Source organism: Anthonomus grandis, chromosome 13 (genome assembly GCF_022605725.1).
Source record: "Anthonomus grandis grandis chromosome 13, icAntGran1.3, whole genome shotgun sequence".
Classification (NCBI taxonomy): domain Eukaryota; kingdom Metazoa; phylum Arthropoda; class Insecta; order Coleoptera; family Curculionidae; genus Anthonomus; species Anthonomus grandis.
This window is the reverse complement of record NC_065558.1, coordinates 4410879-4555057: the sequence shown is the minus strand read 5'-3', so window position 1 is coordinate 4555057 and position 144179 is coordinate 4410879. Positions and strand designations below refer to the sequence as shown.

The 144179-nt window shown below is 29.0% G+C and overlaps 2 protein-coding genes across 3 annotated transcripts in view; one reads left to right on the top strand and one right to left on the bottom strand.

Annotated features, from left to right (window-relative positions):
* LOC126743947 (transcription factor Sox-14-like) overlaps positions 1–5784 on the top strand; it is a 12821-nt gene extending 7037 nt beyond the window's left edge. Inside the window, exon 2 of the mRNA XM_050451231.1 lies at positions 3583–5784. Coding sequence (XP_050307188.1) covers positions 3583–4108 — 526 coding nt within the window. The 3' untranslated portion in view covers positions 4109–5784. The remainder of the gene's footprint in view (positions 1–3582) is intronic.
* A 69293-nt stretch (positions 5785–75077) lies between these two features.
* On the bottom strand, positions 75078–142747 carry LOC126743976 (transcription factor Sox-2). Of its 2 annotated transcripts, none has more exons than XM_050451272.1 (5): positions 142469–142747; positions 127193–127434; positions 113632–113832; positions 90745–90896; positions 75078–76471 (listed from the first exon to the last, which is right to left on the bottom strand). In XM_050451272.1, exons 2-5 carry the CDS (start codon positions 127419–127421, stop codon positions 75857–75859), a joined length of 1197 nt encoding a protein of 398 aa, XP_050307229.1. In that variant the 5' UTR covers positions 127422–127434; positions 142469–142747; the 3' UTR covers positions 75078–75856. The 2 variants fall into 2 exon arrangements, with proteins under 2 accessions (XP_050307229.1, XP_050307230.1); XM_050451273.1 differs by having other exon boundaries at positions 113638–113832.
* Positions 142748–144179: the final 1432 nt, after the last annotated feature.

The following is a 144179-nucleotide window of genomic DNA, read 5'->3' as shown; positions in this document are numbered from 1 at the left end:
CGCATCTCACCTCTCGAGAACATTTTGGATCATTATGAAATTGTACCTTTCTTACGTATTTATGAACATTACAGATGGGAGAGATAATTTAATAGCGATCGTCAAAGATTCATGGGACTCAGATCGGTTTATATGCCCAAAAGGGGGTAAAAACTACATTTTTTCACTTTCTACCGCATCTCACCTCTCGAGAACATTCTGGATCATTATGAAATTGTACTCTTCTTACATATTCATAAATTCTACAGACGGGAGAGATATTTTCAGAGCGATCGTCAAAGATTCATGGGAACTCTGATCGGTTTATGTATACAAAAGGGGGTAAAAAGTCCACTTCTTGACTTTCTACCGCATCTCACCTCTCGAGAACATTCTGGATCATTATGAAATGGTACTCTTCTCACGTATTTATGAACATTACAGATGGGAGAGATAATTTCATAGCGATCGTCAAAGATTCATGGGACTCAGATCGGTTTATATGCCCAAAAGGGGGTAAAAAGTTTACTTTTTCACTTTCTACCGCAGCTCACCGCTCGGAAACATTCTGGATTATTGTGAAATTGTACTTTTCTTACGTATTTATGAACTCTGAGACAAGAGCGATAATTTCATAGTAATAACATTGCTTACGTCAGGATTCGAGATCATTGATACGATACTACATGTTTAAAAAGTAAAAAGGACATGTGAGCAGAATTTTTTTTTATTGTGAATGTTAAATGAAAATAAAATAAATTTACACAAGGCCATTTCAGGTTTATACCACCTATACACAATACCATAAAACTATTAATAAAAGTAACATCCTTCAAATTATAGACATCAGTAGACCTAGTTAAAAAATTGTTCTCCAATCCAGGTAGAACAAAACCTGATGTCCAGCATTATAAATCATGTTGATGGGATAGTGCTCGCACACTCCAAGAACCCTTCAAAAACAATATATTGATGTAATGGCCAATTACACAGTCTACAAAGGTTGCAATATAATAGTGCCACGGACCCACTTAACTACTAACGTTGTTTTACGTACCAAGGTATTAAATAACTACACTTTTAAGTACGGAAGGATGCGCATTTAAATAATTATTTCGTTCTACTGATAATGATTAAAAAAATAGAAACGTCATAAGGTAAAACATTGCTCAGTGAAAACTCTCACCTTTGTAATTTGACAGGTATAAATAGTTCAATATATGCACTAATTACAAACCTCTCAAGATATAAAGCTACATGTCCACTCTTAACATTTCCATCACTTTTTGCTGCCTTTTTCACTCATTTTTGATGGTTGACAAAAACCAGGTAAAATAAACTCACGTCTTTTAATAAATAAAACGCATTTCAAAATAAATGACGCATTTGCATTGCTGCTCTTTTTTTATGACGTTTTGCATTTTTGCAATCACTATCAATTTTAGTTTTCTCCTATGCTATTCTAGTCCAATAAAAACGCTTGCCAAAGTTATTTAATTTAAAATCTAGGTAGTCTGCATCCTAACTAAATAACAAAACCCCACATCGGGCGCCAAAATGTGACTAATTTCTTTACATAAATATGTGTATTTATCCGAGTGCCATAATAAATCACTGGTCGGATTTGTTTACAGTTTTAATCCTTAGGGCACACACATAATAATATATAAAGTGTTTCGGATCGGTCTCGCGTACACGCGGCATTATGACTTTATTAATATGCCCCGTCTAATCCCTCTCGGTAAGTCGCCATAATGGGATGCATAAAGCCCCATTCAGAAGCGCGCGCTGTTATCTTTTGTAAAACAGACGACCTGCTTTGTAGTGAATCATTTTAAATCTCTGTTTATTGAGATGAGAGTCGGAATGGGAAGGGAGGGAGTGAGGGCGCGAATCATCGTCGACCAAAATATCCTTGTGGGAACTTTTGCCATTTGAATATAGAGACGTGGAATATTCCGTGTATAAAGAAAAAAAATTAAACTACTAAATATTTTAATGTTAAAAGATAACAAAAATGCAAATATTTAAAATAAATAAAAGAAGAAATATTAAATATATATAAATAAAAAAATATATATTTATTTATTATATCATAAAAAGTGGGTAAGGGTTTAGTTGTTCATCATAGTATAAACTATATTTTTCCTATATGAAAATAAGCAACCACAAACTATTAACCCCAAACAAAATAAATACCCTTATACCTAAATCTCAAAGAGAAAAAAAAACGTAAACAATACAAATAGCAAAGTTAATTGGATTATTCCAAAAACGCTTTTACAACTTCAAAGCATACAAATAAATCACAATATTGTGAGACTCTATTAACGTTATTACACATTACATACAGTGGCGAATATAAGAGTATATTCGTATTTGTCTTGGTACAGTAAAAGCTTTAAGAATTCCTTGACTTCAATCGTGGTATACAAAAATTTAATTTTTCTAGCAATTTAGAACAGTCAATATCTCCATGCAGAATTCTATGCAACAATACAATTGAGGTTTCGTTTTTCCTGAATTCAAGTGATTACACGGAGAATCGAGTTAAAAGCAGATTATATAAAATGCTCTGTAGAGGGTAAAAACCATCACCTTAAAAGGATAGATACCTAAAAATCTTTAGTTGAATTTTTTCCATCGAATACTTCATATAACAGAAGCTTATTCAAGTTTAGAACGTACAAAGCTAAAAAATTATGTTTTTATTGCTTCTATGTTTTTAAAACCCCGACAGTTGCGTACTATAAAGCCCAGCTAAAACTACTCCTACTATACTACTACTATAAAACCCCTTATTATTTCCAATAGTACGAAGAACAGTTCACATTTAACTGATACGGTACTATTCATCACTTAATGCTACTGATGATCCACTATTGAACTATTACCAAGTGTCCAAAAGCGCTCTATAAGTGTGTCTATAATTTTTATACTATATATTTATATTATATACATATGTTTATAGGCGTTTTTACATGTTCTCATAAGTGTTTAATTAATTTTTTGGCTGTCCGTAATAATTTGAATAAATTATAATTCTTTTTATGCTTATATATACGACACTTTTTATTGACTTAATTTTTTTTTGTAATTAATCTGCAGTATGAATGACAGTATATATTTTTAAAATATGTTAGAACGCGTTTTTAATTTAAATCACCTAACACAAAGAAAAACAAAGCAATGCAACGTTGCAAAGATTTATCCTTAAATTGTATGGATTAATTTTTGTTTTATTTACAATGATATTAATATTAAAAGATATTGTATTAACAAAGCGAACCTTGTATAAAAATTCAATGCAAAGGTGAATGGTACGGTTTTGAAATAGATCCAAAAAGAAAATAAAAATTTTCTGAAATTTCGATTTTTCTTGCATATCTACGAAACTAAATTGAATTTGAAAAAAAATTAAAAAGCACTTTGTTAGTCACCTAAATGTGTAAAAGTTTTCGTATTTAATTGATCTCGTAATAACGGTGAGCGTCTAATTTGGGCACACTGCATATTTAGGAAAAGTTTATATTTTAAACTATCCATAATTAAAATTATTCTATATTTATTTTTACTTTAAAATATAAATTTTCGTAATTCCAGGGCTCTCCACATGAAAGAACATCCAGACTACAAGTACCGACCTCGCCGAAAACCGAAACCCTTAGTGAAAAAAGAACCGAAATTCGGCTTCACGATGTCACCCCTGCTAGCACCCTCAATCGAAAACCAACATATGCAACGAACCCTCATGCCCCCCATATCTACGCCATCATCAATCTCCTCAATCCTAAACCCGGACTCGGATCATCACCTAAAATTATCCAGAACTCTCTTCCCTCCACTCCCGTACCTCTATCATCCCTTCCGACATCCGGACGAATCCAAATTCGCAGCGGAACTGGCCCTTTTATATAGCAATAACCCCTTGTACCCGCCGAATATTAATTGGCCGTTAAACAATTTACCCGGTCAAAATATGAACGGGACCGCCAATCCGTGCAATATGTGCCCGCCGGCGTTTACGCGAAGATCCCCGAGCCCGGAACCGATCAAACGACCGCCGGTGTGCGTCATTATGAAAAACGACGAGTTCCGGAACGACCCGATGCCCGCGCACGTTATATGAAAACCACTTCCGGTTCTACCGGAACGGTTGAACCATTGGTTTAGCGATATTGCCACGTTGGCGACTAGTTCTAGTAGCAACGCTGTTGCCACCGCTACATCTAACATAGTGGAGTATAAAGATAACGGAGATTCTGGACGAGACAGCACTAGTCCTTGCAATTAGAAGGACGGTCAGGATGTGATAGAACTGATAAAATCTGACTGAATTTATTTAGTGTTTAATGAACTAACGTGCAATTTATTAAGTGCATTATAATAAAAACTTGTAAAGAAATGTACATTATTTGAAGTATGAGGTTCACTAGTAACTTATTTGATAAAAGGTCATCTCAAAAGGTCCAGAGCCATTTAAATGACTCTCCGCTAGATTATAAAAAAGACCTTTCCAAATTTGCTTTAGTAGAGCAATGCCAATCCATGCAAAATGTGGTCGCCCACGTTTACAAAAAGATTCCGGGTCGATGCTCAAGGAATTTACACTAATGTCCTCGGTAAATATTAGTAATTGTACTAATGACTACATTATCTAATAAAAGGACCATATCATGCAATATGTGTGCGTCCAAGATTCACCAAATATTGTGGCGAGGCAAGATGCTAATGAATTCTTTCAAGATGATGGCCACAAAAATGTTCGATAAAATATACATCGGAATTGCAATTCATGCAATATGTGCTCGCCCACCTTTCGAAAAAGATCGGAGGTCTAGGCTTGGGGAATTTACACTGTCACCTAAATAAAATGTTAGAATTGACACTATTCGTCTTGACCGATAAATCAATATAAGTAATTGTACTAATTATTCCAGTATCTAGTAAAAGGATGATCCTTTTATCATGCAATATATACGTGCTCACTAAATATTCTTCTGAGATCTCTCTCTGATTTCAAGACCAAACAGTACCCTAGTAAAGGTAGTAATTAGTCCAGTATTAAAAAAAAGGACCATATCATGCAATATATGCGTGCCCAAGATCCACCACATGCTGTCGCGAGCCCAGTTATTATCAAATTCTCTCAGATTGATAGACTATAGAAAATTTGCAAAATCTACAACGGAGTGCGAATCCATGCAATATGTGCTTGCCCACGTTTTCAAGAAAATCCGGGTGTAGACTTGATGAATTTACACTGTTAAAAAACCGATGTGCATGGATTGCCACAGGCTACCAATTCATGCAATATTTGCTCGACCACGTTTCTAAGAAGACTTCAAATAAAATCGATTTTATTTCAGAAGAAATGCCGAAGTTTCGGCCTTTATTTAGGCCATCTTTAGGATTGGAAATGACACGGTAGAGCTTACAGTAAATTATAATTAAATAAATTGATGCATTAAATAAAAAAACACTATAAAACAGGTATTCTTATTTTTTTTTATAACGTTACCCGTCCGTTTCCGTGACCGTCATAAAGAAAATAAGACAGCCTGTTTTATTTTATTTATTTAATTATAAACTGTAACGTATTATTTCCAGCTCCGAAGACGGCCTAATTAAAGCCCGAAACGTTGATATTTCTTCTGAAATAAAATTAGTTTTATTTGAAGTCCTACACCTGCGACACTTTCTCTCAATTTCACTCTAAAGACTTTATGAATAAATAACTGTGTACTATTTACTCCAGTATATAATAAAAGGACCATATTAAGCAATATATGCATACCCAAGATACACCGAATACTCTTCTGAGCCTAGATGCTAATAAATATTCTCAGAATGATAGATCGATAAACATTTGCTACGACAAAATATACATCGAGATGCCAATCCATGCAATATGTACGCACCCACGTATCTTAAGTATCCAGAAATGTACACTATTGTCTTTAGTACAGTTATGAGTAATCATGCAATATATACGCGCCCGAGTCTAATATGAAATAAAAATCTGTAGAGCATCTAAACATTTTTAATTAATTCCGAAATGACCTCAAAACGGTCTGAAAACCGTTTTAAACTTATGGGACGTTCCTGTGAGCTTAAAACTTACACCTTTAGCGTTATTTTCAAATCTTGTATAAGAATAATGCGTATTTATTCAAAAAAATCATATGAACGTTAAAATAGTTGTATTCCATGTATAAAAAGGTCTAATTTTAATTTAATTATTAAGAAAACAGGGTCAATACGTGTAATATTTGCTCGCCCTCTGATGTAATTGAATAACTTTGAATGTAAATTGCCATTGTAATAAGGAAAGGACTGTTGATTCTTGTACATACTTTGTATGCCATTGTACTATAGTTACTGTAAATATTGTTAAAAATATCATTTATTGTCTGGTTAATAAGGGGTTAACCCAATACAAAAAATAAACCAGACGAATTAATGGTTTCATTACTATTAAGAGACTAATACGGTGATGTAAAATTGTAGTGCAATTTCTTTGTTGTTTTGTTTCGTTCTAGAAATAGCCCTGTATAAACATAATTGTTTAATTTTAATTGTAAAATTGTTAAATAAATTTGTTTCGGTTTTTTTAAAGGATTGTTTTATTTATGTTAAGGTTTGGTTGAAATAAAATCAATTGTGTATTACTAATTTCCTATTTTTCAAAGAACATATTTTTTCTATAGTCTCTTTAAATATAGATACTTTATTGACAATTAAAAGTTTCTGAATTCAAAAGTTTAATAAATTAAAAAAACTGCAAAATAAACAAATAAAATTGTTAAATAAATTTATTTCGATTTTTTTAAGGGATTGTTTTATTTTTGTCAGGATTTTTTGTTGGGCAGTGCTAATATAATTTTTGTTTAATTAATTAAACAAGTTTTCTATTTTTATTGTCTGATAAAATTAAATGATAATTTATACTTGTTCACATGCTGAAAATACATTTTATGTATAGGTTTAAGAGGGAAAAAGTTACTGACTGCTAGTTGTTTAATGGTAAGGAATTCTTTTTTAAAAGCTTCACGAGAAAGTGGGATGTTACAAAGTCTGTAAAATAAAGAATGGAAAGCAGCAAATTTATGTGAGTACGGTGATGTTGAATAATTATATTGTATAATATTATCTGTTGTTGCTTGTTTACGAAATATTTCAAAGGATATCTTATTTCTTTCCCTCTTAAGTAATAAATCTAAGAATGGTAAGGTGTTATTTTGTTCCCGTTCGATTGTGAACTCAATTTTAGAGTAAAGAGTGTTGACAGCATTATGCAAATTTGTGGCGATTTTTGGCGATAAACAAGAGCCCATCGCTAGTCCTTCTTTTTGTTTGAAAAAACGGTTGTTAAATTGGAGAAAATTTTGATCTAACACAGTAGAAAGGAGCAAAACAAGATTTTCCACCAAGCGTGAATCAAGTTTCCCCCTGAGAAGATCTTTGACTAAGACCAGACAATCAGCGGGTGGAATGCTTGGAAATAATTTTTTCACGTCCAGCGATATAAGCTGGGCTGTATCTGGAACGTGAACATTCTGCTCAACAAAATGCTTTTGGCAAAATCCACTGAATTTGTTACAGAATATGGCGCTTTGAAGTTTGACACATTTCTAAGAACGTTGTTAAGCATGTAACCCTCGTAATTTTATTAAATGTATTTGTGATGCTGTAGATTTCGTGTTTTTTACCTTTTATAAAAATAGGAAAACAATGACAACCTCTTTGAAAATTAATTTTTTTATGACTTTTATTTATTTTTTATACTACCCACTTTTATTACTACCAGGCGAACACATAATCTAACAACTTCTACTTGTCTCTCATTTCGGTTATAGTTGTGTTCGTTTTGTATTTTTTACATGCATAATTTGCTTTTAAGTTATTCCTTCAGTTAATTTTTTCCTATATATAAAACAGCAAAATCGAATGTTCTAACTAGCTTTATTTAATGAGAATATATTTAAATTAAAAAATCCTTACAAGCCATTAGAATATTTTATGTAATTCTTTAATTAATCTTTCTTATATATATACAAGCAGTTAAATTATTTTTTTTTTAATTTATCGTCTTTTTAATAGCCCATAATAAAGTCTCTATTTTATTTAAATAAAATCGTTCGTAGGTTTTTTTAAATTTTCACATGCAATTAGGTTTTTTCATAAAAAAAGTAATAAATATTCTTTTCTTACAAGGAATTACATTTAGTATTTTTATTTTTATTTTCTTATATTATCTGTTAATTATTTATTTTATATAGTTCAGTTTTTCCCTATATATACACTATACAGAGTGTTTCCTAACTATGGTACGAAACTATAAAGGGTGAATCGTTAGGTCGTTTTATGAAAAAAAGTTCCTATGAACGTATGTCGGGAGTTGCTTTGTTTCTGAGATACAATGCGATAAAGGTTCAAAAAAATAACGGTATTTTAAAAATACTATATCTATCCTTAAACCGATTTGGTTGAAATTTGGTGCAGTTATTTGAAGTTATAAGGCGCTTATTTAGCTGTAACTAGATTAAAATTATTAGGTCCAGTGGCGTGTCAGTGGGCACCACATGCTTATTGTTGAGAAAAAACAAGGCCAATAATTGTTTTGCAGCTTTTTATTAATTTTTGTATTTAAGCAACTAAAAATACAACTTTTTTGTATCTTATCTTCATGTCTGGCTTTGTTTTCGAGAAAAAAAATTTTAAGTGTCTTTAACTCATTCTAAAAATTATCCATGGACGACAACATGAAATAAAAACCAATTAATTCGATAAACAATTTCGATCTTAAAGTAAATGAGCAAAATGCCCACCTTCTGATAAAATACACGACTGCAAACGATTTGTCATTGAGTGTCTGATATGCTCAAAAATACCTGGAGTATCCCTTATGATATTGCAATTGACAATTATCCGATTCCTCAAGTCATTCACATCTAGAACAGGAGTTTTATAAATAAGAGCCTTCAGATGGCCCCATAAATAGTAATCCAGGAGATTCATATTCTGCACGCCCAATCTAGTCCAGTTAAACTAATTTTTTTTAATTGTCATTTTTTTGAGTTTAAGGCAGTTTATTAAAAAAATTACAATTTCAAAAAAATAGTTTAACTGCCTCTATACCACCAAAAGCAAATAAACTTGAAATAAAGTTAAAAATAAATAAATATTCTTTTTATTTTATTTATTTTTCTAGTCAGTCAAAAACACTTTTTTAAATATTTTTTTTTAAATTCATCACAACAAAACAAAAACAAATAAAACAAAAACAAAAAAAAAACTTTTTTTTTTAAAGAGAAAGTAGAAGAATATTTTTATTTATTAGTTTATTATTTAGAAGCTAAAAAACGGATTGAAAATTAATAAAAAATTGTAAATCACTTAAAAAACTTGTGCAAGTTTTAAAACATAAGACTTTTTTTTTACTTATTTGTCAAATAAAAAATCAATTTGTTAAGCAAAACTCACAAATAATGTTTCTTACAAAAGCTCAGTATTATAAAAAATATATCGTAAACGGCATTAGATCTTAAATAATAGTTATTAAACATATCCTTAATAATAGTATGCTTTTTACTGTAATAGAATATTCGGAACACTTTGAAGTAACTTTTATATTCTGTATTATATCATTTTAAGTTTTATTTATCATTTATATTTATATTTACGTTTAGCTTGTATGATTTTATTTTTACATTGTATATGTTTGTTTGTCTTACCTTTTGTTATATTCCCGCTCATATATCGTATATATCTCAATACTCGTACCTTATATGAGCACTATTATTATAATATTATCCTTATTTTTGGGTTTAGTTTTGGTTTTTAATTTTAGTTTATTAGTTTTTAATATTATAATAAATGCCATACTATGTATTTTATTTTTATGTAGCAGATTTTACTAAATAAAGAAAGATTTTATTGTATTAATATTATTACCTTGAAGTTATATAGGCTAAAATATATCTTAAATGTCAAAAAAAATTAATTAAAATATATAAGATAGTTTTTAATATTTTTTAAAGTTTTGTACATACAATTAATAAATTTTCTTTAATTAAGAGCTAAAAAAATTTTTTTACCAGTGTAAATGAATTAATGCAAAAATTTCACGAGAAATTATTATTTTTTAAGTAAATAAATATTTCTTCGGATTTAATTAATTTTCATATTTAAGAAATTGTTTTTTTATTTATTTAAGGACAATTCTTTATTTGTTCTCTGTGTAGGCAACCGACGATTTTTTTAAATTCCAAAAACTGAAATCAAATTTTCCTAAAATCAATTTTTCTTTGGAATAAACCACAATCAACAAAGAAATGAAAAAAAATATTATTAAAGCATTTTTTAAATCTACTAAAAAAAAAAAAAAGAAAAGATATGAGAATTTAATAAAAAGCAGTTTTTTACATATATTTTTGTTTCTTTTACCCACTATATAGTCAGTTTATTTCCGAAAACAATATCATTAGCTTAAAGATTCTTGCTCAATATTAGTCCACATATTCGCCTAGCTTTATTAAAAAAAATTAAAAAGCTAAATTCCTTATATATGTATATAATTAAATAGTAATTGCGAAAATGGTTATTGGGCTAAGAAAGAGAAACAATTCATATGTTAATAAAAAGTAGAAACAAATTAATAAACCTAAATAAGATATCCTCTAAATTTATATTATTTTGTCACTCTACATCTGCATCTATTTTATTTTTATAGTTTGTGTTGTTATATATATTTTGTATCGTTCTTAATTTGTGCTCAATTCCATATCAAGTAATTAAAATACTACCTACAAAAATCGTCTCCGATGGGCTTATTTATCTATATTTATCTATAATTATAGTAAACAACTTCCAAATAATTTATTAATGACTTACAAACTAATTAAAAAAATAAAACTCGACCAACCCACCAATATTCTTTCGTTCCTCTTTCATGGACTCGCTAAAATAATAAAAAAGAAACAATTAAACCCCACGATTATTTAAAATCCACTTTTTACCCGTAATTAAGTGGCAAAAACACTTTTGTTTCTATTTTCTGCCTGTATAGGGTTCGGAGGGCCCTCAGTGCCCTACGATCGAACATCATCAGAGGGGTGCATAAGGGAAAATTTTAAAAATGTTTAAGAATCGAGTGCTCTCGGCAACAGTTATGAACCTGCCGCCGCGATATTAAAAGATAATTTAGGTGCTTAGTTTCGGTTTTAATAAAATCTACGGGGGGGAAGGATAGGATCTCGGGGCATAGAGACGACTAGAGAGCGTCGTCTAGTTGAAATTATAAAATGTAATTTATTTCAATTATGTGATCTTGAGTGGTTGCTGGTTTTTAAGTATAAACGGAGGGTTTATTTTAAACAAAAAAATTCTTCATAAAATTTCTCTGCTTGCCAACAATTATTTCATGAAGCCAAAATGCTTTGGCATAACTTAATTTGATATGATGCACTTTATCATAAAACACACCACTAAAAAAAAACAGAAAGGCAATTAAAAAGTAATTTTCCTACTACTGCATTTTAATAACCTTCGACGCTAATAAACTCGCTTATCCTCGGTAAAATTACATTCTTTTCCCAGAAAAAAAAAGCAATATAGAGTCTTTCCTGTTCCAAATCAGTAGTAACAATAACACAATGACTCGCCCAGGGGTGTCTTTTACAAAAATATTGAAAGGGAAGAATAAATCAAACAGGCACTGTCCGGCCCCAATAAATGCCTCGCCTTATGGCCAACGTCAACAGCACAGTGTGACTGTCAAACAGCTCCCGGCTGTTCGTTTGTTCTTTTCCATATAAGATAGGCAGCAAGGGATTTAGAGCAATTCTGTATAATTAAATAATGAGAAAAAGAAAATTCACAATATAAAAATAGGGTATTTTTTACACTCCCTGGATTTATTAATTATGAGAATAACGTTTCTGGACTCTTACTTCTATGTGCTTTTTTTTCAGTCGGCCAACGATTTTTCTCAGTATCAGTATAAAATCTATTCCATATTTTAGCTACGCCTTTTTACGAAGTCTTTTATGCTTTTGATATCGAAAATAAACGTGAATGATTTAATAACTTTATACCTAATTTGAATAATAGTTAGGCTCCAATAAAAAAAGCACTTATATCCAAAAAGGAGTGTTTAAAAGACAGCCTAGGTACTTAATTTTCTACAAGCAAGTAATATATTTTCCTTCGTTGAAGGAGTTTTGAGAAAGACAATTTCAGTCCGACTGCCCGTTTCAACAATTACTTGATTGCTCAATATAATGAGTGAGATTCAAATAAATCAAACATTTAATAAAATTATTATTAAAAATAAAATTTATTTTATAAAATAAAAAAGACAGACAATATAATAATAAACTCACCTCTTAAAGGTCTAACAAAGTCCCTTATTGTTGTCCCATAATCCATCTGTCAAATATTTACGAAAAACTACTCGAATTATAAAAGAAAAAGGGGGAGAGAAGCAGCGCCTCTCGATACTTTTATTTGCACAAATAATAAAAACAAATTGCTTTGTGCGAAACGGAAACCGTGGGTACCGAAGTATATCGTTTATTTCTTATTGAAACTATACAGCCCGAAATCGACATGTGTAAAAATAATCCAATTTGGTGTGAAGGGAATCAGTGAATTGGCATAAAGGCCCTTATTCATTGCGGGGATCTATCGTGAAACGCCCGCTCTGTGCCGAGGAGCTGCCATTATGTTATTTCGGAAAGCAAACACCGTATTTTAGTCGGAAAAATAATCGTATCATGCGTTTTTTTTTACGTTACTTTGGCCGGAAATACCGGTTTTTTAGTGTTTGGAGTGTTCTCTAATTTGGGTTATGTATGTTTGTTATAAGAGCAAATCCTAATTGATTTATCAATAAGAACCTTCTTTTTAGCTTGGAGTTAGAAAAAATCTTCTACTTGGGAGTCCTATTCATTTTACACATTTTTTTATATTTAATTTTTTACTCTGAAAATATTAAGTTTTTAAATTTTTTTATAGATATACTATTTATCTTAAATTAAATACCCTATGCACTGATTTAAATTTCGTGAAAATCGGTGAAAAATTAAGGGAATTATACCTGTTTTTCTACTTGGGAGTCCTATTCATTTTACACATTTTTTTATATTTAATTTTTTACTCTAAAAATATCCAGTTTTTCAAATTTTTTATTAATACCTTTTTTGTTCTAAATTAAATACACTGTCCACTTATTTAATTCCCATAAAAATCGGTAAAAAATTAAGGGAATTATACCTGTTTTTCTACTTGGGAGTCCTATTCATTTTACACATTTTTTTATATTTAATTTTTCACTCTAAAATTATTCAGTTTTTTAATTTTTTTTATATTTAAACTTTGTGTTTTAAATTAAATACTCTGTGCACTAATCTAAATTTTATGAAAATTGGTGAAAAATTAAGGAAATTATATCTGTTTTTTTACTTGGAAGTCCTATTAATTTTACAGATTTTTTCATATTTAATTTTTTACTCTGAAAATATTTAGTTTTTCAATTTTTTTGTAGATACACTTTTTATTTTAAATTAAATACCCTGTCGAATAATTTATTTTTCATGAAAATCTGTAAAAAAATAAGGGAATTATACATGTTTTTCCACTTGGGAGTCCTATTAATTTTACACATTTTTTCATATTTAATTCTTTAATCTGAAAATATTCAGTTTTTTAATTTTTTTATAGATAAATTTTTTCTTCTAAATTAAATACCCTATTCACAAATCCAATTTTCATGAAAATCGGTGGAAATTGAGAAAATTACCTGTTTTTCTGGAAATTGAGGGAAAATATTCCTGTTTTTCTACTCGGGAGTCTATTAATTTTACCCATTTTTTATATTTAATTTTTTACTCTAAAAATATCGTTTTTCAATTTTTTTATATTAATATATAAAATATATAAAAGACTTTGAAGTAAATTAACAGGCATTTAAAATAACTATTCTTTTAATTTTCAGAATTTGAGTTTCTATCTGGTCAATCTTTTTTAAATTCCAGAAATTCTGAGATCTTTGGAATAAATTTTAACAATTGCCAGGTTTATCAGGCAACATTTTATTATTCCAGGCATTTGGAATAAATTTTTGTCTTATTCCAGGACTTTCAGATAATTTACCAGGCATTTAAAATAACTATTCTTTTAATTTTTAGAATTTTAGTTTCTATCTTGTAAATTTTTTTTAAATTCCAGAAATTCTGAGATTTTTGGAATAAATTTTAACAATTGCCAGGTTCATCAGGCAACATTTTATTATTCCAGGCATTTGAAATAATTTTTGTTTTATTCTAGGACTTTGAGATAATTTACCAGGCATTTAAAATAACTATTCCTTTAATTTTCAGAATTTTAGTTTCTATCTGGTCAATCTTTTTTAAATTCCAGAAATTCTGAGATCTTTGAAATAAGTTTTAACAATTGCCAGGTTTATCAGGCAACATTTTATTATTCCAGGCATTTGGAATAAATTTTTGTCTTATTCCAGGACTTTAAGATAATTTACCAGGCATTTAAAATAACTATTCTTTTAATTTTCAGAATTTTAGTTTCTATCTTGTAATTTTTTTTAAATTCCAGAAATTTCAGATCTTTGGAATAAGTTTAAGTAATTTGCAGGTTTATCAGGCAACATTTTATTATTCCAGGCATTTGGAATAATTTTTTTGTTTTATTCCAGGACTTTGAACTAAATTAACAGTAACTATACTTGTTTTTCTACTTGGCAGTCCTAGTAATTTTACACATTTTTTCATATCTAATTTTTTACTCTAAAAATATTAAGTTATTTAATTTTTTTATATATACACTTTTTAGAAGTTATTTAAATAAGAGGCAATTAAATCAATAGAAGCCATAAAAAGCTAATATATTGGAATAGTGAGTAATGAAATGAAAAACTTTTGCATGGTTCAACAACACTAATGCAGAGATCTTACCACTATTCTTAGCTCAAATTACGAAAATAAATGAGAGTTTTCTATAGTCATTTATTCAACAATATTAATGGTAATTTAAAATAGATGATACGACGTTTTGTCTTTTAGAGACCGCCATCAAACTTTTTTTTTGCTTCAAAGATGAGACCTCCTGTGAATGTTTTTTTTTCATTCTTTTTTAAGCAAAACGCACAGTAAAAAAATAAGTAGAAGAATTAGAAAAGAACAGATTTATAGGTCAATTTGGTTTATCTATTTAAATGCTCACTTATGTATTAATTCAATTAAGCTGCATTTCAATATTTTACTTTTAAACATTTTTTGAAATATTAAAGTTAATAACTCAAAAAATTAACAAAGCACAATCCTAAAAATTTGTACACATATTCTATGGACAATTTAATTGGACACCTATTTCAGCTTTTTTTAAAATTTGTACAAGATTTTGAGAAAAAAAATGTTTTTGGGAAAAAACATTATTTTTTTCGTTAAATTTGAAAAAATCCCCATAACTCAAAAAATTAACAAAGCACTATCCTAAAAATGTATACACATATTCTATGGATAATTTGATTGTACACTTATTTCAGCTTTTTTTAAAATTTGTACAAGATTTTGAGAAAAAAATTATTTTTGGGAAAAAACATTATTTTTTTCGTTAAATTTGAAAAAATCCCCATAACTCAAAAAATTAACAAAGCACAATCCTAAAAATTTGTACACATATTCTATGGACAATTTAATTGGATACCTATGTCAGCTTTTTTTAAAATTTGTACAAGATTTTAAGAAAAGAAATATATTTGGGAAAAAACATTATTTTTTTCGTTAAATTTGAAAAAATCCCCATAACTCAAAAAATTAACAAAGCACAATCCTAAAAATTTGTACACATATTCAATGGACAATTTGGTTAGACATCTTAAAATTCCATTTAAAATGAATGATTCGAAATTAACACATTTTTAGATACATTGCAAAACTTTACTATTTCACTTTAATTTAATTTAATTATAGGGTTAATTAGGAATTTGCTATAAAAACATAAATTTTATCTTCAAACATTCTATTTTTGATGTATTTTTCATAGTGAATGATGATAATATCACGATAATAAAAAATCGTTAATTTTTAACATTTTTGAAAACTTTATAATATTCATTTTATTCTATTATTTGGTGTTTTATTAATTTTTTCCTTATACTGCTGATAATTAAATTGATATCTAATGAAAAACTTAAATTTGCAAGAAAATATTAGGACCATTTATGCAACTTAAACTTTTATTTAAAATTTAAAAAATATTTTATAACTTATATTATATTTGCTTGAATTTAATTCTTTAAGCTTTAGCTATTGTTTAAGCTTTAGGTTCTAAAATGTATGTTTCACTTTAAACTAGTGTGTTTTAAAATTTTTTTTTGATAAATTTGACTTTCTGTTTTTGGCAATTTAGTCAATTGGTTTTTAGTATTGATAAAATATTAAAAAAAAATAAATTTACATACTAAATTTTTAATTTAAAAAGATATTAGGCCACAACAGAGCCATCTAGCTCAAAAACAGTAAACTAACATTATCTAATAGTTTGATTACATTTAAAAAAATTATAGATTCCTTTAGCTAAAAAATGCTGATTGCCTATATCAAATATTATTGCCCAATCCTTAATAATCATAATTCTTTAAATCAATTTAAGCTAAAAAAGCAAACCTGACAGAAACCTGTATTTTACCCAAACAACTATTCACTAGAGCAACCAAGAAATGTAATACATATTAGCTGGTCAATAAACTGTGTATTTATACAACATAAAACGGAGATGTCGCCACATTACTTAGCCTATAAACATGTATATGATTTGGCGAAGGTGCTGGTAACAGTTCAATCTATAATTAAAGCCCTAAGTCAATAGAACGTAAGGCTTCAAATCCATCAAATATGAAATCGGATAATATTCAACGCCTTACACCTGAGGGCGACGCCACAAAAGGGCCTAAAAAAGAAACCTTAATAAAATAACGAGGAAAAGGGATGGCAAACAAACGAATAAAAGAGATATGGGCCAATGCTACTGCTATGGGGATTTGGTGCATAATTTAATTGGACGTGAGCAGCCCTTTATTAATTTGTTTCTGTTTTATCGAGATTTTTCGAAGAAAAATGCTTTATAGTTTCTTTTTTTTAAATGTTTATGTTAAAAAAAATAATATAATTTATTGACAAGTTTGTATTTTGCATTTCAATTTTTCTTTTTTAATTTTTGTTCCATCAGATTACTTTTTTATAAAATTGTTTAATAATTTCGATGGTGTACATACAATATGTAAAAGAAAAATGCATATATCTAAAATATCTAAAGAATCAAATCATTAGGTCAATTTTAGGCATAAAAAGTAAGAAATTCGACACTCGAAGAAATAAGTTCAACTGCCTGTAAGAAATAAAAAATTAGTATTTCAGATAAATCTTAAGTTGATGTTTTTTGTTGGAGATGTCTAAGGTCTATAGAGTTAAAGTTATCCCTACCAGGCAAAAATGTTTGACAGAATAATATTTTTCTAAGCAGTTGAAATCAATAGGTCAATTAGGTCAATTGTAGGCATAAAAAATAGGATTTGAAAAAATTAGACTTGAATTGCCTGTAAGAAATAAAAAAATTGGATTTCAGGCATATTTTAAATTAAAGTCTTTTCTTGTAGATGTTTTAAGTATAAAAAAAACAGATCAAAAGAAACTAGACTTCGACTGCCTGTAAGAAAGAAAAAATGAGTAGTTCAGGCAAATCTAAAGTCACCTCTTGGAGGCAAATACCTTAAGTAGGAAATTTTCTGTTGACAGGCAGTTGAGAAACTTATTATTTTTTTTTAACTAAGTTTCTTAACCCAATAAAAACATCCAATTTCTAAAAATTTTTTTTTTTTTAATTATATATTAAAATCATTCATGTTTCGTGCAATTGAGAGCGTCCTTAGATCAAATAGCAAATATGATAAATGTAAAGAATGTGATTTATAGAAGTAAGTTTTTTTTTGTATTTATATTGGGTATCTTATAGGTTTGTTTATTTTTTTTCTAATTATTTCTTTACCTGATTTTTTTTAATATAATTTAATAATTAGTTTTTTACAATAAAATTATTTAGTCCTTTCAATAGGATTAAATAACTACATAGAACGTCTTAGGCTAAGTTGCACAATTTGATTTGTATTAGTTATGATTAGTAAAATAATTTAATTACTTCCAAAGATATCTGAAAATTTCAAGAATTATTTTTGTAACATTATTAATAGCCGGCTGCCTAATGTATTTTACTCTACCCTTCTAAATAAAGTTAGAGAAAAATATATATATTATAAAATAATAAAAAAATAGAAACATGTCTAGTAAAATAATTTTTTTAACTTAAATACCTAAATACAAAAAAATATAGATAATATGATGTAACTACATATTATTGATACCCTATTTTTGAACCTTTTATTGAAATTAATTTTCTTTTAGAAAAACGTTATTTAAAAAATATTAATATTTTTTTAGATTTTTTAAATATTTTTATTTGTTAGTTGTTATTAGAAAAAATATTAATTTCTTCAGTTTATAGAGAAAGCAATCCATAATTATAACATATTATAAATAAAATTGTATTTTTCTTTATAGTTTATCCGTACTTTTTACGCAAAATAAGAAAAAATATTGATTTATGACAGAAAAAATTTAAATTCTTATCAAACATTTATTTTTTAGGTGATTTCTTAAAAAAAACTATTGACCCTTAAATATACAATATTTACTAAAACAAGAAGTTCTAAGATTTCCAATTTAAAAACATACCTCTTATGAAAATATAATTTTTCCTGGCTTTTCTATATAGACATATTAAAAAGATTTTTATGCTCCATACAAACATGAATTTACTAAAAAAATAAATATTAATATATTCTAAAAGAATGCATGTTTCGTGCAATTAAGCATCATCATTGAATCAATACACAGTGAATAACAAACTAAAACAAATGAGATAAATATTAAAGAATGTGATTTATAGAATTTTTTTTTTACATTCATGCCTCTCTATTCTAAATACTCTACTATATCTACATCTGCAACAAGATATTGATGAATGTTAGGAAATTCAATTTTACTTATGTGAACGTGATTATTGAGTCGACTATAGTACTAATAACTGCTCAATAATTACCTCAAAAGCATATCAAAGTATATAAATCCTTAATAAAAGAAATCTGAAGATTACTTAACAATTCGGCGATGTATAAAAATATTATTAAGGGAGGCCTCAAAATCCGAAAGCCTGCGACATTTCCTGGTGCGACGACGGCCACTCAGGATTTCGCCATTTACCGCCTCAAGTAGCAATTAGCTTTTATGTCAAAGTGAGGTTTTCATTTGCCGTGTGCCTTTTCAGTTTCCAGATCTTTATATTGCCTTAAAGCGACGCTTTTAATGATCTTTATGGGGATTTTATTTATATAACTACTTTTCAGGGTTTTTCTTTCGGAGCGGTTTTATTAATTAAACAGCGTACGTACATAGAACTGTCGAGGAGGTTTTTTTTTCTTCTTCTTCTTAATGAGATTTTTGCATAATTCGAGTGGATGTGACACACACTTTTTTATTGAAACTGGTTTTTGTTTTTGCTATAAAGAGTCATTGATACACCATTAATAGAGGAATTTTTTAAAACTTTGTAACATTTATATAAAATATATGTTTTTTGTAAAATTTGGATGTATAGGGATTTGCTGAGAAATAGGGAAAAATCTTAATACCGAAATATATAGAAAACTATATATTCAATTTATGTAACAAGTTTTGATAAATAAATTTAGAGATTAAAATAAATAACTGTGAAAGACATCAAATTTTGATAAGTTTTTTAAAAATTATTTATTACTTAAATATGTGTTCTTGTTTTAAAGGTCTATTTATAAAAAATGTCATATGATAGATAAATGAGGGAATGAATCATCCCCAGTACATTTTTAGTGTATTAAGTTCTTAACATTTTTTCCCTAACAGCATCCTCCAGTAAAGTAACCAGTTATATTTGATTTTTCATCAAGATTAATATTTTAAGTTAGCCTTCATAGATAGTGCTTAAGTACCATATAAAGTTTGAGCTTTATTTCAATGCCATTTTTATTTTGTTGCAACTTTTTATGCATTATTTTTTTATATAAAATCAAGTATAAACAATTTAGGGTGAAAAATACAAAAAAACTTATGAAGTTTAAAAAATTTTGTGATTTAAAATTTTTTTACTAAACTATATCTAAAAATAAATGCGTAGGCAAAAAAATTTCAAATTTCCATAAACCTCTCTTTCTCAAAAAAAAAATCAGTGCATAACATATTTTCCCAAAAAACTCATAAGAATGTAAACAAATAAAGTTCTGGGCAAATTTGTTTTTTTATATTTGAAAAATGCTTAAATAACAATTTATGAAGCATAACTTAATTGGATATAATCAACGTGTATGTTTTTTTAAACTTTCTATTTTCTACTCACAAAATAAACTTTTTATGCAGTTTTAAACTTTTAAATGAAATTAAATTTTAACGTACAAGACTGTCAAATGATTTATGGAAATTAAATAATTTTTTTTTAATCAAAAAATGGTGAAAATATTAAATTTTTATAATTTTTTTATGATATTTATAAAAAAATAATATCCTTTTAAATAAGATACTTTTTAAATAAAAAAAAATAATAATTACAATTTTTGTGATATATTTATATATAACAATAGTTTCCAGGAATATTTTTAAAGTAACACGTTTTTGAAATTGTATGACAAATTTTGGGAATTAATAAAATTTTCCCAAAAAAATAATATATATTATTCTAATTAAATGTATAATATTTAATAATTTCTTAAACTAAAAATATTTGTATGTATATTGTATTTTAAAAACATAACCCTAAAATATAGAATACATACAATGAGTCTCAATTTAAATGTGTAATTTCTACTATATCTGGAAAAAAAGTTTAGAAAACTCTTTATTTTATTTATAAAATATTTAAAAGAAAAAACTGCAAAATATAATAAATTTAAATCTTTTTTTGATTAGAAGGACTTACACTAAATGTCCATTAAAAATGCTCAAAAAAACAGAAAAATTGTGCGCCATATTTTCCTAAAAAATTACATTTTTTTAAATTTATTTGCCTGAATTATAATTTATGCTGCATAACTTAACTGCAGATGATGCGAATCTGAATTTCCATGTATTCTATTATTGAAGACATAACTCTAAAATATAGGATACATACAATGAGTCTCAATTTAAAATATGTAATGGGTATTTTCTAGTATTTCTAAAAAAAATCTTAAAATTTAGAAAACTCATTTTTTTATTCATAAAATATTTAAAAAGAAACTGCAAAATATAATAAATTTAAATAGTTTTTTTATTTAAAGGTCTTACACTAAATGTCCATAAAAATGTACAAGAATTTTTTTTATTTATGCCTAAATTATAATTTATGCTGCATAACTTAACTGCAGACGATAAACGTTTTTTTGTCATATTCTATATTCTGCTTTAAATGTGAAATACTTTTTTTCCCGTACTTAAGGCAAAAAATTGTGAAAATACTAATTTTTTTTACGATATTGGTTAAAAAATATGATCTTTTTTAATCCAAAAAAAAATTAAAATTATAATTTACTTACTGCATGTACACTATTGGCCATAATAGTTGGAACTTTTGAAAATTTATTATATTTAGTGTGCCTTTTAATTAGCATTCTATTTTCTTTTATAAAGTTGTTGTACACGAAAAACTAGTGCTAATTAACTTAAATGTTGACAAAAATTCAGCACCAGTAGCAGTTCGGAATAAAAATTTAAAAAAAGCTGGACAAAATACTTGGAACTAAATGATTTTTATTCAAAAACGACATAAAACATAACTTATTAAAACCATAATACTATAATTAATATTTGGTATGGTAACCCTTGGCATTAATTACTGCCTGCATTCTTCTGGGCATTGATTCAATTAAATGTTCAATTATTTGTCTGTCAACGTGAGTCCAGGCTTCAACAAGCTTATGAAATAGTTCATCAGCATTTTTGACTGTTCCAGATGTCCGAATTTAGCGATCCAGATGATTTACGCTTCCCATAAATTTTCAATCGGGTTTAAGTCGGGACTCAGGGCCGGCCACTTTAAAACTGTGATCTTTTCTTGGTCCAACCATTCTTTTACCAATTTTGACAAATATTTTGGATCGTTATCATGCTGGAATACAAAATTTACTGGCATAGACTCAAATGTGTAAGGCTCCATTATATTTCGCAAAATATCCCCATACATAAGTCGATCCATTTTCCCCACAATTGATTCTTTCACCTTTCGCTCGTCTTACATGAAGTATTCCATCACTGGAAAACAGATTGAACTTAGATTCGTCACTGAATAGCACTTTTTTCCAATCTTGTACAGTCCAGTTAAGATGATCCATTGCAAATTGTAGGCGTAACTTGAAATTTGTCTTCTGCAGCAAAGGTTTTTTAACAGGTCTGTAGCTGTTAGGTCCACCAGAACACAATCGCCCTCTTACTATTCTTGCAGAGATGTTGGAAGGCTCACCTTCATTTAATTTTTGTAAAATTTTGGAGGATGACAAAAATGGGTCATTCTGGGAAATATTTAAAATTCGCCTATCTACACGGGCAGTGGTGGCTTTAGGTCTTCCAGTGCTTTTACGTGGTACCACATTTCCAAATATACGATATTTCTTAATTATCCGTGACACGGTGTTCTTAGGAACGTTAAGTCTTTGAGTAATATTACGCTGCCTAACACCCTGATTGTAAAAATTTTAAATTCTTTGGCGAATGTCGCTGGAATAGGCCTTGCCTTTTCCCATGGTAACACAAAATAAAATAAATAAAAAGAACCCACTTGCACACTGGTGTGTCAAAGACTGCCTGTAAAATACATGTTTTATAAAACGTTCCAAGCATTTTGTCCAGCACAAAAATTTAAAGTATTTCTTATTGTCTGAAACAAGATCAGGTTAAAATTCTGGCATGCTTTTTTGTTTATTTATAAATATGTTTATTGATTGAATGTACAAAAATAAAATATAAATTTAAAACATTGAAGAATTTTAAAATTTTTAAAAGTTACAACTTTTATGGCCAATACTGCATGTATAAGAATATTTGCAGAGTAAAGAGTTTTGAAATATATGACAAATTTTTGATTACATATAAGCTTTATTTATTATATTAGCATACCCCTATAAGTGTAGTGAATAACAAAGAAACATCACTAAAATAAATAAATTTAAATTTAAATTATGGAATATACAAGATAATTTAAATTTGTTTAAAAATTTGCACTAAAGGAATGCTAAAATTGCAACTTTTCTTTTACTAATTTTTAAACTAATTTTTTAAATTTTAACCAATTTTTACGGAATAACTTAAACCGAAGGAGTAAGAGGAAAATGAAAATTGAAATTAAATTATAAACATTTTTTTTAATAATTAATTTTTTTAAAGATGTAAAAAAATAACTTTAAACAAAGGTGGTAAAAGCTAAATAAAATATTGATTTGTAATACAAAATAAAATTAAAAAACAGGGTGCATTTGTATTTAGGTCTATCAGAAATAAATTAAGTTGATGTTGGGTTCTTGTAAAAAAAACATCAGATGCTTTTAAAAATACTGTAATGTAGTGCCTTAAAATTGCTAATTAAAAAAAGTTATCAATATTTTGATATCTTTTAAAATAAAGTGAAAAATAGATAAATAACATTAATATTTTAAATTTCCCTTGTTTCAAAAATTTTTTTAAGTAAGCCATAGCACTTTTTTAAGTTTTCAAATGGCATGAAAATAGGTTTAAAACCCAATAGGTTTCAAAATTCCTATGCTTATCTTAGACAGCCTGAACAGTTAGTTCAACAGAAGTTGAGAGAAAATAAATTTATTGACGTGGATTTTTTTTTGTGTCAAATTTAAGTTTTCCATTTTAACAACTCAATATTCATAAATATCATGAAGATTCAATTTATAGTTCCTATTCCTTAAAAACTTGATTTTCTTGAATCTTCATAAAATATTATAAATAATAATCTAAGGTCCATAGAAGGCGTATTTGGTTTTTTATTCCCAAAAAACAAAAAGAAATCATATTTGTAATATTTTGAAATATAGATATTTAAAACCCATAATTTTCAAACGAACGTATAAAACGAATTCACTAACAAAATTCCAAAAATTAAAAAAAGATTTTTCATTTTTTTTACACAAATGAATAATTCATGTAGAACAAATTATTTTTCATAACTTACGTTTTAGTAAATATTTATTATTAATATATTTTCTATCTTTATACAATAAATATCTAAGGAACAAGGAACAAAAATACCTAAGCAAAACTGGGTTAAAATTAATTAGGTAAAAAGAGAATAATACATCAATTACAAATTATGTTGCATAACTGGACTGGATACGATTAAGGTTTATTTTTATTAATTTTTTTCTATAATAGCTAAAAATTGTGTACAAGCAGAACATTGAATTTACGAATTGAATAAAATAATTATCAATAGGTAGAAGTATCTTAAAAAAAAAACACGAGAATAAAGAAACACACATTAAACTTAAACCTCAAAATATGCTTTAACCGGATATAAATTTAGTTTTCTATTAATGAAAATTTCACTTTAAAAAATCCTTCAGAATGGAAACCGAAAACAATAATACCCGAATATCCCTAACATAATAAAACCTCGCAAATTTTTAATTAGAGCTCGTACGCCCGTAAATTCAAAATATAATTACAATCAGGTGGCACACAACGTCTGTACCCAATATACACATTGTTTTCGTCGAAACAATGACTCGGGGCCCCCGACAAAAGCAGTCAGGTATATAACATTGGTACCCGAACAATTAAGGCAGAGTCTGAAAAGTTTTAACGATGTATTCTGCATTAAATAATAACTTGTCGGGGCATAGAAGAACGATCAATATCAAACTGTATCCATGCAAATATTCCGTTGCCTCTTAATCAAGTTTGGACGAAGTCAACTGAGAAATTTCAATTTTAAAATGCTCAATGACGGTATTTTTGCGAGAGCAATTGCGAGTTTCTGAAAGGGTGGAAAATATTTAGTTTATTGAAACTTTTTGGTTCATGGAAAACTTACGATGTTATTATAAAAGGCAAAAGTTAACAATTGTTGCCTGTATTGGGTATATTATTTGAATTTTTTCCTCTGGTAAAATAATCCTGATTGATATATATGTACATCCGTAGAGTATAGACATATTTGTTGTGGTTTCGGCTAAGGTCAATCTATTTTATTGTTTAAGGTTTTAAAGTAGTTCTTACACGAAACATCGTGTTTTTTCACTATCAAATGAAATGACCGAATAATATTACGCTTTTTACTAAACAACGAAAATCAACTACTTAACTCTTTAACAACTCCTTAACAGTATGATATGTGTTATAACGTTAAGAGTCCCATATCTGATAAGTACTTTTTGAATATACTAGTGGACAAAGTTTCGGAGAAGGTCTCGTAGAAAATTAATGATACATTAAACCAATTATTGTCAAAATTTGTAATTTGGTCGTGCCGTTGCATTTTATGAAAAAGTCTTTGAAATATCTTAAAACTCACTTGATCAATATATTTGAGGAAAAATTTGGTGTTAAGGTTGGATTGGATCACCTCCCAATGGTAATAAAATAGCTGTTTTGGTACACTTTAATACCTGGGTCTATGAAAAAAAGAATTATGCAAAGAAAAACTGAAGAGATGATTCTCGTAGAAAAACTGACAAGAAACCAAGTAGGGCAACCAGCCTGAGGATCGATTGAGTGGCCAGCAAGTTCACCGGATATAACCCGATTAGATTTTTTCTTATGGGGGTTATTTGAAGTCAAAAGGTGATGTGAATAGATCAAATAATGTTGATGATTTAAAGCAACGAATTCAACAAGAAATTAGACTAATCGATCCGCAAGTGATTAAAAATATACATACAATTGGAAGTTATTTACCGACTTCAAAAATGCATTGAAGTAAATGAGCAACAAGTTGAACATCATTTGCAATAAATATTGTATACACTTTTTAATATCGTATGATTTATTATTGCATGATATTTGGCATATGGTATATTCTACAAAATGTATTAAAAATATGTAGAATTGTAAAACGTTATGATATACAGGGTGTTCCGGTTAAAAAAAATTAATGTTGACGCCATAATTTCTACTTGAGGTACCCTAAATAGAAAATCTTCATTGCAAAAAACGTGCAAGTGAAAATGCTTATCCAATGCGTTTTGTCAAGGAGAAATTTGGAATTTTTACAAGAAATGTATAGTGTAATGATGGAAAAATATTTGCAAATATGAACAATAAAAAACTTTTAATTAAAACTGAAGATAACGTGATGAGTAGTAATTAATAAGCCGCAATCACCGAGTCACATGTGTGTACATACATATTGCTTGTTTGCTTTTAATTATATTTATTTTTGTTTTTTATTCTTTTGGTAATAAGTACCTATTAATTTAACAAGATAACAGGTATTATTTTATATATATTTTTTTTGAATTAATATTAAATCTATGTATATATTTTTTGAATGCAAGGCGCTAATGCTACATTCTGCTGATTTTAAGGATATTTTTATTTTGTGTAATTATGACATTGTTGAATTTCTAAACCTTGGTTATATTCAAACATTTCGAGTGTAATAATTGATATACTAGGCTATAAAATTGCATAAGAAAACAAGAGTGGGTAGAGGAAAAGGATTGAATCTTTATCTCAAAAATAATTTCCAGTTTTCTAACCTGATCTTTGCACAAAATAAAATTTGTAAGGAAATACTTCATCCGTGTTAACGTCATTTATATGATTGGTATAATTTATAAACACTAAATAAATGTTGATAAGCTTTTTTAACTAACATTATAAATTTTAGCATATTAAATATTATTTGGTTTTATAACTTTCGAAAAATTTTAAAAAAACAACATACTGGTAAGTACAATAACCTAAGGCCATTAGGTACTTTGCAGGTTTTATCGAGAGTCATGGAAAAAATAATGAATGTGCCATAATCAAAGAGTATCTTGATCGATATAACACTATACAAGTATAACTGGTCTAGTACTTTTGGATTACAGCAAAACGTTTGATCAAATATATCATAAATTACCCAATACCATTTTTGATATAATAATTAAATGTCTTGGAGTTACACGTCTATCAAGAAATTCATTTATGACATTTAGTAGTATTCCGCGCACTGCTAAGAACTGAACAGTTAAAAAAATATTATCAACCAGCAAAGGAGACTTTTTAAGTAATTGAGAAAATAAAACTAGCAGCTTCGATATATAGGAGATGTGAGAGTGAAAAACTATAATACAAAGTAGACAGTAAAAATAATATTGCGGAGGGTTGTTGGTAGGGGTCAGAAATAAAACAGGAACCTGTTTACCTAAATGTCGACGTTTCGACAGATATTAAGTCATCCTCAGGACACTGAAATGGATAATGTTTTCTTCAACCAAAAAAAAAAAACATTTAAGTAATCACAGAAATAAAACAAAATAATTTCGAGTACATAAAAAACAAAAACCACGGCACGATTAAAATTACATTCAGGTACAATAAAAAATTTTTTTATAAAAATATATAAAATAGTTTTTTATACATTACACCTCTCACCTAAGTCTAGGTTTCTTTAATTATAATTAAAATACATTTCATAATAGAAGCGTAGAATTATTTTTAGCATGCACTCTAAATGTGTTCGTCAATCTTACAGCAATATTAACTGTTATAATTAAAGCAAATTTACCATGTCAGAATGTGAATTCACTATATTTAATAAATTAACCTAAATGATACTAGATTTAGGAAAATCACAGCTTTTTTACTGTCGATATAGTCATTTTGCATAAAAATTAGTCGATATGGTTAAAAAACCCGGCACTCTTACAGAACGTCACGAAAATTATAGAAGCCGGTAAAACTGATTAAAATACGGTTAAAATTCCCTGCTTACAGGCCAACCAAATAAACGTGGCCTCTGAGATGCGCAAACGAAGGAGTGAAAAAGCCAGTGTGTGCAACAGAGACGAAGAAGAGAAAATTAATACTTTAGGCAGGATGTGCTGTGTTTATACTCTGCATATTTTGTTCATGTTAGTAACATAAATATTTGATATACTACGTGAAATAATATTTATTACTAATTACATATTACTATTTAGTTATTATGAAATAATAGTATATTTATATGTACACCATACGAACAGTTAAATATTTAGAATTTTTGTACAAATGTTGCATGGCATAAAAAAAAAGTATATCGAAAAAGTTTTAGATAGAATAAAAGTAGTGATCAGACTTATAATGTGATTTTTTTTTAAACCTGGTTAAGTATTTACAATAACATTCGTTTTATATAAATATTTCAGATGGCGTCCAATACTACGCCATCGCAGGTTAAAAAACTTTGTTATATTAAATATTAATCTGTATAAATAAAATGCAAATTCACGAAATAAAATATTATTTATGAACAGACAACAAACATTTATAAATTAACATAGGTTCTATCCTCTTCAACAGTTAAGCTTTGTGATCCATCATCTTCGTCAAGTTCCTCTATTGCAGACAATTCGCTATCTTCGTCATCTTTAGTGTCACTTTCTGTATCACTATTCGTTCGGATTTAAATCGGGATGATATGCAGGGAGCCGTAATACCTCGTGACGTTTTGCGTTAAGGAGTTCATCTATTTCATATTTTTTATATTTTGGCTTATGCAGCTTTATTAAATTGTATTGTTGCGGCTTTAACATATTATTATCATAATGTATTCCCCTTAATCGTAACCAGTCTTGCATTTCCGCTTTCTTCGTTAAAGATGTGGGTATTTTTTCTGCTTGTTTATTGTGATATGAAGCGTTGTCAATTACTACTACAGTTTTTGGTTTTAGATTAGGAATAAGATTTTCCGTTACCCATTTTTTATTAATTATCAAAATTTATCTCGTGATGGTAGTCGCCACTGTGCTGTTTGACTTCCACCTTATGTATGCGTTAGTGATAAGGCGTGGTCCTTCTCCAATAGGTTTTTTGATCCCCTCTGAACTTTCATCAGTCCATCCTTTTAAGTGCGTATGGGAGGCATGAATATACGTTTCGTTCATGTAAATTATGTCGCGATTTCCTCCCTATATTTTCGCATCCTTCTCAGAAATTCTATTCTAAGCAATCTTATAGGTTGACGTTCCATTAATATTTTTCGGTTATTACTAAATTTTCTCCAGCGAAAACCAATTTTGTGGATACTTTTACGCAAAGTCTCTCTACATTCATGATAGCCAGTGTCTTCTACAAATATGCTGTGTATTGTTTTTAACGTGGGGACCGTCTTTTCTGTGATGTGATGGTTTATTCCGCAACGATTTTACGCAAAACTCCTAAATCAGCGTCATCAAGAAGAGTGTTTGTTTTTCTCTTTTGACGTCTTGTTTTGGGTGTCGAAAACATTGTTGCAATTCTGCGAATACTCCTTAGGGAAACGCCCGTTGCCACTGCAACACGATCTTGAACCTTCAAAAGAAATTATTATTTACAAATCTGTCTGCCATATTTTAATTTTCTTTTTAAAGATGTATCACACTTGCAGAACATAGAAGTAATATACAGGGTGCAAGCTAATAAAATATAAATTTCGGCTGTAATAGTGTTAAAGTTTCCATATATTTTAAAAATTTGCCACTATCATTCCTTTATGAGATAAATCTTTTTTATTTTAGGTGACGATAGAATATTTACATGTTTTATATTATTTTATAGAAACATTTTTTTTTAATTACAATGATAAAAGATCAGATAATAAGAATCAGTTTTTTACACAGTAACAACGTTAAAAACAGCGTCAGGCAACTTAATACAGCACATTAAATTTAATGCAAAAATGAGCAATATGCTATAGAAATTTGTGTATGCAAAAGAGTTAAATAATACAAATTTTGGAAAAATATCAATATAAATTAAACCACAGCTTTATTTAGAAATGTCAAATTGTTAAAGTTTACCAAAAAATAATAAAAGCTTATCATTATTTGAAACAAAAGTAAATTATGAAATATGAAAAATATGAATATGAAAAAAAATTAAAAACATACATTTTGTAGAGGAATACTAACTTCACCAACAACTGCTTCTGCTTGCATGAACTTCAATACATTACTAATTATCTCACGACTTTGACCGTTCAACACTTTTTTCGTAACTTTACTTGTAAAAGGAATTTTAAAAATAAAAATAAAAAAACGAACGAAAGGTCACTATTTTAAATTTTTCACAACTAACTTTAATACGCCGATGTAAACTCTCTAAACACTTCGAACGCACAAGTAAAAATGAGCTCTCCAGCTGGACTGGGGGTCTTGCTACCGCGCAGCCGATTCTCAGAGGCCACGACTATTTGGTTGGCCTGTACATTATTATAACATTACAGGTACCTATAAATTCGAATGTTTGCATCTTAGTAACCCAAATGCAAGATCGAAATTGGTATATAAACAGAGGTACCAAGAGAATAGGTTATTTTATTAGACCAAACGTTCCTGCGAAAAAATTCACAAAAAGAAACTCATTAATAGAAATGCTGGGTGCTCTGCATTAACGTGGAAACCACTAACAGAAAATGATGCTAGTAATTATTAATAGTATTGGACCACACCAAGTTTAAATATTTTTTAAAAATTTTGAAGAAACAAACAAAGAGATTTCCTAACAAATACTGATCCGCCTACAATTGGGAGTATTAAAAAAGACTGGCCTGTGCTTTTTACTAAAAAAGCTATATTTTGGCATTTTCTAAAGCTGACCCAAAAAGCTAAGTATAAGAAGTTAACCATTTTTGACGAAGATCAGGACGAAATCGTGCTGCAGTCACTGAGGATACTGGCACATTACTTTAAAGATTTGTCGACCTTTTGTTATCAATTTGACGTAAGTACAGGCTGTAAATATATAATTATTTAATAGCTTACGGTTTTTTTCTTTTTTTTTAAAAACATCAAACCTGAAAGTCAAGAAATATGGAATCGGATAAGATTTGGAATTATGTTAAAATTTGTATTATTATCCATGTTAACGTTGTTTTGTTTACATTCGTTTAGTATATGTACCATTAAAAATAAACTTAGTGAAATTAAGCTTTTAAACATTACTTAAACAAAACATGTAGTTCAAAAAGCAAACACAATAAGGGGCCTATATTGTTTTTCCTGCATGTAAGCATGTTAAATGTTTATAGCTTAATAAATCCTAATATTTTAAGGTTAATTCCATTAAGTTTATCTTTTATCCTTTGTTTCACTACAAAATAAATTTGTTATGTTAAGATAAGTTTAAATAAATGTATAAGGAAATATATTTTTATTTTCACATTAAAGCTTTTAGTTTGGGATAATCCTACAATTTTTAAACGAATTTTATTTAAGAAATATTACATTAAAAATATATTATATCTAAATATAAAATAAAAACACAGAAAACATACCAGCATTTTTTAACAAAAATATAGTAAATTTACAGGGTCTCTGAAAAATGTTTAGTCGTTTTTACAGGATTTTTGCGGATATAATCGTTGAATTGCACTAAAACCATTGTAAAAGTACAAGACTACAGTAAATCTTTAGTAATATTGCTTAAAAATTAGTACAATTATTGCCTACATTTTACAGAAGACTGCAGTAAAATTGCAAAACAAAAAATTCACATTTTTACAGATATTTTAAATTTGCTGTAAAATTAACACATTTTGATTTTCAGTGTGTGTTAAATTGTAGGTGTTATTGTGGGCAAACTAGAATCAACAATAAGCCAAGAAATAAATGTTTTTATTTTTCCGAGTATTCATTTATTTTTATGATTCGATGTCATGTTGATAAGCTAAGGATAAGTAGATAAGGAAGATGTATGTATGCGTTCAAAACCAAAAACTTAATTTTTTAATACACTGTGAGATCTAAATTTGCAACATACACTCTTTGACAAAAATAAAATTTTGTGTTTGCTTTTATTTTTTTTTAAATAAATTAATTAAACTATAGTAACTTGCACTCAGATCATCCAACAACTCTCCGCAATATTGAAGATATTAGGTCACAAACATGAAACTAAAAGTAAAAATAAGCCATGACAAACATTGTCAACACAGAACCTGTATGCAAATTCATAATTAAAAAAAAGCATAAAAACTCAGTTAACTGAATGGAGGCAAACTAGAAACCCAATTAAAAAAAAAAATAATCCCGGCCAACCCATTCGACAGGAGCATTGCCGAACAAAATAACAGAGAAAACGAAGTAAAAAAAAAAATCCGAAAACAATCGAAATCGAAACAAAAGCCGGGCACAATCGGGACAAAAAGCAATATTCAGAGCCGGCCAGGATCCCTAGTTAATCACTAAAATGGCGTCTACTGTTTTCCCATGTGTTTTTATTGTGTTGGAAATTAAAACAGCGAGCACAATGGACTTCCGCAGAGTTTTCATTCGGTGTGTGCAGGAGGCTGTGGTGCGATTGTGAGGACTGAACCGGGGGGGATATCACTGCTGAGGGATTCCCCCGGGACGTATACGTCGCTCGTGCTAGTGCCTTTTTTTTACAGGTAATCCTGCTGAGTAGCTTTAAGATATTACACTTGGAAGTTTTTCTTAGGATGCGGTCTGGAAAAATGTAATTTTAGACTCTTTAAATGTTTTATTTGCCAAAAAATAAGTTATAAACCTAATTAAAATTAAAAAAAAAAGAACTAATTCTCGATTATAAAAACCGTTAGTCTGTTGGTATAGACGAAATAACCCTTAAAACTAGTTAATTTATATAAAATAAATCAAAAGGAAACAAGTAATAATAAGAATAATAATAATAATAAAGAATTAATCAAGAACGTAAGAGAGGCAGATAGATAAACGAACCAAGAGGGGTATCGTCCAATATTTGAGAATCCCAAAAAAAGCCAAATGCCGATGTCTACAAGGGTTAAAGACAGTTTTCAACTAATGATAAATAAAAATGATTTTTTTTTGTTTTTTTACCTTATTTTGTACCTAATTAACCTATTATTTGTTTAACGAGCGTAATTTAGATCAGATAATTTAGCGAATCATCTGAAAAAATAAAAAAGTGTATATTTGCAAGTAATATTTTATGACTAATTGTATAAAATACTTCACCAAAGTCGCTTGCGTACGCTTTACAACAAAATTAGTTTATTGTTTAAGAAAATCGGACTGACAACTTAGAATGATATTATGAAAATTATAAATTTTTATTATCTGATTATAAAATGTCTTATGTCTTTCTAAAATTTTGGAAACAACAAGTAAAATGATAATAGACCTTACATCTTTATTTATGCCCTCTCCTATTTTATGTCCCCACTCTAACAAAATTACAAAATAAATTATATCCGAACCCTAAATGTTTATAATTATTCTGCCATCAACAAATATATTAATAAAATATTGTATAATGAACTTAATCCATTAAATATCCAAATTTTTTATAAATCAACAATATATCTATCTAAATGTATATTAGTATGTAGCAGCCCAAGATATACAAATAGGATAGAACTTCCAATAACTTCAAAAAAAATATAAAGCAACTAAAAACACCATTAAAATAATCAAAATAAGAAAAGTAAAAGCAATCAAGTTTATTTGATACATAACACTTAGTACTCAACGAGTAAACTCACTCAGACACCTTTTAAGTTTTGAAGGCTTTTAATCCACTAAGTCAAAACCCTGATGACATGTGGAGTCGATTAATTGAAGAACATTTACCATAGTTTGTATGGTGACATTCAACCAGAAAAAGGGACGTCTCTCTAAGGACTCTTGGTACTGCATCTAAGGTTTATCCACGATAACAATTCAAGGCAATCAATAGCATTATTAATCAGCTTGTGAAGAAATATCATTTCACACCTAGTTCGATAGTCCTTAAGAGAAGTCATATTTAGCCTTTTGACTTAAGTTCCAATAAAGACTCATCTCGTATATTCAATCACAAGTCCTGAGAAATAAGTGTAAGATATAAAACTCTGAAGGCAGCTACTGAGAAGTCTTGAGCATTTCTAGTTATAAAACCAAGAGTACGAAGGGCTTTACTAGACAAACTATCTATATGAAATTCAGGGAACTGTCAAACAATACCCCCAAATCTTTAATTAGCGATACTCTTGAAAGCGTATTATTATTTATGTGGTAGTCAAATGGGACAACTTTTCTAGATTTAGTAAAAGAAATGATAAAACACTTATCCTTATTAAGATCTAAGCCATTAGAGACAGACCAATTATATAGAAAATCTATGTCTGATTGTATCATCAGGCAATCAGATAAGTTTAAAATATGTAAAAATAGCTTCAGGTCATCTGCAAATAATAGGAATTTTCAAAATTTGATAACACTGAAAATATCGTTAATTAATAAATTAAAGAGTAGAGGCCCCATATTAAAGAGGCACCCCTGAAGTAATCAAAATAGGAACTGAAAGTGAACCTCTTACATTAACAAATTGTATCCTTTTATGTAGGTAACTATTTAGCCAAGTAAAAAACCACTTAGGGAAACCATAGCATCTTAATTTAAAAATGAGCAATGAGTGGATGACTGTGTCAAAGGCCTTTGAGAAATTAGTATAGATGGAGTCGACCAGATGACCCTTCTCAAAAGAAGTCATGATATAATACAAGGTTTGTAGAAGTAAATTTACCCTGCCTAAATCCATGTTGCTCGTTGATCAAGAGACCTCTACAATGCCAAGTAAGATATTTGTTCAGGATAAGCTCAAAAAGCTTAGGGATAGCAGATAACATAACAATGGGCCTGTAATTTTTTATATCATCCCTGTCACCATTTTTGAATACAGGAGTTATAAAGCTGTCATGCCATTTCTCAGGGAAAGTTTGTAATTTTAAAGACAAATTAAATAATGTATACAAAGGTCTAGACAAACTATAAATACACCTTACCATTATCAAGACCATAACTCAGTTAGTCCTTAAGATCAAATATAGATTCGAATACCTTAGACAGGGTGAACTGGATAAAAGGCATGTTGACAGAATTTGCTACTGGAAAATTGAAGTTACCGAGATCAACCTCATCAGAGTGATAAACACTAGAAAAATAGGTAGAAAATAAGTTTGCAATATCCTCCCCCGAATCTGCTGAAATATCATTTAAATGCATAGCATTTGGGATACCATGACTTTTATTAAGGAAGTTAATATGATTCCAAAATTATGTGGTGTCAGATTGAATTGACTCATTTAAGGTAGCAATGTAAGATCTATATCATTGCTCAGTATTAACTTTACATTGAGTACGTTTGTTAGCAAACAGGATATAATCTTTAGCTAAGTTAGTACTTTTGAATTTAGCATGAGCAGTCTTTTTTGATAAAATAAGATTCCTTAATTTTGGGGAAAACCGATGAGGAAACCTGGAAGGTATATATATTTTTTTTGGTACATAGAGTGAGATTGCATATAAAACTACTTCATAAAAGTTATTCACTGAATTATCGATGTCTGAATCATCAAAAATACTAAGCCAGTTTACTAAAGAAAAATAATCATTCAAACTTACAAAATCAGCATTTTTAAAATCAAAATAAGTTGTACTATAATCAAACCTTTTAATCCTATCACTGACCCTAATATCGCAAATTGTTGCTAAGTGGCGAAAGTTGTTTGGAAGAAGATTGTCTAAGGCTTGTTGAACAGATATTTTATGGCACTCGTCAGTACTGTTAAAAATCAGATCCAGAAATACACCATGATTGTTTGGAATAATGTTAGATTGTATCATATTCAGATAAGAAAATGATTCACAAACTATTTTGGCTGGATAGGTCAGTGCGCACTCAACTAACAGACCCTCTTCAATTGAGTAATTCCAAGTAGCTAAGGGTAAATTGTAATCTCTAAATAGAAATACAGGTATATTGGGAAAATTGTCCTTAATACTTTTAACCGCTGAGCAATGGGCTCGGTAGACTGCTTCTGAAGAATTTGGAGGAATATAAACACAACCCAAAATATTAGATAGCTCACCATAATCCACTTGAACAAAAAAGTGCTCCACATTTAAGATATCAGTCTTAAGTTATTTGGCTTTAAATTTATTGTGTACTAACATTAATACTCCACCACCCCGTTATTTAGTACTAGTTAAGGAATTGCGATCTAGCCTAAAAATCTGATATTCAGAATTACCAAATTCATTGTCTAAGTAATGTTGATTTAGCCAAGTCTCAATCAAAAAAATGACATCATAATCACATTCCAATATTACACCTCGAAGTTGATCAAGTTTAGTACTTTAAGCTTGTAAAAAGCGCTTATGATTATTATAACATAACTTTACTACGACGTGTATTCTCAAAATAGAAAATAAAATTCGCAATCCATAAGAATATTGTATCTGATATGTTAAATAATAATAGTAAGTAGATTGAGAAAAAAACATCAAAAATACACCCTTAACCACCTTGAACGCTCGAAAATAAATATTATAGAGTAAGGTATGCAAAATTAAATTAATTAACCGGTTTCTACTGACAATCAAAGAAATTTTTAAAAATTAAAATAAATTATTAGTAAGCCAATATTACCAGTTGAAACATAAGAAAATTAGATATTTTTAGAAAATAAAGAATTGCTTATCATATCCAAATAAGTTATGCACTATTATTTAGGAACTCTGAGAAAAAGCGAAGGAAAACAAATATCTGGTTACTGATTTATTTGGTCATTTGATACTACATATACAATAGAATATTATAAAAAAATCCTAATTACACACATCTAAAACTATAATAACCACAAAAGTGCCAACAAATAGTACAAACAAAGTAAAGACACTGACTAGGCGGGAGTGACTTTCAGCATGTTGGTAAATTCGTTGATATCATAGACGATAGAACTTATAATAAGCCGTTTTAGTCTATTTTTAAATATGTTAAAGTTATCTATTTGTGGAAAAGTTGATTAAATAAGCTAATGCCTTTATAAAAGGGGGTCTTTTTAAAATAAACAAAGTTAAATTTTGACAAATAAAAAGCATCCTTACATCTAACATTATATTTATTAAAATTACTTATTTTGGAAAAATGTTCTTGATTTTTAAATATGTATAACAATAATTTAAATATGTATATGAATTCCGGGCATTGTTAAAATATTATATTTTTTAAATGTTCCACGGAAGCTCTCATTATATTTTAAACCAAAAATTAGTCTCATAAATCTTTTTTGAAAAACAAATACCCTTTGTGCCTATGATCTATTACTCCAAATAGCAACATGTGAGGTTAATAGAGGGTACACTATACCATAGTATACACTTAGTAGACCCCAATTCCTAGATGCCTTTTAAGGGTAAACAATGAAAAATACAGTCTAGATAGTTTGCTGCATATCTCGTCAATTTGAGAAAGAAAAGATAGGTGTTATTCTATTATGCATCCCAGAAACTTAACTGATGATTCCCAGACAATTAAAACAGTATCTAAAACCACAAAAAAACTCTGAGCCTCCAACACATTCTTTGAGAAATCTTATGCATTTAGTCTTTTCCAAATTTATTATAAGGTGATTTCCCTCACACCAATCGTTAAATTTTTTTATAATAGAGCAGGCTTTAAATTCGATTTCCTCCATACTTTCTCCTGTAACTACCATAGTAGTACCGTCTGCATACAGGAACAGTTTAACATCGCTAATGAATTTTGAGAGATCGTTAACATATAGTAGGAAAAGCGACGGCCCCAAGTGCCACCATGTGGAGTTTCAAGTTCGCAGTTATACTGCACTTTCGCACTTTTACAACTAAGGATCTGTCGGCCATATATAATATAACGCAATTCAATACTCTACTTCGCACTCCTAATATCTTTAATTTATGCTTAATAAAATTCGGATTAATCGTTTCAAAAGCTCGAGATAGGTCAAACAGAAAAGCCACTACATTCAATCTTTTTTCAATATTATCCCAGACATACTGAATTAATTTAAGAGAAGCTGTTTCATTAGACATACTTTTTTGAAAACCATATTGCAAAGAATGTAGAATATCATATTTATCAAGAAACCGTACTAATCGATCATGCATAAGCTTTTCAAATATTTTGGAGAAGCTACTTAAAACGCAAATGGACCTGTAGTTCTCAATTTTTTTTAAACACGGAATAACACTTCAACTGTTTGGAAAATACTCACGACATTGTTCTAAAATTTTTGCTGGGACCTCATCAAGTCCTTTAGAAAATTTATTTCTTAAGCCTTTTACAACCGAAGAAATTTCGTCTAAGCTTACAGGCTTTAAATAAAAAGTATTATATATTGTTGTGGGACACACATAATTTTTGTTACTTAATTTTTAAATATTGTTTTTTAGTGAATTGGCGAAATAGTCTCCGAACAACTCTGCGATTTTTTATTATTATCTGTAACGGCAATAATAAAATCTTTGTTATTTTTTGTTTGTTTGCCCAACTTTTGATTTGTAATTTTGCTTTCATAAAACTCTCGTTTTTTATCTTATCTATTTTTATTAACGACTTTCTTTCTTAAATTTTTATAATAATTATTTATTGTATGAGAATTTGTCTGCTTTTTTAACCAATTTAATTTGTCTAAGTTTGCTAGAACTTCAGCAGAGAACTCAATTTGGCTTTATATTTTGTATTTACCTAATGTTGTTTTTGTCACAGGAAAAACTGCATCAAAATACCAAATAAAATGTATCATAAACTGATCAAACAAAAGACTTGTATTAGTTTTAATATTAATTCCAGTATCAGTATTAATTCCAACTTGCGAGAATCTACGTGTATTTATCTTTTTATCCTTGCTTTCATTACTCGCATGATTAAACGTAAAATACCATGAAAAAATCTGACCAAGGTAATCAGAGAACCCTGTTTCCATCGCCTTGCAGTCTGTTTTATTGCTATCTGTTCATCAAATCCAATTAAGTTATGCACGGTATTTTTTAATTTACTTCCTTTTCCCGCAATTATGTCCAATCCATCATAATGATTTAAAAGATTGTCCGTTTTCGAACAACAACTCAGTACGGTTAATTACCGAAAAAAACATCCAAAAGGACAAATTGAAATCGAAGAAATATATATAATAAAAAAAAGAAACACAAAGCCGGTATCGAAAAGCCCTATCGTAGTCACTTTTGCCCCCATATATTGGCGCTTTGTCCGAAATTGTAAGCTTGAGTTCATTACAAATGGACCTTTTATGCACCGGTCAATCTCGTCCGAAAGCGATCCGCTACAAGAAATGGATTTCGTCTTTTTATATCGAGGGGATTTTCTGCGATTTCGGTCGGACATCTGCTAAGGATTTACCCGAATGTGGAAAATAGTCGGTACGTAATAAATGATTACGGGACCTTTCGGGACAGATGTGACATCATGATAGGATTAATTTATTTGAATAAAATCAACCGATTACCGAAGCAGGTGATAATTTTTTTCCCATTTAACTTATTGTTTTTCATCTTAAACGGAACAATGGCCGTATAAAATGATAACAGATTTAAGCGGTAATATGCATCATTTACATAATGGCGTTTCACTTCTTTATTTGGCAGTCGGGAGACCGTAAACGTTGTTTTCCAAAGTAGTTGGCAATAAATCAAGACGGGTTATGGGGAGAGAAGGGCTATTAGCGGGTACTTACGGTCTCCTCTTGTTCGACTATTCTGGGTTGAGAGTGGCAATTTTGGCCCTACACAGTAGCGTTACATATAGAGATATTCCAGGATTTTGTCTGGAAAATTTGCAAACTAATTTTCAAGTTAGAGCAACTGTTAGAGTTATAATAAATTTAAAATATAGAGATGGCGTCAAACATGAATTTTGCAAACTAAAAATTTTGACTTTTCCATGCCTTTTGTATGCATATGAAAACCAAAAGCAACTTTTTCTTAAAAGTATAGCAAACGATTACAGTACTGTAAATAACATTAAGTATAAACTGGATCTAATTACTACTGTGCACAATTTTTCAACAAATTAACAACAGCACTAAGAAACCTGCCCTTTAAAAAAATTATTATTAAATTATTATTATTATAAAATTGTTATTAAAAATGTTATACAATAACAAGCATTCGAAGAGTTGTTTGTTTACAAATAAATAATGTTTTATTTATTTTAGTGATGCGTTGTGAACGCTCTTTTTGTAGTCTTATATTTGTTTGTTTAATTTAAGTGTATTCAATATTGACTAAATTTACAACACGTTTACTAATATATAAATATTCTTACATTTTCATGTTATTAATTGAAATATTTTTTTAACTTTTTCACTCTCTCTCTTTATTCACACCTCTTTTCACTTAAATTCACTTTTCATTTCTTTTTAATAATTTATTTGTGTTATTATTTTATGCATTAAGGAGTTTTACAATATATTTAAATAATTGAATTACTTTCTTAAAAAAGAAGATTAAAGCCATTTAGACATTTTCTAATGCAGATCAAAAATGTTAATTCAAAAGGTTTGTTATAAATAAAAACGAACTAATATGATAATAAGACAAAAGCTAATCGTGAACTATAAATGAAGTAATAAATACTAAAAAAAGCAAAATAAAACTCCACATAAATAAAAATTTTGTCGCAATTTTTCTGTATTATTTTTAGGTTTTTTTACTAAATTTATAAAAAAATAAATAAGATAATCTAAATAATTGTTTATTGTTAACAGAAATTATAAAATGAGTAATATAACTTTTATTAGCTATCTGGAATTATATATTTTTTTAAACATAAAATTAAAAAAAACTACTACCAGGTTACACTGAAATAAAATAAATTACAACTGCAAAAAAAAATTATTTTAAAAAAATTTTGAAAAATAATAAAAATTATATATGGGTTTATAAACGTAAAAAAGTAATCAATTAATACATTAAAATATGCTCTAGAACTGAGATATTGTAAAATTAATAAGCAAATTATTGACTGAAAAAAATTGCCTTAAAATTCCTGGAATAAAATGAAAATTTCCTTGCAAAATTACTTGCAATTCCAATGCACCAAAAGTCATAAAAATCAGTTTAAAGTTATTTTGAAATGGAGTAAAAGGTATGAATAAAAAATGCCTGAAAGACAAGGAAATCCTGTAGTAGAGTTGATTGACAGAAATTTTGACTGAAAAATAGAGAAAATTATCCAAAAAGCCTGCAAAGTATAAAAATTATTTCACATCCATTAAAGAGGTCAAAAAATGATGTGAAATGCCTGGAATAAAATAGAAAATTATTTGCAATACCTGGAAGGCATGAAATATCAAAGGTCCTTATATAGAATATTATTTTATTTTTAAATATAATAAAAATACACTAAATATTTTGTTTACTTTTTGCAAAATAACAAAATTAGTAAAATAAAAAGGTATTTTTAACTGCCTGGACTTACATACTCAAATTATTAGTAGGTATGCATATTTTTTGATCAATTTATTTTGTATAATTTTAGTTTTTCACCTCTCATTTCTTATTAAGGTATTTTTATATAATTGTATTTTCTTATTAAAACTTTTAATGCTGTAAAAAAATATTTCATTGAATTTCCTCTTGATAAAGAACCGTTATAAAAAAACAATCTGATATAATAAATAAATATAAAACGAACTGTAAAATTAAAACTGTAAGAAAAATTATAATTTTCTTAATGCATTTTCAATCTTAATTTATAAAAAAATGCCTTAGTATAATTTTCTGATGCAAAAAGAAATTATAAAATAAACGACTAAACTCTTTTATTAACTGCCTGGAATAATATATTCAATTCTAACAGGCAATACTAAAATGGAGTACACTATAACTAGAAAACTAAAATTCAGTGAAATCATTTAAAAAAAAAACAAAAATCATATAGGATTATAAAGGTAAAAAAAGTATACATTGATGCATATTAAATAAACTAGAATATTGTGAGATGAAAAGCAAATACACTTAAAGAAACTGGAAAAAATATGAAAGAATGATATTTATTAAGAAAATTTTATGTAAATATATATAAGTAAAAGTTTACAAATTAATCAATGGAAAAATATGCTTATAAAATAAATAGTAATTAAAGCTGAATAAAAGTTTAATTTTTAATTAAAAAGCCTATATATTAATGATAATAAATATGTAAATAAAATAAGAAATAATTTTTACTACCTGGATCTGTACTTTAACGAATATCTAAATCTAAAATTTTAAATCTAAATCATTAAAAAAAATTAAAAGTATTAACTAGTTGAAAAATCCACTAAAAAACTAATAAAGAAAATAATGAAGAAGCAAAAGAAATAGTGTAAATCTAGAAAATCTGCTAGGCAATGAAAAAACATATAAAACTAGGAAAGCTGGTTAATAAGTATAAGAAAATTGTACATATAAAATAATCACAATTCGCATTTTTCAGAAACTGTTGCTCAATAGTAATATATTCTAAAATAAAGAAAAAAACTAAGGACCAATTATAATTAAACAAAATATTAAATAACTAAAAAAAGCAAAGAAAATTAAATTAGGAAATCTTCCGTCCACTAAAACTAAGGATACTAGAAATGTTTCATAATTCTTCTCTGACTAATTTATATTTTAAATGTCTTTGAAATCTGCTAAATCAGCTGCAAAGTACAAAATATTTACTAATTTCAAAAACTACATGCTAAGAATTAAAACACAGGACAAGCAAACAAAAAATAAATATTTAAATCTGAATTTTGACCCAGATCGCTTTCTACCACGTACATCATTGTATGATTCGCAAACAGAATTGTTTAACTCATTGTGGTTACTTTAATTATATCATACAATAGCAAAGGACCCAATGGAGTTCCTTAAGGGATTTACAAAGTTAACATCCGATAAACAGTTTTTATATTTTAGAACCAGCTTTCTGTCATATAAATATGAGCTGACATAATGAATTAAAACCTTAGTTCCCATTTCTTGATTTTTTTTAATAAAAAGTCTATTTATTGCTGCAAAAGCTCTATGAAAGTCCAAAAACGCTACTAGAATAAAATTAGCATTCACAATTTCTCTAAAATCATCATTAACTAATTTACATACGTGGTGGTCACAATCATGTTATTATTGCAGTAAATTTCAAGTTGCTTTCGTACAATAATAAATGACTTAAGAAAAATACAATATATAGATTTTCTAAAGTGGTTTCTTTTGTCTTTTAAATAGCTAAATAAAAAAAAATTAAAACCTCTCATTATTTCCTAAAAAAAAATATAGTATCCACTAAATTCTTCTACGTCACTGTCTTTTATGCGTAGGGGCCAGACAATATGTTCGCAACTATGCCCCCGTGATATCATAATTGGGTTGAGTGATGCATGATGGTACACGCGTCGCATCTTTCCACCATCCAGAGGGTGGTTACGCGTTTTCGCCATTATTTATATCCATATTAGGGACTTATTAATGACATCCTTCCGCGCGAATTAGATTTGGGGGAATGCGATTAGAATTAATTACGGATTTTATTAAAACTACACGTGAGCGAACAGTCGAACACAAGTTAAAGACAGGAATAAGATGAAATATGATATTTTGAATGAAGAAAACCGGTGATAATTATTTTGCTTGTATAGACGTTGTTTTGGTCAGATGGGGCTTTTTAATTATTAAGACACACTGTATAATAGCATATTCCTTAATGTATTATCATTGGTAACCTGTATTTTTATAAACTTAAGCGACCTTATATGTCACGTTACAATAGAAACACAAATAAAGAAACGTCCATCACACCCATTTAAGTTATGCCTCAAATTAAGTAATAAATTGCTCAAGAAAACACTTTTAGACATTTAAGAGCCCTCGTTGCTTACACAATATTACAGGCGTCACTTCATTAGCTTATATCTTTTTAAATAGAAGCTAGTTGATGACATCCTCACTATAAATTAATTAAAAAATGCAGTCTTCTCTTTAAGATATGAACACCGGTTGGTGCTCCCATGGTCCCCAATAAGAGTACACCTCGTTAAAGAAACAGCGGGGGGTGTCCAGGTGAATACCATGCGGCCGCCATGGTTGATCCGAAGGCGGAAATCTTAAAGGACGCGGTAGGATGTGCGCTGGTCCGCCTTAAGTTTTACGGTTTGGGTGGAGCATATGGCGGGATCTGATTGAGAGGCGATCTGGTGGAAGATGATGGTATTAACAGATGAATTTAATTTGGAACCTATAGGGGAATACCATAAAACGAGGATCTAATTTTAAAAAGAGCTGTGTGCAATTTGCTGCGTGATTTCTAAGATCAAAATCCTTTTTTTTTTTGTTGTAAGGCTGAAAAACCATTAAAAGGTTTTGAAAAAGCGATTTAAGCCTTAAAAAATTGCGTAGAAATCTTAACTGGGACTAATATAGATAGTAAACATGAAATAAAACGGACACTTGAGGCAGTAAATATTCATATATGACGAATAATAAAAAAGAAAAAAAACATATTTTTAAATAAACTAAATAGTAAAATAATGCAAAAAACACATTTTCCACCTATTTATGATTTCCAGGATGATCTTTGACAAACTTGTATCCCATTCAGCAAACCCCAGGTTTCAGAGAATAGTATATGGTTTCAGCAAATAATTTCCATAACTTAAGATTAATTTTTTTCTTCTGATGATTTTGAAATACTGCGTGATATTGACTCTGACGTAGGCAATAGTAGTAAGAAGAAGTCAAATATAAATATGCATAACTTTAGTGGGAATCAAGAGGATTTATTTAATATAAATAATATGTGAACTAAATTTGTTAATAATTTATGTACTACAGAAAATAATGTTCAGGAGTGGGATTATATTAAAAAATCTGTATAAGCACAATCAAACATATATTGTTTTCATAATATTAAAGCATGTTCTGAGAAACTTGAAATAAATCTTCCAAATGATATAGAAAGCTCAACTGACATAATTATATAATTATTTCCAATAAATATTATTGATTTAATAGTTTTTTAAATATTTGTATATGATCTTTAAAGGTACCAACAGGACAGAACTTCTGAATTCTGACTATAAATTTGTCGATGGAAAAAAAAATTTTCAGGCTTATAAAGATTATTGATCCTTACGACTTGAATTAAGAGACTTGTTTACTTGTCAAGCTAGAAGGATGTATAGCAGCTAAATTATCTATCATATGTTAAAAAAATTAGTATTTAGATATTTTAGCAAGATGCAACATTAGTGTGTGTCTTCTAGAAAAAAATAATAGCTTATTAGATTACCATATAGACGAATGACTAAAAAGCGTTTTAATTATGCCTAAGACTAAAAAATATTTAAAAAACCTTTTTATAGTAATTAATTAACCCATCCCATAAAAGCATTTTTTTTTGCCCTTTTTTAATTAAATTAAAAAAAAATCTTGAATCAAAGGGTTAATGTTCAATTAAATTATGCAAAATATTAACAACCGCTAGAAGTAAATTTTCTTTTTAGTTTTCAAATATTTACGTTTTTTTAGGAAGTAACATAACAATTTTTTAATTTAAAAAATATTTAAAAAAATGCTAATTACTAAGTTAAAATAAATAGTAAATCATGACTAAATTATAAAATAGTGAAAAAATACAAAAATGAAAGGAGTCACTGAAAATTAAAAAATTAATAAAATATTGGGATAAATACATAGTCCAAGAATGTTCAATTTTTTTAAGAGAAACTAATTATATTCGTTACTTATCACAAAAACATTAATAAAACCCAAGACAAACCAAAAAATAAAAATGTATTTATCAAGCATGACCTATTTTCGAAAAAAAATATATAATTTTTAAATGGGTTTAGGCAATAACACGAAAATTTATTAAAATAAAAAAAATATAAAAAAGTCTTATATTATTATGAAAATTATTATAATAACGCAGAAAAAATTGAAATTATAATTTTACATCAAATTTTGAAATATGTTGAATTTATGAAAGTAATTTACTGCAAAATTGTATAAGATGCATATAAAATTTAAAAAATTATACCCTATTCCTAAAAAATATAAAACTGACGTCAAAAATTCCTGGCAAACGCAATACCTACAACAAAATAAATCTCGTAGTCGAGAACATAAAATAAAAAATTCTTTAAAACTGTAAAAATATTGGGAATATTTAAAAATAACTAGGTCTGGAAAATATTAAAAAATGTCGCCTAATATATATTAAAAATTATAAGCAAAAACAATTTTTTTAAATAAAAAAATGTACATGCCAGGAATCAAAGAGAAAATTATATTCAATGCATACAAAAAAAATATTCCTAATTCCTGGAGAGCATAAAATTCTGAAAAAAACCTGGAAATCGCAAAAAAATATTTGTAATTCCTCATACTAATGAATTATACCAACTCACAAAAAATTAATACTTTAGTAGAATTTTTTGGCAAAAATAAATTATTTTATTGAAATATACTATTGAGATCTATATAAAATATATTCAATTATTTGTACTAGCAAATATAATAACATAATAATATATTTTATATATTTTCAACAGTGTGAATAATATATAATTAAATTATGCAAAATAATAATATACTTTTGTAAGTAATTTTCTTTTTTTACTTTAACAATACTCCTTTACTACAACCAACGATACTACTTTAATTTACATTTATTACCATATTTTTATTAGGTATTAAAGTTATTAGTATTTCCTATTTGTTAACGTATATTTAATTGTTTTCCTTATCTAGAATAGAAATCTTAATAAATTAAAATGCATTTATTATATTGACTACAAAATAAAAATTCATTTATCCAGCATAACCTAAACTCAAAATAAATTCAACATTTTCAGATTTATTAAGGCAGTTACACAAATTTATAAAATTTTTTTATAAAAAAACATACAATTTATTATATTATAAAGTAAAAAAAAGAAAAATTAAATAAAATGACTTTAAATAGTAATTTATGACTTATTTATGAAATATAAAAAATTACCCAAACTAACCAAATCACAGTAGTAACATTCTTAGGTAATTGCTACAAGAATAAATTATTTAAAGTCATGATAAGTCATAATAAAGTTGCTTTTTTCTGACGTAATAACTAATTATATGATTAATATCCAATTAAATTATGCAAAATAGTTACAAATCTTAGAAGTTAATTTTCTTTGTTAACTTTCACAAAATTATTTTATTAGGTAATAAAATTTCCTATTTTTCACATATAATTTATTGTTTTCGTAATCTAGGATAGAACCGCGGCAATAAAACTCGTCTACCTATCAATAAACCCCTTTTATTGACCACAAAATAAAAATTTATATAACCAGCATAACCTTAATTTCGAAATAAATTTTTTATTACCCTTAAAACTTCTTACTCGAAATGGTCGACCGTAAATAATAACGCCGGCATATACAAACTTATATAGGACGTTTTGTTAATTTTACAGTTAATACAAAAAACGGTTTAATAACCGTTGTAATCAAGGGGGTTTTCCTTCCATCGACCTTAGATAATTAAGTTTCCCAATAAAAGGGGCCACGTTGTTCTACAACAAAACGCAATGTTTATTTTCGAATTATACAAAACTGACACTTCTTTGGCCGTACAAAGGCAAATAAACCATTAGGGATTCGATAAATCATTATCGGGTGACAGCGAAACGAATCCTCACTAAAAGCGTTTTGAATATTATTAAAGCTAAGTGTGTACGATAGGTGCGTTCCAAACATATTTCCTATAATGAATGAATCTATAGATAGCAAGTGATCTACACAGTTGTGACATAATAACTATTTTACACCCTATATATGCTTTATAAATTATAATGTATTTTTTGAACCAAAAATGTTAATTGACATGCGGGTAATACATTCTTATTGGCCGTAATAACGTGTAATTTAATAATAAAAAAAAAACGCCCAGAAAGCAATTTCGAGAAGTGCCTCTTGGTAGAAATTAAAAGTCACTACTAGAAATGTAATTAAAACGCAATAAAATCATCAAATTGAAATGGATTATGTGGGATATGTTAATTACTGTAACGGCCTGTGGTGAATTTGTTTTGACGCCAATGAGTAAACAATTTTCGGTAAATTAATTAAAATATTATTTAATTTCGTTGGATTTTGTTTGTGGGAGCTATAAAAGTTGTAGGAGTGTCTAAATTATATGGGGTTTATATATGCACATAGTTTTTTTATTATACATAGTTTGTTTATTTAGAGTGAGTTTTACAAAGGCATATGTTTTTTTAACTGTATTAAAGACATATAAAGAATTAGGTTGCAAAATGGTCAGTATTTTGATACTTTATTGATGTTTAAGTAGTTTATTGGTAGAATTTTTATTTGCATAAGACTACTATAAAACCTTAGGGCGTAACCATTTAGTGGGTCAAAAATATTTAGATATTGAATATAATATATTAAAAAAAAAGCTAAAAAATAAGCAGTTTACACAAAATATCAATAGAAACTAACAAGAGACATGAAAAATGAATAAATAGCATAATTTAATTACACACGATTTTTTACAGTATTCTATTTCTAACGTTTTAATGTTTACTATTTTGTTACTCAAGATCTTTAAATAATGTAGTTTGTCCAATTACTTAAACATACACAGCGAAAATCTTATTTAGATATAAAACAATAAAAACCAAAATTTAAGCAAACAAGGTTGTGACACAATTTTATAAATCTAGGATACAATAATAACTAAACCTAACTCCTAACCTAACTAAACATAACTACTAGAAAACCTTAGTGCATAATCATTTTGGGGGTCAAAAATATTTAAAATTAAATATTATATATTAAAAAATGGCTAAAAAATCAGTAGTTTACATTAAATATAAATAGAAACCAACAAGAGGCATTAATAAATAACATAATTCCATGCATAACCTAACTGCATAAGATTTTTTACAGTATTTTATTTTAAGTTCTTTTAGTGTTTACTGTTCTGTTACTTCAGACTTTAAAATAATGTATTTCGTCCAATTACCTGAACCTACAAAGCAAAAATCTAATTAAAATATAAAACAATAAAAAATGAAATTTCTCTCTTTTAAACTCTTTTTAATACTTAGTTCACTATAAGCAATAGATGTACAAAAATATAAAGTTGAAAGGCCTGTAATATTAAGACAAAGCAGTTATAAGCAATCACACATGTTGCGATATTATAGGAAAAGCTGCGTTTAAAATATCTCTTTGCGATACCGTGTGATATCCAGAGGATTTCGACATCTTATATTGACTCCGTGAATAAAAGCCCTGCACTTGACTCTATCTATTAGGTAGGGAGGACATTTAATATATTAATTAATTTATTTTTTAAATTTCTATAGCAAAACACACTGTAATTTAACTGTCTTCTTTGAGACATATTTAGCTAGCGCAAGTTCTTTAATTTGTGTGATACATCTTGGGGTCGTTGTATTTCAAATATGTATCTCACACATGCATTTTGAAATACGTTTTTTGCATACATGTTTCTTTTAAATACGCGAATAAGTTTATTCTCTTCTTCTTTTCAATTTTTTGAGCGTGTGAGATAATTTCTAAATTGATTTTTGCCATAAGTGGCGTAATACCCAATCAAATAAGTAACTCATTACGAATTCGTCACAACAATATAGATTTTACTTGGATTATTATTGATGTGCAAATGAATGCGATTAAGAAGGTTTTGATTTAATTTTCTATTCTCTATTATATTTATTAGCAAAAAGACTAAAGACTCGTTACTTTCCAAATGTACTAAAAAATCAGAAGTCACGTACGCTTGAGTTATGCATGTTTTTTTGTTTGAAATTTAGAGAATTTCAATTAAATTTTTTTATATGTTTTTTTGACGATTTTCTTGCTTCAGACAATTCTGAGCAGATGACAAAAAAAGCTAGTAGCTGCAACTAAAATTCGCACCCCAGCATGATATTTGCCGCTTTACGCACCTGACTTAGTAACCTCTCCTTTAAATTTTATTATGTCATTTCTAAACCAAGAAATAAAATTCCCAAGTAGTTTCTAAACAATCCTCCATCCATTTCCATGGCCCTTTCCTACTTAAAATTCAAAAGGAAAACTTCTCAAAATAACAAAGCATTAGCATTTCACTGGGGGCATTTGCAAACGTCCGCAACAATTCTTCGTAAAGCGAACAATATGGGAAAGCCTTTATCAAAAGGTGGAAATATTTACAGTTTGATATTTGTAGAGGAAAAAAAAAAGGATTTACATCAGTCGTCGCAGAAAACGACCATTCGTATGTAAATCGCGCCACGATAAAATATAAAAAGGGGCCGCTTTTTGGCATAGAACGCGCTATTTCGTTTCTATGTTGCCGAATGGGGTGTTTTGGCTTTGGACCAGTGTATGCTAACGATTCAGGAAGTCCGGTTTTTCTAGTTTCATTTTATTTCCTACGAATAAATAAACCATTAGTTTTACGAGTCATTTCATTATGTCTCTAGTAAGTTTAATGGTCGTCGATTTATATCCGTATAATGCAATTATTGTTCTAGAAGTGAGTAATTACTTAAGCATAAAAAGAAGAAGAAAGAAATATAAAAAAAATCTGTTAATAGTATGTAGAAATTTTAAGCGAATTATGATTTGCAAATAGTCGTTCATTGTTCAACATTAATTATAATCAAATAACAATTGAAACGTCAATCAAGAATAAACGGGGATTTTTATGCAATCAGTTTGAATGATTACCGTTGTTTAAATTAAATCTTTATTATTTAGGTTCTGGTTATTATATACAATTTCTATTTGGGTGCTTTTAAAGTCTTCTCATTCAACACAACACCAGCATTTTTATAAAAGATTTAAAATAAAATCAAGTGTTATTCGTGTCAAATTTAATTATGCAAGAAAATTTAAATTTAAATTATTTCCACCTTCGTTGCATGATTTTCAAAAAAAATAATCACATACATATCAACGTTATTCTCTATAACCTCCCGTAGGTTCTTCGAACTACTCCAGAGGCTACAATTGCCGCAAAGGACAAAAGGCCGAAGTGGCCGGCCATTGATTGCCGGTGGTCGGCATTTAATGCAGTCCGAATTGGACCCAGTGTGGGGCACATTGTCCGAAAAGTTTGCCGCGCTACCGAACCCCTCCGATTGTTTTGTCGGAATCAAAATAGAATCTGAGACGTTAATAGACTATTAAAGTGCTGGGCTCGCGATGATTGACTGATTTTTAACCTTTTGTTTGCGGCTATTATTGTGCCCGGCCTAATCATTTCCAAGTGTTACTTGCAACTTTCCCCGGGGTATTATTGGAAGACCGCGGTGTCAGGTGTACGATTCGGTATAATTGCATTTTTTTTTTAATAATTAACAGAAGTGGCAAGCTTTATTTTGCAGACGACACTTCAAGATTGATACAAAAAACCACTTTTAAAGTAAGAATGATATCCACTGACAACAGGATAATGAAACTCGATGAAGGGCTAAAAGATATATTCAAAATCATTCATATTATTATACAATAATTCTGTTTACATTTAGAAAAGAATATAATGCACATTGACCAACCCGATGCTCGTCTTAATAAAGAATGATTTGAAACACAAATATTACAATAATGTGATTTTGGATATAGCTATCTAATTACATAAATCTATCGGTAACATGTGTGACTTATCTCGACCAGATGACCATCACCCTTACTATGATAATAACGCTAGACTATCAGTGTACGTCAGCAGCTATAAAGGACCCATATTATGATAAAATGTTTCTAAAGCAGATTATCATGGGTTAAATGATTTTTTTAAAATACAGGACTGGACACCTTCAACTTGGCCAGGCAGTTGAAGAAGAAATACTGCCCTATTTAAAATAATGGTTGAAAAAACTAGCTTTTTTTAGCTTATTTTTATTCATTTCCCAAGATTGAACAAAATTTGAGTCTCAACTACCTGGAATTAAAAAAAAAACAATGTTTTCTTCTAGAAATTAAGCATAAATTATTGATTTTCAACTTCTTGTAATTAATAAATCAATATTTCTCTATCAGACATATATTTGATTTAATGACTGAACAAACTGACTTTTGTCTTTTATTTCTTATTTATTTTAAACAAAAATTAACCATAAGAGCCTCGACTGCCTGGAATTAAAAAAACCACAATTTTTTTCCAGGCAGTCGAATAAGAAATACTGCCCTACTTGATTTATTGATTAGAAAAACTTACTTTTGTTTTATTTATTTATTTATTTTTAAGGAAAATTGAATATAATTAAAGTCTTAATTGTCTGAAATTAAAGATAATAATATTTTTTTTACAGCCAGTTAAACGTAAAGTATTGATTCTCAACTGCCTGGAATTAAAAAATCAATAATTTTATTTCAGGCAGTTGAATAGGATATACTGCCCTACTTGATTTATTGATTAGAAAAACTAACTTCTGTCTTATTTTTTAATTTATTTTCAAGAAAAATTGAATATGATTGAGCCTCAATTGCCTGGAATTAAAGATATTAATATTTTTTTTACAGGCAGTTGAACATAAATTATTGGTTCTCAACTGCCTGGAATTGAAAAATCAATAATTTTTTTTCCAGGCAATTGAATAAGAAATACTGCCCTACTTGATTTATTGATTAGAAAAACTGACATTTGTTCTATTTTTTAAATTTATTTTCAAGGAAAATGAATATAATTAAGTCTCAATTGCCTGGAATTAAAGATATTAATAATTTTCCTATAGGCAGTTAAACGTAAGGTATGGATTCTCAACTGCCAGGAATTAAAAAACCAATAATTTGTTTCCAGGCAGTTAAATAAGAAATACTGCCTATTTATTGGTTAGAAAAACTGACTTTTGTCTTATTTTTTAATTTATTTTCAAGGAAATTTGAATTTAATTGGGTCTTAATTGCCTGGAATTAAAAAACCAATAATTTTTTTCCAGGCAGTTAAATAAGAAATACTGCCTATTTATTGGTTAGAAAAACTGACTTTTGTCTTATTTTTTAATTTATTTTCAAGGAAAATTGAATATAATCGAGTCTCCATTGCCTGGAATTAAACATATTAATATTTTTCCTACAGGCAGTTAAACGTAAGGTATGGATTCCCAACTGCCAGGAATTAAAAAACCAATAATTTGTTTCCAGGCAATTAAATAAGAAATATTGCCTATTTATTGGTTAGAAAAACTGACTTTTGCCTTATTTTTTAATTTATTTCAAGGAAATTTGAATTTAAGTGGGTCTTAATTGCCTGGAATTAAAGATATTAATATTTTTCTTACAGGCAGTTGAACATAAATTATTGATTCTTAACTGCCTGGAATTAAAAAATCAATATTTTTTTTCCAGGCAGTTAAATAAGAAATACTGCCTATTTATTGGTTAGAAAAACTGACTTTTGTCTTATTTTTTAATTTATTTTCAAGGAAAATTGAATATAATCGAGTCTCAATTGCCTGGAATTAAAGATATTAATATTTTTCTTACAGCAGTTGAACATAAATTATTGATTCTCAACTGCCTGAAATTGAAAAATCATTAATTTTTTTCTAGCCAGTTGAATAAGAAATACTGCCCTACTTGATTTATTGATTAGAAAAACCAACATTTGTCTTATTTTTTAATTTATTTTCAAGAAAAATTGAATATAATCGAGTCTCAATTGCCTGGAATTAAAGATATTAATATTTTTCTTACAGGCAGTTGAACATAAATTATTGATTCTCAACTGCCTAGAATTGAAAAATCAATAAGTTTTTGCCAGGAAATTGAATAAGAAATACTGCCCTACTTGATTTATTAATTAGAAAAACCAACATTTGTCTTATTTTTTAATTTATTTTCAAGGAAAATTGAATATAATCGAGTCTTAATTGCCTGGAATTAAAGATATTAATATTTTTCTTACAGGCAGTTGAACATAAATTATTTATTCTCAACTACCTGAAATTGAAAAATCAATAATTTTTTGCCAGGCAGTTAAATAAGAAATACTGCTCTACTTGATTTATTGATCAGAAAAACTGACTTTTGTCTTTTTTTTTAATGATTTCCAAGCAAAATTGAACATATTTGAGTCTCAAATGTCTGGAATTAAAGATATTAATATTTTTATTACAGGCAGTTGAACATAAATTATTGATTCTCAACTGCCTGGAATTGAAAAATCAATAAGTTTTTTCCAGGAAATTGAATAAGAAATACTGCCCTACTTGATTTATTGATTAAAAAAACTGACATTTGTTCTATTTTTTAAATTTATTTTAAAGGAAAATTGAATATAATTGAGTCTCAATTGCCTGGAATTAAAGATGGAATAATATATTTTTTACAGGCAGTTGAACATAAATTATTGATTCTCTACTGCCTAGAATTAAAAAATCCATATTTCTTTCCAGACAGTTGAATAAGAAATACTGCTCTACTTGATTTAATGGATAGAAGTACTGACTTTTGTCTTATTTTTAAATTTATTCTCAGGGAAAATTGAATATAATTAAGTCTCAATTGCCTAGAATTAAAGATATTAATATTTTTCTTACAGCAGTTGAACATAAATTATTGATTCTCAACTGCCTGAAATTGAAAAATCATTAATTTTTTTCTAGCCAGTTGAATAAGAAATACTGCCCTACTTGATTTATTGATTAGAAAAACCAACATTTGTCTTATTTTTTAATTTATTTTCAAGGAAAATTTAATATAGTCGAGTCTCAAATGCCTGGAATTAAAGATATTAATATTTTTCTTATAGGCAGTTGAACATAAATTATTGATTCTCAACTGCCTGGAATTAAAAAATCAATAATTTTTGGCCCGACAGTTGAATAAGAAATAGTGCTCTTCCTGATTTATTGATTAGAACAACTGACTTTTGTCTTTTTTTTATGATTTCCAAGCAAAATTGAACGTATTTGAGTCTCAAATGCCTGGAATTAAAGATATTAATATTCTTCTTACAGGCAGTTGAACATAAATTATTGATTCTCAACTGCCTGGAATTGAAAAATCAATAAGTTTCTTCTAGGAAATTGAATAAGAAATACTGCCCTATTTGATTTATTGATTAGAAAAACCAAAATTTGTCTTATTTTTTGATTTATTTTCAAGGAGAATTGAATATAATTAAGTCTCAATTGCCTGGAATTAAATATATTAATATTTTTCTTACAGCAGTTGAACATAAATTATTGATTCTCAACTGCCTGAAATTGAAAAATTATTAATTTTTCTCTAGCCAGTTGAATAAGAAATACTGCCCTACTTGATTTATTGATTAGAAAGACCAACATTTGTCTTATTTTTTAATTTATTTTCAAGGAAAATTGAATGTAATCGAGTCTCAAATGCCTGAAATTAAAGATATTAATATTTTTCTTACAGGCAGTTGAACATAAATTATTGATTTTCAACTGCCTGGAATTAAAAAATCCATAATTTTATGCCAGGCAGTTGAATAAGAAATACTGCCCTACTTGATTTATTGACTAGAAAAACTAACTTTTGTCTTAATTTTTAATTTATTTTCAAGAAAAATTGAATATAATTGAGTCTCAATTGCCTGGAATTAAAGATATTAATATTTTTCTTACAGATAGTTAAACGTAAATTATTGATTTTCAACTACCTGAAATTAAAAAATCAATAATTCTTTTCCAGGCAGTTAAATAAGAAATACTACCTATTTACTCGTTAGAAAAACTGACTTTTTTTGTCTTATTTTTAAATTTATTTTCAAGGAAAACTGAATTTAATTGAGTCTTAATTGCCTGGAATTAAAGATATTAATATTTTTCTTACAGGCAGTTGAACATAAATTATTGATTCTCAACTGCCTGGAATTGAAAAATCCATAATTTTATTTCAGGCAGTTGAATAAGAAATACTGCCCTACTTAATTTATTGATTAGAAAAACTGACATTTGTTCTATTTTTTAAATTTATTTTCAAGGATAATTGAATTTAATTGAGTCTCAATTGCCTGGAATTAAAGATATTAATATTTTTCTTACAGACAGTTAAACGTAAATTATTGATTCTCAACTGCCTGGAATTAAAAAATCCATAATTTTATTTCAGGCAGTTGAATAAGAAATAATGCCCTACTTAATTTATTGATTAGAAAAACTGACATTTGTTCTATTTTTTAAATTTATTTTCAAGGAAAATTGAATATAATTGAGTCTCAATTGCCTGAAATTAAAGATATTAATATTTTTCTTACAGGCAGTTGAACATGAATTATTGATTCTCAACTGCCTGGAATTGAAAAATCAATAATTTTTTTCCAGGCAGTTGAATAGAAAATACTGCCCTACTTGATTTATTGATCAGAAAAACTGACTTTTATCTTATTTATTAATTTATTTTCAAAGAAAATTGAATGTAATCGAGTCTTAATTGCCTGGAATTAAAGAATCATTTTTTTCCAGGCAGTTGAATAGAAAATACTGCCCTACTTGATTTATTGATCAGAAAAACTTACTTTTGTTTTATTTATTAATTTATTTTCAAAGAAAATTGAATATAATTAAGACTCAATTGCCTGGAATTAAAGATATTAATATTTCTCTTACAGGCAGTTAAACATAAATTATTGATTCTCAGCTGCCTGGAATTAAAAAATTAATTATTTTTTTCCAGGCAGTTCAATAAAAAATACTGCCCTACTTGATTTAATGGTTAGTCAAACTGGCTTTTGTCTTATTTTTTTAATGATTTCCAAGCAAAATTGAACATAATTTCAGTGCCAAGTGCCAACTGTTGTTTATTGTTGCTAAATTTATTTATTTACCAATGCGGGTTAAACCCTATCTAAGATAAAATTGAAGTGGTGTGTGTGTGCACTAATACAGTTTTGCTTTACTAATATTTCTGTATATCTTATTTTCATAACGTGTAACATTTATTGTCTCTATTAAATTTATCTTTCAAGTAGTTGAACATAAATATGACCCTCAACTGCATGGAATTGATAAATAACTTTTCTTTTTTAACAAAAAAGTCTAAATTTTCTCAGAAAGGTCCAATTTTTTCTGTTATTTCTTCTAAAAAGAGCCTTATAAAAGAAAAGATTAAACTCGTAAATAAAATTATTAAAACCAGAGAAAATAAAGCCAAAATTTAAAAAAAAATACAGAAAAATAAGGGCTAGTGCCAAGGAGAGCGTTTAAAACAATTATCAGAAATTTGTCAGCTAGTCACAAACCGATGTATTTGATTATCCTAAATTATTCTGGAATTATTTAAAATCTAAAATATGTTTACAGGTATATCCAAACCAGATGCAGTTTAATAATAATACATCGTCAGATCCTCGGGTAATTGCCGACCTATTTGCCGCTTTTTTGAGTCAGTCTATGTGGTTCCAAATACACAAACCACTAACGCGATTCAAGACATGACTATCTAACAATGACATCTTAATGATTGTGGATATTACAGCAGAAACTGTAGTCCAGTATTAAGCTTGCCACTGAGTTTAATATATCAAGTTTCCTACTAAGGTAAAAAAAACTACTGTCAGGGCTGCCGTGTTTACGAAAAATCCTTGATTCTTTAGTCATTGACGATCTATCTGCTTACATACATGGATTATTGTCACCTAAAGAGTATGGATTTCTACCATAGAGAACATGTAAAATTAACCTAATGCAGTGAATTGGCGACTAATTTGGACAATAATATACAAGTTGATGCAATATATTTTACTTTTAAAAAAGCATTTGATGCCGCAGAACACTCTATTCTATATCCTACTAACCTAGTTGAACCACAGTAGTATTCAAAGTCCACTTCTGTTCTGAATTATAAAACTTATCTTACATCATAAATCAAAAATGTAAAATTTAATGAATAATTTATTCACAATGTTTATTAAAGAGAAGGGAAGATAAGATGCAAAATGGTCTCAACTTAGCAGCAGTTGAGAAGGTATCATTGACTCTTACTGTTCGGCTCCTATGGTATTTTTATTAAGGGTATCAGATGCTTGGATGTTTCTATCTTGGCAAGAATGTTCCAGAGCTTTGACTCATTTAATTTGTCTAAAGTTCACGAAATACACGAGCATTTTAACATTAAACTCCCTGGTTTTATTGATGATCTGTCGAACGTTCAAGATCTGATCTGAGAATGTTGGTCTTACCAGAGCCTTTTCTAAGGGAAAGCCCTCTTTCAGAAGTATAAATTAACAAATTCAGTTTTGTTATTGTTGCTATAATAAAATTTTTTATTGTTGTAAAAAGATTTCATCACGGTCAGATTTATCATTAAATACATCTTTTATCTCGTTAAATAATATTTTGAAAGAGGAGTATGATTCAGTAGTGGATGTAATGTTTTTAAAGTTATCCAAGTGTTAGAGTTCTGTAATTTGCAAAGAAGATTTTGTGCTAGGTTGGTGAAAAATTCATTAGAAGTGTCCGGCGTTAAAACTGAGGGAAATGAGTTATGATTTTCAACATTTCTGGTTTAATTTTTAATATTCCTCATTTTTTGCAATGCATTTGCAGAATGCATGGTGCTAACATTTTCGAAAATTTTACGTGCTTTATTGCATTGAAACCTCTATATTCTTTGCTAAATTTCTAATTTATATCTTCAGTTTGGTTTAGTAAGTAGTCAAAAGGCATGGTTTTTACTAGGTTATAAAAACGTAACTTACCTTGCTAAAATGTAGGCCTACATGTCCTGTTTTCTGAGTTTTTGGGCTTAATTAAATGTGATTTAGTATCAGAGAAGTCGGGTTTAATTATGTCAACTAGCGAGTCCTTATATGATCTTACATGTTCCCAACAAAAATTGTCGGAGGTTTGAAGAAATGGAGAGGCTTGCAACACATTATAAAATGGTCATTTGTTGTACTATCAAAGAAATTGCACGAGCAAGATTAACTCTCAGAAGTGGGATTTTCAAAAAAGTGATATTAATAGATCTCCAATCACAAACCACGAAGATCAGAAAGTCAAGAAATTTTTTGAGGAAATCGTTTTGTGAATGATATCGTCCTGTTCGCACAACATCGGCAGGTTCTGCAGAACATGATAACAGATTTAAATCGGAACTCAAAGAAGGTAGGTCTTTAAATAAGCACCGAAAAAACTAAATCAGTAACACAAAACTAGAACTGAAATCATCAAAAGGTACTTTAAAAGCAGATTTATCTTGAAAGATATTATTGGACTGGTCAACTTTTGGAAGCCTTTTATTCAAGTCTTTCAAACACTCTTAAAGAACGAACCTTTGATCAGTATGTTCTCTCAACTTAAAGATATGGGCGATTATAGAATGTAACGAGCAATACGACGGAGAAACAATCTTAAACTCATTAAATTAATTATAAAAACTAACAACCGTGACTGGCGTTCCTAAAATATCGAAACACCCATAAACACAATCGGACCTTAAGACCAGAAGCATCCCGGTTCTTTTCATAACACCAACAACAATAATTACAGATCTTTCAGATCGAATAATGCGTAAAAGGGAGGATTAAAAAATTCCTAAAGACACTTAAAGCACCTATTAGCGCGTTAACTATTAACGTTTTGACACTCGGTTATTTCGTTAACCCGTAATTACCGATACCCGACGATTATCTCGTTAAAACACGACTACCACGTACGGTTTACCGAAACAAGAAGAGGTGTTAAAATGTAAGGGTGTAATTATTGTCATTAAAATGGCTTAAAGTGCAAGATTGGCCCTGAGATAATGGGATGACAGAATGTGGTTTGAGTATATCCTGGAACTTGTGGTCAATTTTATTTTGTTAATGAAATTAGTACACCAGGAAATATGTGATAACTAATTCAATTTTAACTAAGTTAAATCAAATATTTATTAGTATAGATGGTACTATAGTATGGAAGTATCACCCAGTATAACAAATATTGTGTAAATAGGAATCTACTATATTGTTATAATACATTAATTAATTCTATATAGCAAAACATTATAATGTCTAGTAAGCATTATCATAAACCAGGTCAACGGGAAGTTCAACGATCCTTGGATGTAGCTTTTTGATATTTATTATAGATTTTACTTAACCCTAAGAAGGTTATTTCATTTTAACCCTATGTCTTAAATCATAATTACTTAAATCATAATTTACAACATGGCGATCCTGCCTCCTATATACCTAAAGGAAAAAAAGAAGAAAAACGATGTTGGTGGACAAAAGAAGAAAATCGTTCCAATAATCTTAAAAAATGGGAAACGCCAAGTCTAAGGAGGAAATTCTAGTAGCAACCGTGGCCCTTGTTGCCATATACGTTTTGGTTAAACGCTGTAGAAGAGGACTGAAGCAGACTATTCGCAGAGAAATCTATAAAAATGAGTTTAGGCGATCCAGAGCTGAGCTAGACGAAGAGGAACAAGTTTAAAATTTTAGGTTCTCATTTAGGTTTTATGGACATTAAAAAATAATGAAAATATAACTATGGAAAAATGAAATGGAGAATTGAATAGAAAATAGAATGGGAAAAAGAATATTATAACCACAAATTGAGCAATGGTGTATAGTAGCTGTTAAAAAGTGCTAATATTAATTTAGTTGTATACCTACATGTAAGTTTTTAAATTGTTTATAGTACCTATTATTTTGATTGTTAGTCTAAATACGGACCCAGTTAACAAGAATTATTATTTTAATTTTTATTACAAATAGCGAGGTATTTATTTTAATGGGAGATAATTTAAAGGATATTCTAAATTCTTTAAAAGATATCAGATCCTATTTAGTAAAGTTAAATTATGATAGGAGAAATACACCAATAGCTTTAACAAAAATAAGCGAATCAAAAACTGTTTATTCTCGATTAAGCAAAGAGATATCAGATATTAATCAAAAAATTAAAAATTCGGAAATAGATGATTCGGATGTTGTCATTGCTAGGGAAATTATAGAAAAAATTAAAGCGGTGTACCAAGAAATTCAAAAAATTCCAGGACAAAGCGCGAATCTTGAATCGAAAATGTCTTCTTTTGATCTTAAAGTTGCCACAAGCCTTTTGGTCGTAATGGATGATTCAGAGGACATTACCAATAAATTATGTGAAACTGCGGAATTTTACAATTCTATGGTTAATGATGAGGGAAAGACTTTGTTAATTAGTTTTATTTTGAAAACAAGAATTTCTTGTAGCGCAAAATTACGTTTAAACACTAGTTATAGTTCTGTTGAGGCTCTAATCAGGGACATAAGAACACACCTTTTAACTAAAAAATCCGATACTGCCCTTCAGATTAAATTATTTGCCAGTAAACAAGGAGATAAATCTATTTCTGACTTCGGCAAAGAGCTCGAAGATATTTTTGTAAATTTGACAATTTCTCAGGCAAAGGGTGATTCTAATGCTTTTGACGTTTTGAAACCTTTAAATGAAAAAACAGCTGTAAAACAGTTTACAAAGGGGCTTAGAAATCAAAAGCTTAGCACAATCATATCAGCCAGAAATTTTACATTTTTAAAAGATGCCATAAGAGCGGCACAAGATGAAGAAATTTCTTTTCAAAATCAAAATCAACAAATTTTCAATTTATCTCAAAGGCATGATAGAGGTTTTGCCAGAGGCGGTAATAGATTACCACCTACAGGAAGATTTTTTAGAAGCAATAATTTTAATAGACACACACATAGCAATTGTAATTCTAGAAATTTTAATAATAATGCTAATCCGAATTTTCATTATAATAATCGTGGCCGAGGTAATACGAGTCTACCTGGTCAGCGTTTTCAGAGAGGTTACCGAAGACGAGTTCTTATATCCAATGGGGTTGAAAATTAGTCCCAGCGCATTTTCTAGATTAATGACAATCGCGATGGTAGGTCTAAATTATGAAAAATGTTTTGTTTAGATTGATGATTTTATTGTTTTTGGAAGAAATCTTAAAGAACATAACAAAAATCTAATGGACGTTTTTAGTAGACTTCGTAAAGTAAATTTAAAATTAAATCCCTCAAAGTGTGAATTTTGAAAAAAGCAAATTCTTTATTTAGGTCACATTGTTAGCGATAAAGGAATTTCTCCTGATCCAGGAAAAATTAAAGCTTTAAATGAATATCCTATTCCAAAAAATTCAGATGAAGTTAAACGTTTTGTTGCTTTTGCCAACTATTATAGGAAATTTATACCAAAATTCGCGAAATTATCTGTACCCCTAAATAAGTTATGTAGAAAGTATGCGAGGTTTGAATGGACAGATGAGTGTAATAGTTCGTTTGAAATTTTAAAGAAAGCAATTGTTCAAAATCCAGTGTTGGAGTATCCAGATTTTACTGACACGAATGAATTTATACTTCAAACAGATGCTTTACAATTTGCTATTGGAGCAGTGCTTCCGAACAAAAATAATAAACCAGTAGCATATTCAAGCAGGAGTTTAAATAAGGCCGAAATAAATTATCCAACTATTCACAAAGAACTTTTAACTATTTATTGGGCTGTAAAACATTTTCGCCCATACTTATACGGACGCCGATTTAAAATAGGGACAGACCATAAACCCTTGTTGTACTTATTTAGCCTTACAGACCCAGCTAGTCGTTTTAACAAAATTTCGCTTAGGTCTTGAAGAATACGATTTTTATGTAGAGTATGTAAAAGGGAGTGAAAATGTTACAGCGGATGCGTTATCTCGAATTATTCTAACATCGAATGAGTTAAAAATTACGAACAATGACATGATTGCTGTTATGACTAGAAATCAGTGTAAACGTATAGCAGAAGAAGATGGAAAGTTGGATAAGGATAGTCATAGTGCTTGGCCTGATCAACCAAACATTGTGGAAGTTCTTAGATAACCAAAAAATTGCACTGAGTTAGTCTTGATAGACTCATCAAAAATAAAATCTTTGTCAAATATTATAACTGAACAATCAGGAAATTTTTATTATGTACCACTACATCTTACTGTATATTTAAGTCAAAATTCTCGATCAACATTGACGCGAGACGGAATGCTGAGAGACTTGACCGATATTAGTAAGAGAGCTGACATAAAAGAATTGTATATTTTAAAAAACGAAAATTCTGCAGAATTAATTGAATGTATAGGGAAAGAAATAAAAAATAATATTAGTTATCAGGGGCCTCGAATAAATATTTTAAAAGGAATTATCAAAGTAGTGGACAATGATGAAAAAAGAGTTATTTTAAATGATTTTCATTTACTTCCAACCAGTGGACACGCAGGTATAAATAGAATGACAAATAATATAAAAAAGTATTACTTTTGGCCAAATTTGTATAATGATGTTAAGGCATTTGTAAAAAGATGTGGTATGTGTCAAAAACAAAAATATTTAAATCATTATACAAAACAGCCAATGGTGATTACTACCACAGCCAGTTCTTCGATTCAAAAAATTTATCTAGACATTGTAGGACCGCTACCTACAGATATCAATGATTTTTCCTATATTATTACCCTGCAGTGTGAATTAACAAAATTCGTGGAAGCATATCCATTAAAAAATAAAGATGCTGTGTCAGTTGCAAAGGCATTTGTGGAAAATTTTATCTTAAGATATGGAATTCCGCAGGAAATTGCAACTGATAGGGGATCTGAATTTATTTCTTCTACAATGAGTGAAGTTTGCAAAAATTTAAAAATAGAACAAGTTCATTCCACCGCATACCATCACAAAAGCATAGGGTCATTGGAAAATTCACACAAAGCTTTAGGAGCATATTTGAGAATTCAGTCGGAAAACCATGTCGCAGCTTGGAGTTCATGGATTCCGTACTGGTGTTTTGCGTATAATACGGCAGTTCATACTGAAACTAAATATACTCCTTTTGAGTTTGTTTTTGGGAAAAAATGTCAGATACCAAGTAATTTAAAAAATATCGTGGAACCTATTTACAATTTTGATAGTTATCCAATTGAATTGAAATACAGGTTACAGAAAGCTCATGATGACGCAAGAAATAATATTTTACTTTCAAAAGAAAAAAGAAAAATATCTTGTAATAATATAAATCCCATTGAATATAAGAAAGGAGATTTAATTCTCGTTAAAAATAAATATAATGATAATAAAATTGCCAGTCCTTGTTTCCTGGGGCCGTATGTAGTCGTTCAGGATGAATCTCCTAATGTAAAAATTGTAAAAGAAAATAAAGAGATTCTAATCCATAAAAATAGAACTAAATTATATCATAAGTAAGTAATTAGTGCATAAAGGGCCCTGTGCATAGTTAGGTAATAATTAATTAATTTACTAGTTTGGTGTATTATTAGTTAATGTTTTGTAAAAAAAAAAATGGAAAAGAGGGGTTATGTAAAAAGTTGAAATTTTCAAAATTACTGGATATTAATTGAATGTATGTATATAATTTTAGGAATGTGTTAAGAAGAGTTGTTACTTTTATAGTATATATATCCGGAATTTTCAATTTAAAAGAAATATGTAAATTTCTTAAATTTCCCGGGGAGGTATAGTATGGAAGTATCACCCAGTATAACAAATATTGTGTAAATAGGAATCTACTATATTGTTATAATACATTAATTAATTCTATATAGCAAAACATTATAATGTCTAGTAAGCATTATCATAAACCAGGTCAACGGGAAGTTCAACGATCCTTGGATGTAGCTTTTTGATATTTATTATAGATTTTACTTAACCCTAAGAAGATTGTTTCATTTTAACCCTATGTTTTAAATCATAATTACTTAAATCATAATTTACTACAGTACTATAATTTCTTACTAGGAGCAAAAAATAAAATGACATTTGCAAAAAAATTATAAAGTATAAAAAGACAGTTAAATATTAATTGTGTAATAATTTGACTGTGAGTTAATAGCACTTACAATAAGTTTGACAAGTCATTTTGGAATTCCAATACCCTTACATTAATTGGTAGGGCATACAAAATATTTCAAGCAAAACTAATTTGTACCTTTCCGAGTTTCTGAGAGGTTACAACAATTAGGGATTAAGTTGTTGCAATGACGGGTTAAGATACTTATTAAGAGTATTTATGATAAAGCAACCCTTCACCCCACTATTTTAAAACAGAGAAAATAAAACTTGACAAACAAGTACAATAGGAAAAACAACAATGGGAAAACAAATGCCTAAACATCATTGAACATACCTAAATCACCTTAGATTTGCAGATAATTTAGTCTTGATGAATACCAACATTCAAGACCTGGACAACGTGCTAGAAAACAGGCCTAAAAATGAACTTAAACGAGATCCAAATAATGAGCAAAAATGAATGTAGCATTATCATAGACAACATTACCATAGAAAATGTAGAACAATACATATAATTAAAAACTAGGCAAAGACACTCATGGTAACCCACACATCTTCACTGCAATCCATAAATCTTCTTAGCATGAAAACTTTGTACCTAAATAAATATTCCATATGGCGTAAAAGGAAAGATAATTTAAAAAAAGATCAAAAGTAACTCCAAGAAACTTATTATTATCATTACAGATTAGAATAAGATTACTTTGACGAAACGTCAAGTTTCAATTCTGAGTTAGACAAGTCACTTCCAGAATATATGGAACCAATGGATCTGCGGGGTGAATCTAGATAATGTTGGTTGTATCATCAACAAAATGTATAAATCTAGAGTCATTCTTCTGGGAGATTATTAATATAAATAAAAAACAAGAGGACCTGAGCAACCAGCTTTACGACCCTCCATGGATAATAATTTTTTTTTGTGATTTATTCTGAAAGATGGAAATATATTAAATTTATTTTTGTTATGGTAAAGTTATAGCGTTTTAGTATTTTATTAATTTTGAATAAAAGATGCAGTCAAAAGCTTTTGTCCAGTTAAGCCCTTGATACGACTTTAGCATCTCTTAAAGTAAAGTGAAAAACTTCAGAGAACCAAACAATCCAGAGAACTAATCTATGCTTAAGGCTTTTAACAACTTTATATATCTATAACAAAACAGTAGCATTTTGCTATTTTTTACCATAAATATCATCTCTTTAACTTGATTAAAATTTGCCAGATGAAAATTGAAACCACTTAATTGAGGCATATTTGGGGAGCGCTTTTTCAAAAATCAACAAAAGCAAAAATAGCCAAATATGAGTTACACATATTTATATATGGTTTTTGGGATCGGCTATTGATTGGTGCACTGAAAATACAGCAAAACGCAACACCACGCTATAGCCATTTAAATTTTCAAAGGTTTTGCGAAACTCAACAAGCTCAGACCTGCCTTCCCACAGTGGCATAAAGTTCTTTCTCAACTACGTATTCGGGCCGATTGATAAAATGTGCTGTTCTGAAAAATAATATGCACGTTTAGTCGAGAAAACGAAAGTGTTGCCAAAGTATAATATGATAAATACTAAAAAAAGGGACAATGTTAAATCACTATTGGAATGTGTGGATATACCTGAACATGCCAAGCTATTTTATCAAGATGTGATGGCAGCAGCATCAGCAAGAAACAATAAAGGCGACGATGAAGACAACATAAATAAAGAATATGAGAAGGATGAAATTATTGTTTAGTAAAAACAAAGTTAATATTTAAGTTGTTGAGTTTTGTAAGAACTCGAGTTTTTTGCTAATTTTTTTAAAGAAATTAATGTTGTGTTTTATTTCATACTTATGACTAATATTATGTACGTAATAAAACACGTTTAAATTCTTAGCAGCATTTTTAAAATTCCAGCAGTTACTTTATAAATCATAAAAATGCGTTTCCTGAAAAATCACTTTTTTTTATCTTGTTGAGTTTTGAGAAAACGCTCCTCTTAGTCACAAAAACATTTGTTAGTTACATGTCCTTACAATCTTATCAGTAATGCTATTGAAATAGTATGGAAATGAGATGAATTAGACTTAGTGATATTCCACATATCTGTGGCATCTTAGAAAATGTTTTAAAGTGTTCAATCCTTATATCTCTTAAGTGAAAAGAGGCCTTCTTTTAAATTCTGCATTCATTTCTTCATTTGTGTTTAGAAAATTATATTTATTTAGTTTTCATATGTACAATAAATAATTTTCTAAAATTTTTGATTTTCTTGTTCTGAAAATGAATAAAGAATTTGAGCAACATGGATACCAAATTAAATAAAAAATTTTGGTGTAAATTCACTTTTTTCACATTGTATTTATATCGATTTTTTGCTTAAATAAATATGGTATTCATACAGTAATTTCTTGTGTTTTCCTTACTTTTATAGTCTCTTTTTTTATGTATGATTATTAATTTTTTTTAATGAAAAAAAAACTTTATTTTGTGCATTAAATATGGTCGCCAACCAATATTTATTAATTTTTTCTTCTTTTCGCACTGTTTAAACTTTTTTGTGATATCTCTAATTGGTTCCAATGTTTATTATTGTAATTGGTATTATCAAGATTTTATTATAAAACCCTCGAACACACGAGAAATCAAATTTATATATTTTCTTTTGAGTTCTAGGACAAACTACTCAATTACAAAATGTCCCAATACTATCCGAGAGATTGCCGTAATCCATATGGATACTTGCCTTTTTTCCATTTATGGATAATATAAAAAAATATTTAACTTTAAAACGGTATATAAGAAACGCCAGGTCTTAAAGATTTTATAGGCCTTATACCTTATATTAATCATAGATTTTCCAAACAGTTGCCAATATTAATTGTTTTTTTTCAAACATGCGATACATTTACTTATTTTCTTTTAGGCATTTGGATTTGATTTTTATTCTTACGTAGATTATTAAAATATAAACAGATCTAGCATATGTACATTTTATAGTAATATATCTTTTCAAGATTCAAAATTGTTAGTAATTTTTCCAGACAGTTAATATTATTCTTCTTAGCATTTGATTCTTTCTTAATATTTAGCCTTATATCTTTCTGTTTAACTGTTGTGAGTATCATGTTTTATGTTATTTTTTTATTTAGCTAATTAGGGATCACCGGTTTCATATTTTATATTAATTATATATTTTTCAGCCAGTTGAGTCTCAAATAATTAAGATCATTATTTAATTTCATTAACTGATTGGAACATTATAGATTTAGCTCATGATCAAGCAGATTCCAAATTTTCTATTAGATAAATGTATATTTCCAGGCATTTCAAATTTTTAGTAGTTTTTCTAGGCAGTTAAGGTCATTCTTTATAGCATTTATTTGTTCTCAATTTTTCCCGTATTTCTAATCAGCGATCACGGACTTCATATTAATTATTTTATTTTTCCAGGCAGTTGGTCATTATTAGGTTTCTTTCAGATTCAACGAATGATTATTATCCATTAGTCCGTGCTGCTTATGTATTTTTTGCCAACATTTAAAAATATTTGCAATATTTTCTGATAACTCTTCTGATATTTTATTAATAATTATATATCCAGGCTGTTGAGGAATCTGCTTCAAACGTTCAAAGCTGCTTTTAGAATTTCCAGGTAGGTGAGCATCAAGAAAATTTAAATCCTATTTAAATTAAATCTTTCCACGCAGTTAATATTATTATTATTCAGTTTTTTTAGATATTTTAAATGGGTATTAATTATTCCACATAGTTCACATCCAGCTGATAATGAATTTTTTATAAGTTATATTTTTTAAGCCAGCTAAGACTATTCTTAGATCTTTTTCAGGTGTTTTAAAATAAAAATAAAATAATTTTTTTTTATTAATACTAATTGCCTTTTCTGGGCAGTAGATATTTTTACATTTGCATTTTTGTATTTGTTATTATTTATATATATATATTTTTCCACTTGCTTCCGGGTCTTTGAAAATCCTTTTGGTTTTTCCAGACATTATTTTTAATCTTCTTTCCGGGTATCATTGCTTAGTTTCTTAATGGAAGAAGAAATAGTTCCTAGTTTAATTTTTTTTAGATTATAGATTCAGTAATTGTATCTTTCCAGGCAGTTGAGGTCAGTATTCATTTTCATCAAGGCATTAAGAATTACTATTAATTATTCCAGGTATGTGTTTATTGAGAAAAGTTATATGCTTCATATTAATTGCATCTTCAAGGCATTCAAACTTGCCTTTAATATTCCAATTGCAATAAAAAAAAAAACTATTTTTATAAGAATTTACTTCCAGGAATTAAAATTTTTCTTCTTATATAAAATTTACTTGAATCACCCGCTTAAATAAAAAATAAATTACTGTTGCCATATAACGCTACCACTTAATAATAATAAAAATGGGAACTAAGGCCTTTGAAATGTCAAGTAAGAATCATTAAATGGTACCACCCCCCGTAAAGTGCAATGCATTTTTTTAAGGAGCGTTAACATATAACTCTATCATTGTTTCACATTCATAAAATTTTTGCAGTAAATTTCATTTAAATAAATAAAGAAATTGCGAAATTTTTTCAAAGTTTTTAATGCGACTAGAATTTGAAACTTGACTAAAAACTTCGACTAAAATTTGATTTTTATTAAAATTTACTTCCGGGGATTCAAAATTTACTTCTAATAATTGAACAAGCTATAAATGATACTACCTGTAAGGTGAAAAATAATTAACTGTTGTAATGTAATTAAGCACCCTCATATTTCCAGAAAATCCTTCTTTTTACAAACATTTAAAATTATTATTAAATCTCTTGTAGATAATTGACCATTAGGTCTAGTTATGCATAGAAAACGTTAATTTGAAAAATTAATATCACTTATTTCTGTGTTCTTCCATATATTTTTTATTAAATATAATTAGATCCAGTTGATCGTTATACGGGTTTTAAATTTGTCCATATTTGTATTTTGTCATTAGTCAGTTGTGGTATTTATTAATATTTTTCGAGGCGTTTTGCAAATAGTTAATAATTTATTTACCGATTAGAAATTACTTTTCAAGGTATCTGATTTCTTTTGTATCTGTCCCAAGCATTATTGCTTCACAAATATAACCAAAGACGATTAATCTCGAAACACACCACCCACCCAATTATAAAAATTTCAGCTTTCTCACCTGCTATAATTGAATGGAAAGTCAACGTCGAACAAAGTTTGACACGCGTTCCGTATAATTTTCCTCGTTATTCCGATCAAAATTCGATTTCGTCCGTATTTTTATTTTATTTCGACGCTTATCGAATTATCCACCCTGTCGTCTCTGGTTGTCTAAACAACCCCGTTTGTGTCGGCCAGGGGCGTAACAGTCGAGTGGGGGTCGGTTTTAAGATTAACATCAGAGATCGTTTGGGTGATAAGGGTCGTGAAATTTGAAGGGAGCTGGTGAAGATCGAATTTATTTAGACGTTATGGATTTTATTTGTTTAAAAGTATTAGCTGACGATTTTAAGGGTAGTTTTTTGCAGATTTCATTTCTTTTAATGGTCCATGTAGGCCTATTTGGTATTTTTAGAGTTATTCTGATGTGATATTTTTATTGATTTAATGAATTAAATGTATTCAAAACGATTAGTTCCAATGATTTTCAAAATTCCGGCCTAATAAACCTTTAGGATATAATGTGAAGATGATTTTAGAATCAATAGGATACTAATGACTTACTTCAACGTAACTTATTCTGACGTTAAAGCCTTATTTGTATCATTACATTTTTTTATTGATTCCATACATAATTGATTGATAACTCATCAAAATAAATATGATGCCCAAATTTCACACAAAAAATAATAGTAATATAAATGAATCTCAAAATTTCGGTTTTTTTAGTTTTCAAGCATATCATCAGTCTTTTTTCGAAATTGAATAAGAAAGTATTATTCAATTAGATCTATACTCTATACACACACACTGTGCATTAAACAAGTGTGTGTGTGTATAATGTGACCGTAAAGCATGTACTGTTTGTAGTCGATATTAAAGGTCTGATGATCCTCTTAATATGAGCGAAATACGTGTAACCTACTGTTAGAATTAACAAATACTTTTGAGACCGAGACTTTATGTAGTTCCCTTTAGATTATAGATATTTCTTACCAATTTTTTCCTCTACACTAATGGTAAAATCTACCTAATAGGGCTGTGATTAGATTCTAGAGGACCACACATTTTTAAAATTGTAGCATTTTGTAAAGAAAATTTCAGACTGCAATAGTTCTTACACGGTTATATATTTTGAAAAAATATACCAAGATTATTAAAGGAGGTCAGTTAATCTTCAAGTTTTCTCATAACGATCATGACTGTAGTTCCATTACTAAGAAAGATAAAAGCATTTTAAGGGTCAGAGTCAGTTTGAAGGGACTTGTCTATCTTACAGTGGCGATTTCTCTATTTGTATTGTGTTGACGATATTAATTCATAAGATCAACTTTGTTGTCAAAATCAATACTAACCAAAAAAACTTTATTTCATGATTTTAGCTTTAGTAGATCAAAAGTTATCAACCAAAAACCTAGAGATTGCCGCTTCGAGGACCAATTGACGTGCAGGAAAATTTAAACGGTTCTAACTTTTAAACGGTTAATTATTTTAAAGAATTTGAAACAGATTCTTAAAGACGATCAGTTATTATACAAGTTAATTTATAATGATCATCATTGTAGATTCAATACCGAAGGAGATATAAGCCATTTTCGGGTCTTCGCTAGTTTAAAGATGCTTGTCTACCTTGCAGCAGCGATTTCTTGCTTGTATTGAGTTTACTATGTTAATTAACATAATCAATTTTGTCAAGCAAATAATTACTAACCAAATAAAGTTTATTGCATGATTTTTGCTTCAGTAAGTCAAGAGTTATCAGTGAAAAACCTGGAGGTTGGCGATTGAGGGTGCTCCTAACGTAAAGCAAAAATCAAACAGATGTAACTTTTAAACGGTTAATTATTTTAGAAACGTTTAAACAGATTCTTAAAGACAATTAGTTAGTCTTCAAGTTTATTTATAATGATCACGACTGTAGGTCCATCACCAAAAAAGATATAAGCAATTTTTGGGTTAAGGCTAGTTGGAAGGGACTTGTCAATGTTGCATCGGAGATTTCTCTACTTGTATTGGGTTGACGGTGTTAATTGATATTATCAACTTTGTAGACCAAATCATGCCTAACCAAATAAACTTTATTTCATGATTTTAGCTTTAGTAGATCAAAAAATATTAACCAAAAACCTGGAGGTTGTTGCTTCGAGGTCCAATTGACGTGCATCAAAATTCAAACGGCTGTAACTTTTAAACGGTTGATTATTTTGAAGAATTTTAAACAGATTCTTAAAGACGATCAGTTAGTGTTCAAGTTCATTTATGATGATCGTGACTCTAGGTCCAACATGAAAGAAGATATAAGCCATTATTGGGTAAGGGCCACTTTGAAGGGGCTTGTCTATCTTCCAGCGGCGATCCCTTTACTTGTATTAAGTTTATTGTATTAATTGTTATAATTAACTTTATCAAGCAAATAATTACTAACCAAATAAACTTTATTGCATGGTTTTTGCTTAAGTAGGTCAAAAGTTCTCAAAGAAAAACCTGGAGGTTGGCGAATGAGGGTGCTCCTAACGTGAAACAAAATTCAAACAGTTGTAAATTTTAAACGGTTGATTATTTTTAAAATATTTAAACAGATTCTTAAAGACGATCAACTATTCTTTAAATTTATTTTTAACGATCATGACTGTAGGTCCATTACTAAAGAAGATATAAGCAATTTTTGGGTCAAGGCTAGTTTGAAGGGACTTCAATGTTGCGTCGGCGATTTCTCTACTTGTATTGGGTTGACGGTGTTAATTGATATTATCAACTTTGTAGACCAAATCATGCCTAACCAAATAAACTTTATTTTATGATTTTAGCTTTAGTAGATCAAAAAATATTAACCAAAAACCTGGAGGTTGTCGCTTCGAGGTCCAATTGACGTGCTACAAAATTTAAACGGCTGTAACTTTTAAACGGTTGATTATTTTGAAGAATTTTAAACAGATTCTTAAAGACGATCAGTTAGTGTTCAAGTTCATTTATGATGATCGTGACTCTAGGTCCAACATGAAAGAAGATATAAGCCATTATTGGGTAAGGGCCACTTTGAAGGGGCTTGTCTATCTTCCAGCGGCGATCCCTTTACTTGTATTAAGTTTATTGTATTAATTGTTATAATTAACTTTATCAAGCAAATAATTACTAACCAAATAAACTTTATTGCATGATTTTTGCTTAAGTAGGTCAAAAGTTCTCAAAGAAAAACCTGGAGGTTGGCGAATGAGGGTGCTCCTAACGTGAAACAAAATTCAAACAGTTGTAACTTTTAAACGGTTGATTATTTTTAAAATATTTAAACAGATTCTTAAAGACGATCAACTATTCTTTAAATTTATTTATAACGATCATGACTGTAGGTCCATTACTAAAGAAGATATAAGCAATTTTTGGGTCAAGTTGGGTTGACGGTGTTAATTGATATTATCAGCTTTGTAGACTAAATTATGCCTAACCAAATAAACTTTATTTTATGATTGTAGCTTTAGTAGATCAAAAAATATTACCCAAAAACCTGGAGGTTTTCGCTTCGAGGTCCAATTGACGTGCATCAAAATTCAAACGGCTGTAACTTTTAAACGGTTGATTATTTTGAAGAATTTTAAACAGATTCTTAAAGATGATCAGCTAGTGTTCAAGTTTATTTATGATGATCGTGACTCTAGGTCCAACATGAAAGAAGATATAAGCCATTATTGGGTAAGGGCCACTTTGAAGGGGCTTGTCTATCTTCCAGCGGCGATCCCTCTACTTGTATTAAGTTTATTGTATTAATTGTTATAATTAACTTTATCAAGCAAATAATTACTAACCAAATAAACTTTCTTGCATGATTTTTGCTTAAGTAGGTCAAAAGTTCTCAAAGAAAAACCTGGAGGTTGGCGAATGAGAGTGCTCCTAACGTGAAACAAAATTCAAACAGTTGTAACTTTTAAACGGTTGATTAATTTAGAAACATTTAAACAGATTCTTAAAGACAATCAGTTTATTTATAAGGATCATGACTGTAGGTCCATCAGCAAAAAAGATATATGCAATTTTTGGGTCAAAACTAGTTTGAAGGGACTTGTCAATGTTGCGTCGGCAATTTCTCTACTTGTATTGGATTGATGGTATTAATTAATATTATAAACTTTGTAGACCAAATCATGGCTAACCAAATAAACCTTATTTTATGATTTTAGCTTTAGTAGGTCAAAAGTTACCAACGAAAAACCTGGAGGTTGGCGACTGAGGGTGCTACTTATGTGAAGCAAAATTCAAACAGTTGTAACTTTTAAACGGTTGATTATTTTTAAAATATTTAAACAGTTTCTGAAAGACGATCAGTAAGTCTTCAAATTTACTTATAATGATTATGACCGTAGGTCCATCACCAAAGAAGGTATAAGCAATTTTTGGGCCAAGGCCAGTTGAAAAGACTTGTCATGGTTGCAGTAGTGATTCTTCTACTTGTATTGAATTGACGGTGTTAACTAATAGGATCAATCCTGTAGACCAAATCATGGCTAACCAAATAAATCTTATTTTATGATTTTAGCATCAGTAGGTCAAATGTTATCGACCAAAAACCTAGAGGTTGACGCCTGGAGGTGCTATTGACGTGAAGCAAAATTCAATTAGTTGTTACTTTCAAACTGTTAATTATTTTGAAAAATTTGAAACAGATTCTTAAAGATGATTAGTCAGTATTTTTTTTATTAAATATTTTTTATACGTCGATTAAGTAAAACGTAAATTAAAATTGTTTAACACAATTAATTCAGAAAATTATTTAACACAGTAATTAAAACAGTTCGCCTTAATTCATTAGCCAATTTTCAAATATAAAATTCAACAGGAATTAAAATTTTAGATGTTTCACTTCTTATACCATGTATTGTCTAGAATGCTATCACACATAAATATACGCTACTTTAATTGTGTATAATTTTGCGTACTCTCATGGCATTGACTCGCAACATCTTCAGTCAGCAGCAAATTGTCTATCAAAGATGGCATTAGTAACTTAACTGACGTAATAGGGAATTTATTAGTATGAATACGTAAATAAAACCAATTTTGTGTTCACAAATGACTGGACTTCTATTGAATTTGTCAAATGTTCTATACAGTAACGTAATGCTGATATACATTATATATTCGCGTATATGCCTAGGATTCGATATATTGTTAATAATAACAAGATTTACAAGTATACTTTGAGTAAAATACCTACGATCTAAGTGAAAAATAGGAACAAAAATATAAACAACTCTTTAATAATAAAGAAAACGATTCCATTTGGGCACCGGCCCGTCACTAAACCTCTATGCCCAAATTTAAGAAAAAAAAAACTAAAAAAATAAAATAAAATACCACAGTTAACATAACTTGAATAAAATTCTTCATTAGTATATTAATACTAACTAAACATTTAGTTTGTATTATGTACAAAATAATAATATCTACATATTGTACAATATGCATATTAGTTAATTTTTTTTTTATGTACAAAGTGATGCGATAGTGAAATAACTACTACTCCTTAATAAATAACGCATTTTACTCAAGACCCTCTAGGTTTCACATCCACTGTATAGAAAAAAGTAAAATTTATAAACTAAAACTTTCACATCACCCTGCACATTAAGTTATGAAGCTAACCAATTGGGCTCTCTTTATACATTTTTTTCACAGAAAAAAACATATAAAACGCCAACCGCTCACCTTCAAACCAAATTTCAAAACAAACTGCAATTCTAACCCTTAAATAACCAACAGTAGTACTACCTTAGTAAAAATGACCCCACTTTTCACTATGCACCTAAAAAATATCACTACCGACGTTCACATACTCTCCGGTCAAAATATAACCGTCAGCGGTCTCCTAAATTCACCCCCGGGTGTCTGGGTGGGATACTGACTCGCGTATTGCGCCATCGGTAAAATCCCCGGTGGTACCGAGTTCGCTTGTTGCATAGAACCACCCGGATAATAACCTGGAATACCTCCGGGTGAAGCACCTGCAGATGAGGTCGTGGTGGAACTGGAAGAACTTGCCGCGTCCAGCCTTTCTTGGATGATGTTCTTCGAATCCACTGGTGAATCACTCCTGGGAGACCCCATTGGATTACTTAACCCAGGCATTTGTTGTTGTTGCTGCTGCTGTTGTTGCTGCTGGTTCATATTACCCATCCCTTCATACATTTTTCCAATATCTAGACCCGGATAAGCTCTGCTGGGACTATCGTTTGGATATTTACCGTCCATGTACATCTTAGAGGTTTCGAAGTAAGCCTTGGTCAGGGCGGAGGTCGAGTCCAAATATCCACGCTCCAAGTAACTCTTGGAGTTGGATTCCATGTATTTTGGATCGGAGTACATGGACATGGCTAGGGAGGAGGGCGGCATACTGTAGTGGGAACGGTACTTGTCTGCTTCCATTGAGTATTTCATTGCATCCATTGAGCTTACGACCTGCAAACAAAAAGAACGTTTAGTAAACTGGTTTTTTAGATACAACTTGGCTAATTTACAACGAAACCAAAGTGAACCCCGTATATGTACAATTATAATTTATGCGGTCCAAGCAATTTTTTAAAGAATTAACACTCAATTTATTGGTCTTCCTATTATAACTCGACTTTAATAAGTAAGTTGTCAAACGCACGCTGGGCACGGTATTACCGTTGCCATATGATATTCAAATGTGATCCCCGACATAATAAATTTATTGTCACCAGATCTAATTAATTTGTAATGTTGATAAATAAACTCGATATTTTATTGTGGGTAATCGGACTCGTAGAGGGAATTCGGTAGAGTTGTTGCGGGTTTTAATTAAATTAATTGGCGCGGTAGCAGTCGGTAGGGAGACAGACGAAAAATGTATTGGCAGGTGTTGAAACATTGCGCCAATATGATATGAAAGCTCGTAAAGGATGAAATGTATTTTATATAAATATTTATTAATTTTTAAATATTCTCAATCGATGAAATATAGAGTCTTAGTTAGATTAACACCAGGTAAATACAGGCTCTAAGAATTGAGCAGAAGAAAAAATCCGAGTAAGCTATTCACAAGTCTAGTTGAATTCTCTAGTTGAAAAAGACTCCAAATTTAAAAGTAAGTTTAAAAGCTCTCAACTAGTTATATATTAAGTGAATTATTTCTCTTGTCCTTGATTTAGATATCAATCATTTTGCACAATTAAAATAAAAAAAAAAAATTTTTTTGAAAAATTGATTATAAAACTAAAATAAAAAAATAACACTTAACGCAATTTCTGAACCCTCCGAATTAAAAAAAACCAAAAGGTCACAATAGATAACATTAGACAGATTTTATAAAAACGACAAATTTCATATACACTTACATATGTTGTAAATCGTCCTTGTTAATAATAATAACTAATATCATAATTAATACAACGACTCCCAGGTTCTTCCCTGATCTATGTTATAGAAGAAAAAGCAAAACATGGATAATGTTTATTTGTTCTTTAAATTTTTCTTGGATAAATATACTTGACTACTCACATAATCGTGGATCTTAGGCTATGTACAATGTGTCCCTAATTTTTTTTGGCACATTTATATTGCTAATTAATTTGAATATATTTAACATTACTCAGCTTGTCAACGTCTTTTTTTTTATTAATGCTACTTGGGTGTTTCTTAATTTAAATTATTTTATTTAAGAGTATTTTTTTATAATTTTGCTGCCTAGCTAGAATTCCTGTTTTTTCACAATCACATTTTCAAACCAAAGGATTGAATTAGTTCCTAAATCCTTGACCTTATTACTACGACTAGTTTAATATAAATTGGCGTTTTTCTTAACAGATTTAATAGTTTTTATTTAAAACTGCAATTTACCATTGAAATAGAGTCTAACAACTCAATCCTTTTTTTTAACATATTAATTATTAGACGTAAAGAAAATATTATCAAAACAGATTGGTACCAAAACCAGCCTTAACCCGAAATTTTTAAACTAATATTCTAATTACTTTTTTAAATAAAAAAATAATATTATAAAAAATTTGAAGCCTAGAGCACTAAAACTACCTAATATCGACAATCATAGAAATAATCTTCTTAAAAAAAATCTTTTAAATATCGACTATTCGCATTAATAAAATATTGTAAAACCGAGAAAATCTCCCTAAAAAGATTGCAAAAGACGATAATATAAATATTACTTTTAAAAATTAAAAGACTACTAAATGGTGATGGTGTTTACATCGGTCAAATGTCAAGAGATTTGAAAACTAGAATTTATAAACATAAAACTTCATGTAACAGCACGTTGAAAAGTTCAAGAGTTACAACAGAAATTCTATCTAGACGGAAAAACTATAAATAGACTTGATGAAAACAAAGAAAACACAAAGTCACGGTCTCACAACGTATAATCACAGGTTACACGTGTTTCGCTCTAGGTAGAGCATCATCAGGCCTAAAAAAATAAAGTATAAGTCAAAACAAAACTACAAATTTAAATTTGGTCTTTTTGAGAATGATGGATGAGATTTTTGTATTAAGAGACTCATAAGTAAAATGATAAGAATTATTTAAACTTAACTGAATATTGAGTATTTTAACCCAGGGTTTTATATGCCAATAATATTTCCAAGATAGACACAATACTCATGCTGTCCACTAGGAATTCAAAATATGATTAGAACTGATACCAATGAAGTGTGATACAGGCAACAGTGTAACCAATCAAGACCTTAATGCTCAAGGAATGATTCAAGGAATTTCTAAACAAAACCACCAACTTAAAGAAGAGTAGTTGAAAACTCGTTAAACACTACGTTAAGATATTAGATGAGAACTTTTGGATCAAATCAATGCACTAAAATCAATCAAGAAAAATTGGAAAATGCGGATAGAAAATCGAGAAACTTTGATTCTCTTGTCTACGGTTTGCCAGAAAAATTAATTGACGTTTCGTCAATGAGGATATCTGGACCTGCATCATCATCTTCTTTAGGAGGTGCTTCTATACATTATTTTTATTATATATTTTCCATGTGTTTTTTAAGTCAAGATCATTAGTTATAGGTTTGCTCTTGGTTAGGGTGCTCACATGCTTAACTTTAGACGTCCCAGTTAACTGAACGCTAACAAACTCATTGGACGTAGATGAGGTAAAGCAAGATGATTAGATATTTTTACTATAGGATATATAGTTGATTCTTCAAAATTTATTTTCCATATATCAAATATATGATAAACACAATTTGAACAATTAAATTATTCAGCTGGATGTTATAAATTATTTTTCTTATTTGTTGCTGGTCTACTAAAGAAAACCTAAATGTATGATCATAAAATTTATTGTTTTCGTAATAATGAAATTTATTAATGCAGTTATTAGATTTGTAAAATATGCTAATAAAATAATAATTAATTGCGTTTGGATCACACAAGTAGTGCCAAATGTTGAATATTATGCCTTTTATATTTGGACAAAGTCTTATCGCAAGGAGTTGATGGCTTACTGATTGTAATAGTCTTTATGGGAGCATGTACATTGAATAGTCATGGTTTACTAACATCTGTAAAATAATTTATTCTACATAATTTACTATGTTTTTTTGCCATATTCGAGGCAGGCAGCACATATAAGAAAATACTATTTTATATATACCAACAGTAATTTGTAAAAAAATTAATTCAAAGTTAAAATTAGACATATATAAATTAATGAAAAGTGAGGCACCTGCTAACGCAACCATATCAGAGATTACATAATTCTTAAGCTATGTCCCAGTGACGTATATAACATCATACTTGTTATCTATTGATTAAGAAAAAATTACAAAACAAGTAAAAAAAGACCATACATTATAATTTAAAATATTTTGCAAATTGTAATTATTCATTAAAAAAAAATCTTAATTATCAAATTGAAATAATTTACCCTATAAAAGTTCTTCCAAAATATTTGCTTCATATATCACTACATTATATTGTGATCTATCTTTATTTATGTTAATATTAATAATAATATAGATAACATTATTTAAATAAATTAATTCTATTCTTATTAACTGATGACGTCTAGCCTAATGCTACTCAAACTTAACTTCATTAACAGAATTTTCTTAAGAAGCTAAGTATAAAGAAATAAACAAATAGATAGCGTTTTATACACGTGTAAAAGTTACATATCTATCAAACTCAAAATTTACTGCTATAAATATAAATAATCTATTTGTTTATCGAATATTTAGTACTTTAACACATATTTAAATTTATTTGTAGAATACACATTTATATTATCAGGTAAAGAGTTGTGTACAACTCTTATAAAATTGCCTTATAAAATTATATAGAAACCCGTTTTTAAAAAAAGCTGTCCTATATTTAGGAATAACAAGTTATGAATATATAACAAGATAGGAATAAAAAGCTGGTATATTTAAAATAAAATAAAAATAATTCTAGATTGCCTCTTTTTCCCTTTTTTCCTCTAGCCCTAGCTTAATGTTTCTTGCTTCAATTCCATAGACTCCATAGTCACCATTGCTTTTAATTCTTTATTAATTTTTAAATATTTAAAATGTCCTACATTGCAGTTCACACTCAAACCCTGAACCAATTTCGTTATTTTACTTTACTTTTACTTATTATATCACAAAGCCCGGATGTTGTGATATTTGATTGTAATTTACGGTTTACTTGCGCATTAACAAATTACTTATTTTCAACTTCTTAACTCCTGAATGCCTTCACCCAGGAGCTCTTTAATTATCAATTCTTCAATCTTTTGGTGTATGTTAAAAATATCGTACCTTGCCTGCAGTGTTTCTAACTCCCTACACTTTTCTTTAATGGATTATTGTAAATTTTTGTAAGTAAATCACCTGCTCAGTTCCTGATTATAAAATACCTAATTAAGAGAGTCTAAATGTGTTTTCATGGAACCTAATGAAAACTAGACTGCCTCAAAAACTGCTACTTTTTTTATCGTTCTACCGTTTCTATTCTTCTCTTTCGAATTAAATTTGAGGGAAAGGTACATGTTTCAACCTTTTGCGGTATATGCTAAAAAGAAAAATCTTCTTAGTACGTTTCGTTAAGGGTTACGTTCGAGGTGATTCTCGTCTCTTTACACCGCGATTGTCACAATTTAAATATCATGACAAACATTAAAGAGCGAGCCGTCTCAAGCCGGGAGACACTATCAAAAGATCTTATTATCATGATCCCCGGTTTTAAAGCAATTTCACGAGATGACTGGGCAAGTTTAACCCTGTCTTTCCGTCCGTTTCGAGCCTGACTGGCTGCAAAATTGATGTCCCTTTCGCCCCGTTCAACTTTGAAACAGTCCCTTAAAAATTTCGGGAAAACTGTTGTTGCAGCCGGGTAATTTTCATGAAGGGGGTCCGGTGTTTTGTTAATAATAAAACGACGTTTCACCATCTTCACGGTGCTTAATCGACTGTGAGAATTGGCACACGCTGTCTATATATTTTTATTTTAGTGTTTTTTTTTCTGTATTTCTTTGGAAATTTGTCGAGTCACGATCGGTGACTAGCGGCCGACCAGTCATTAAGGAAGGAGAAAGAGAGAAGAGAAATTAAAACGACGACCAGGTGTGAAGGTGTCCATTAAGTGTGCTGTGGGGATTTAAAAGGTTTTTCGGAATTGATGGTTTATTCATGATAGTGAGTGGTCAGTGATTGAGTGTGAAATGCCTATGAGATCTATTAATATATTTTTTTTTCTATAGCATATATCAGTATTACTACAAATAATTTGTGATGTATGAAAATATAATAAAACGAAAAAAATCTGACCCTGCATTTAGATGACGAAGTAGCAGAGTTACTAAAAAAAGGTACAAAAGCCATGTTATGTTTATATGAATTTTATTGTCAAAGCAAATAGGCAAAGAAGACATCGGATAGACAAGTCTATAATATTTATTTCTTAATATATTTAAGTTGGAAGACATGATTAGGATGATACATTCTGCATCCAAGAAGAAGATCAATATTTGTTCCAATGGACAGAAACTAGCTAGATAATAAAAGAGAGACAACATGTCTATGAAGTTCCATATAGATGAGAAGGATCAAGAGAAAATCTTCATTAGTGATATCAGACTAAAGCAAATAAACATTTACTTAATGGATAGAAACTGTAAGGAGAATGCATTGTATTGATACACCATGAGCTTCTCACTAAAAAAATCCTTAAACCTCTATACACTTTATTTAGAAGAGTTTTGCTAAAGAAAAAAACTAAACACTCATACCATTTACGTCATCTAGTAAATATATTTACATTTACCTGGTAATTCATTCAAATTAAGAGAGCAAAAATGTGGAAATTGATGGTCATAAGGGTCATCATATAGGATCATTTGGGTAGGATAAAATGAAATAAAAGGCAAATCGGGGTACCCTTTACCAAGTCTTTCTGACTCACATCTGAATAAAGAACTAGTTGGATAAGATCTAAAATGAATGCTTACTGTAATATAACTTGAACGAAATCTAAGGAAGATCCCGGCTCTATAAGGGTAACCTAGTATTTTTGGTTATGCCGGATAGCATTAACTTTATTCAATTTTTCTTAGAGTATGGTAGTCAGAAAGCAGCAAACTACCTCAAGGTGATTCCCAAGATTCTGTGCTGAATTCTACCATGTTTAGTAAATGATTTAGTAAATGCAGTTTATAGTGTAGAATTAATCCTTATTACTGATGATACTATGATCTATTTTGTTTTATAAAAAGAATGAAACTATTGATGACATAGTGTCAGACATTTGAAAGGCTGGAGTCTTGATACTCTAGTGAAGTGCCTGGTAAATACCTTGCAATATACTTTGATCCAGGTAAAACTTGGTTAGGGTATAAAAATAATAGCAGACCTTGATATAAATGACTTGTGACCTGAGGAGGTGTAATAAAAGAAAAAAACCTTACTAAGACTAAATTTAGATAACAGAGTAAAAGAGTTGATTAAAAAATGGTACGGAAGCAATATGGTACTTACGTGAGAGATTTTACTGTCAAAGCATGAAGCAGAGAAATAATAAATGACAAGGAAAAATCCGCTGATATAATGAGTAGACGAGTCTATAATATTTGTTAGAAGAAGCTGGTAGACTGTGTATTCAAAATCAAAAGGTGATAAAAGAGAGACAACATGTCTATGAAGTTCTATATAGGTGAGAAAGATTAAGATACAATCTTAATTAGTAATGTCAGATCAAAGCAAGTAATTGTTTGAGATATGAACCACAGAATATCACTGATCTGTTAATATCTTACTGAAAGAAGAGTGCACTTGATGAGGGAAAGACAATGTTATTTGTTTAAGAGTTCCATTATTTATATTGTATATGAAATTTGATGAGGGACATACAGAAAATACCTGAAATCCTAAAATCATTTTTCTCCTTTATATTTTTTTTTTTGTAAATTACTTGACAACTGCTTGAAATAATAGTTGTTCTAATTTTTTTGTTTTTTTAGGTAGTTAATAGTTGATTCTGGAGCGCTCCAAGAAAAGTTAATAAAATAATTCGTCGTTAAACCTTATCCAGAGAAATAGTTGAAGACTTTATAAATAACATCAACTGCCTGCAATAATTCTTCTTTTAATTTCGTCCTTCTTTCAGGTAGTTGAATAAAGATTCTGGAATGATCCAAGGAAATCCAATATAAGTCAAAACAGTTTTACCTTAACCTTTGTTCAGAAAAATAGGGCAAAACCTAAACTTCTTATTTCTTCCAGGCAGTTGAAGACTATATTTGTAAATGACGTCAACTGTCTAGAATAATTATTTTTTTATTTTCCTCCTTCTTCCAGGCAGTTAAATGTTGATTCTGGAATGATCCAAGGAAATCCATTGAAAGTCAAAATAGTTTTACTTTAACCTTTGTTCAAAAAAATAGAGCAAAACCTAAATTTCTTATTTCTTCCAGGCAGTTGAAGACGTTATTTGTAAATGACATTAACTGTCTATAATAATTCTTTTATTAACTTAGTTCATTTTTCAGGGAGTTGAATGTTGATTCTGGAACTATCCAAGGAAATCCAATAAAAGTCAAAACAGTTTTACCTTAATCTTTGTCCAGAAAAATAGAGCAAAACCTAAATTTCTTATTTCTTCCGGGCAGGTGAAGACTATTTGAAAATGACGTCAACTGTCTAGAATAATAATTTTTTTATTTTCCTCCTTCTTCCAGGCAGTTAAATGTTGATTCTGGAATGATCCAAGGAAATCTATTGAAAGTCAAAATAGTTTTACTTTACCCTTGTCCAGAAAAATAGTGCAAAACCTAAATTTCTTATTTTTTTCAGGTCGTTGAAGACTCTATTTGTAAATGACTTCAACTGAAAGAACTGCCTAAAACCTTTTTTTAATTTTGTTCTTTTTTTAAGCAGTTGAATGCTGATTCTGGAACGATCCAAGGAAATCCAAGAAATGTCAAAACAGTTTTACCTTAAAGAGCAAAACCTAAATTTCTTATTTCTTCCAGGCAGATGAAGACTTTATCTTTAAATGACATCAACTGCCTGGAATAATTTTTCTTCTAATTTCACTTTTTTTCCAGGCAATTGAATGTTGATTCTGGAAAGATCCAAGGGAATCCAATGAAACTTAAAATAGTTTTACCTAAACCTTTGTTTAGAAAAATAGAGCAAAACCTAAATTTCTTATTTCTTCCAGGCAGATGAAGACTTTATCTTTAAATAACATCAACTGCCTGGAATAATTTTTCTTTTAATTTCACTTTTTTTCCAGGCAATTGAGTGCTGATTCTGGAAAGATCCAAGGAAATTCAATGAAAGTCAAAATAGTTTTACTTTACCCTTGTCCAGAAAAATAGAGCAAAACCTAAATTTCTTATTTCTTCCAGGCAGTTGAAGACTTTATCTTTAAATGACATCAACTGCCTGGAATATTTTTTCTTTTAATTTAATTTTTTTTCTAGGCAATTGAATGTTGATTCTGGAAAAATCCAAGAAAATCCAAGAAATGTTAATAAAATCGATGTTAAACCTTATCCAGAAAAATACTGCAAAACCTAAAATCCTTATTTCTCCCAGACAGTCGATTACTTTATTTGTAAACGACTTTAACTGCCTGGAATAATTCTTCCCTTAATTTTGTTCTTTTTCCAGGCAGAAGAATAATGATTCTGGAATAATCGGAAAAAATTAAAGAATTAAATGACAATAGTTATGAAGAACAAACATAGACTTTGTTGCCAAAGGAGAAAAGAAGAATACAAATAACGAGTCACTAAGAACCTATTGCTTTAATAGACACTAAGCCATAGAAGAGCTGCAATAACTCCATAAAGAATTGCTCCAAAACCCAAATTAACTGATTAAAGAAATATTTTTTTTAATAAAAATAAATATTTATCATTCTAAAAAAATTATTCTTAAATGATTTATGATCCGTAAGCTAAAAGGGTCTGACCAACAAAAAATAAAATGAAAAGAAAGAGTGTAACAGAAAATTCCTCGTGTCGTCCGCATTTACCTTACAAAGAACGGCTGTTACGTGTCGCAGGGAAAGGAGCAGCACCTTGCTGCTAATATATCATCCCATACAATGGCCCTTAATGGATTAATGGTCACACTAAATGTCCCGATGCTTATAAGCGTAAATTTTGCCAGTTTCTTTACTTTGTTGGGATACGGCTGTCAAAAAATAAACGTGCTTTTAAATGAGAGTAAATCAATTGAAAACCGTGTTAGGATACAAAAACTGTACTTGAATTTTACCATATTTTTAGCCCATTTCAGGGATTTAAATTCAGGATTTTTTCAAAATTGCATCAAATTAATTATTCATGATAATGAGTCTAAATATGGTTATTGGACACACGGAGAATTTATTCCAGGCACTTGAGTTTTTTTAGGTTTTGAGAGAAGTAGGTGTAAATAATATTCTTAATAATTAGCATATAGCATGAAAATCGTAGATCAAGCGTATATAGCTCTAAACTTGCTCTAAGTGTAAGGTTTCAAAAGACCAATCAGAACTAAAAGATTGAAACAAACAATAATTCCAAAAAATCCACGCATTAATTTAGAAAGAACGTGATGATAGAGAAAAGCAGTAAGAAAATTCAATATTTAATATTATATATCCAGCTAATTCAGTATTATAAAGAATAAAATCATGTTATTTCATTACAATTAATCAAACTACGTTAGAAAAATACAATTTTCAGACAATCCAGATAGTACATTGAAAATAAAACTGTTGTATAACAAATAGAGGATGTATAAAAATATCGCTATTTCTATCTAAGGTATCAAAAACGCTATACCCTGTTTTGCCAAAAAAAAAAGAGAGAAAAAAATTGGCTGAAAGAACTCGTCCATTATCTCAAAGAGACCTACGTAACTAGGGAAAAAATAAAAAAACTCCAAGTCCTAGTCTCAAAACATCTTTTTATGTGTCAATAGCGAAACATGTAACCTGATTGACACATAAAAAGATGTTTTGAGACTGAGACTTGGAGTTTTTTATTTTTTCTCCTGAAAAAAATTGGGGTCGAATAAACTAATTAATATAAAGTAACTTAATGTTAATTAGAGAAAGTTGGTGATAAATTAATGGAAATAAACGATAGACTTATTCCAGGCATTCATATACAAATTCAGTTTATGAGTCGGATGTATTAGACATTGGGCAGAATGAAAGACCATAATCAGCTTGATGATGTTTGGAGCAGAAACGCGTTGCTGAACGAGTAAAACTGAGTAAAAATCAACTTATTCAGATAAACTGGTTTAGGTTCTAAACGAGTTTAGAGTAATTTAGAATTGTAACCTCTATATGGCTTTAAATTCTAAATTAACTTAAAATGCAAGTTTGTTTTTAATTTCTAGACAAATAGATGACTCCAGTTTTAAAATAACTGAACACTAATAAGGTAAACTCGAATTATTTTTTTAATACTGATGTAATTTGAATTTTGGAATAAGTTCATGCAATGTGTTTTCATATTATACTCATATTTACCAATCATAGTTTAAGTACAATTTTGGATCTACTTAGAAGAGGACATTAGATCCAAAAATAAAAATAAATGCCTGGAATAAGTTAATTTTATTTTTATCAGGGTATTTTGGTCGAACTCAAATGCCTGGAATAACTTCGCATATTATTCAGATTAATTTAACTGGAATTTTTTGAAATATTCCTGTTAACCCTACTTCCCTAATGCTATATTTTGAACCACTCAAATGCCTGGAATAAGGTCTAATATTATTCCTATACATTAGGTAAACCTTCACTCATTCGTTGCAAATAAAATGCAGTAAATGAAACTTACTTAGAGTATTTCTTAAAAACGAATATACTGTGACAGTGAATCAGTTTAAGCTGAACATAAATCTTTATTGAATACTGATAATCTATCTTTCAATTACTCTTAAGATGCACCATTTTTCATCTCATCAGTTCAATAATGTTGATTGCAATAAGTATAAAGGTAATGAAGAAGAGAAACTCAATTCAATATGTACAATATTGACAAGACTACTGATGACGAATTGAATTTAGTACATTATTCTAACAGTTCCATTGCAACTGAAATTTCCATTTCCAGAAGAAAATAAAGAAAGGGGTGCCAGGTAGATAAAAAAACATGAGTTTATGATAAGAAGAGAAAAAACAGAGAAAAGAGATTGAGATGATAGATATGGAAAATATATTGAGCGTTGAGCAAAAGCATACTTTATGTATTTAATTGAAAGAAGAAGATTCAGATAAAGAAAAAAAAATGGTTTTCACTATGGACTGACTACAGGTGGTATTTTATAGCCTCATTCTAATGTCCGTTCTTTATATTATAGAACAAATATGGAACGGAACAGAAAACAAAAATAGATGCCGAGGAGTTTGCTTCAATCCTTGCTAAATAATCTTACCCCAAGTCAAAGAAACCCAAGCATTATTTCATATAGTGAAGGATGTACAAGAGCTTTCACTTTAATAATAATTTTTAAAAAAATCAATCGAAAACCGTGTAAGGACAAAAAAATTGTACTTTAATTTTACAATTTTTTTAACTCATTCCAGGGTTTTAGGTTCTCGGATTATTCAAAAATGCACCAAATTAATTTTTCTCGATATTGATTGTACACTTGCTTAAATTATTGGAAATAAGAGAACTTATTCCAGGCACTTGAACTTCTTCAGTTTTTGAGACATATTTTGTAAGTAGCCACTTAAGTCCTGAATTAAGTGTAATTTATATTACAAATAATTCGTATATAACCTGAAATTTGTAGACTAATTATTAATTGCCCTAAAGTAACTTAGTTTTAATGAGTGTTGGTGATAAATTATTGAAAATAAATGAAGTGGAATTATTCCAGGCACTCATCTGCAAATTCAGCTTATAAGGGGGATGTATTAGAAATTAAGCAGAATGAAAGACCATTATCCACCCGAAAAAGTGAAACCGAGGAATAGTCAACTTTTTTAAACAAACCAGTTTCTTTATTTATTCCAGGTTCTAAACGTGTTCAGAGTGATTTGGAACAAGTTTGAAGTTTTCACCTTTATATGGCTCCAAGGTTTAATTTAACTTAAAATGCGAATTAATTTTTATTTGCTAAATCAATGACTTTTTTAAAATAACCGACGCTTAATTAAAGAAATTAGTATTAATTTTTTAATCATCTTGTGAAATAAATTTTTTCAATGCGTTTTCATATTATTTTTTTAAAATCGTAGTCTTATTTTTAATAAGCACAATTTTGGCACTACTGAGAAGCAGTTATTAACTCCAAAAATAAAAATTTATTTCATGTAAATTTAAGGAAAATAAATCCCTGAATTTTTGGGATATTCGGGAATGAATCAAGTGCCTATCAGGTTAATATTAAATAAAATCTTCAAATAATTTTATTTTCGTCATGGTATTCTGATGTGACTCAAATACCTGTTATATAAATAATAACTTCTTATTTTATTCATATTAAATTAACTGGAATTCTTTTGAAAAAAGTTATTTTTTGATTAACTTAAATTCCTGGAATAAGTTCTAATATTATTCTTATACATTAAGTAGACCCTTCACTCGTTCGATGCAAAAGCATGACATAAATAAAACTTATTTAGAAAGAACATTCTACGGCTGGTATTTAGAGGAAAAATATTCAGTTTAGGGTAAATATACTGTGATAGTGACTCAGCTTACGCTGAACAAAAATCTACAATGATATTGATAATCGATCATTTAATTATTCAGCACATTTTTAAATTTGATAATTTTAATAATGGTGGTTGTAGAAGTCAATGTAGAAATACTTAAGAAAATTAACCTATATAGTAAAGAGGTAATAAAAAAGAGGAACTCAATCCAGTTTGTGCTACTTATGATAAATTAATAGCAAAATATTAATGACCCTGAAGTTTATTTCAAATTCGAAGTATTAGTGATGCGTTTTGATGCACTGCTTTCAGTGTTTTATTTTAACAGCTTTATTGCACCTGGTTTTGAAGCTAAACTTGAGATTTCCAAGAAAAAATAGAGAAAGATTAGGTGTTTGGTAGACAGCACCTTAATGAAACTTGAAATGACAAATATATTTTAAAAAATTAATAATTGAGGCAAAGCAACTTTGAGCAAAAGCATACTTCATATACTTAATTGAAAGAAAAAAATTAAATAACGACAAATCTTTTGTTTTTAATATAGACTTACAGGTGGCACTTTTATAAGCTAATTATTTACCAGAAAACCATATTTGAAACCAGTTGGATGTACACCACTAATGCCCTTTTATACCCTTTTGTACCACGTAAATAGAACGTAGAAAATAAAGATCTCTCGAAAACCAGCTTCTGTTGCGAGCCCAACGTCCATTAGAGTCATTTTTTTTCTCCTACCTTGTTTGTTGTCCCTGTTTATGCGTAAGTCAAACAAAGAAATAACCGAACAACAAAAATGTCATTTACAGCTAATAATTTAAGCAAATTCCTAGCTGAAGTGCTAATTGCGTCCGCTTGTTAGTGCCACGCTGGGTTTTTATGGTGCATAGTCGACCTTTTTTCTGTTTTTTTTTTGTTCTTTTTAAATGGATTTAAATAAAAGTGACAAAGTTTGAAATCGAGACAATACTCCCTATTTGTACTCCAAAAGCGCATAATAAGCTGTATAAATTGCATTTTGCGGATGATTAGGATGATATCCACTATATGTTACGGAAAACAGATTAGGAATACACCTAATTAAACCATCAAAAACAGAATATGTAATGGCGGTAATTCAGCAATACTAGTAAAAGTATATTCTAAATAGCCACAGCACTTACAATTCAAAAATTGGAATTTATAAACCTCATATACAGTATGCTACATATGGTTCAGAGATTTGGATAATAATTAGAAAAGACGCATCCAGAATATGAACTGCTGGCGTAGATGTTGCCAACTGACTAGAAAAGACAAAATAAGGAATGCATAGTAATAGAAATTCACATCCTGGAAACTTTAGAATACAAAAGGCTGAAATAGTATGGCCATGTCAAAAGGATAAATGATCAACGATAACCAAAGCGAATTATAAAGTAAACTATGCAATGGAGATAGGGGTCTACAACTACATAACTGAAAATATTGCAAGATCGCAAGCGTTGGAAACTAGGATGCGAAAACCGGCGACAATTAATGGTTTCTTTTTCAAATTAATGGTTAGTTCATAGCACATATTTCTTAATATTAATGAGTTTATTTACCTGTCCTGGTGCAGCTAAGCCTGCCGTCATAGCTGCCGCTGATTGTTGCGCAGCAGCTGCTGCTGCAGCCATGGAAGCTGCGCTCAGTGAGCCGTAAGCTGCCGATGGATTGTAATACGAAGCCATAGACTGGCCCATACTCGATGCCATTCCTGTAACAAATTTTGAGTCATCGTAATTTTTGCTTAGTATAAAGTTTCTATATTAAATAAACTGTCCAAAGTTTTGTCATTCAGGTCATTCTTTTTGTAGTTTTAAGCTATTTGTAATAAAATGTCAATAGCAAAAATGACCCAACAACCATTGACAGTTGGAAGCTGTAAGACCATCATCAGAAGAAACAGCGAAAGAACTAGGTAAAATTTCATCGAGGGATTATGCGCAAAAAAAATTCATACTTTATATGTCTTAATTTTTTAGCAAAATACAAGATTTTTATTGTTAAAACAGAAATGGTAAGGGAAGAAAGTCGACTCCATTTAAGCATTATTCTTAGTATTATCAGTTCCAATTATATTTTCATTTTTTAGGAAATCGTTCTAAAGACCTCCGATTGATATTTGGAAATTATAAGACCCTTAGGATCAACAGAAGAAGCTAATGATTATTTCGTTTACGCTCAGGAATCAGAAAACTGAGAATCATACTGTTTGTAGATGTCAGCCAGCATCTGGGAACTTAAGGAATCTTTTTACCACTAGTAAAATCAAAGATTCAAGTAGAACCTATGATATATCCTATTGGTGTGCCATAAAAATTGAATTAAGTATTTTTCTGGTATATTTGGAGAGTAAGGGAAACTAACTGATCTAAGTTTTAAATAAATTTTAATTATGTATCTTCATATTTTCATTATTATTTGTATTAACTCCAATGTAGGTAAGATATTAAAAAAAATATTGACTTCTTCTTCTTCCTCCTGGAAGTAGGCCTCTCTGAGTCTTTTTCCATTACTGTCGATCTTGAGCTAGTTATGCCCAGATTCATATTCTTCATATTAGGTCGGTCACGTTTATAAGTTTTCTTGTTTCCTTGTTTCTGATTCGGTCTCTTATGGAAACTGCAAGTATTGCTCGTTCTTATGCTTTTACTATGATTTTCCAAAAGCAGCTCAGTTTAACTTTACTCTACGCGTTATTCCTGACTCTTGATTCTCGTTCCTAATTTAGTGAGGTGACCCAGTACAACAGTTTCAATGTTCCTGTTAGATAGTGATAATTGAATGTGATTGGGTGACATGATCTTGGTTGTAGTGATGTTCAGTTTTAGTCCTATTTTTCTTGAGGTTATATTTAATTGTTGCATCATTTCCTATAACTTTGAATCTTCTGTGTATATACATCTTTGATTCTAGCATTTTCATAGTGTTGAGAAAGTACTGTGTTTCGATTGAGCCGGATGCTTTAAGAAAATCTATGAATATCAGACGTATGGGTGTTTTTTGTCTACTATGATGCGTAACGTTTGCAAATGGTCAATGGTACTGAATCCATTCAATATTGGTTGGTAAAGGTCTAGTTTTTTGTGAGACGGTTTGTAATAATTTTCGTGCGACAGCAAACTAACGGTGGTACTTAATTATTTAAAAAATTTCCTCCAAAAATTAAAATTAAGCAAAAAAAAAAGAAAAATTTGAAAATATAATGCCTTGCGGAATACCTGTTTCAAAATACAAATATTTGCTTCATTAATTAATTTTCTAAGAATAAATATTAAGCCAAGCTTCTGCCTAAAATTCGCAATTTCATAAAAAATCTTCTCGTCATGTGTAACAATTGAAAGAAACTAAAATAAAACTATTTAAAAAGAAAATATGTAAACAACGTTTGAATTTGAAACAATGTTAGAAATACGATCTTGTGCTTATTAAAAAAAATAATTATAAACACGTGCACCACAACTCATTATGTTATGCATTAAACTAATTTTATAGTCAATCAAGAAAATTCAAACGCCTAATTTTAAATATTTAAAAAAACATCCAATAAACTAAATTGAACATTTTCTTTTAATTTTTGCTTTCCTATTTAACTGCTTGAGAAAAAATAAGCACAAAAATACGATTTTTTATTTTTTCGAAAATAAACAGAATATCCTTTAATCAAAGCGTCATAAAAAACACATATAATTCCCTTGTTTTTCATGTTTTTTACCTCCACAAATAATTAATAATTACAAATTTAAAAAATATTCTTTAATTTTTTAAAATAATTTTAAATTAGATTAAATATTTATAGAAAACTTAATAAAAAAATTAACTCCAATATTAAAATTTACCTAAAAAAACCCTTAAAGGCTTGCAAATGGCAGAAAATATATCCAATTCCTGGATAATATTAAAAACTTGAAACAAACGACCCTTGGTTTAAATGCTTGAAATAAAATAAGAAAATACTTTAAATTCTTATTTATTATTTATTAATTCATGAAAAACATAAATGTTTAAGACAAATTAAAAAAGTATTTTAAGGAGTAAAAATTGAGTCAAATGCATGGAATAAAAAATCCCTTCTAAAGCCTGCAAATGATAAAAAAATATTTTCAAAAATTTAGAAGGTATTAAGTGCCTTAAAGAAAATTAAAAATATCTTTAAAAGCCTGCCACATAAAATGACTAACTAAAAATTTTCTTAAACACTTTAGATTATTACGTAAGTACTTTATCACTTACAAGGAGATACAGCATCACCACTATTTGCAGTTGATACAGCAATTTTATAAATGAGTTCAATAAGGCCACAAATAGTAACAAGTAGAATCAAGTACCTGGACTACTTCGGATAGTTAATGATGTTTTAATTTTTTTTTTGGAATAATTCATTTAACTTCTTCAGGCACTCGAATTCTACAAACAGAACTGGATATTTCAAAGAAAATCAATTTGCATTGATTGAGGTTATTAGCACACACAAAAAAAAAATTTCTCACAGTCCCTAAATTCCTAGCTTTGACTGCCTGGAAGAATAAAATTATGCATTTATATTTAATTGAACTCGTATATCATCCACGAATAGTGCCGATTCAAGTATATCCAATTGCTTGTACCGCACATGAGTTAGTGATAAGATAATTCTCGGTCTTTTTAGTATATCGTAATAGAATCATTAATTTAGGCCCTTGGTATTATGGTTAGTAATAGACTTCTCTAGTATTAATTTTAAGCAAAGCTGGCATAACAACAGGCTAAGCATACCAATGCATTTTTACTAAATTATATAAAGAAAGAGATTGGGTAGGGAATACTAACTTGCTACAATGAATATGAAATTAAAAAAAAATACTTCTAATCTAAATAATAAAACATCAATAAAAGGGACCAACATTTATCAAAAATATCTACCATCAGTTCTATATATAAATAGTCAGATAGTTTTTTATGGAAGTTTTTTCTATACAACTTGTCACCAATCTTCTATGTCGTAATTAAAATATAACGATACAACTCTCTTCTTTTAGAAAATTTTTATTCCAGTAAATAAGTAAAAGAAAGCATCAATTTATTCAATTCAAAGTTTGCAAATATATAAATATGTGACACTTTCAGTACCAACCTGAAATACCAAAAGTAACATATTTGTAAACATTTGGTATTTCTTATTTTCTATTACCTAAAAACCACGGTTAAATAATTCATTACAATTTCTTGCTGACTCAAATTTAATTAAAAAACAAGAACCTAGGTATAGAATTAGAGTGTATTAACCCTTTGATTGCAGTTTATCGGATGACAAACACCTCTAATTCTTTACCAGTTTCTCCAGTATAATTTTAGGTACTGTAAAGTGGCAAATATCTGTTCTATAAACTACCCACCATAAAACTTCAAGTATTTTTGAGAGTAATCATATGATGTAATAGTAATAATATTATATTCATAAAAAAATATTTATGAATAACTTAATGAGCACTAAGCATTAAGTGAGTAAGCATTCAATTTTAAAATAAAATAGGCCGTCTATAAAAAGTTAATCCCTTTCTACGTTTAATAGTTGAACGGAAATTCAGCATCAATCTTCCTTCTCTCTTCTTTAGAAAAAAATCTTTTCATTAAAAAAAATAAAAGAAACCATCAATGTATTCAATTCAAAATGATACTTTCAGTACCATCCTGAATTATCGAAAGCAACACATTTGCAAACATTAGGTACTGCTTCATTTTCTATTACCTCAAAAGCATGGTTAAACTACCCATCACACTTCCTTGCAGAGAACTCAAATTTAATTCAAGAACAAGAACCTACGTATAGAATTAGAGATGTAGTAACCCTTTGATTGCAGTTTACCAGATGACAAACATCTCCAATTCTCTTCTTGGATCTTGAATATCAAAGACTTTCGGCAGATCTAAACTGTACTGTAAAGTGGCAAATATCTGCTCAAGAAACCATCCATCATAAAACTTTAAGTATTTTTAAGAACACTAGAATTTGTATAAAAGTAATCATATGGTTCAATAGTAAAAAAACGTGCACCATAGCTCATTAAGTTATGCACAAAAATTCATTAAACTTCCCTAAAATTAAACTAAAATATTTAAAACTTATGCGAAATTATTCAAAAGCCAACAATAGACTCTTCGTTCGATTTTGTTTAAACGCGTTACTCGAATTCGAAAGCTCCCAGTTTCGATATTCGTAGCTACCTTTTGACTGCATTGTCCCTACTATAGCATTCATAATTCAAGCATGATATGCTGCTGCCATGTGTGCGTGTGTGTGCAAAAGCTTTCAAAATAAAATTAAAATAATCAGTTTTAAAAACATGGCGCGCTTCGTGCGCTTTATTTTAATACTTTACGCCATATAATAAAATTTTATTTTGTACGCCCGGGGAGGTTTAATGTAATCCGATTGTTCTACGGTAAATTTGACAGATTCCATTAAAATATCCCGCACTCCGAAGCTGAATTTTATATACCGTTAAAATTATATTGTTTTCAAGTGGGCTTTATGAATTTATCGAAGCTAATGATGAACGTTTTATTATTGTGTATACTCCTCACACCATAAGCATCTGGCAGATATTCAATTTGACATGGAAAATGATATTAAAAGATCGAAGGGAGGATTCAGCAAAGTAATCCAAAGGGATTTACAAACCCCCGGGGGTTTTGTTCAAGCCAAAATATAAACGATAATGCGACGGATTGTGTCGCGGAGATAAGGTTAAACAGTATTTTAACCAGCGAGCGGATTTTGAGAGGGTGAAGATTGAATTTAATGATGTTGTGTAAAGAAGCTAAATTAAATTCAGCTTTCTTTTATTTGGGTGTTTTACGTTATTGTATCTAAGTTCCGTAAATAACTCATTCGTCACAAGGTTACCAATTTTTTCTCTTATAAGAATCCTTACGTAACGACGGATTGTAACAAATTCAAAGGCTTCAATTGTTCGGCAAATACTTGAAAAATCATCTTGCATTACCGAGAAACAATCAATCAATTGTAATGGTATTTAATTAATGTCTTTTTTTTTCGATGAATTATTACATTATTGGCACATACCGTCCGTCAATAACGTGATGCAATGAAATACCTTCATGATATACAGGTTGTCCAATTGGTAATTTATTTAAATTTATGTTCGAGGTTGCACAGGATGGATTATGTTTGCGGTAGTGAAAGCCAGGCTATTCGTGATCATTTTCTATGTTGGCACTAGGGATTTAGGGATTAATTTTGTTTCTGAAGTCTGGGATATTTGAACGCTAATTTACGGGTCAAAAATGTCATACGATGTGTGTTATAGCATTAAGGACAAGTGAAAAAATTAGCTATAAGAGATGGTTTAAATTACTAAGAGGAATAGTACATTTCTATATTCACATGAACTCGGACTTTTTTAGAACTCGTTGGTTATTTAAAATAAAGAGCATCAAAATTTGTTCTTAATAAGACTAAGATTTTAGGTTTCTTAACTAACTTAGTTTCGATAACAATTATTTTTAGGTAAAACGAAGCAAAAAGTCGTTACACACATATTGTTTTTTTTAGTGTAACTACTAAACTTTCTTAATTTTTATTGTTGATAAAGTGTACAGAAAAAAACAATATTTCACCTACAGAATTCAGATATAAATAAAATCTTATTTACCAAAAAAATAACAAAAAACATACGTAGGTAACTTAGGTAACTCGTTTCCGAAAGTTTTAAATGGCTTCTTTACTTACTTACAAAAAATGGCATATGACAATGTTCACTAAAAGCAGCAATTTCTATAGCTTTAAATATAAAACAAATATTTTCTTCTGAATCAAGAATTATTTCCCCAAAAGACCTATAATTGGCATGTCTTTATATTACTAAGAGGTAACTTTCTCCAGTCTATTAAATTAATCAATATTTAATTATTAGTATTAAATCCCTGGAACCAAAGTCATCTATCATGTTACCATTAATGCTACCAAAGAGGTCCTCATTTGCCAGACGATCTGCCCAGTCAATTGTGAGATTATAGGTCAGGTGGAAGGTATTGCAAAAATTAAACACTGTCTATTTTGCCATTTATCCGCTTTAAATTGCACGTTCTTTTGTCTGTTGGTGTGTGTCTGGTCAGTGTTTATACAATTACAAAAAAATCGTCGTGATAATGAGAATTGAAGATGTTTTGAAAGAATGGGGATATTGTGATGGCATTATCCAAATCTTTAAAGGTAAGTATTTACATTATTATTTTATAAAACTATTATTTCAACCACCAATTGTTGATAAATCTTAATTGACACTAAAGCCGGCATTTCTTATTTAAATAAACCTACTTGACATGTTTCTGTAAAATGTTATAAAGGTCCTACAGTTATAGTGTAAACTTTATAATACATTTTTGCGATAGTTATTAGTTTAATAATTTAAAACTTAGCAATCAAGAAAAGTATTTCGGTTTTTTACAACCTTTTAATTTTCAATGTATAAAGGATATATTATTTTTTAGATATACCATTAAAAAAGTGTTACGTTATATTTAGATATTTTTGTATATCAAAAATTAAGCTTTTGACTTAACCGTTGTTATAATTTTTTGGAACATTTGTAAATTGAAGAAAAGAATTTTAAAAATGACATGGTGAAAATCGGAATCGTATGTCGTCCATCTTGCTTGGCAAAATTGATAGGAGGTGATGAGAAATGACGTTGACATTGACTGATAGAAAATAATAATAAAATATTTTTTAAATTTCTTTAGTCCCCATTACAAGAAAAACATGGAAAGACATGCAATGTAAATTTTATTAAGACTTGCATTTGTGCTGATCAGTTCTCTCAACCAAATTTTAATAACGCTGATACTGCTGGATTTACACTACAATACATATTTATTTAAAAAAAAATTTTTGTTATAATTTTTCACATGAATCATTCAGAGAATTTATTTATAAGGTTTGCACTGCCTATTTTTTTATTTTAGTTCATACTCGTATCATACCACTTCCTATGTTCAGTGACACAAGACATAGGTATAGAAACTAACAGAGCTGAGCACCCAGAATGCATCAGAGTGAATGTTTTTGTTATAACTTGTTTTTTTTTTTTATTTTCTATAGGCATTTGTCTTTGAATTAAGTTTTTTTTTCAATATTATAGTTCCAAGTTATGTTGTTAAAAGACATTATAAGGGATTCCTCGGCTATCCGATTTAAGAAATAAAGCTAAAATGGTTGTAAAAAACATTAAAAACAAACGAGTCTTCCTTGCAGTATTTCGCAAAACACAAAAGGAAAAGTATGGAAATTAAACAAAATTAAACATATTTCAAGTCATATTGATCTATCACCTGATAAGGTGATTGCCAACGCGGCTATGTATAAATCAAAATCAGGTTTTTACGGAAGACCAATTTTGTGAGAAGTTGCAAGTCAAAACGATTATGATCCAGTATCATGGTGGAAAGGTCTCTGTGCAAACCAACTACTGCAACCAATAGCAACTCGGTTACTACAATTAATCCCATCATCGGCAGCCTCTGAAAAAAACTGGTCAACATATCAACTTATTCACTCAAAGAAAAAGAAATCGATTGTTTGGTGAACGAGTGGAAAAATTAGTAGCCGTTAGAAGCAACCTGTACCTACTCGATGAGAACATCGAAAAAAAAATGTTCCAGCGAAGATTGCCTGTATTACTTACAAATGGAGGCCGCTTCTTTGGTCATTGATTATGATGATGATGATGACCAATTACTCTGTTAATATACCTCAAACGAGACCCCTAGTCTTGAAGATTCATTTGATTCAGAAGATTCAGAACTAGAATCTAGTTTTGAATGTTCTGATTCTGATGAATCTTCATAGTTTAATTAATTTACTTATTTCTTATTTTTGGTTGTAGTTCCTATTTTGATTCTCTCTAGAGTGCATTTTAAGCTTTTGTTTTGTAAAGAGTTTAATAAAAAAATTGAACTTTTCCTTTTTTTGGTTTTTTTCAACACTTTTTTCAAAAACAGGAAAAAAAAACGGTTTTTTCCGGGCTGTTAAAGCACTAGTTAGTACATGGATGTTATTACTTTTGTCATTAGTCTTAAGTATTATCCGAAAAGATTATCTTAATTATCTGCTAGATGAACTATATTTTTTATAAATTTTTTTTTAGGTCATAATGTTGAAGACTAGAACCGGCACTGTAGAAATTTGAATTTGTCGGCCTTTAATTTGCATGTATAGTTTTGTACTACACTTATAAATATTTTGTGTATTGTATTTTTGCAAATAAAAAATATTTATTATTAATATATTATTATCCTCTATAGAATCTGTTTGTGTTAGTAAAATACGGATATCATTAACGTAATGGTAAATTTTTTAGATTAACTCTAATTTATATAATTATTATATATTATGTATATAATTTTAGTTTTAATTTATGTTTGATTATACATTTTTAGGTAGTTATTTTTCAAGAAAATTAAATAATAAATGTATTAAAGAAAAAGGTTGTTTTATTTCCATTTTGAAATTGGTGATATGTTGTTCACTATTGGTAACTGATTATTGGAGTACCTCAATCAGTATGTGAAATAAAGCTAAAGAATTTAATTTTATCCTGATCAATATCTAACACCTAATCATAAAGTAGCCTTTATGATCAGGTATTTGCGATTAAATAATAACACGAGATTTCTTATTAGTTGAGATTTTAATTTTCCCGCTCTAATTTGACAATGCCTTTTTACCATTTTGTCTGGTCCGATTAGTTACGTCAAACTATCAAGTTAGTTACAATAGTTTCCGCTAGTAGATTTGTCAGAAGAATTTCGATCAGTTTGTGACTTGAATACAGATTTGTCTTACCCAATTTCTAGTGAAAAATACTTTACTTGTACCATTGCCACATTTTTTCAAAAATACAAGAAATTGTAATAATAATTTTTTTTATTTAATTATTAATAAGGTACATTAAATGTTCAAAATGTCTGCCGCCTACCCTTACACATAATTTACATCGTCGAATAAAATTTCTTTTTAACAGTTGGAATCCCCGCTGGTTGTTATTGATCACTCTGATCGCTTTTTCTATTTTTTGACGCAATTCTTGTTCAGTGCGACTTTCTGTAGCGTAAATTAATTCTTTAAAATAACCCCAAAAAAGAAGTCCAATGGACTCTCAAATGGAAGTCCAAGGTCGGGGGACCGCGGTGGCCAGCTGATAGTCCCACTCCTTCCAATCCAACGATTTGGAAACTGTTGGTTGATATAAACTATCACTACTCGAGCGTAGTGTGGTGGAGCTCCACCATGCTGCAGCCACATGTTTCGACGTGTTTCTAAGGATACGTCTTCTAGTAAGCCATTTAAATGATTTTGTAAAAAATTAAGGTAGCTTTCGTCATTGAGTCGTCTTGGTAATTCAAAAGGGCCAATTAACCTACCCTCAATTATTCCAGCCCACACGTTTATTCCAAATTAATGTTGGAAACGGGAAGCGCGCACAATTCTAGGGTTAACATATTCCCAATGATGTAAATTGTGAATATTAAATATTCCTATCCTTTGAAACAATGATTCGTCGCTCCACAAAATTCTTTGGAAAAACTGAGGGTCGGTTCTGTTGTGACGTAACATATCCCTGCAAAATCGTACTCTTGTGGCGTAGTCTCCGGGTAACAATGCTTGCACCCGTTTCACATGATATGGATGTAACAGAGATCTTCTCAAAATATGATGCACCGATAAAGATGATAATTCCAAACGCCTTGCTATACGACGAATACTAATGGTCGAATTTTCTGCTACCATCTTTATTATCTCATGTTCACCAATATCAACTCTATGCTTTACTTCTCTGGGCAAATACTGGCCAGGAATTTGACCACTCACGTATATCCTATGAACATTTTGAAAGACTCTGTAATCAGGATAATGTGCTCTGTTAGGAAACCGTGCCCTATACTCTCTAGCAGCAGCCTGAGCATTACCGTCACAAAACCCGTAGATATAATGCATTTCTGCATATTCCTGTGGTGCATAAGGCATCTTTAATAGTTCAACTAACAAATAAAAAAGTAGGTACTTATTAATCGCAAAGGTCAAAATGTATAGCAATGTAAAGTAAAGTATTTTCCATTAGAAATTGAGTAAAACAAATTTGTTTTTATTATCTATATTATGTTAAGAATCTACAATAATTTCTCAAGATTCAGGGTCAGTTTTTTAAAGGGTAATTTCTTTTTATCACCATCCATTAAAAAAACTTACTAAGATTTTTTGAAATCAAAACTTGTTTTTAAACATTTTTTTTTGGACTAAAAGACATTAGAGTTTTTGAAACTATTTTAAAATTAAAACGACATCCCTAAGAATTAAACATAATCAAAAATAAAACAGTAGTTTACCGCGTTTATTTTGAATAACTCTTTTATTGTTCGCAGTATTCAATTTTAATAAAAAATACAAAAAGGTGAATAACTTTTTACCCATCAATATTTTGATAACCACATATATAGATATTTAGATTCTAAATGACCTCCTCCTTCCCCTCCTTAAGTTCTGTATATTTGTGTTCTGTGCTTAAAATCTCAGCATCATATTAAATTGTTGTCAATCAAGACATATTGTAGATATGTTTGTTTTATGTATTCGTATTATTATATTTACATAGAGTAACACATTTATTTTATTGAGCCAGTAAATTGATAAAAGAGCTCGTGGAAACATGTTTATCATGTTTTGTTTTAGTTATTAACGTTTACTGGTAATATTTTCTATTAGGGTGTGCTAAATACAAATTTTTTTAAAGTTTCTAGTTTTTATTTGTAAACATAGGTATATTCATCTTTATTTTGTAATGGAGTTGCGAACAATATTGTTTTTATCTTAGAAACTTTGATTTTAAGTAAGTTAATTCTTAATGAAACATTATATTTTGTTATACAGTGCATCCGTAAACTAGCGGATAAATTCAATAAAAATTAAATGGACCGTTTCTGAAAAATATGCCAAAAAATTTTAATATTTAGTTTAGAGTTTTTCTACGTGAAAATTAAATATTGATAATTGATTATGAAAATTATGACGTCATCAATATGTTTTTTTTTTAAATGGAAACTACCACTTTATTAAATTTTAGTCTTAAAAACGTCAGCGTATTAGGCCAAACAATTTAAAATCGTTAATACCAATTAATATCGTTAATAATTATCAATATCGTTAATTTCATTTAAAATTTCAATTAATTTCATTTGAAATCGTTAATATCAATTAATATCGTTAATAATTATCAATATCGTTAATTTCATTTCAATATTACTCTATAAATAAATATAAAACAAAACCTACTTATACAGATGACTTGAGTACTTGAATACCTATTTTGATTATAAAATATTCTTAGAAATACAAATTATAGGCCTGTTGTAAATAAGTCGCAATTTTAAGCTTTAACATTTTAGCTTTAAGAGGTGATTTTTTTTTATTTTAAATATACCAAAATTCCTGAAATAACTGTTCAAATTGGATAGAATCTTTAATCTAACCAAATCTTATATTTATTTCTAAAGACGCTTTCGATTTAAATTGAACAACTGAAATCTTTATTCTATTCTATTTCTTGAAAAAATATAGTCTTATGGATATCCAAAGCTAAGATAACCTTCTATTAATCTTATTATGCTTAAATTAAGTATTTTCTTTTTTCCGTCCGCAGGGTCGATGTTCCAATTTCCACAAATTAAACAGGTTTCCACATTTCGCGTCGCACAATGGTCCACATATCATTTTAGCCCAGCATGCCATAAACATAATCGGACAGGTACGTCGCCGGGCGTAAATCCTAACAAATCGCCCCGGTATAAATCAAGACGCAAATACGATCGATATACGAAAAAAAAAAAAAAGATGCTGCTCAGCGCGACACCACGTGATTCATATCAAAAACTGGTACCTTCGCTTCTCGTAAATATCACGTGGAATTCAACCCAGGGTCGTACCAGTTCGATATAAAGTCTATCCGGACGGCACTGCTCGTACTAACGAAGATGAAGCAGAAAAATTATTAAGAAAAAAAAGAACAGAGATGAGAAGATGTTAAGGTTCGAACACACCTGGACTGGTCCTAAGTGAAGAAGTGTGATTTCCTGCTGTTCGACGTTGTGGGGGATCGAGTGACCGCAGGAATGTTGTGGCGGTTGCGGTAAACATGTAATTAATTATTATTGACCACGAAGGCCAATTTTGAAAAAGGTTTTTTTTATGACCTGTAAACAAATGTCGGTTAAATTACAATGTATCTGGATTGACTTAAACGTTATGTTATATTTCCATTAGTTCAAGCCCAAGTAATGCAGATAAGTTGGTCAACAATTCGAATGCTTTAGATTTGCATTAAGTGTAAGAAATTAACTAAAATGCTTCAATTTATTTTTTATTTTTGTATTACTAAAATATTTTTATTGTTTTTGTTATTTTTGCTTGTAAAATACTTTAACTCATTATATAACACAAATCTAATGAGTTTCTGAATTTATAAAAATTCATTTAATGGTTTTTAAATATTTAATTTCTTCGTTCTTTTACCAAAAGCTTCCTTTCTTTAAATTAAATTCTTAAATTTGACATATATTTTACAATTAACTATTCATTTATTCTGAATAATTGTTTTTTTTTTATCTTTTAATTAAATCATTAAAAAAATGAACACTAACAAACCAAACTTTTAATAACAATTTTTTTGCTTTTGAAAGTCAAAATATTTTATTAAATTTAAGTTTGTAAATCTATGGAAATTCACTCAATGGTTTTTTCTTTATTTTGCAAAAGTTACCCTAATTCAAATTAAATTCTAAATTTTAAAATACATTTTAATTAGAAATTAATTCAACTAGAAGAAAGAATAAATAAGTCGAATCGAAATAAATTTTTTAATTACAAAGAGTTCTTATTACAGTAGTAGAAAATCGGAAAATCAATCATAATTAATTACCTCAAATAAAAATTATAATAAAACTTAAGTTATTAACAGAATAACCCAAATCAAAGTAAAAAGCGTGGAGTGCATTTTCATAACTCTTCTCTTATAGATAATTGCCAATAGAATAATTGTCATATCTAATATATCGCTATATTCTCTTAATAAGTTAAATTTTATTATGATTTTTATTTGAGGTAATTAATTATGATTGATTGTCCGAATTCAAATGGGCCTCTCTATAGTTGCACGGACGGCCAGCAGAATTTTAATTAATTTTTAAATTAATTTGCACTTAGTAAAAGAGTTATTTTTAATGTTAGCCGCATTATGATAATTAAATTATTACTTTTATTGCGTATGTAATTAAACAAATTATTTAGAATGTCTGTATATTTGCAAATCAATGATATAGAACATATTGATTTTTTCAGGTTTTTGTGCATATTTCCATTGGATCTGATACGAATATTCCCATTAAAACAAGATTATTGAAAATTACAAAATATGTTTTTTTTTTTAAATTTTTAATTGTGTTTTTTTAGCTTATAGACAACAAAAATATCAAATAAATTTGATATTAATTAAGTAATTTTTCCTAATTATAGTATTTATCTTACTACTAATTTTGGACAGGTTTGCTATTTTATTAAAAATAAATCGTTAATTAAAGTGTCATTAATTACATAAATATACTATTAAATTCAGAAAAAAATACTTTTATTGTAAAAAGAAAATTAGAGGATTTGGAATACAGTAAGTGTTTTAGTAGATATTCTAATATAGCAGAGAAATTAGAAAGGAAATGTCAAATAGGAATATAATAAATATATATGAAAATCGAAATTTAATCAATTTTAGAGCAATATGTATATTTCTGGAATTACATGATATTTAAGTTAATTTTTAGTAGGCTACGTTTTATTGATCAAAACAGCCTAAACCCTTTCAATTAAAATTAATTGCTAGAATATAGAATTTATCTAGTAAAGTTTATTTCCAAAAAATATGTAACTATCTGAATTTCCTTAAGATAGTTTAAAATGTTATGGAGGAGATTATCGATATATTCAAATAACTAATCTTCTATTGGGTAATAAAATACACCAATAAAATCATGTTTTTTCTAGATTACCATTTCAAATCTATATAACCTATTACATCAATTTCATCTTATTTGCTTCTATATAATGCGAATTAACAGTCATCATATTATATCCATTCACAATATGTGCTTATGTAATTATCGATAATTTGATAATTATTGACATTGATATTTTATAGTTTTTATCATTTAAGATGTTACCTATACTTTGTATATGGAAAATACCAGTGGAACTTATACTAGAAATAATAGTGCAGCTATTATAATTATAGCCAGTAAGAAGTTACTCGACTTTTTTTTTATCTCTTTTAAAAGCAACTCGATTAAATTGCTCTTGAATATAGTTAAGAGCATCCATTTATCATTGTTGGAATAAGAAATCAATACACTTTTGATCTTAATTGAACTTAAAACAGCAACTTAGTAAACCCGTTTTGAAGAACGTTGCTTTTAACTCCATTTCACAATTATTTTTAGGTGACACATCTGCCAATAAGTTCTTTTAATTTTTATGACCAATATTGTCACTCTATTGAACTTCTTGGAACTGACCAGGTTAATTTGATGTAATAAAGAAATTTATTAATAATTTATTAATAAAACAGAAAGCATCTTAAGAAGTAATTGAAGAGAAATTTGGAAAACAAATTATTTCAGAGGTGATGCAAGTAGCATAATTTAAGATAATTAAATAAGCCTGAGAGATCACATTTAAAAATCAGAAAAATGCAGTTGTCATTCTTAATTTCTTCATTAAAAACACATCCTGAATGGCAAATACCCTATGGTCTTGCTTAAAACCATTTAAATTAAAACCTTAATTAATTGAATTATCACAGGCAAATTAAATTGGAATCACAGGATCAGTCAGGTTGTTGAAGACTAGTGATTCATTAGAGAAACTATTGAAACAGAGTACATTAGAGAAAACCATTAAATGATGAGGAGGCTGAAAATAGTCTTACAACCAATTTTGAAAGAAATATGCTTTTATCTCATTTGAAGCTTAAAGTTTCTGGTGTAACTTTTCACGTACTTAGAAGGCATGTTTTTGGAATTTTACGTTTAAGGACAATTAAAAATGATTAGTAGCTCTCTTTCATTAACTTATGGGTTTATACCCAAAGAAGATGGTAATGACCCTGATATTCTAATCATCAATGATGATCATTTTATGTAGCAAGAATTCGTTAGAGGTATACCAAATGATGAAGTCGGATCGTTATTTCAAGGTCCAAAAAAATTGAATTAATAAATGGTTTTAAATGTCTGAAACACGTATTACTCATTACCTCAACTTCCTGAAAAATTAGTTCAACTACTTGGAGAAAAAACTTTTATGGGAATTTTTTTCACATAAAAAACGATGCCTGGACCGTATTAAAAAATATAATCTCTGGACAATGGACTTGTAGAAATTCCTAAATTATTTGAGTAACTATTACAAGATTTACAAAAGAACTGTTAGACTTCTTAACTTGACCACAACCTTCTTACGCCTGCACAATTTGGTTTCCAAGCAAAGAAAAGTACCAGTGATTCAATATTCAATTTCAAATAAGTAAAATGTGATTTTTGGCAGTATTCGGTGATGTTATAGAGCCATTTGACTATGTGGATCTTTGACCATGAAGTGAATATCTTCAGAGATAAACCTACTTCAATAAACTTGGACTTGTAAATATTCCTAAATTTATTGAGTAAGTATTACAAGATTAGGGTGACATCCTCCATAACTTGACCACAACCTTATTATTCCTGTACAACTTGGTGTCCAAACAAAGAAAAGTACTAGTGATCAGTACTCAGTTTTTTATAACATAAGTGAACTGTGATTAAATGGTTACTTTACATGGAAAATGTTACTTCAATAACCTTAAACAGCTCTCAAAAGTACAACGATGATTAGCAGACGATTAGAAGATGAAAGCAGTGATACTGGATATTACTCAATGTGTTAAAAAAGATGACGCTAAAACCGAAAATTCAATCTCTAAAACCGTTTAAAATAAATCAAGAAATAGCCCCGAAGATTTGTAACCGACCATCAATTTAACCAAAAACAATGCGGCAATAATTCATACATTTCCCAACGGTTCGGCCTCTGTCATGTCCGACACCATATTCGGCATTTTACATCGACATTTACGGCAACGATACCTTCCACACACACGGGCATTGGTTATAAATCACTATGGTAACCAATCTTAGGTGTCAAATGTGAGAATTAAATGATGCTTGATTGACATTTAAATGTGGCCGGTCTCTTGTGACCTACAGTTATTATTGTGAGAATATTAATGGATTTTTAGCGAGGAAAAAACGTTTTATGATGAATAAGATATTAATGGAGATATATCGTTTGATTGGTGATGGAGTCTTTAAGTTATGCAAGGTGGTTATATAAAAAATTTTTGAACTTTTAATAGTTCAACAATTTGCTATTTTTGAGGAAAATCTAAAAGTTTCTGCTTAGAAAAAATTAAATGTAAAAAAATTGTATCGTGGCTTTGTATAAGCAATATTCTTAATATATAGAAAATTTGCATAAACCCAAACAACATAATATAATACACTATTGATTGGCACAAAATAATAATAATCATTTCTATTTCGACACGTTGCCAATATTTCGCGCAATATTTATCGTTCGACCGGTCGAACAATGGCGGCACTTATAATGAAGCATTGTTTCTTAATAACTTTATGTCAGCCCCGAATGCTTTTCGACAATACATATTATTACTAAATTAAATAGATGCCATGGACAAGCATTATTTATCTGCCGTCAACGCGGATTAGATTTTATAATTAGCCGGTGACAAAACCACTTTTTTGTTTCTATGCTGTTGTTGTTGTTGCTATTTGTACCTGATAAACCGGTATTAGGTTTTAATTATTTTACTTTTATGTAGGCATATAACTCAGTAGTAGTTGCACCAGGTGGTATTCACGTCCGAAATCTTCTTGTCTGTGTGTCTCCCCGACTTCCTCTCTTTTCGCACAAGGATAATAAATAGGATCGGATTTTGAATACAATGCGACGAACACAATCCACGTATTGTTGATTTTCAATCAATATCTGCCATTGAAATTTGATTTTTGTCTACTTTTAAACTTTAACATCGCTTTCAGGTAGCTGAACAGATTTGTCTGCTATTGTTCGGGAAATGGTGATGGGAACCGAACGATCTCAATATTTGTGTGCCTGTAAATATTTTAATTTGCATAATGCATTTTTTTATAATGATTGTATCATGAAGAATTTCAAGGTTTTCGCAGCTACATCTGCTTTAGGTTTTGCGTTTTTTTGGGAGAAGCCTTCAGGATCACCTGATCTATCCCATACTATAGAAACTAATAAAAAGATCATAAGAGCAAATGATTGAGTTGGAGCAATTCGAGTTTCAAAGTGCCAAAGGAATATCAGATGCAGTCTTCTCATTTCTAGACTCCTAATTTTTGGCCTTGAAGAATTGTGATGCTGCTGCTTAGTCATGTAATAATGCTCTGGACCCTTGAACGTATGAGTTTAGGGGCTTGGCTTTTCTTTACTGATTTGGGTCTTATTTGTATAATAGAGTGTTTCTATCTTCAAGGCAGCAGTTTGTGACTTAGGGTGTGCGAAAGGGTTTAGTTCTTAGATTATAATAATGACATGGTCAACCTTGGAAGTTCACAATAAATAGATATATTGTTGAAATCAATAAACGGTGTGATTCTGTGTCAAAAAAAAAATTAGAAACTAGTCTCCTGAATTGTAAATGCAATATGGATGCAATGTGTTTTTGGAATATTTGATTTTGAACAACTTGGATGAAAATAAATTCTTGGGTTTATGTTATTGACAGTAAACAAAAAATATAGTTTTGTTTATTAAATTTTTTATGTTTTGCAGCAAAATAAAGAATAGTGGACAAAAAAAAGTTAAATTGGATCTCGGATTATGAAGCTCTTTTATTTATTTTATGAACATCATGATTATGTCATGATCTCACAAACATTTATTATCGACGACACGTGTTTCGCTCTCTTAGAGCGATTCCCAATAGCAACAATTTTCTTTTATTTTATTTGATTTGTTATTGTTTTCCTACCCTAACTTTTAATTGTGTCTAAAATGTAATGTGTATTTTGGTATTTTAGGTAATTTTAAGCGTTTTTCCCTTATTTTCATTTTAACGGCATGTTTTTGTATAGTTTTAGACCTGATGATGCTCTAATAGAGCGACACTCGTGTTGTCGATAATAAATGTTTGAGACCATGACTTGGTTATTTTTCTTCGTTTATTTATGTTGTACCTGGTCTCTTTGAGAAAATGTATGAAGCCTTTTTGTTATTTTATGGATATGAAGCTTTTTATAAGAAGTCTATAAGAAAATAAATAATATTTTATTATTTTAGGTTTAAAGTGTATTTGCGTTACTTCTTTTAGGAATTTAGAGGAAATAGTGACCATTTGCAGAATAAAAAAGTGAATTTTTTTAGGAAGCATTACGGGCGTAAAAAATTGTTTTTTTTTTCGGTTTTGGTACCTAAATCTTTTATTGTTTCATTAGATTATTGGACAGATTTGGAATTAAGGTCTAAAAAGAAGCATTTCCACAAAATCCAAATACAATGTTAAAAAAAGAGTATAAAAATAAAGAAATATAATTTTTAACAAAATTAGGGTATCCAATCAAATCAATTTTAAAAGAAAATTATAAAAATTATTTATATAATTATATTAGTGATGAAACGAGCATTGCATTAGAATTTAATGAATATTTTATAGAAAGTATATACAGTCTTATTACCCACATTCCACAGTCACCAAATGTAATAAATAATTATACAAGGACCTCGTAAAACCTACCTGGAACCTAGTAAACTATTTGCCACGTTTGTTCAAGTATCAATGACAAAAATTAAAGAAATTTTTAAAAAATCTTAAAATGTTGGAGAATGGCATATCTAAGAAAGTTTTGTGATATCTTGTTACCACTTCTTTAAAAAAATAGAGTCTTCCAGGAATCCTGGAAACTGTCCACGGTTACTGTTACCAAAATACTAAGCCATAGTAAATTCCGACTAATTAATACGGTCCCTGTCTATAAAAAGCTTCTTGAAGTTTATAAAAAAGAGCAACTCCTAAATTACTGTACCGAAAATTTTATAATTATTGAAAGTAAAAATTATTGAATTCTCTAATTATTATCCGTCCTGTTTTCGTGAGTGTCATTCAGATGAGTCTTTTGTCCTTAATATATGTGATCATTTTCTTAGAGCCATTGATATGTTTTACCAATATTATTAGATGTTACATGAGCATTTAAAACTATAGACAGAGAAATTCTACTTTATAAATTAAAACAAATGTGTTGTGTAAAACTGGTTTCAATTTTATTTCTGTAATAGAGTTCAACCTACAAAATATGGAAATAGTTTTTCTAAAGTTTTTAATGTTATACTTGGTGTTCAAAAGTAGAAATTGGGTTTTTTGAAATTTTTTCTTTCAATATAGAATGTTTAATTTCTTCCAAGAATCCTTAAAGAACAAAAGTTATCCTTATCCTTTTTTTAAGCAGTTAAGTAAGGAAAAAAGGAATTTTTAATTTTAGCGAAGATTTTTTTATTATTTAAAAGTAAGCGTTTAATTTTTTTTTTGAATTAAAAAGAAAAAGAATTAAAATTTTAATAGCTACTGTGAAAATAATTATAAATATTTTATGCATAACATAATGAGTTATGATGCACGTGTTCGTATTTTTTACGTTTTAAACATTCATTAACTAAATTTCTATATGTCTTAAAATAATTTTATCTTACTTTAGTTGAAAGATCATTTTTATGCAGTTGCTATTTTTGGACAGAAATTAATTTTGCAAAGAATTTAATATACAAAAATAATTATCTATATTTTTTGATAGGCAGAACATAATTGCAAGTCATACATATATATACCTACATTTGCCCTCTAAAAGACCAAAAATTTTAAAATTATTCAAAAGTAGCTTAAAATTCCTGGACATATATTTTTTTTATATAAAACTAAATAATAGTTTTTTTTTAATATATGATTCTTGCTGTTTTATTCATTTATTATTGTTGTTACTAAATTTATTGTGTGACTACAATATGAAACAGTGCCTAAAAGATAAATTTCTTTAATCTTTTTAGCAAGAGGTAGATTTTTCTTTTTTTTTTGTTTAAATTTTCTAGAAAGTAACCACATTTGACTGTACTGACAAGACTGCTTACACAAATATTACATAAGCTTCTTAAAAATAATTTTTTTTATTACCTTGAAGAAAGGAGAAAAAATATATATTTTTTAAGCTCAGAAATGCCTTCAACCATAGGACATTTTCTAGTTCTTATTTAATTTTTCTTAATACTTGAAATTGTATTAAAATTTTAAAAAATAACTATAATTTAAAGGTTTTCTAGAAATTAATAAATTACGAATCTGTGGTTATATCAATGATTATAAACATTTATTAAGAATACATATATTAAAATTGTAATGTTAGGCCGATGTTTTGCTTTTTATATTTAAATTTTATCGTCCTATTTTAAACATTTTTACAATCTACGTTTAATTTTTAAGTTTTATTAATAAGCTTCTAAGTTTTAGGCATATTTATTATATAAAAAACTGGTATGTATAAATAATTATTTTCAAAATCAATAAAATCTATAAAATTCTATTCAATTTTTATTCTATCAATAAAATTTCAGAAAAATAATTATATCAAGGTCTTATATTTATGAATTGTATGTATGTATATAATGTATTAATTGTATAAAAATATTTAGTATTTTATAATTAAAAAGAAATATTATATTTTTTAAAGGAAGTTAATGCATTATTAGAAATATTTTTTATTACAAGGTTTTATTTATGACCAAAAACAGCAACTTCATAAAACTGAACTTTCAAATAAATTAAGATAAAATTATTTAAAGACATAAGAAATTTAGTTAGTGAATGTTTAAAATGTGAAAAATACGATCTTCTTCAAAAAATGTAACACGTGCATCATAACTCATTATGTTATGCATAAAATATTTATCATTATTTTCCCAGTAGCTATTAAAATTTTAATTCTTTTTCTTTTTAATTCAAAAAAAAAATTAAACGCTTACTTTTAAATAATAAAAAAATCTTCGCTAAAATTAAAATTAAAATTTTTTTTTTCTTCAAAGAAAAAAAAAACAAATTTATAATTTTTCTAAGCAAAAAAACTGATTTTTTGTTTAAGATTTAAAAAAGGAATAAATGAATAAAAATGCAAAACACACTTTTTTTTTAAAGTAGTTAATGAAAGCTTAATTTAATAAACATACAGTCTCTTAAAATGAGGTTACAAATGTTTATATTTTTTATCATTTCATCTAAGCTAATTATTTATTTATTAAGTATATATATTTAAAGAAGTCAATAAGAAAATACTTACTATTTAAAAAATTGATAGTGTAAGTTGATTTTCGTGACTTCTGTCTGTTTTGTTCTGTTTCTCTTAATTTTAAATGTTCTGTTTTTAACGAATAAAACTTAGAAAAAAATATTTTTTAAATCATATATTTTTTTAAAAATAATCATTATATTTATTAAGATTGTTTGATCTGCTCTCTCTTTGATTCTGCTATAAATAAAATTTAAAGTCCGAATCTGCACTGTATTATGATTATAATAAATCAATATCATGGTTGTGAACTAGGACAAATATAAATAAGACTCCATAGCTTTACACAGCTATTGTCTCAACCAATATAAATAGAGTCTTCTCATTATATAATACTAGGTAACGTTAAAGCTGTTTTCTAAAGTTTGTTTCAATTTTTCAAGAGCTCAATTTCATCAATTGGTAATAGTGATTATTGATTAGACTAATGACTATGTTACTGAATGACCCTAAGAAATTATAAAATCAAGAAATCAAGAAATATTATAAAATCTAGAAATCAGAAAATAACAGAAATAATTTCTGTTATATTTTCATTACTAAATTAATATATAATATGGGAAAAAGTTTGCATAATTTATATAAGAATTTTCCCATTTTATTATTCTTATTCATTGAATGAATAAAGAACTTATTAGAGAAGAAAGTTTAGAGGAAATAATGATAATTTTTAGGAAAATGCATTTTTTCAGGCCACATTACAGGCCTACAAAGTTATATGTTTTAAGAGGAAATCAGCCTAAAAAATTGCTTCATAATATTATTGGAAATACTGAGGAAGAACTTTGTTCAAGTCCTAAAAAAGAGGATCTACATTAAATCCAAATGACAAAAATATTCTATCAGTAACTCTCTGCTAATATAATTTTATGCATAACTTAATAAGTCTTAACGAACGCTTTCTTTTCATATTTCTAAAAATAAATCGCCATTACCCTGACCTGCTCGCAAAGCATCCATGGGCACCGAAGGATAAGGAATAGAATAAGGATAACCCTCTTTCCTTAGCGTTTTCGGTTTTCTCCTAGGCCTGTATTTGTAATCTGGATGCTCTTTCATGTGCATTGCCCGCAGTCGCTTCGCCTCGTCGATAAAAGGCCTCTTCTCGTCTTCTGTTAGCAGTTTCCATTCTGCCCCTGCAAAGTAAATGAAAATATTGATAAAAATGCTAAATATGTATAGTAGGATTATCATTTTTAGGGGGCATTGATAGGGAAATTATTTAAGCCCAAGTAGTTGCATTTTTTTTTAACAAGGGCCTAAAATAATCGAGTTTTGATTGCTTTAAAAAAATATATTTTTTCCTATTATATAACTTCCATCAAAAGAATTAAATAAAATCATTACTCCAAATGATAAAGGGTCTATTTCCCATCAGTACAAATATTAGTTTAGGAAGAAACAATAACAAAAAGAAAAAAACCCGCCCGAAATTGAACAATAGGCCCGACCGAGAACTCCACCATTCAAAAATGAACTTGCGAACCTAATAAAATACAATATGAATTTTAAAACGGTATAAAAGCACCCTTTGCATATCAATGGCGGCCGCACATATGTATCCTGTAAACGTCATTTTTTAAATAGATTTCCACCCCTAAAATGGCATTAAAGGCATATCATAACACATTGTTACGCGGACTGTTTATGTAGTGGGGAGCCTCATGTTTTATTCAAAGGCCATATTCAGATCATCTACGGTTTATATGATGGACAAGTGACAGTCTACAGCTGCCGGTTCACGCTTCCATGGAATTTCGAGTGTTTTCGTATGCACCTCACTCACGGACATCGTAATATGAAGAAAAATATTTTTTTAAATTTTTTCAAAGTTTTGTTTTTTTTTTTTATTCAGTCGCCCATTTAAAATAACACAACAGCAGCCACGGCGGACGGTTATTTAGAAGTGTTTGTTTGGATTTCTTGATGAACCATTGTGAATAAAATTAGTTTTATCTCCGATTGTGCAGCTGCCTGGAATTTAATTGGAATCAATTGAAACGGTCGGATTGAGGTCTATTATTACGATTTTTCTTAATTTGTCGGTTATTTATGGGGGAGAAGTTTGATGGCCGATGACATTTATCATATACTAAACGATCGACGTTTGATTGTGCAGTTTCTTCAAAGAATTTATTAAGTTTTTGGGACCGCGCCCTATTTTTATAGTCTGATTTCTCACTATTGATACCTGAATAATATTTAGTTTTTCGTAATAATTTATTAAGAAATGATCAAATCAAAATCAAAGTTAATATGCCAATATAAAGGTGCGAGATGCTGTATGTATGCTTACGACAACGAATCCTGTAAGTTACGAGTCGCAGAAAGACATATTTCTTAGGTTGGTCTATGAATGTGCCGACACTACGGTGCGAGATGCTTTTTATATGTAAATGTCCCTTCTTTTCTAGTTTCATTACAAAAAGTGATTTGCTATTATTGCGGTATAAGATCTGTAAACCTGCCTACATGCACATAACTACACAGTCTCTATGCTGGGATTTTTTTTACAGAAACCACGAAAACAGACTTGTAGATAGCTTACTGCATGGCTGTATTGCCTTTATGCTTATTTTTAATAAAAAAACATTATTTTTTTACTAGTTTCATTACAAGACTGAATTGTCAATATTGCAGTTTAAGATGCTGTCTGTAAAATTTTCTATATGCACAGAATGACAGATCCTCTATGTTGGTATATTCATTCCTTTGTGTATAGGCTAACACTACAGTACCAGATGCTTCTTACATGCTTTTTCAGATATACTCAACAACAGATCCCTTGAGTTCATCACTTAGTTTTTCTGTATAATTTTATAGACAGCATTTGACACCGCGATATTGCTAATGAATTAATCTACGGATATCGAATTGGCTAAGAGAAAAATCCAAAATTAGCTTAGGTTATCTTTTAATAAGAAAACATGTAGGCAGCATAACGCACTATTGTGCTCAATACAACCGAAACGTGAAGACAGAATACTACACCGCAATATTATTACCGGGTGCGTAATGACAAATGACCGTGGTCCGGGATGCTGTATGTATGTAGTGTAAGCATCGTTTCTTTTCTAGTTTCATAAGAAAATTAATTTGCTAATATAAACCTTCCTATATGCAGATAACGACACATTCTCTATGCTGGTCATTATTATTTTTTTAGGGAGAAACCTCGAAGTTGAGAAGGACATGTAGACATTCATTACTTTCATTGGGCGATTGATTTTCAGTTTAAGATGCTGTCTGTAAAACTTCATTCAAGATTATTAATTCCTTTTTCTGTAAATGTGCCCGTGTTGCAGTACGAGATGCTTCTTGCATGCTTTTTCCAAATTCCTCAAAAACAACCGATCCCGTGCGTATATCTCGGAGTTTTTCTGGGAAATTTTGTAAACAGCATTCAATACCTAGATCGAATTTATTAATTTACCAACACGTGATGCTGCCTGCATGATTGTCTATTTGCAGCTAAATTACGAATTTTTTTTTGATAATAACTAGGAAAAAAGCTGCTGAGTGATGAAGTCGTTATCATTTGTTAAGAAAACCTTTAGACAGCATCACACACCATTTTGGTCAATTATCAATAATTTAGTTTAGTGTGTACTAAGTTGGATATTAACCTATTTAAGTTGAACATTTCAATGGTATGGTACCCGCATGAATTTTCGCGGTACATGATGCTCTCTCCATGCCTTCCTCGTTGGATCCCTCTATCTCCGTAAATCGTTGGATTTACTTTCTAGGCTTGTTAGCAAATTGTTTGATTTGCCAATACTGCGGTATGAGATGCTGTCTGTATGCCTTCCGATATGCATAGAACTTGTCATTCTGTTTTCTTTGTGAAGAAACGTCAAAGTTAAAAAGATCGCGTCAACAGCATTTCTTTATCTCTCATGTGTGTGTCTCTCTCTCTCATATATGTCGCTGTCTCTCTGTTTTTTGTGTGTATATCTGTCTCTTAATTGCCAAAATTGCCCAGGAGAAAAATGTAAAATTTTTTACCCAAATTAATTTGTGTAAATAAAATATGTATTTTACAACATATTTTATTTACACAAATTGTACAATTTATACAATTAAATGATTTAATTGTACAATTGTACACAAATTGTACATTTAAATCAACTTTTTTAACACATTAACTACCATATGATTATTTTTGTCAGGCACGTGATCCATATACGTGACACACCTTAAAATACGGTTTTAAACCCGTGTACCATTCCTGCGTGATAACTATATAATTTTTGAATTAAAATGCATGGCCTGGTAAACTATATATAATTTTTTTTGTATATTTAGCGTGTTAATTTACAAAAAAAAAATTAACAAACTTCTATTGCTTTTTATGGTCTTTTATTTTTTATGCACTCAAAATCAAACCCAAATTCGGACTTTTTCATTATTTTTATTTGATCCCTTTTGCCTCAAACATTAAAAATTAATGTCAACATTTTTAATAACTCAGGAGCTCTAATAGGGACCAGCTGACGGATTGGATTTAGAAAGACAAAAATATAAAAAATAATTTTGAGATTGAACTATTGATCCATATCGTCATCTCATCCTATGGACAACAAAAAAACTGGACTATACTGAAATTTGACTACACCTGTAAAAATTACAGTATGCGTATTTTTAATGCTGCAGATCTGAACAGTTAGAATTTGTTGCAATTGTACCATTCTCGTAAGTGCTTCAACCATGAATTCCTTCTTCTTCCGATGGGTCTACATGTTCCATTTGTTGTTACAATATATATGTTCCAAGCATTGCAGCTTGTGCTTCGTAGTAGTAGCATCAATTATTTCTATTTCTGTATTCTCCGCAAAATCTTTACATTTGTCACTCTCTCTGTCCACGATATTTACGGTTATATTTTCTTACAGGTTTTATTTTTGTCCATGTACACTTATGTCAGAGAAGTTTTATGGTGATTTAGATAACAACATTTTTTTTTTGCTGAAGCTAAGTGATGATCCATATTCTTCACTGTATTCTACTATTCAGCTAATTAGTATCTGAAAATGTTCTGGAGTTTCTCCAGTAACAACCATCGGCATAACTTCTAAGTTCTTATTCTGAAAATGCTCTGTTTATGAGTATTGGTTTAATAAGAGCCATCCCTGTCTTATGCCTTTCCAAATCTCGATTTTCTTTCTTGTCTCTTGCTCTATTCGAATATTCGCTAGTAAATTTTGGAAATAAATATTTTTGCTTTTTTCGTTTGGTTTTATGTTCCGTATTTTGTCGTCGAATAATTCTTCTATATAATTCTTTCAAGTTTTTGTTGTAGATTTTATTACTTCTCCATTTGCGTTGCATAATAAATTGGATTTGTGTATGCCCGCCAATTTCTTTATCTTTTTATGCAGGACAAAAATGTCATGTTAAAGTTGCAGTTTTTTAATTTACTTGCATCTCTTTCATTTCAGTTATTCTCATTTCTCGTTTGTGATTGGTCCGTAAACTTCACTATACTTTTGTTTTTATTTCATCTTACAATCTCTTCCATCAATTCCAAGATTCTTTTAATATCCTTTCTTGTCCTTCTTCTGTTTTTCTCTGATTAGCAAACTTTGGTCAGGTTTTATTACAGCAGTGTGGTTACATTAATTTGAATATTTCCAAATTTTATGAATTCTTTTCAAAATTTTAAATATTTCAGGAACTTTAAGTGGTACGACATTGCGGATAATCGCAATGGATTTAAAAGGACAAAAATATAAAGGAATATAAGAGGTCCAAGATTTTAGAAGATCACATTGGATTTAAACGATAGATATTTTTCATGAATTTTCTTTTGTCAAATGTGACTTAATTTTTTTTTTAATTTCTTTTTTTTTTGACCCTGTGTTTACAATCTCAAGGTAATATATAGTTGCAAACTAAGATTATTTTTTTTAATTGGACTCCAGGTTTCGTAATTTATTTAGATGTTCCCAAATAAGAAAATACTCCCTTTTATTCAAAAACCATCTAAAATGACCGTTTTTTAAGCATATTATAATAAAACAAAGCAATCAACGAAGACAATCTCTTAGAAATTATGTAACTTGAAGTATCCATTGAACGAAGAAGAGCGGACAATATAAGGCGAACAAAGGGATCTCCTAAAGAGACATCTCTCCCGGCTTTTGTTCGGATCGAATCTGTTTGTCGTCGACAAAAGAACAGTTTGAACTGCAAATCTATCGGCAAAGCGAAAATGCTTTGGATTAACTTGGAGTTTACTCATTGTTTTCGTAAATTGAGGAAACTCGACGAGAAACCGGTTTTTTTTTTCCTAAAAAGCGTAACGTATTAGGTAGGTAGCAAGCCTTCAGGTGGATCCCTTGCATTGTCACAAAACTTATCGTGGAGATGTTAACTACTGTGTAACAGAGAAACCCTCGTTTTGGGTCATTATTAGTATTTTCGTAATTTATTTGAGTTTTTTATTTAGGTAACGAGAAGGTAAATATTGGTGTTTAGTGATGGGCGCCAGCGGTATAGACAACGTTTTTATGCAGCTTGGAACTTTTTATAACCTAGGAAATATTGGTCAATTTAATACATATAAAATGAATAGAACATATATTTCATTTTTTAAAGCTTACTCTAAATATAAATTTACCAAGGGCAAATTGACTTACGGTCTTCTAGAAATAGAAATATTGCTATATAAACTCGACCAGTTTTTACCAATTAACCAAAGGCAGAATTCGTCTTTAATATTTGTAATATTATGCTAATGATTGATGGTATTTTATCAAATTTAAATTTGTATCATATTCGTCCCAATAAACAAATTGCTCATATTCATCACAATAAAGCCAGCAAGGGGCAATAATATAATTAAAACAATAATAAAAGGTGATATACAAGTAGCACATAATACAGTAAAATTATTATAAGTGAAATATAAAACTTTGTCACATTAAAAGACCAAGATTTACAAAGAAAACATTCTAAATTCGTACGAAAATTTGAGAAAAAAAATATTTTTCGGAAATATTGATTTTTTTTCTATTTATTCGACATAAAATTCATAACTCAAAAAATTGACCAGATGCTATTTTGAAAATTTGTGCACATATTCCATGGACAATTTCATTGGACACATGTTTCAGGGTTTTTCCAAATTTGTACAAGAATTTGAGGAAAAAAAATATTTTTCGAAAACATTGATTTTTTTTTATTTATTCGACACAAAGTTCATAACTCAAAAAATTGACCAGATGCTATTTTGAAAATTTGTGCACATATTCCATGGACAATTTCATTGGACACATGTTTCAGGGTTTTTCCAAATTTGTACAAGAATTTAAGAAAAAAAAATATTTTTCAAAAATATTGCTTTTTTTCTATTTAGTCGACATAAAAATCATAACTCAAAAAATTGACCGGATGCCATTTTGAAAATTTGTACACATATTCCATGGAAAATTTCATTGGACACCTGTTTCAGGGTTTTTTCAAATTTGTTCAAGAATTTGAGGAAAAAAAAAAAAATTTCGAAAACATTAATTTTTTTTCTATTTATTCGACATAAAGCTCATAACTCAAAAAATTGACCGGATGCCATTTTGAAAATTTGTACACATATTCCATGGAAAATTTCATTGGACACCTGTTTCAGGGTTTTTTCAAATTTGTTCAAGAATTTAGCGATTTAGCGTTCAGAAAGTTTGTATTTGGCCTGTATTATACAGGCAAGTATTTATGATTAGAGCATGTTAAAACATGTTTTTAATTTAAATCACAAAAAAAAAACAAATCAATACAACAAGGGTTATGTTTAAATGCTGATGACCAATTTACGTTAGATAATTTTTGTATTATTTTCAAATATTCAGGCTTTTTAAATCGTTATAATTTCAACCTATTTTCTATAACATCGTTTCATTTCTTTAATAGTGTTTGGATCTTCCGGAAATAGTGTTTTTCTGACATGGCTTGTCAGATTTAACCAGAAAAACCTTACTTCGTTCCAATAGGTTCGTAATTATTTAACTGAGATAATGATATATAAATGAGAGCTCAGCTTTTAAACCCATTTCCTATAACATCGTTCCATTTATTTAATAGTATTTGAATCTTCTGGAAATAGTGTTTTTCTAGCTTGGTATGTCAGATTAAACCAGAAAAACTTCATATCGTTCCAATACTTGTCTAATTATTAAACTGGGATAAGGATATATAAATGAGAACTCAGCTTTTCAACCCATTTCCTAAATCATTGCTTCATTAATTTAATAGTGTTTGAATCTTCTGGAAATAGTGTTTTTCTGGCTTGGTTTGTGAGATTAAACCAGAAAAATCTCACTTTGTTCCAATACTTTTCCAATTATTAAACTGAGATTCCTTTACCATTCATTCTATATTCGAAAAGAAATTTAAGAAAATTCCAATCATATCCAATTAAATTATGCATATTATCATCAAATTGATTGTGCTTACTAATAAGTGATTTTTTTAATTATAAGTCTGCGTTTTATGTTTAAGCGAAATTAAAAGAAACAAACGCTGGTTTTACCGAGGCAAAGATCGAATTTTCAGCGAGACAATGGCGACCCAAAAGAGCAACGTAGCTCATAATAATTAGTTCTTATCGGGGAAACAAAGGGTCCCGGAGAGAAAGCGACTCTACTGTCTCCGATACAAAATGACAAAGCGGGAGACAAAAAGCGACATAATGTAACAGAGGCGTCTCCAAGGACCAGCCAATCGGTTGCCCCATTGTTTTCTCCAATGAGAAAACACTGGGGAAACGTCAGGTATAAAAGGGATCGATCCTATATATACGGCGAGGCTGCATGGATATTGTAATTTGGATTTTTTTCCCGATTTTATGTTTAACAGAAGCTTTATAGATATATTAATTTAAAAAATAACATAAGGATTTTTTTAATAACTTAGGTAGTGAAGTAGGCTAGCGAAAACGAGGTAATTTTTTATGAAAAATTTCGTCAAAAAGTAAGTTAGATAGTTTGAATACAGGTCAGGTAAACATTAGATCCCTTAGCCATTTCTTCTTTGAGGTATCTGCATTGTTGCAGCATAAACGACTTCCTTTATTTGGAACAAGTGAAACATGGCGAACACCGGCATAATCACACAGCACCTGTGTGTGGAAAAGTGGAAAGATGATTGAACAACTATAAGTAGATGTAAAATATAAGAATAAAGCTTTTCTGGTAGATTGTTGTCTAAAATGTCTACTTTATATGACTACATAATCTTAATGGGCGATTGGAATAGACATTTTTTTTATAAAATCTTCAGAAAGCGATTACTTGGCTTTCTAACTTAAAACAAATTGTCTCTGATTCCACAAGGATTAGTAAAATTAGTTCAAGTTTAGTTAATTACATCAAATACTTTATATATGCTCAATTTGACGGACTATATTAATGTTTCTGAAATAGGTAATAAGGCTCAAATTTATAGAGATTAAAAGAGCTTTGATAAGAGGCAAATTGAGCTTTACATACAACATATAAATTACGAATCTATTTTGCAAAAATCAGTTTTTAATGATAAACTGACTCTTTTCAGTAATAATCTTAATGAAATCTTCCAACAAACATTCATCAATTTGAAAAAAGTGCATGCCTTAAATTACCAATACAATAACGCAAATCATACGTAATCATAATAATTTAAAAAAAACTGGTTAATTTTCCTATTTAGAAGTTTTTAAATTGTAAATGAACAGATTTTTGCCTGTATTAGAATAGAGATGGAAAACCTTTCTAGTAAGGTTAATGAGGAAAACCTATTTCTCGCAGATTTTCTAGTATATTAACATGATCCTTATAGTATCGTAACCGCATTGTAGAAGCATACTTTAATATTGATATCATATAAGCAAACAACAAAATTTTCAGAATAAAGATATTATCAAAGGTAGTTAAGTGAAATCTATTTATTCTTTTTTAATTGATTAAATGGTTGTAATTTTTATCTCTTCCAGGCAGTTGAAAAAGAAAGAAGAAAATTCCTCGATTGCCCGGAATAAATGAATGATTAGCAACTGCCTGTAAAAATAAAAAATTTACGTTGTTGTAATTTCTCATCTTTTCCAGGCAGTTGAAGTAAAAATCAGGAAATTCTTCCAGTGCGATGAAATAAGTGTACAAATTTTCAAAATGGCATCTGGTCAATTTTTTGAGTTATGAACTTTAAATCAAATAAATAGAATTTTTTTTTTCTCAAATTCTTGTATAAATTTGGAAAAACCCTAAAACAGGTGTCCAATGAAATTGTCCATGGAATATGTGTACAAGTTTTCAAAATGGCATCTGGTCAATTTTTTAAGTTATGAACTTTGTGTCGAATGAATAGAAAAAAAATCAATGTTTTCGGAAAATATTTTTTTTTCTCAAATTCTTGTACAAATTTGGAAAAAGCCTAAAACAGGTGTCGAATGAAATTGTCCATGGAATATGTGTACAAATTTTTAAAATGGCATCCGGTCAATTTTTTGAGTTATGAGCTTTATGTCGAAAAAATAGAAAAAAAATCAATGTTTCCGAAATTATTTTTTTTTCCTCAAATTCTTGTACAAATTTGGAAAAACCCTAAAACAGGTGTCCAATGAAATTGTCCATGGAATATGTGTACAAATTTTCACAATGGCATCCGGTCAATTTTTTGAGTTATGAGCTTTATGTCGAATAAATAGAAAAAAAAATCAATGTTTTCGAAAAAAATTTTTTTTTCCTCAAATTCTTGTACAAATTTGGAAAAACCCTAAAACAGGTGTCCAATGAAATTGTCCATGGAATATGTGTACAAGTTTTCAAAATGGCATCTGTTCAATTTTTTGAGTCATGATTTTTATGTCGAACAAATAGAAAAAAATCAATATTTTTGAAAAATATTTTTTTTTCTTAAATTCTTGTACAAATTTGGAAAAACCCTGAAACATGTGTCCAATTAAATTGTCCATAGAATATGTGACAAATTTTCAAAATGGCATCTGGTCAATTTTTTGAGGTATGATTTTTATGTTGAATAAATAGAAGAAAATCAATATTTTTGAAAAATATTTTTTTTCCTAAATTCTTGTACAAATTTGGAAAAACCCTGAAACATGTGTCCAATAAAATTGTCCATGGAATATGTGTACAAATTTTCAAAATGACATCTGGTCAATTTTTTGAGTAATGAACTTTGTGTCGAATAAATAAAAAAAAAATCAATGTTTTCGAGAAATATTTTTTTTCCTCAAATTCTTGTACAAATTTGGATAAACCCTGAAACAGGTGTCCAATGAAATTGCCCATGGAATATGTGTACAAATTTTAAAAATAGCATCTGGTCAATTTTTTGAGTTATGAACTTTATGTCGAATAAATAGAAAAAAAATCAATATTTCCGAAAAATATTTTTTTTCTCAAATTTTCGTACGAATTTGGAAAAACGCTGAAATACATGTCCAACGAAATTGCCCTTGGAATACGTGTACAAATTTTAATGAATGATTATCAACTGCCTGTTAAAAAATAAAAATTTACATGGTTCTAATTTTTTTATCTCTTCTAGGCAGTTGAAGAAAAATAAGAAAATTTCTCAACTGCCTAAATTAAATGAATAATAAATATCAACTGGCTGTTAAAAAATAAAAATGTACATTGTTGTAATTTTTTATCTCTTTCAGGCAGTTGACGAGAAATATAAAAAATTTTCAACTGCCTGGAATAAATGAATGATTATCAACTGCCTGAAATAAATGAATGTTTACCAACTGCCTGTAAAAAATAAAAAATTTACGTAGTTGTAATTTCTTATCTCTTCCAGGCAGTTGAAGTAGAAATAAGAAAATTTCTCGACTGCCTGAAATAAATAAATGATCATGAACTGCCTATAAAAAATTAAAATTTACATGGTCCTAATTTTTTTATCTCTTCCAGCCAGTTGAAGAAGAATAAAAAAATTTTTAAGCTACCTAAATTAAATGAATAATTATCAACTGGCTGTTAAAAAATAAAAATGTACATAGTCGTAGTTTTTTATCTCTTTCAGGCAGTTGAAGATAAAAATGATGATAAAAATTCCTCAACTGCCTGAAATAAATGAATAATTCTCAACTACCTGAAATAAATGAATGATTATGAACTGCCTATAAAAAATAAAAATTTACTTGGTTCTAATTTTTTATCTCTTCGAGGCAGTTGAAGAAGAATAAGAACATTTCTCAACTGCCTAAATTAAATGAATAATTATCAACTGGCTGTTAAAAAATAAAAAATTTACTTTGTTGTTATTTCTTATCTCTTCCAGGCAGTTGAAATAGAAATAAGAACATTTCTCGACTGCCTGAAATAAAGGAATGATTATGAACTATCTTTAAAAAATAAAAATTTACATGGTTCTAATTTTTTTATCTCTTCTAGGCAGTTGAAGAAGAATAAGAAAATTTTTAAACTGCCTAAATTAAATGAATAATAAATATCAACTGGCTGTTAAAAAATAAAAATGTACATCGTTGTAATTTTTTATCTCTTTCAGGCATCTGAAGAGAAATATAAAAATTTCTCAACTGCCTGGAATAAATGAATGATTATCAACTGCCTGAAATAAATTAATGATTACCAACTGCCTGTAAAAAATAAAAAAATTACGTAGTTGTAATTTCTTATCTCTTCCAGGCAGTTGAAGTAGAAATAAGAACCTTTCTCGACTGCCTGAAATAAATGAATGATTATGAACTACCTATAAAAAATAAAAATTTACATGGTTCTAATTTTTTTATCTCTTCCAGGCAGTTGAAGAAGAAATAAGAAAATTTCTCAACTGCCTAAATTAAATTAATAATTATCAACTGCCTGTAAAAAATTAAAACTTAGGTAGATGTAATTTTTTATCTCTTCCAGGCAGTTGAGGAATAAATAGGAAAACTTCTCAAGTGCCTGGAATAAATGAATCATTACCAATTGCCTGTAAAAAAATAAAAATTTACGAGGTTGTAATTTTTATCCCTTCCAGGTAGATAAAGAAAACATAGGAAAATTTATCAACCCTATGGTATAAATAAATGAATAATTATAAACTGCCGGAGAAAACTATATTACGCCCTTGTAGAGTCTATTTTAGCATATGGTCTTTGTGAATGGAGGATACTTGTATAACTACAATATAAGAATATTAAATACTATCCAGAAATTGATTATAAAAGTTATATTATTAAATATTAGATATTCTTCTGTCTATAGACTCGCGATTTTTTAATATTAGACAATTAAATTTTAAAAAAATTGTTATAAGAATCTTTAAAGTAAAAGAACCTTTCAAATTTCCGACCCATTCACACAAATTTGCAAGCTTTGCAAATATAATATGACGACATTGCATACACAAAACAAGACTATAGCAGCCAAAAAAATAAATACACTAAGCCTAAAATATATATGATCCCAAATCAAATTACAACACTGAAAAAGATACAAAAAAGAACTTAACAAGTGGATTTACAATTCAAATGACAAAATTCAAGATTTGTTTAACTAGTCATTTTTGAGGATTATAAAACTGCATGTGATTTTAAGCAGGAGATTGTAAACCCAATTAATCAATACAAATTCCCTACATGAATTAAAGATCCCAAAAGAGACTTAAACAAGATTTAGATAGTTATTAAAGTCGATATGGACTTTCAACTCACAACAATTGGTTAAACGGCGAGAGTTACAAATGTGAGCATGTTACTTTCATTCACAGTAATTTTTTTTTAATTATTGTTAATTTTAAGGAAAGTGAAAATGAGCATATATTTAATTTTTTGTTTATTTGCGTGTAAAAAATTAAAACTTAGATAGTTGTAATTTTTATCTCTTTCAAGAAGAAGAAATAGAAAAATTCCTTAAATATGTGGAATAAATAAACGATTATCAATTGCCTGAAACAAAGTAAAATTTACTTTGTTGTCATGTATTTCAGAGTAATTTTTGCCTATTTTTTGCATTTATTTTTGAAAAATTAAATTTTGGATGCATTATTTGGAGCCCCAGGTATGGGATTTAATATTCGTTTAGAAAGCATTTAAAATAAATTTTTAATGTTTCTTTCTTTTAAAACGAAATTAAGTGATGATATTTACTGACCGGCGAAAAATTCTCCATTATGTAGGATAGTAGTAGTAAATATTATAAGGATTTGGATTTCTAAAGTATATCTCCAAACTCTTAAAAATACTTTGAAAACAACACTAAAACAGTTTTTTCCAATTAAATCAGGTTGTTTGAGTTGCATATATTGCGACTTAAAGTGAAACAATGGTTTATGTTTTTTAAATTTAAATTAGTGTTTTGTGGGTATTTTTATCTGTTGAAATAAACTTAATTTAAAATTTCTATTACATTATTATTTCAGAATTCTATGACCCTAAGCTGAACCTTTATTTATCAAATGTTTCAACACTTAAAAGTTATTCAAAAAAAATGTTTAATAAAATGGATTTCAAACAAGGTGGATCTGATTTACTCAAGGAGCACGAATGCTTACCTAATCGTTTAGAAATTTCCGAATTGTGCATTTTCGGATTTTCCTGTGCGATTTTTCGGCGCTGCAAACGGGACCATACCATGAAAGCGTTCATGGGTCTTTTGATGTGGTCCTCTTGTTTTTTGATCGTTTGGGGGTTTTGTAGGCTCTGAGGCATCCCGATGGTGGTGCCCCCCAAGGAAGCCATCCGTGAAAATCCTTCGGCGGCATTGAAACCGCTCTCGCACATCTGACTCACAGACCTGAAATAAAATTCGGAAATGTTGCGTTTATTTGCAATAAAAATAAACAGTACTCATATATATGTAAGGTAATGATTTTGTAAACAGGGAATGAAATAACTATCGTTTGGATATTTTTCTTCTAATGTATAGTTGATAATGAATTACTTCTTTATTGTACTCCACAGAATTGTCATATTTTATCGTTGAAAAATAAATAATAAAGAGGAAAAGAAAGAAGGAAAATATTAAAGGGTGTGGTGCATCGTGGGACCATATTGTTATCTAAGATTGTATTACTATAAGTCATATATCTCAGTCTAAGTATTTTTTTATAATGATGATTTTATATTCATTTATTCATGTTCAAAGAAATTTTATATTTATTTCAGGCACTCCGACGTATTTGAAATAGCAGTCATTTCCTTTTCTTTTATATAAGAGAAGATTTTTTATTTTCTTCTAGGCTCTCAAAAACATTTTTGTTTTTTTTTTTTATTTTTATTGATCGTAGATCCAATCCGGACTTCATTCATTAATTTAAGTATCCTGGAACCACTCTATTTAAGAAAACTCCAATAAAGTTATCTGTCGTTTGCATATTGACAAATTTTAGAATTTGTTATACACCTTGGCATATCCATATCCAGAAATAAAAGTAGACCCAAGATGGCCCCCATCTGGTACATCCCTATCCAGAGACAATTACTGACCCATTGACTTCAACCTACGATCTAAGATCTGCAGCTACTTAGATACTACTTATGCTACTATACTAAGCCCTCTTTTGTATTTTGTATTTGACATGTATGATGTTGATGATGATATATGATGTTAAAGTGTTTCAGATTCTCATTTAGGCAATCAATGTTGCATTACTTTGACCCTTGTAAGTCTAAATACGCTTTTGTGACATCTTTGAATAATTGTGATTTAGGTTCAGTAATACATTATTCTGCTGATCAAATTTTGAGCTTCAAAAACTTCAAAAATCTTTGGGCAATTTCTAAGACTTTGCTGTTTGACCGGAAATAAGAAATAGTATTAAAATAATAATAAGAATAATTCGTATATACTAAAGCTTCCTAAAGATAAAGAAGATACGAATATCATAACCCTGTGTGTTCAACGACTCGAATAAAGTTAGCGATACAAAAAAACTGAAAAAAAAGTTTCAAATATTAATTAAGCGTTCGAAGATCCAGAAGTCAAATGAAAATACCAAGAACACATTAATAATGAGATCGTAATGATTTCATTTGATAAGACAATTATTAGTCCAAATTGAAAGATACCCTATTGGCAGCAATAACTTTTCCCAAACACCAGTAGATCACAGAGGCAATCCTAGAAATGAGGGAGGAAATGGACTGTCTCACTTGTTTAACCATAATAGACCTACATTACCCATATTTGAGAGAAATTCCAATCAGTGCGAGTATATATAGACGAAATTTTTCCAGATACTCTTAAACTTCTTTTGGGTTGATCCCTATTGAGCAAAAAAGCAAAATGCACGTCTTTGCCAGGACTATCATATACATTTAATAGATTTGATTAAACCATACAAAAGTAAAAATTTTTTGCTACAACAGCACGTATCACCTTAAATTTTTTCACTCTTATCGGTGTTTTCGAAAAGTGTTTCTCTAAACGTTTGGAGTCTCCTACTCAAAGAAATTTTTTTTAGTAAATACCAGTTTGGTTTCAGTACGGGTCGCTCTACATAAGATCCAATTTTGTCCTTATATTCATGTTTTGTCTAATTTGGCATTAAACGGCGTTTGATGTAATAAATATTAACCTAATGTTGGACAGATTTAATTACTATGGTATGCGTGGTCTTGCCCATAAATAAATTAAATACTACCTGATCGGTAGATATCAAAAAACCATATTAAAGAATGGAAATGTTTCAGTTGCGTCCCCCTTCCAGTTATTAGTGCTATCGCACAGGGTAGCATTTTGATGAAATGATGCCTGAAGTGATATTTTTTAGTCTTACCGATTTGAATAAATGCTTGCTTGTTAAAATGCATAACAAAACCATAGAACAAAATAAGGTTGTCCAGTATTAAGGAATATTAATCGAAGAACATCTTAGTTGGTCTTATCATGTAGATATGGTTATAAAGAAATTATCAATTTATGCCTATGTGATCTGGCACATACGTAATAAAATCGATATTGGCCTGATACTTCTTTATTACTATGGTTATGTCTAGTTATGTTTGTCATATGGCATAATGTGTTGAGATAACTGTTCTAAAAGTGGTGAAGTTCTTACGGCCCAGAAAAAAATAATTAGAACTATTTTATTTAAGCCTTATACATTTTCTTGTAGAACTCCTCGAATTTCCTCGGTCATGCATATAAAGCTTAACCTGTCTGACTATTCTTTGTCTAGAGGTTCCCACTATGAACTCAGGGTTAACTTAAATTTGGATTTACCCAATCATTTAAATTAAGCAAAATGGCAAACAGCCCAGTAGTTTTACCAATTAAATTATACAATAACCTTTTATACGCTTTAATTATCAGAATATTTAAATTGCAGCGTCTTATCCTTATTCCCATAGTTCGTATTTGTTTGTTAAAAGCTGTACTATTCTTATATTCTTAGTCTTTAGGTAATTGTAGATTTTTTATTGTTTTTTCTTAAAGCCTTTTAAAAGTTATATATTTAGGTCTTAAAGCTTTATTTTTTGACATTATCCGATACTTACTTGTATGAGTTATATATTTTTTTATTCTAGTTTCTCTGTTGATTGAAGCAAATAAATAAATAATGTACCATTATGCTTCTGAATTGACTGCAGATGTCCGTCTTCAGTTTTATGTAGTTTGTAATTGAAATAAAATTATAAATAGGTTGTGAGCGTGGAAAATTATTTTTGAAATCTTCTAGGTTTGCCCCAGAAGATGTAATTGCTTAATAGGAACACTCGCCTAAACTAGTTTCACTTAATGAAAAAAGAATCGATATACCGCCAGGCCTCTTTCTTTACTGGTGGAGCGCCCATAAAACGTATTGATCGCCAAAATTACGCGTATAAATGTTTTACGGTAATTACTAGATAAATAATAATAAATATACATTAAAAGAACTCCATGAAAGCATAAACTGTGCTCTCTATAAGAAATGATCATGTGAAAATGCAGAAAATGAGCAAATATCAAAAAAGCAGTAATAAAACAATATTCAAGTTTCTTTAGAAATGGCAGGATTCGTCGGAACTTAGGAATAGGAATAAAACACTATTAGTTTAGTGCAACGTTTTTCCGGTTTAATTCGAACTTCCTCAGGAACTGAAATAAAGACATGTATTTATATAACTAATAAAAAACATCGAGTTCAAAAACAAAAAACACACAAAGTCAATTTAAAATGCTGACTTACTATAAATATGAATGATTTTAACATTGATATAGAAGTTTTGTGTATTATTAAAAAATTTTTTATCATTATGTACAATTTGAAGTTTTAATGTTATAGTTTGTCAAAGAGAATTATTTCTCGTAGAAATAAAGCCTTGTGAGTTTACTGCTGGGATTACAGTTTTCATTACAAAGAGGATTTTTAATTTTTGTTACATGTTTTGGCTCCTTCATAAATATTTCCTAAGCAAAATTTATTATATATCTGTAATTAATAATCTTTCAGTTCTTCAACTCTGTCACAGTTCAAGGAATTACTCTAAAACTGTAATTTACTACTAATGCGATATATTATATAACTTTTAGCATAGTGCGCTATCAAAGGTTTTTAATGGTCTATAAAAGCCAATATATATTTTTTTAAATTTTCTACTGCATATTTGATTATGGCATTTGAAAGCTTTTATCTATATCTCTGTATTTTCCATTAACGTGCTTCATATTCCTCCGTCGAGAGGTTATAAATACTCATCGTACTTTTTTAGTAAATTTAATGCTATTTCAAACATTACTGGGCTCTAATTTACGTCTCTGCTTCCATTTGATTTATCCAAGAAATTTATCCAAGCTCTTTTCTTTAAAAATTTCTTGTACTTTTCAGTATTTCTAAATCTTAATCTATTCTTTAATCCGAGATTCTGAGACAAGACCCACTCTGGTCTTTGCATTAAATTCAGAATGATAAAACTAAAACAAAACTGTTGGAAGTTTCCCGATAGTGGCCATAGAAGCAGAGATATCGACCTCCAAAGTTTGAAATTTTTCTTTTTTCGGGATATATTTTCACCAAAAATATATTTTTTTCAATACTATCGTCTTGCTTTCCACATCACAAAAACACTGGGTTATAATGGGATTCAAGCAGAACTAACTGAATGAGAGCACTTTAAAAATTCGGAAAAAGTCATTTTTCGACCTAGGTTTTGAGGGCCAAAAATGCGATATTTAAGCTAATATAAAAGATACGACCTCGCGGATAGTCTCGTTGAATTCAAAATGACGAAACAAAGGCAAAACCGTTGAAATTTTCCCGATAGTAGCCATAGAAACCGAGATATCGACCTCCAAAGTTTGGGATTTTTCATTTTTCGGGTATACCCTCCCAAATCGAATTTTTTCACCGAAAATTGAATTTTTTCGAAATCGAACCAACTATACTATCGTCTTGCTCTTATCACCCATATCACGAAAACACCGGGTTATAATGGGATTCAAGCAGAACTAACTGAATGAGAGGACTTTGAAAATTTGGAAAAATTCGTTTTTCGACCTCGTTTTTGAGGCCAAAAATGCGATATCTCAGCTAATATAAGAGGTACTACCTTGCGGATAGTCTTGTTGAATTCAGAATGACAAATCTAAGACAAAACCGTGGAATTTTTATGATAGTACCCATAAAAGGCGAGATATTGGCCTCCAAAATTTGAGATTTTTTATTTTTTCGGGTATATCCCGTATCAGCTAGTTCAGTTTATTAGTTCCTTCTTTAATAATAAATAAAATTTTGTGTTCTTACCTTTGTTTTGTTTTGTTCTTCTTTAATAGATGAGAATATTTGAAAGAAAAAAATAGTTAAAAAAAACTAATTATCGAGTGCGTTTTGTCAAATTATTATAATTCATTGATCAGTATATTTGTGTGAAGTAAATGTTATTCATGTTAGGAAATTAGTAAAGTATCTCATACGTTTTTTTTTACGTGTTCTTAAACACTGATTGTTAAGGTAATTAATTAGTTTGTTTTTTTAACTATTTTTTTTCTTTCAAATCTTAGTAACTAATTTTCTAATTCTTTTAACTGCATTGTCTTTTTTGTATTTATGTTTGAACAAAGGCTGTTAAATCTTGTATATTTTAAGGAAACGGATTTCTTCATATTTTGTTATATATCTTTTAGTGCCTGAGGAAGCTGGAATTAAACCGGCGAAACGTCGCACTAAATGTGTCTTATTCCTACTCCTAATTTTCGACCAAACCTGCCATTTGCAAAGAAATTAATTTACAGACGAAACTTATAATATTTATTAAAGCTCTTGGAAGAAATATGAAAGTTTCCGACAACGATTTCTTAGAAAATTCAAATGCAACAAAAGTTATTTTCCATTTTTAAATGATTTCCGTCCAAACATAATTGAAAATATAAGAAAAATAGCGTTTCCTGAAGCCTTTTTATATTAATTTCATAGATTTCCTTTATCCGCTTTTGTGAATTTCGCGCAATTTCATATTCATAAGCAACAGCTTTACAAAAGCCCCGTAATCCGTGGATAGCAGCAACACTATGCCATATTATAAGACAGACTGTATGTTTGCTTTTCATAAAATCGTATTTACACAGTCCCCACGACACATTCACGCCGTTTTATGTTTATTTTCATGTACGTTTTAATACACGTTCGGATATTCTGCAGCGGAGCCCAATTACCATTTTACTATTGTTTAAAATCCGTGAGCTCTGTTTGCTCACCCGTCAACGATTTTTTTCTTATTTAAATTAGTCGGTAGTTAAGTGTTTTTCGAATGGTTATATCCTGAGAATAAGTAATCAATACACACTACTAAAGTAACGCTTTTTCGAGTGTCCACACCTCTCGACGTCGCATTTCGAGTGTGTCTACAACGTACAACGCCGTTGACGGATATTTGAATTTTAAATTAATTGCAATATGTATATGGGTATTTTTAGGTTTTTGTTTGAATAAGCAATAGGTACTATTTTATGCGGAGATCTATAAATAAAGTATGCACTAGGTTTCTTTAAGAGTTGCATTGAAACTGCAAGTGAGAATTAAGTGCTGTATTACGTAACGCATAATCTTGTTGTGACCTATGAAACTATGAAATTTTTCAAAAACTGCTGCAACAACAGAAGTTAGAGGAAGTAAATTAAACAAAAATAAACATCCGATACTTGGCAAGAGTATTCTAAAATTGAATGTACATAAGAGAGGAAGAAAAGCTTACTACTAGACTGATATTGACAAAGATTTAAGAGTCCTATTTCATAAATTCTTTTTATATAATAATATCTCCGATTTGCAAAATAAATGTGCGTCGTCAAAAATAACTCCCAGGCCTCTTCAATATTGTTGATTCAAGAGGGATCTCAATTTTATGCTGGTGAGTAATACAGTTCTTTATTAGCGTATAGGAAAAGACACTAAAATCAAAGGCATTTAAAGGTAAATTGACTTTCTTGCACCAGTTATTAACTATATTAATGTCTCCCTAAATGTAGTCTTTAATAGTGGCCGTTCTACAGCATACATTTTTGTCATAGCAGGAAAATAGCGTTTCCTTAATTTTCCTCCTTCAGTTTTCTCGTCCCTCCTTTGCCTATGCTTACTAGGGAAAACGGTTTTTTAATCGAGAGGATAGTCCTATTGGTCAATATAAGTTTTTTTCTTTGTAATTTTTATTGACCTATAAAACTGTAAATTTTGACAAATAAACCATTTTGAATGTGAATTTGAATAACAAGTTATTTACTTTCATATTATTCGAAATGTTATTTATGAACAAATTAAAAAGTAGAGGTCTCAATATTGTTGTCCTTTTTTGTCTTAATATTGATCAAAAATATTTCAAGTAAAAATAGAATAGTCAAGGCGGTCAAAAGCTTTCGAAAATTCTGTATAGACTACATTAACTTCAGATTTATTATTTATAGATTCTAAAATAAATTCTATGACAGTATAATAAGATTAGAAGCAATTTTATAAAATGCTTTAATTATATGGAAAATTTATAGTTATTATTTCAAAAGCTGGTTGGAATTTAAGTAAGTAACCTTTATTCGATTTTTTTCTCAGGGTCATATGCCAAAATTTCTGTTTACTAATCACGTTTGCTACTAATTGTTTATTACTATTTTATAATTAAATAATTTAAACATTTGAAATTATTTTCTCATTTTAAGCTTATTCTTATTTTTTCTGGATTGTTTTTATGTCCTTAAATGTTAAAACTAATTTTTTAAATTTTATAAAATTTTAAGGTATTATTTTAAATTACAGTAAAGGTATTTCTGGGCATAAAGTCAGTTTCCATTTTATTCCGGGCATATTTTTACATTTTCTAATATTTCGAAGTCCTTTTTCAATTGTTTAATAAAGTTCAAGGTAATTTTTGGTATATATGTCAGGATTTTAAGCATTTTTTTTAATTATAAATTTTTTAAATATTTTTTCAAATTTTTATTCTAGGTTTCATCAATCAGTCTAAATTTTCGTCTTGTCTCTCTCAAGCAATTGTCTCTTTTATTCCATATATTTCATGTAATTTTGAATTTGTTTTTGATATTCAAATACATTGCCCATTTCTCTTCTGAGTTGTTAAAAGACTTCTTGTATCATCTTTTTACGTGAATAACGTAAATATTTATTATTGTAGTTAATAGAATTTTTTTTATCCTCCGTCTATTTGAATTTAATTTTATTCCTCTTATTTTAAATTTTTCTTAATGTCTTTTCTGAGTAGTTTGATATATCTTATATTTCTAAACTCATTACTTATATTACAAATGTCTGACAACATTTACTTCTAGATACTTTAAATTCTTTCCTGCTTTTTGAGTCTCTCTTTCCAGGGAGTAGAAATCATAACTTATTTCTTTCTGGTATTTTATATTCCTCTCAGTATTTGAGTTCATTCTTTGTATAAATGGAATCAGTTGTTGGAAAACTTCTTCCATCTTAATACTGGTACATTTAACTCACATGCTAATTTAATAGAACTTTAAATTAACAATTAATTATATGTATATTCTCTTGCTCTACCGCGTTGTCACAACCACATGTTTTTTCTCTATAAGCTAATTAAGTATCATATTAACTCACGTCATCTAATATCTCAAATACCTTGGCAAAATTTTCAAAATTCTTATTTGTTTCCGGTCTGTTTGTATAGAACCAATGTAGCAAGAAACTCTACGTTAAGTGACATAAAATTCCATATTTTTCTCTTTGTGTAGATTTATTTTGTCGCTCTCTTTCTATGTTTAAGAAGAGAATACTTCTAGTTCCTCAAAAATATTATTTATGAACGAGTGGAAGAGTCAAACACCTGAAGGAGCTATTATTTTACGTGAGCTGTGTCCAAAGCATTCCACATATTGAGAACGATTTAAATTAAGTGCATCGTACCTAAACTTATTTTTTTGGCACAGATATTTTTTTTTCATATTTTTTACTTATTTACTCAAAAAACTCTTTTCGTGGACAGCTTTTATCCATTAAAATTTAAAAAAATATTTCTTTAACAGTTAAATAAAATTTACGAAAATTTACGATATAGCAAAAGAAGTAATTTTTTCACAATTTAATCCCTTTTATCCCTTATAAAAACTTTCCTGAAACAAGGTTTCATACAAATGTAAAAAAGAAAATTAAAAATGTATACTTATTTTATTCTTATATTCATTCACTTTTTTTACTCGAAAATTGTTACTTGTAACTGGTTTTTTTTTCATCAATTTATATACCTTTGAGCTTCCTTATTTTTGTTCTACTACATTTTTTCCATTTAGAGTGACTTAACAAAAGCTTGGTGTGCTAAGCCGTTTTCAAACAATAAAATCAAACGAAAAAAGAGAAATAAAAATTGAAAAAGAAGAGAAGAACATTAATCCAATATTTAAAATTATCCTTAAAAAAGTACCGGGGCTTTTATAAAGATTATTTTTTAGACAAAAAATGGCTTTAATAACTGCTTGGAGGAAAGAAATAAGGTTCTTCAGGCATTCGCATCTAGTTTAAAATTTTAAAAAAATCTACATTCTTGGCTTCAATTGACCAACAAGAACTAAAAGAAAAAAATAATTTCCTTCAGACAGTTTTATTAAATTTTAAAGAAAAAAACTCACATTATTGGCTTTTCCTGAATCAAAATTAATTAAAAAAAGATTTCAACTACTCGGAAGAAAAAAAAATTCTCCCACAGAGTTCTTGAAACTTGAGAGTGCCACAAGTTTAAAGTAAGACTAAGAAGTTAACCAATAAGAACTAAGAAATAATTTCAACTACCGAGAGATAATTACATCTGAATTATGATCATTTTGATTTTTTTTCAAATCGTTATTTCTGATAATGCTTAAAAACAAGAAGTTTTTAAAAACAATTATAGAAAGCATCAATCTGAATTTTTTTATTAAAAATAAGTTTTTGTATTTATTTTATATTTCTTTAGGCAAATATAATTGACTTTATAAAAAATACTTATATGTATAAGACTATTAATTTTATTATTTTTAACAAAAATAAAATCATTCTAGGAATATTACTAAGATTTTCTAAAAATTGTAAAAGCGTAGATCAAAATAGTCTGTTTTGCTCATATATCATCAAAAAATACTTCTAAAAACTTTTAGGAATAATGTTTTATTTTCAAAAGAAACACAGAAATTCATTCATAAAAAAAACATACAATTCATATTCATATTTCACTAGTATTAAACGAACAAATATTTAAGAGTTTTTACAGTTTAAAATCGATTCAATTAACCTTTGATCAGATCCATTTCAAAGAATAACCCTTATTATACACTTTCTACAGATTTGCTACATTCCTTATTACTAAAAACATGGATTACTTAACAAGTTGTAATCTGTCCTACTTTACTCCACTCTTTACCACTTCAACGATGTCTTCATTAAGTCTCTCACAACTTTTCTATAAAGATCATCCCTCCAGCATATATCAATCATTTCTTTTCTATGTTCTTCAACGTAAAAGTAAAGTTTTTCTTGATCCACAAAAAGTTCTGTATCAGATGTCCATAACCAAACGCCATGGATACGGCCATGAACTTATCTTCATTCACGTTTTTCTGAAAAATCTTTTCTACTAGATATCTTGTATGGATACAGATTAGTGCCTTGATAAGTTACTATAGTACCAATCAAGTGAAAGTTGCAAGTGTTTATCACGATCTTCTTAGGCGGACGTCAAGAAAATAAAGAACAGTACTTCATAAGCAGGAAAATATCTTTTCAACTGAAAATCGATTAAAATTCAAAAAATGATACAACATTAAATAATGTGAAGTCTTTCTTTTCTTCATATTTAGCCATTGGATCTCTCTCAGTTTTGCAGTTACACCCTTAGTATACTAATACTACTAATGAAAGGCACACACGAGTTTTGTATTAGTTGTATCCGCTTCGAATCATGTTCAAGCAGAGATGCACCATACAAAACATCATAATATGTAAATTGTGATAGTACTAAAACTATCGCATAACAATTTTTAAGACCAACATTCAAATATGTCTTTGACTATATATAAGTTTGAGGTTAGTAAATTCTATATATTATTAAGAATAACTTTCTTGATTAACTTTATGATTCTGTTGTCAAATATTGGGCATTTTTTGCTGCTTTTAAACTCAATGGGTAGGTAATCTTATTAATAGATATGACCAAATCACTCAGCAATTATGTCTACCCTAAAGTGCTTTATTAGTTTTTCTATATCTGATCAAATTTCAAATTTATAATCTTCATAAATGCTAAAAGTCCACTTTTTTCAAAATTACTATTATGATTAATTAATAAAAAAGAATATTTCTATAAATTATTAATTTATAGAAGGAGATGAGATTGATCAGAAATATTTGGTGTAAAAATACAATGGTCAAGGTGGTCAAAAGCTTTTGAGAAGTCTATATACACTACATCAACTTGAGAGTTATTATTTATAGTTCCTGGTTGAAATGTACGTAAATAATCTTCATGTAATTGTTTCTTCAGGTTAAACTTTAGTAATAATTTTTGCTACTTTCATTTAATTTTATTTTATATGTTTTAAGCATTTGGAGTTATTTTCTCATTTAAAGCTCATCCTCCATTTATTCTGGATCGTTTTTATGTCCCTAAATGTTTAGAGAACGAATTATTTTATTTGTTCCAGGAACTCCTGTGAAAAAAATGTCAATATCCTGATTTTTAATGTATGGATTTTAATCATTTGTCTCACACGGTTCCAACGGTATTATTTGTAGATTAGATATGGGAAGTGTCTTGAGGATTATAGTAATAATAAATGTGAAATTAGCTTGAGTCATGATCATGAGCATGCAATACAAGTAGAAATTAAGGTTTAGAAAAAAAGACTTAAATTATTTGTATTTTTATGGCTATGCAATGAAAAACATTGAATTCAAAAAGAGCAATAAAAAGTGCCGTGTAACTGGGTTAATTATTTTAAAGTAATCTCTTTAAACAAGACTAGAAAAAAAATAATAAAAATTTAGACAAATTTTTCATTTAAATTTCTGAAATGTATGAAGCTCTCTTCTTTAAAAAAATATTAATATTTTGCTACATAGATTCTCACTTACTGGACTTATATAGCATTTATATAAGTCTCATCTTATCTGCATCTATTTTTTTAAATGCTTCTAAAGTACAATTTAGAGCTGATAAGCGGACCGCCATATTGAAAAGACTCTGACGTGAAACAAAGGATAAAAGTTAATAAAGAATAAATTGCGTTTATCTAATTTAAATGTTTTTTTCTTTTAAATTTTAAGCAAGTTCTCAGTGTCCAAAATTGGTACAACTAACTGATTTGAGACGACTCTCCATTGAAAATTTACTGGATATCATTTGGACAATATTCAGATGTCCATAGGATAACTGATTGGTCCAAAAGGGGATATCCATTGAATATCCAATGGCTTAAAGCGTGCTACTATAACAGAGACCCATATAGAAACTAATTTCAAATAATTCCAGAAAATTGAAATAATAAATCCTTATTTAAAATAACATATACAGGATGTCTCAAATTCGAACCTCACCATTGGGATCTCGTAAACTAGAAGAGATACGAGATCGGTTAAATTGAGGCAAAGTTGCACAATTTGGTGTTCATTAAAACGTCCTCTTGAAATTTCAAAAATTCTGAATAGTTCCGAAGATATCTGGATAAAACCGAATATTGGCGATTTAATTTTAATTTTTTTACGACCCTATTTGAATAGATATAACAAAATAAACTACTCATTCTCTTTGCAAATTTCTTTATATATTACAAAATGGTGTCGTCAGATGTTCAAACTGACGTTTCGTATTTGAGCTGTCATCATCAATTTTTTTTTTGTTAAACACGGCCCTGAATTTTTTATTACGAATTTTAAGAGTCAATGATGTATCGCACTTATTCAAAAATTTTATATTAATAGATATTTCCATAAGGACTCATGTGTTAAAGAGAAAGACAAAAAATATATTTTTGATAGAATTAAAAACGTTTTCTTTACAGTGCTAGTATATTTAGATTTAATCTTCTCCCGAAGATGCTAACATCGTTAGCGAAACACGTGTCGAGAGTAAAAATAAAGAGTTTTGGTTAGTGGTAAAACTGTCTCGTCATTTTATAACGAACACAACAGAATCATTTAATATATGGGTCAGTATGTAGCCCAATAAAACTGTCGGCCCGTTTTTTTCTTGAAAGAAATCTAACATCCGAAAGATATGTCGAATTAATAAGGACCGATATAATGGATTCCTTAATGGAAGAACCTTTAAATGTATTACGTCAACTATGGTGGCAACAGGACGGTGCACCACCCCATAATGGACCATTGCGTCACCAATTTGAATGGATTGAAAACCAAGGACTCGTACGTTGGCCCGCTAGAATCCCTGACCTAATCCCTTTAGATTACTTTCTTTGGGGATTTCTTCAAAACCGCCTTTATCAAAATAAAATTCACAGACTGACACGAAAACGCATCCAAGCAGGCGGATTATTATAATTATATTTAAATATTTGTTTTAATTGTGTTATTTTTAAACCTCTGTTTATGTTAGTGTTTATTTATTAATGCGTTATTATATAAAAAAGGTGTTTGTTTTTAATCTCATTAAATGTTTTGTCATTATTATAAAATTTTTGAAGTGTTGGTTTAGAAACATAAGGGGCTCTTAAAATCCGTAATAAAAAATCCAGGGCCGTATTTAGAAAAACAAACGTCAGTTTGAAAATCTGACGACACCATTTTATAATATAGAAAAAGTAGCAATAAGAAGGAGTAATTTATTTTGTTATATCTATTCAAGACAGTTGCAAAAAAAATAAAACTGAAATCAAGAATATTCGGTTTTTTCCAAATATCTTCGGAACTATTCGGAATTTTTGAATTTTTAAAAGAGCGTTTTAATAAGCATCATATTGCGCATCTTTGCTTCAATTTGACCGACCTCGTATATCTTCTAGTTTGCGAGATTCCAATAGTGAGGCTTGAATTTGGGACATCCTGTATAGGGTGGCCCAGTTTCAAAAGAGGAAACTTAAATTTTACATTAAATTAGTTAAGAATTTGATTATATTTTCAAAATCACTACATATTTAAATGAAATTAACCACAATTGGTTAGATAATAAAGATACATCTTTTTGCGCAATTTTTTTTATTATACTTTTACCAGTGGCGTGCGCACAATTTTATTGAATAAAATGTACGTCACTGATTTTATTTAAAATAAAAACTATTTCTGAAGTCCTCGATTAGTTTACAAGGAAAAATGATTAATACTGTCAGGGTTTTTGCATTTTATTGTAAAAGTTCCTTAAATGTTAAGTCATTTATTTTCAAAATTGTAATAATTATTAACATTGCGATTAATGTTGTTTGTATTAAGGTATTAATACAAGCAATATTGTTTTCTAACAACGAATATGCAGATATTAATTTTTGCTATGAATTTTGTGATGGAAATGTGAAAGCAACAAGAAGACTAAATTTTTTGCAATTTTAGTAATTTTAATTATAGTTATTGTTGAATATTTTATTACATTTTTTATTATTTTTTTTTTTTTAGTCAGTCCTATACTTATAAATTATTTTTTTGTGGCAAACGGCAAGTCAAATTACAAAAAACTTGAAGGCGATTTTCTGTTATAAACTTCAAGAAAAAAATGTTGATAGTATAAAGACCAGTGGCGGAGTATGTTTTTTCCAATAAAATTGTACGAATACCTATGTGTCCGTATGCAGGCTACTAGTTAAAGTTAAATAATAATTTTTTCATAAAAAGATGTATCTTTGCTAACTATCCAAATATAACTAATTTCAATTAAATATCTAAACTAGTTTTGATAATATAATCGAATTTTAATATTTTAATTAAAACTTTGATACTCTGTATCTTTGTAAGGAAGCATTTTTCGAATATAGTTTATACTACATTAATAAATTGTAAGCATATAGGACCTCAAATTAAAAAAATATATATTATGTATATTGTTTGGAGGGGTCGTTGTTCCTATGACCTAATGATAGAGCTGCCACTAAAAATCCCGGTTAATACCTAAATAAAAATCTTATTCTACGTGAATTAGATATTTCAAATGCAAATAAAAATTATCGTTATTAATGGGTATATTAATGTGAACAGCTGTATAATTCAAACCGGTTTCACAAGTGTGAAATTTGCCCAATAAGCCATTCTGACTAATACAAATGTAGCCTTATAAGTGTTTACTAAAAACTATACAAATTAAGGGGCGTATAGGGTTAATAAAACCAAAGCCCCACCTCCAGCACCGATAACCCTAATTAACACAATTCATTTACACAGTAAATGTCAACAAGAAAACCCATGACGTACCTAATAAAGTGGCCGCTCGAGGCCGCCTGTCGCTGTAGATCCAGATCAATTTTGAGGCCTTTCGATTACACTGCACTGCGAAAAAGTGTAAAGTCCAAAACACACCGTGCAAATTAAAAAACCCTAAAGTCCCCCCAAAAAACAAAAAAATAGTCCACAACCGACCCGAAATTTACTCAAACAACATGAGTTTAAATGGGGAAAAAAAACCAACAAAAGACTATGCATACACAAGCACGAAAATACGTGCAAATCCCAACGACTTACGGACACTCTATGTTAATACCGTGGCCAGCTATAGGTGAAAGAACGCTAGTGAGCATGCGTCGCGGCTACACCAATGAACATTGCAGGCGGAGCTTGGCCATTATCTATACACGTTATGCTCCAAGAACAGAATGGGTCCGCCTCGACATTGTCATGTTAATTTTTTGTCTCTTGTGCCTCTTTTGTACAGGTGTTTTTGAATTGTTTGGTTTTTTTTTCGCTTCTTTCTTGTATCGATTGTTTGAGTAGCGAAAGGATGGCAACGGCTGCAGCTTCCCTATATAGCTGTTCTCCCTAGGATAATGATTGGTGTCACTGATAGTTACGTGAACATTGTGAACATGTTTTTTTTAAGGTTAATTTAAGGAAGAAGAACTTTCTATCTATCTTTCTATATAAACCCAAACAGCATCGTACCTAATTTTTATGTCCATACGTCCCTTGTTATAAAAATAACGTATTTAGTACGTAATTTTGGATACGTTAATAAATATACCTGGACTGCTAATGCAAATAATCTATAACACAAATATAGAGAAATGCGTGTTGCCTAATGAACAGACAGAAATTCCATTGACGTTGTTGACAAAGACGGGGACAACCATTTTGGGTGGCGTGTGGCGGGAAATTTAAGCCTGATCTATTGCGCGATATTTCAATTTAAAGTAATTTGCAGAATTACAGAAGTTGATGCGTTAACTGACGAGTGATGAGAGATATATTTCAATAGAATTTTATTTTAAAATACGCCTATCAGTTTAGAGATACCCACATTTTATTAAAATTTTTAATTTTAAACGCTGGAAAAAAAATAGTGCATCTCAGATATCTCTCATCACTTTATTCAAGAATTAACAAACACATCAACTGAAATATTATTTGATTTAAATTTAGTTCTCAATATATTGCTTATTTAGAACATTTAAAATATTTAGATATAGATACTTACCAAGAATAATTATAAATTAGCACGATAGGTATGGGAGCAAATTTTAAATTAAAAAAAAAAAACTCTTTTAAATAGTTTATTTTTTTAAAGATAAATTTAATAAAGGCTTTTAAAACTAATAAAAATAGTTACAATATATTCTAAATTAAATACTGTAAACTGTAAGTATGGTATTAATAAGACCTTTTATGTGAAAAATGGAATTGTGGCATGTATAAAGCATATTTAAACTGAAAATCCTAATAATTTCTGGAGTTTCAAAAAAAATTACCTGATTTTTTTTTGTTTTCATAATAGTTAAAAACATTATAAGAAACATGTAACAAACATATGTAAATAATAAATTAAACACAACAAAACAATTTTACAACAAAATAATATATATCCACATAGGGAAAACAAAATCTACACTCTAATAACAACAAGAACTGAACCTATTTCTTGAAATAAATCTGGCTTCTTATTGTGAATAAATTGACTAGATATAACACAAAT

Bases quoted from the DNA above. Each gene is read 5' to 3' on its own strand.
- LOC126743976 (XM_050451272.1), bottom strand. From the start codon at position 127,421: ATGTGCGAGAGCGGTTTCAATGCCGCCGAAGGATTTTCACGGATGGCT. The intron at 113,833-127,192 runs GTAAGCATTCGT...TTTACTTTGCAG, and splicing joins GGAAATTTCTAAACGATTAG to GGGCAGAATGGAAACTGCTA. The intron at 76,472-90,744 runs GTAAATAAACTC...TTTTGTTTGCAG, and splicing joins GCTTAGCTGCACCAGGACAG to GTCGTAAGCTCAATGGATGC.